The sequence below is a fragment of the Ostrea edulis genome, chromosome 7 (assembly GCF_947568905.1).
Source record: "Ostrea edulis chromosome 7, xbOstEdul1.1, whole genome shotgun sequence".
Taxonomy (NCBI): Eukaryota; Metazoa; Mollusca; class Bivalvia; order Ostreida; family Ostreidae; genus Ostrea; species Ostrea edulis.
Window position 1 is genome coordinate 53336136 of NC_079170.1, and position 123875 is coordinate 53460010.

At 35.5% G+C, this 123875-nt stretch overlaps 6 protein-coding genes across 15 annotated transcripts in view; 2 read left to right on the forward strand and 4 right to left on the reverse strand.

Annotated features, from left to right (window-relative positions):
• Positions 1–6608, forward strand: part of LOC125653344 (uncharacterized) — a 10216-nt gene extending 3608 nt beyond the window's left edge. For all 4 annotated transcript variants that reach the window (XM_048882789.2, XM_056144736.1, XM_048882787.2 and 1 more), the window contains exons 6-7: positions 3533–3670; positions 4415–6608. In XM_048882789.2, the coding sequence (XP_048738746.1) occupies positions 3533–3670; positions 4415–4718 (442 nt within the window). In that variant the 3' untranslated portion in view covers positions 4719–6608. The remainder of the gene's footprint in view (positions 1–3532; positions 3671–4414) is intronic.
• Positions 6609–19076: 12468 nt separating this feature from the next.
• Positions 19077–22088, reverse strand: LOC125656952 (kielin/chordin-like protein). The gene is made up of 6 exons (XM_048887566.2): positions 21924–22088; positions 21631–21786; positions 20798–20935; positions 20215–20328; positions 19325–19687; positions 19077–19205 (listed from the first exon to the last, which is right to left on the reverse strand). The coding sequence occupies exons 1-6, from the start codon at positions 21982–21984 to the stop codon at positions 19189–19191; spliced, it is 849 nt and encodes a 282-aa protein (XP_048743523.2). The 5' UTR covers positions 21985–22088; the 3' UTR covers positions 19077–19188.
• A 16755-nt stretch (positions 22089–38843) lies between these two features.
• On the reverse strand, positions 38844–47453 carry LOC125656852 (kielin/chordin-like protein). Of its 2 annotated transcripts, XM_048887441.2 has the most exons (13): positions 47320–47453; positions 46562–46723; positions 46242–46379; positions 45979–46086; positions 45725–45838; positions 45057–45182; positions 44769–44894; positions 43065–43190; positions 42777–42902; positions 40864–40989; positions 40056–40181; positions 39195–39326; positions 38844–39002 (listed from the first exon to the last, which is right to left on the reverse strand). In XM_048887441.2, exons 1-13 carry the CDS (start codon positions 47378–47380, stop codon positions 38980–38982), a joined length of 1494 nt encoding a protein of 497 aa, XP_048743398.2. In that variant the 5' UTR covers positions 47381–47453; the 3' UTR covers positions 38844–38979. The 2 variants fall into 2 exon arrangements, with proteins under 2 accessions (XP_048743398.2, XP_056000709.1); XM_056144734.1 differs by lacking the exons at positions 38844–39002; positions 39195–39326 and having other exon boundaries at positions 40105–40181; positions 40812–40989; positions 47320–47433.
• A 4083-nt stretch (positions 47454–51536) lies between these two features.
• LOC125653335 (alpha-2B adrenergic receptor-like) lies at positions 51537–66630 on the reverse strand. Its single transcript, XM_048882773.2, has 2 exons — positions 66203–66630; positions 51537–52505 (listed from the first exon to the last, which is right to left on the reverse strand). Exons 1-2 carry the CDS (start codon positions 66628–66630, stop codon positions 51809–51811), a joined length of 1125 nt encoding a protein of 374 aa, XP_048738730.2. The 3' UTR covers positions 51537–51808.
• Positions 66631–81141: 14511 nt separating this feature from the next.
• LOC125653307 (neuroglian-like) lies at positions 81142–109418 on the reverse strand. 6 transcript variants are annotated; one of them, XM_048882714.2, is made up of 24 exons: positions 109321–109418; positions 106980–107054; positions 106609–106729; positions 105977–106156; positions 105177–105367; positions 103574–103702; positions 101444–101546; positions 101092–101276; positions 99911–100042; positions 99155–99313; positions 97416–97597; positions 96511–96601; positions 96142–96429; positions 95675–96048; positions 94369–94606; positions 92691–92830; positions 92263–92494; positions 91970–92116; positions 89631–89813; positions 88409–88528; positions 85303–85461; positions 84976–85119; positions 84645–84708; positions 81142–82217 (listed from the first exon to the last, which is right to left on the reverse strand). In XM_048882714.2, exons 2-24 carry the CDS (start codon positions 107038–107040, stop codon positions 81668–81670), a joined length of 4173 nt encoding a protein of 1390 aa, XP_048738671.2. In that variant the 5' UTR covers positions 107041–107054; positions 109321–109418; the 3' UTR covers positions 81142–81667. The 6 variants fall into 6 exon arrangements, with proteins under 6 accessions (XP_048738671.2, XP_048738673.2, XP_048738670.2 ...); XM_048882716.2 differs by having other exon boundaries at positions 84654–84708; positions 109339–109409; XM_048882713.2 differs by having other exon boundaries at positions 109339–109388.
• A 4365-nt stretch (positions 109419–113783) lies between these two features.
• Positions 113784–115457, forward strand: LOC125656412 (neuronal acetylcholine receptor subunit alpha-7-like). The gene has a single exon (XM_048887018.2). The coding sequence runs from the start codon at positions 113784–113786 to the stop codon at positions 114957–114959; it is 1176 nt and encodes a 391-aa protein (XP_048742975.2). The 3' UTR covers positions 114960–115457.
• Positions 115458–123875: the final 8418 nt, after the last annotated feature.

Sequence of the window (123875 nt, forward strand, 5' to 3'; positions counted from 1 at the left end):
AACACCGTGTTACCAACTACAAATATGTATTTAATTAACAGAATTGGTATAAAACATTGAAAATTAAAAACCAAACTGCATATAATCATGATAATAGTAAATGTTAGGGTGGCTTGGGCGACCAACAGGACAGGATATTAGATGTCCGCGGATAGATTGATATAAATCCGTACCCAACTTTTAAGTTAACGCCCCCAAATTTTACCTGTGTCGCGATCAATGATAAGCCGCTGGTCAATCAAACTTTTAACAATAGAGCTGAGGTTGATTGACGTTTGCAGAGACCGTGGTCTACAGCTACCTGAGAAAGATGTTTTGATAACAATCATGGCTAATGATGACCGGCAGTCTTCAGATCTCGAGGAAAGCCCCAGTATACCTGAGTTTGATAGCATTGACTCGCACCTAGAATATTTTAATTTCTAACGTCCCCTATACAATGCAATTTATCATCGTATTTTCTCTCTCCATCTTTATACATGTATTATAGATTAAACAATCAGAAATCAAACAATAATAATAATAAAAAAAAACAACCAAACAAACATAAGTTATTGGAATATTTTCTATTAATGATTTATTGTGGCTTTATATTTATAAAAACATGAACAATTCTTTATTGGCGCAGCACATCAACATGTATAATGGTTATATTGCCCATGCGTAAAACTGTTACAGTAGTTTTAAAAATGCTTCTGTTTGAGATACCACATGGATTATAAATTACACAATCAGAAATCAAACAACAGTAAAAAAGCATAAATAAGTTATTGAGATATTTCTATTTATAATTTATCACGGCTTTATATTTAGAGAGAGAGAGAGAGAGAGAGAGTTATTGAGATATTTCTATTTATAATTTATCAGGTTTTATATTTATAAAGATAAAGAGAGAGAGAGAGAGAGAGAGTTATTGAGCTATTTATAATTTATCATGGTTTTATGTTTATAAAGAGAGAGAGAGAGAGAGAAATGTGTAAAACTGTAGCAATAATATAGATGAAATAATATGGCATGGCAATAGTGTTGCATACGTATGACAATAATTACTCATTTAGTCAATGATTGAGAGTAAGGGAGAGAGAGAGAGAGAAAAGGGGGGGTTAGACTAGCTATGTGTCAGCTTCTGTTAGGGATACCATCGTTACACAAACACTACGTCCACAGAAACCCTAAAGAGAGAGAGAGGAGGGGATGTAGACTTCGTGTCAGCTTCTGTTTGGGATGCCATCGTTACACAAACACTATGTCCATAGAAACCCTAGAGAGAGAGAGAGAGAGAGAGGAAGGGGGGGGAGACTTCGTGTCAGCTGTTTGGGATACCACCATTACGCAAACACTACAGCTACAGAAACCCTACAGACGGCCCATATCGAGGGGTATCTTGACCATTCTTCATTTGGTTGTACATGTACACAGATCTACTTGGATTTATTCATTCTCTCGAAACATGGATATTTTACCTACTACACCCACGACACCGCGAACTCCCGGGACACCAGGAAGTGCCTGGAAACGCCGGGTAATATTATATTTCGGAAATTATTTATATACGATATATAACAATTTAATTCGAAGTTTTAAAAAGCAAAGGTTTAGAAATGGGCTAAACCTGTCATTTGCAATACATAAATATGACCAAGTTTGAAGGTTTACGGGAAATAGAAATGCGGTATGCATGTACAGTAGGTAGAAATTTTAATTTTTTTTATTTATTTTTTTTTGCACAAATCAAGACACTAAGCATAATTTGTAATAACCTGAGAAATTTCCTGTGTATATCATAAAAATATACACAACAACCGATCTCTTGGCCAGGTAAATTCCAGGTAAATAACATTGACCATGGATAAGCTCCACCCACATTCAGTGATCCGTGGAGCAACCGTACGGTGTTTTTTTTTGGGTCTTTAAATTCTGTTTAGGATACTTATTCTCTCTCTCTCTCTCTCTCTCTCTCTCTCTATGTCTGTCTCTCTCTCTCTCTCTCTCTCACGCATCTTTGTTATGCCCATCACTAACACCTTTTTTTAATGAAAGGTGAAGATAAGGAACAGTGATCAATCTCATATTCCCATAGGCAATACAAAATAGATAGTTGGGCAAACACGGACCCCTGGATATACCAGAGGTGGGATCAGGTGTCTAGGGGGTGTCAGCATCCCATGTCGACCGGTCACACCCGCCGTGACCCCTGTATCTTGATGGGTAAACAGTTATCCGTAGTCAAAATCAGTGTGCCAAGAACGGTCTAACAATCGGTATGAAACATGACCCAATGATAGGTTGTATTGCCAAACTAGATCGTTATAACTGTGGCAGAGTCATTTCTTATCAAATATGGATATAATGCATTTATATATGCATGTATGCATTGTTATTATTTCATTTTATTTCAATTTAACATCAATGTTATGTGTATTGAAATAAAATGAAATAATAACAATGCATGCATGCATATATGAATGCATTATATGCATACTAGATAAGAAATGACTCTGCCACATAACGACCATAGAATTTGCGAAATGCTGACTTTAAACGAGACTATTAAACACCCTGTATCATCAACTTTTTGGTTAGTAGCTTGCCTCGATTTAAAAACTGACCATAAGCAAAACAATCTCTTGCGTATCGAATCAGAATAGCACAAAATGAGTACTCACTATCTTGTCTTCCAGCTTCGTTCGAAGAGCAACACATTCAGAAATGTAACTCGTCATTTCAAATAAATTCAAAAGACACAGGAACAGTTTTATTTCGTTTTATCAGCATCTTTGATCCCCTTTCTCGGATGGTCACCCAAACATTCTGTTTTTCAAGATCATTTTCAGGAATAATATCTAGAAAGGCATTTCTATTATGTCCAAAGATAATTTTTAACTTTCATCCATTTGAAAAGACATGACACACAGTCTTGAAATATGGATGAAGATCTTTTGAATGTGTCGGAAAAAACTTAATTATGATTGAAAAATACTCATGTTGTCCCTTCACCTGGCCGTTGAATACAGGTAAACTGCCATTAAGGGTAATATTTATCTAACCGAGCCAATAGAAAATGCACCTATCAAGAATAGATACCGCATTTCTGATTATATTGGACGGGCGTATTTTGTAGCTTGAGCATTGCTCTTGTCTATTCCCTCTAGAACAGATGAACTATTTCTAACGAACCTTTGCTCAGCAAAGCATCGGTAAATAAAATTGCTTACAAGAAAATTTACGCCAGTGTACGATGGGATGTGTGAGGACAACATACATCCTGTGTAATATGTCATTTAAAAATTCCAGAAGACTGTTATTTGTCAAACTAGAATTAAAGTACATGTAAAGTATCTATATGTAGTTTGAATTCAATTTTCACCGAATCGTGGTTTCATGATTAGCATTGGTTCACAAATGGGTCACAATTTGTATTTAATGAATACATGTATCTAAAACTCTTGCCCCGACCAAAACACGCTTGTCTTGTAATCAAATATTGGATATGATGATGTGTTGTGTTAAATATGCAATTTTTCGTATTCAGGGTTGAAGCACGGCTTACCTCTACAACGAATTTTAGAACACCAACCTCTGAAGATGGACGAGCTTCCCAATTACCATCAAATGGATTTACAGGACATTCTACTCCCTCCGGGAGATCAACAATAACTGTTGACCCTAGGTGTGTGTTTACATAGACGTACCAACAATAAAACAGAATTGTAAATCACAAAATGAATTGCATACAATATTATTCAATATTCTATTATCTCATCTCTGTGCTGAATCATGTTTAATGATTAATACTCGCGCCGTTTACACAGGACATGCGCGATGTTTCGTAATAATTTTTGCGACATTTCGGGTACACTTTTCTTTCATCCGATCTTGTTTCTAAAAAATAATTAAATAAAAAAAAAACAAAAATAAAAATTGGGAGGTATGTTACCAGGTTTATTTTAGAGTTAGTTCATTTTCATAGATCTTGGTTTGGCGAGTAAAAAATTTAAAGTCAGCTCTTATGTATTAAGAAAGGTTGTATATGGGCTTTACAAAGACAGGGGAAGTGTCTTTGGATCAATTGGGGATTGTATTACAAGATAGGTGATTTAATCATTGTAGGTATAAGATATAAGAAGTATTGTTCTATTACTACACTATAAAATTTAAACCTATTTCGGAAATCATACAAGAACTAAAATATAATTTTGAGAGGAAAATATCAGAAACTTTGCGTATGACTTTAATACGTATACTGATATACACACAATTAGATAAGACCATGTGAATGCATCTCAAAAACTGCACTTGCACATCGAAAGCAAATTGTGCGTATGTGCAACGTTTACACCTACTACATTAGTAAATGGACGCATGTGAAAGGGATTCAATATAGTAAAATGAAAATAGTTTTTATCGTTTTCAGGTTTACATCGGAACCGACCGAAAGTGAAAAGGATATAGGAGAACCAAAAGTGAGAGAAAATGACCATGACAGAGAGGAAACCAACCCTACATGGATACCATATGTAATTATTATAGGGTTCGTTCCTGTTGGATTTGTTTTTGTTGTTGTTGTATACAGATGGAAAGGACGAAAGGTGGTCTATACTCAAGTAGATGTACATAATGATAACACAGTGATTAACTATGATAATTGCAATGTACAAGTCGGAAATAACAATGATTTGAATGTGTGTAACAAAGTGACAAAACATGACACCGACTGAATAGAATTGTTGTTTCCAAGCGTACACGTACAACGTCCGTAGTTCAATACACGAGTGAGAGAGGTGCTTATTTGCAGCGAAATCCATGTGACTTACATACATAAATATAAATCCATGTACGTGTTCTTGTTCTTCTTTCAACTATAGTCATGCTAGATATGCCATCACTGGTGATATCAAAAATAAAGACCTGAAAAAAGGTCTTAAATTCAGACAATTGGCAACACAACTTCATCTCTGTTATGCATTCTGTCGAGATTATGCTAAACGATGAACTAAAGATAAAAAGGAAGAACTTGATACTTTTTCAGTGTAATGAATGTAAACCCCCCCCCTCCTTCTTTTTAGTTCATTACAGTAATGTTATATGACGCAGTGTAACTTATTGTTTCATCCATAACAGTGTAGATAAACCTTACTGAATCAATGACTGTAATATTTCACTATTTTTGTTATATACTTGGAGCGGGTTGATTTTTCTATTGAATAGAGTCAATGACTGTAATATGTTATTGTACATTGTGGTGATCTGGAGCGGGTTGATGCAGTTTTCATACATCCAGTATTTATGATTAACTAGATTAGATGCTAACGATCTATTTTACTTAATATTTTTGAGTTACGATATGGCGTAGAACCCTAGAAAGCTAGTGGTAGAATATAAGTATGAATGTAAACAATGTCGAGGAAATTCGGACTGTGCACGAATACATGTTCATTTTTTTTATTACGTCTTGATTAATGATATGAATGGTATTATTTAGTTGTAGTTGATGTATAAACATGTTTGATCCAAGTATTAATGTGTTACCTGAGTGATACGGCCGGAGAAACTGTATGTTGAAGTCTGTATCACGTATGTAACCACATGTTTTTCTGTCTGCTCGTTTCCGGTTTAGCACGCGACTGATGTGTAGTCGATAAATTTATTGTTAAATATTGGTGATTTGGTGTCGGTAATACTTGAATTAACATGGTGTATTGTTGAAATGATTGAGTGAAAGCTGTTTAGTATTTAGAGCATTGAATGTTTTGACTGTAAATTTATTCTATTTTACGTTACTTACCTTTTCACCTTTGATCTATTGAGAATAGTTGGTACGTTTCGTTGTTCCAAATTTATTTTTTTATTTTATTTTTTTTTTTATTTATTTATCTATTTTATCTTTAGGATTAGATTTTATTTATTTAAATGATCGGTATATAACGACTGATGCGGTGATTTAACTGCAAGTTGTTATTTCCGTGAGTAGTTATTCATTTAGTAAATTTTTTGCAAGTTTATTAATTTTGGAAATGATTGGAAATTTAAGTATTTTTGATTGAGAATTATTTTTGGATAAGTTAAATGTCAATTCGTATATTTTTAGTAAATTTTTAGTTATATTTTAATGATATTTTTCCTTCTGGAATTTATTAATAAATAAGTTAGGAATCAACCATATGTATATCAAGACAGTAAATAAACTGTGATATGCACGAGTGGTTTAGTTTTTATTTACATATGGAAATAGGTTAAACATAGTAGACTATGCAGTAATTGAACTGTACGTCCACATGTTGGCGATTTGAACTTAATAAATATTTAAGTGTATCATAGGTTAACCATAGTGAACAAGTGAGTAATTTAACTCAGTTCACAACATGGTCTTCAATCCTGTTTACATTCAATAAAATGTTCTCATAACGGGATTATTAACTTAATTAGAGTTACTCCCCTTTACCCAGCCCTATTACATTTGGGTGGTTTTAGGTTTAAGTTCTGATGATACTTTGATTATATTTTTAATTACTTAGATGTATTGTTAATGTATGAATGAGTTGTGTGAGTGAAGATACATGTATAACTATAAATGTTATGTAATCGAATAAACTTAATATAATCTTTGATTAATCGTGATTGTTCATTGAAATGAAATGGTGAATTTATGAGTTCTGCACAAGTCCGTCTGATAATGGTATTGTTTAATTTATTTGCGCATCGTTTAAATATCTTACAATTACTGCTGCGCTACATGAGAGCTTATTAGGTTAGCGACGATTTTCAGCTATCCGTGAGCACTTCATTCAGAATGGATAAAAAGTATAAGAGCAATATTAAAATCACGTATTAGACATATCAAAATAAAAGTGCGTACCATTTAGTTGGTTGGTTGTGTGGTGTTTAACGTCCCACTGGAGAATTCTTCACTAATACGGATACGTCATCATTGCTGATGAAGGGCTGCAAAATTTAGGCCTATGCTCGGCGCTTACGGCCTCTGAGCAGGGAGGGATCTTTATCATGCAACACTTACTGTAACAAGGCGCCTCGGTTTTTGCGGTGTCATCCGGAAGGACGGCCTCTAACGACAAGCAAGGGGTACTGTGGACCTAGTATTCCAACACGGATCCCCACTGGACACGAAAGATTATGTGTTTCATGTAATGAAATAAAAATTGCAGATGAATATCATTACCTATCAGAGTGCAGTGCTTTATCTGGTATAAGAAAAGAATATCTACACAGAAAATATTGTAAGGGACCAAATATAATGAAATTATGTCAACGAGTAATGTTAAAAACCTTTACATCTTTATTCTAAAGTTATAAGAATTAGCATGTTCTCCTTAACACACAACTCGCATTTTTGTACCTATATAATATGTATATTTTATCACTGTGTATTGTATCTCTTGTACCCATTCCATTGAGGTTTGATCGAATAAAATGAATGAATGAACCAGATCAATTATGCTGATAGTGATGTGAATGGTGAATATAACGAACAGTGATCAATCTCATAATAACTCCTAGAAATATTCCATTATCACCTGCATATGGTGTTTATATCTCTAAACTGATTCGATACGCAGGACCTTGTTCTGCGTATAAGTTCTTCAATCGAGGTAGGCTACTGCCAAAGAAGTTGATGGTGCAGAAAAAATTGTTATGGCCTTGAATGCGACATTTAGATATCTCGACGACGTTTTATCTATTAACAATAATAATTTTCATTCATATGTCGGTCCCGTGGGGACCCGGGTTAGAATAGGTCCTCAGTACCTCTTGCTTGTCGTAAGAGACGACTAAATAGGGCGGTCCTTCGGATGAGACCGCAAAAACCGTGGTCCCGTGTCACAGCAGGTGTGGGACGACAAGGCCGTCAGCGCCGAGGATAGGCTTAAATATTGCAGCCCTTCACCGGCAATGGTGGCGTCTCCATATGAGTGAAATATTCTCGATTGAGACGTTAAACAATATGAAATCAATCAATCCCTTCATATGTCGATTTGATATACCCCTGAAAACTCGAAATTATACACCACAGAGTAGTCCACTTCTGCTTCATACTAAGATATTTGAATGAAAATGGAAATTAACGGCAAACTAACGACTGAACTTTATGATAAACGGGATGATGTCAGCGTCTCCATCCTCAACTTCCCATATTTATGTAGCAATATTCCATTATCACCTACATACAAATGTATAGTGTTTATATCTTTCAACCGATTCGATCAAAGGTGAAGATAACGAACAGTGATCAATCTCATAAATCCTGTAAGCGATACTAAATAGATAGTTGGGCAAACACGGACCCCTTGATATACCAGAGGTGGGGTCAGGTGTCTAGGAGGAGTAAGCATCCCCTGTCGACCGGTCACACCTGCCGTGAGCCCTATATCCTTATCAGGTAAACGGAGTTATCCGTAGGCAAAATTAGTGTGCCAAGAACAGCCTAGCAATCGGTATGAAACACGTCAATTGACCCAATGATAGGTTGTATTGGCAAACTAGATTGTTATAACGACCATAGACTGCGAAATGCTGACTTTAAACGAGACTGTTGAAACCTTTCTTCTAACGTAGAAGCTTTTGAATAAATTCTACTTCATCAGAAGATAAAAACAGGTCAGCTAAAAAGGGAGCGCAATTCATGTTCATGGGAATTCCTGTTGGAAGACATGATCACCAAGACTACGAAGATATTGTCAATGAGGAACCCCAGCATACTTTTGGTTTTTAAGTTTTGAAGACTAGTTCGTCATTGACAATATCGTCGTGGTCTTTGGTGATCAGGTCTTCCAACAGTCTGTTCGAATTCCCATGGGCATGAATTGTGCTCCTTTGTTAGCTGACCTGTTTCTATATTCATATGAAGCAGAATTTATTCAAAAATTTATACGCGTGAAGATATCTCTTGCAGTCGCCTTCAATTCGACATCTAGATATATCGACGACGTTTTGTCTATTAACAATGATAACTTTCATTTATATGTCGATTCGATATATCCCTGTGAGCTCGAAATAAAATACACGACAGGGTCGTCCACTTCTGCTTCATACTTAGATATTTTATTGAAAGTAGACATTGGCGGCAGACTGACAACTCAACTGTATGACAAACGGGATGATTTCATCTTCTCCATCGTCAACTTCTCATATTTATGTAGCAATATTCCATTATCACCTGCATATGGTGTTTATATCTCTCAACTGATTCGATATGCAAGAGCTGGTTCTGCGTATAGTCAGTTTTTAAATCGAGGCAAGCTACTGACAAACAAGTTAGTGATACAGGGGTTTCAACAGTCTCGATTGAAGTCAGCATTTCGCAAGTTCGTCAATACAACCTATCATTGGGTCAAATGCTGTCTGAGTTGTTTCATACCGATTGTTAGGCCGTTCTTGGCACACTGATTTTGAATACGGATAACTCCGTTTACCTGATCAGGATATAGGGCCCACAGTGAGTGTGACCGGTCGACAGGGGATGCTTACTCATCCTAGGCACCTGATCTCACCTCTGGTGTGTCCAGAGGTCCGTGTTTGCCCAACTATCTACTTTGTATTGCTTAGGAGTTATGAGATTGATCACTGTTATCTTCACCTTTCATTTATGCTTGAAAACTACCCACCATCATCTTGCTGTTGAATACATGTAAACTTCCCTTAGGGAAGTCTCATAACATAACAAATTCACAAAACAAGATGTGACGACCCGTCAATAGGCTAATTGTGCAATGGTTAAGCGCAAATGTACAAGCGTCACAAAAGTATGCAAAATATAAGCGCAAATAGTTGGACATCCAACTAAACATATCAAGATTTTTGCAACGAGTATGCATGAATCCACCCACACCACGAAACATGTTAAACTCGTGCACAAGGTAACCTTTAGTTATGTACAAGGTATGGCACGGGTTCATGGCTGACATGGCTGTGTAATACAGAGAAACAGTTCAAAAGACGAAAGCGCCACTTGCAAGGGCCATAACATGACACAACAACGGCCAGCAATGAAGTGCCCAACGTTAGGGACGGCGGCAGGGCCTCAACTCTAATGGTCACCGAAAACCAGTGGTATTGTTGTAATGGATTAAGCTAGGAAACTATTGCCATTACAATCAATTGGATCGCAGCTGAAAGCTGTTCAAAAGTAAATCGTTACCTAGTTAGTACAAATGTATCCCATCATGACTAAATAAGTGTGGTGGTTTTAGACTAAGTTGTGCGCGTTTTATGTAATGACCGCCTGTGTCTAACAAGAATTCGATTGCTTCCATATCCATTCGACTTCTCATCTTTTTCATTGTCCTAACATTACCGGATTGATTGTATCTTGTTTAACGTCCCATTCGAGACGTCACCATTACCAGTGAAGGGCTGCAAAAGCTAGGCTTATGGCTCGGCACTTGCGGCCTTTGAGCAGGGAGAGATCTTTACCGCACCACGCCTGCTGTGACACGAGGCCTCGGTTTTTACGGTCTTGTCCGAAGAACCACCCCATTTAGTCGTCTCTTACGACAAGCAAGTGGGTACTGAGGACCTGTTCTTCTTTCCCGGGTCCCCGGAGAAACGCCATGAGAATCTAAGTAACGAGAAAGACCAAACTAACAATATATTGAGGAACGAGACATAAACTTCCAACAGTGTGGTAAGAAGAATTCGTAGCAAACGTTCGGTATTTGCCAGACCAACGTGTTTGCGCCACATTGTACAATCATTAGAAATCGAGTAGGATCTTAGAATTGTTATGTACAATGTAGAAAGGTGAGACAAGGTATCCCCCAAACACTATATTAATCGCTAATATTCCCAATATTAATATATAATATGGCGGGTCGGAGGTTATTTTGGAGAGGTGTTCCATGTAATTCTGCATAGCTGCAATGGGACATGTGTGGTTGAATACCAGAATGTGGAGCGTGTTCCAACGCCCAATTGGTCTGTCTTAGAACGTTGGATTGAGAGATAGATTTTGGCCTGATTGACAAAAATTTCATGAAACTTGAGTTGAGCAGTGTTTCCCTTGGGCAGTGTAAACTGACATATACGAGAAGGGAGCTAGAGTAAAGGCAGCTGTAAATAATTTGGTTTCACATGGTATGACCTGTTAATGAGGTGCAAAGTTAAGGGCAGTCGTGGACCTTATGATTGAGGGTTCTTTGATACGCTAAAGCAGCTTTGTAATAAAAATAAGTTATAAGTAGAATTAACATATTGTGAAATGTCTTGGCTTAAAAACTTATGGCTGCAATTAGGTGATTGAACAGTTGACTATTTGTAATCGGTAGGGGGTAGATAGGCAATGAATCGTGTAATGTGTGTATCAGGTGGCAACCATTTCTATTGTAGGTTATGTAGGCTAGAGAATGTTTCACCTACGTCTATGACGCCATTACAACTAATGCCGTGATAAAACTATTATCCTAGTTGATTTTTCAGACTGACTGTTCAGGATGTGTCTCATTGCAATATTGTCCACTTGTAGAATGCCGTTTTTGTTTTGCGGATTGAGACCTATATAGCATAAACGCCAATGCAATAGATAACCAATTTTAAAAAAAGTATCACTACTTCCATGGGCTATGAAATCTAGAAAAAAATTCCGGTTCTGAATATCAAAGCTAAATTCTAATGTTCAGCAACAGTATAAAACAAGATGTTTTCTTAAAAGTCCACTTCCTTCAAAAGTGCATACACTGCTGAAAGGCTTTAAATAATAGGTGTATTGACATTAAAACATCAAAAGATATGACTAATTTGGACTCATCCTAAAGTCATAACCCTGGATTTTGATTGAAATTCACCATTTTTTGTACACCCTTTTCTGCTATTCCTAAGTATGAAAGGTGACGATAATGAACAGTGATCATAAATATGCATTTAGATTTTATACAGTATCAGCAAACTTACACATAAATACTATGTACTAAGTTTGTCCCCACCCTGTGGTCAGAACCCTTACTCTGGGGATCATAAATTTACAACTTTGGTATAAGACTACCTGCTCCATCCATTTAGCCTCAATTTAGTATCATTAGCACTAAAGAAGATGTTACATGTATTTAAGTGTTTCTCACATAAACACTATATATAAGTTTGGCCCCGCCCTGAGGTCAGAACCCCACCCCGGGGATCATGAAATTTACAATTTTCATAGAGGCCTTCCTGCTCTCCATCACCATACATTTAGTTCTTCTTACAAATGTGCAGTTCTTGAGAAGAAGATTTTCGAAAATTGGTCAATTTTGGGCAGTTTTGTGTCCCGCTCCTAAGGCCTCAGGGGTGTAGGAATCCTGAAATTTTACAATTTAGGTCCCACTTGTTCCAAAGATGCTTAATACCAAATATGAAAAGAATTAGAATGATAGTTATCAAGAAGTTAACAATGTCTATTGTTCACACATTTAATAACTGACCATTTTGGCCCCGCACTGATACCAAAACCCCTACCCCTGGGATCATCAAATTCACTCTTGTGGTAAAGGACTACCTGTTTTTTCTAAATATTTACTTAGTTCCTAAAATTATAACCCTAGGTTGTGAAATTCACCATTTTTGTACATCCTTTTCTGCTATTCCTAAGTATGCATTTAGATTTTATACAGCATCAGCAAACTTACACATGAATACTATATGCTAAGTTTGGTCCCACCCTGGGGTCAAAACCCTTACTCTGGGTAAAATCAAATTTACAATTTTGGTAAAATACTACCGGTTCTATTCATTTAGTTTCAATTTAGTATCAAAAGCACTAAAGAAAATGTTATTTAAGTGTTTTACACATAAACACTATATATAAAGTTTGGCCCCACCCTGGGGTAAGAAGCCCTACCCCGGGGATCATGAACTTTACAACTTTGGTAGAGGCCTTCCTGTTCTACATCACTATGCATTTAGTTTTTCTTACATGTGTGTGGTTCTTAAGAAGAAGATTTTTGAAAATTTGTCATTTTTGGGCAGTTTTTGCCCTGTCCCTAAGACCCCAGGGGTTCAAGAATCCTGAAATTTACAATTTATGTTCCCTTTGTTCCAAATATTTTCCATACCAAATTTGAAAAGAATTGGAATGACATTTATCAAGAAGTTTAAAATGTATATTGTTCACACATTTAATAACTGACCATTTTAGCCCCACCCTGATACCAAAACCCCTACCCCTGGGATCATCAAATTTACAATTTCGGTAAAGGACTATCTGTTCTTTTTATATATCTATTTAGTTTTTCTTACATATGTGTGGTTCTTGAGAAGAAGAGTTTTGAAAATTGGTCATTTGGGGGCAATTTTTGCCCTGCCCCTAAGGCCCCAGGGGTGCAGGAATCCTGAAATTTACAATTTATGTTCCCCTTGTTCCAAATATGTTTCATACAAAATTTGAAAAGAATTAGAATGATAGTTATCAAGAAGTTAAAAATGTCTATATATTGTTCACACATTTAATAACTGACCAATTTGGCACAATCCTAATACCAAAACCCCTACCCCTGGAATAATCAAATTCACAATTTTGGTAAAGGACTACCTGTTCTTTTGAAATATCTATTTATTTTCAATTTAGTATCAATATCATTAAAGAAGATGTAATTTAAGTGTTTTACACATAAATACTATATAACAAGTTTGGCCCCGCCCTGGGGTCAGAACCCCTACCTCGGTGATCATGAAATTTACAATTTTGGTAGAGGCTTTCCTGCTCTACATCACTATGCATTTAGTTTTTCTTACATGTGTGTGGTTTGGAGAAGATTTTTGAAAATTGGTCAATTTTGGGCAGTTAGGGCCTCAGGGGTGCTGAAGTCCTAAAATTTACAATTTATGTTCCCCTTGTCCCAATGATGCTTCATACCAAATATGAAAAGAATTGGACTGGTAGTTATTAAGAAGATGTTAACAATGTTGAATTGTTAATGCACGACGGACGACGACGGACGAAAACCAATTGCAATAGGTCACCTGGGTTTACTCGGGTGACCTAAAAAGTTATATCCTACAAAACAGGGGTGTTATCCATAAGATGGCAATGATTCTAGAACCTAGAACCCGTTGCCACCTGGAAGTAACCCCCACAACCAAGATTGGCTGATGCTGCGCCATCTGTAGAGTTGTAAGGTGTCCGGTGTAGCCCCATTTGCTGTCTGGAAAGTACACAATGCCATTAAAATAATTGATTGCTTATTACGTCCCTTGGAGAATTTTTCGACTTAGTCATATTGAAACGTCACCAGCTGTGAGTGAGTGCCACAAATTCATACCCATGCGTAGCGCTCAGGATCGTAGCAGTGAGGGTTCTGTAGCGTGTCAACGCCTGTCGCAACACGCGGGATTTCCGTATTTAAGGTCACACCAGAAAACCCCGTGATTCTCACTTTTAAATGACGAGCGCTTGATGAAGGAACAATCACTAACTTTTTTAACGTCTAAGGTTTGACACGGCCATGGCAGGATCGGGGCTCGGAACTCATGATATCCCGGTTGCGAAGCAAACGCTCTAGGCCTACCACTGAGCTACCGCGACCAGCCATTAAAATGATCTAACATTTGAAGTCAAGTTTTCATGCCTTGACACAAGGATTTTATATTAATACAATGGTGTTTGAATTTGACTGCCCATTGTAAGAATGTGCCACACCTGCTGTGACACGGGACCTCTGTTTTTGCGGTCTCATCCGAAGGACCACCCCATTTAGTCGCCTCTTACAACAAGCAGGAGGGTACTGAGGACCTATTCTAACCAGGATCCCCACCGAACATAACCGCGTTCCTTTTTGGTTTGTGCAATATTCCTGCGACCTTCATTAGAGTCATACAGGGTTTGACGTGGTCAGAATGTCTAGCATATTTAGATGACATCTTAGTGCTAGGTTCTCATTTTGACAATCAGAACACAAAATTGGGCAATGTACTTTCAAGATTCAAAACGTATATTTTAAAACTTAAGGTAGGTCCTTAGTCCTGGATTTTTGGGGTTTAGGTAGCATTTTTTTGTTTGGAATCAATAAATTAACATTCAGAGTAATGAAAAAAGGCAAAACAGTTAAGGGTTTCCATATTAATTTTCATTACATACACCACTAAAGTCATATACCCCGATGTAGATTTTTATGAAATTCATTGGAAACAGTTATTTGTTGTTATTCTAATATAAAAACAACAAAATATTTTTTGAATTGCATTTATTTATCGGGAAACATGTCAATAACTAAAACACATGTCATTTTCAATATGTTCATCAAGTTTTAGAATAATATGTGGAAAATTATTGAATTAGCGTTATTCCCCAAAATGTTAAAAAACAAACAAATGTGGACGCATTTTCCTTATAGCATGGTTTACATATCATTTTTTCTGTTTATATTAGTAGAGTTACATCTGTTATAGTTATTCATGGGAAAAAATCCATACCTTTCCTTAATAATTTCAAATCTATAGCTTCCAGATTATGTATACCCCCATCAAAAACTGAAGTCTGGCACCATACAGCTGAGCTATTTAAATCACTCGGGATTAAAATTGTATGTAATTTCATGAAAAGACACAGATAATGATTCCTTATCACCTTGGTAAAATGTTTGTCAAAAATAAAGGAAATCTATCGCATTATGGACTTGATAAATAATTGAATGAAAACAGAGTTATTGTCCTTGGATTCAATATTTTGAAACATATCATTGACTATTCAAATATAACTAAGAATTTTGAAATATTTTATGGCTAACGAGATTTTTTACAATAACTATTGAAAAAGATTCCAACAAAATTTATGTTCCTATTATTAAATTATTGACTTTGCAAAATCCTATGACGTCACACTACGTTAAGCTCAATTTTTTTTTTTTTTTTTTTTTTTTTTTTTTTTTTTTTTAGAAAGAAGTGAATTTTAAAAAATTCGTGAATGATGGTAAAGGAAATAGGATAACAACAGAAAATGTTTCTACAATGAAAAATTTGCCAGTACCTATAAATGTCAAACAAGTAGTGTCTTCTTTTTTTTAGGTTTTGCTAATTATCATAGAGAGCATGTGGAACATTTTGCTGAAGTGGTTGAACCACGACATCAGTTAGTTAGTAAACAAAATCAAAGTTTTGTTGGTTACCAGTTCATCAAGAGGCAATTTGAAAGATTAAAAGATTCAATTCTAAATGCCACAATGTTAAATGATCCAGAACGTGATGAAGCATTCAGTTTAGACACTGATGCCTCATATAAAAGCATAGGGGCCGAACTTAGTCAGATACAGGATGGTGTAGTCTCGGTTACATCTTAAAAATAACATTCTTTATTACTTGTGGGAAGATGATATATGCGATAGATATTTATTTATAGCCCTCAAGGATATGCAGTTTGAAATTATGAGGTACTGCCATGACAATAAGACAGCAGGTCATACAGGTCAGGCTAAAACCCATGAAAAATGAAAACAGTTTACTACCTGGTATGAGAGGTCCCAAGATTCCAAACTCTATGTTGAAAAATGTGCTATTTAAATTGTAATAAAAATAAACCTTACACCAAACCCAAAGCGAGGCTAGGTCGGTATCGTGCAGGGTTCTCCTTAGAATATATTCATATATATATGTATATATATATATATATATATATATATATATATATATATATATATATATATAAGGGAAACTAATGACCCTGTGGCTATTCATTTTTATAAGGGAAACTAATGACCCTGTGGCTGTTCATTTTTATTCCGATTTTCACACCATAGATGATTATAGCATAATAGGCATTGAAAAACTGTACAAGAATGATATTTACCGGAAATATAGAGAAAATCTATGGAAGAAAAAATGTACATTGTGACGTCATAATACGTTGTTCAACGTTAGTTGCTAATGCATTTTAATAAACACGACTGATGAAGGCTGGTAAAACGGCTGAAAGGTTTCGAAAAGTGTTTAAATGGTTTTTTTTTTATTATTCTTACAAAAGAGAGACTTTGAAGATATATATATATATATCTTGATATTGCTTGTTCGACCCCGGGCTGGGGCGAAATTTTTCAGTACCTAGTTGTGATTATTTAGTGCTTTATATATTAATTAATTGATTTTCACATGTATCGTTTAGATCCTAGGGGTAAACGTAAGGTTGGGTGTTATAATTGTTTGTTTGTGCTTTATGTTAAATATTCTATACAATTGCATCGAGAGATCCACTCTCCTTATAAAATATCTTAAACACTGAATGACACAGCGACTGTGTGGGATTGCATCAGTGTGTATAAGTAGCGCTTTAGGAGCATAACAAAGCTTCCTTTTAAGGGAAGTCGTTGTGGCCGAGTGGACTTACGCACTGGTTTGACAATCTTGCTAGGCGGTGGGTGCCGTACGTCGCTGGTTCGACCCCGGGCTGGGGCGAAAATTTTCAGTACCTAGTTGTGATTATTTAGTGCTTTATATATATATATAAATATATGTGTGTGTATATATATATATATATATTATTTGCTCCACTTTTTTGGCACGCTGGCTTTGGCTATATTTAGCTCTAAAACTTCATAGTTATTTCGGATTTCAAACATTTCGGTTGAGCATCACTGAAGAGACATTATTTGTCGAAATGCGCATCTGGTGCATCAAAATGGGTACCGTATAAGTTTTACATTATGACCCCTGGGTCGAGGCCTCTGCTGGTGGACTGTTAGTCCCCGAGGGTCTCTACAGCCCAGTAGCTAAGTACTTCGTTACTAGCTTGAAAATACGGATGTATATTTAATTGCTGTTATAAAATTTAGAAATTCATTTCAAAATTAAGGATCATCTCCCTCATGCATAGCTCTTATCCTTGGACGAATTTGGCTCCACTTTTTTGGCACGCTGGTTTTGGCTATATTTAGCTCTAAAACTTCATATTAGTTATTTCGGATTTCAAATATATATATATATATTAGGCCCCTCCCTGTGACAAAATGGGGGTAATAATACATTTTTATGATCACTGACCAGTTTACAAAGTAGTTAGAATGTTTTGTTTTCCAAATCAAAGTGCAGAAACAGTTGTTAAATCACTTGTTGATGGGTTCATTTCAAAGTTTGGTTGTCCTTCAGAAATTCATATGGATCAGGGTAAAAATATGGATGGTGTTCTTAAAGCGAAAATTATGTGAACTACTACAAATAGCTAAAACATGTACTACCCCTACCACCCTCAATCAAATGATGAGTTACAAAGATATAACCGTCGAATATTACAAACTATACGTTGTTATCTGAAGAATAAACAGTATGATTGGGATCTACATTTACATGTACAACAAGTTGTTGGAGCTATCCGTGCTACTGAAAATAGGCAAACAAATACACCAAATATTATGATACTCGGTAGAGAAGTTGGTCAACCAATAGATCTAATACTTGGTACAACAGACTTAAATAATCCAATGAAAGAGGTGTCGGAGTATTTAATTGATTTGAAAACAAGCATTTCAGGATGTCATAAAGTAGCTCGAGAAAATATTGGTAACTCTCAAAGAAGGCAAAAACAATATTATGACAGTTTTCTGTTCCAGAATACACATGGGGTAGGAGAAGTAGTTCTGAAATTAGATTCATCCAGAAAAGTTGATCAGAACCCTAAATTAAAACCTCCATGGAAAGGTCCTTGTGTAATTTTGTAGGTTAAAACTCCTGTTCTACATAAAATAGTGGATAAGAAAGGCAGGGACTCTGTGGTAATTTCCGAAATAGGTTTAGATTTTAGTAATATTACCCATATTTTTTACATTGACCTGGGTAGAGCAGCGGTTAGATCTAACTAATAGAGGTCCTGGGTTCGATACTCGATTGTTCTAAAGATTTTTGACTTCTTTGTTTTATGATAGTGACAAGAATATTCTGCTATGTCATATATGGACCAATGCAGGCAGAAAAGCGGCTCCAGCAAAGCGTACGAGTGACATAACTTCATGATCGTGAATTAAAATGTATAAAATCAATGTACTGTCTGTTTCATTTGATATTGTTATTATAGTTCACTCAACTTATCTGTATTTTGTGTAATAGTATCCTAAATCTTTTCCTTTCTTAAAATGTACACCAACCATATTGTGATAAAGACAACAAATAACAAGTTTGTTATTTATCTTTAATGCGATATAAAAAACGGATTTCCAAAACAGTATCAACAAAGAGTTGTATAATGGGTTTGGAATGGATTTGTAAGATCTTGGACGACAAGGCCAATCAACCAACATATCCACCTGAAAAAGAGAAGGAAGTAGATTATAAAAATCTGACATAAGTTATCAAAATTAGGGAACTGTAAAAATTACGAACATTACAATGGTCAGGCTATTTCATGAGGACATCAATAACACACCTGGATTGCAGCCTATTTCTGTACAAGACACGCCCCCGGTTACTTCACAGGTACAGGTGTTGCAACCATCTATCGCCGGGAAACTCTCTCTTGGTGTGTACTTTCTTCCACGATAATAACAGAATTTCGGACATGATATTTTGGTGCATCCTACACTGCCGTTACTCCCACACGTGCAGGTATTGCAACCATCTGTTGATGGGAAGCTCTCTCCCTTTGAGTATTTTTTGCCATTATGATAACAGTTGGTCTCACAAGCTATTAGTGTGCAGACTATCTGGCCATCAGATCGGCAGGTACATCCATTGCAGTCTTGTCTGAATGACTCTCCTACTTTGTATTCTCTTCCGTTAGCTCTGCACGCTGAAACGTTAAAATACCAATGGATAAGTTTGAATTCTGCGCAAGGTGAAATAGAAGTAAAGTCGAAATACAAGTGCATTCATTGAGTCTCTCAGCATTTCCCCCTTAATAACACAGACAACAATTGTCTACATTTATGTTTAGCAGCATATTTGTCAATGAAATCAACTTGGATGTCTAAGGAGAAAAGACATAATTTTGGTGAGGATTCATAGAAAGAATACAACAAATATTCTAAGCTATTTTGAGGTACAATGTAGAAGAAACCGTTAAGAATTCCAAAGGAACAATAAAGAAATAAATATTACTGTGAAAGAATGATTGAAAATATTGTGAGACCTTTTTCGTCCGAAAAGCCTGAATAAGATAAAAATGCGTTCACGGCACCTTGATTGATACTTGACCGTCTATAGAGTTCTACTCACTGACTGGACTGTTTGAGCACGTTACATGACCGTCTATAGAGTTCTACTCACTGACTGGACTGTTTGAGCACTATACTTGACTGTCTATAGAATTCTACTCACTGACTGGACTGTTTGAGCACGTTACTTGACCGTCTTCACCACAAGTACAACGTTGTCCCACGCTGTTTTGAAAAATTTGTCTTGGTTGATATGACTGTCCATGGTACGTGCATCCTGTTATAGAGTATAATGGAATTTTAATACACATATTGATAAGCATTGAAATGCTCTTCTTTTTTATGTGAATTACATTTCTATATCTTTATTTCCCAATGGTTATAACTTCAAAGTTATCGCTAGGGCTACCAGTACATGCATTGACACTTTAATCGTAAATGCAGATAAGTACACATTTAGAACATAATTATTTCTCATAAATAAAGTACAGGTCACTCTCGATAACTCGAAGTTCAAGGGACCTTGATGAAACTTCGAGAAATCGGAAGATCGAAATTCGGAAATTGAAGGTCCGCCGATATGGTTACCTGTATGTTCATATTATTAACAGTATCAATCTCAAGTCCTGGTTTTTATACACAGTCGACTTTGATGTTAGATATTCATTTGCAAATTTACTATTCATATTGAATTCTTGTTAAATTACAAAACTCTCACCAGGACGTAAGAAAACATGTTGTTTTACCTCGACAACACACTGATGAGGATGTCTTTGTTCCTATACAGGCATATCCCCGTGGACAGCGGACTCCATTCGCTCCCAAACAATGAGGGGCGTCGCCATTACGTGTGTAAGGATTCCCAAGTTTACACGGGTTTTTCGCTGTCAATTACATGTAGTTATTTATCATGTATTGCTAATTTCATAAAGTAAAGGGTGTGAGAGGGAGTATATTATTTAGTTTAGAAAAGTAGATGACTAAAAATCTAACTGAATAACAGCCCCTAGCATTTCAACAAGCTAAGATATCCATCGCTAAGGTGATATTTTAATGATATATATATAGCAAAATCGTATGTGCGCTTAAGGTGGCTCTTTATACTAACATTTCATTTAATGGCTCGTTTGAGCACCTCGTATGAATGATTTCACCATCGAAAGAATGATACAAACTCTGAATTATTTTATATGAATTTTTTGTGATTTTTCCGCAATGAAAAAAAGAAAGATGTTTTGCTTGCAAATACGAGATTCTAGAATCCAAAATTTGCTGTGATTAATATCTAATAAAACATGCCTACACGACTCAGATATACGTTCTTATTTGGTTAATAAAAATATTTATGAAAATTAAAAAGGTTATTCATCAATACGAGGTGCTTAAATGAGCTATTAAATAGAAGTTTAGTGCAATGCGTCACCTTAAGTAAACTTGGCATTTAATAGTATTTCTAGAGTTTCCAGAATAAATGTAGTTGTTCTATGATAAGCATGCCGTACATATATTTAGGTCTACATAAATGTGTCAAAGAAATCCAAGTGGTAAACACAAGAACTGGTATAAAGATCGTACTCACATTTACAGCAGAAACCTTGCTCATCAGCCGGACCACCTCCACAAAAGAAACCGGAAGGACAAGACTGTGCAAAGGGGTTACAGGTCGGGCGCTGACCGATGTCCTTAAAGTATTTACCGTATCGGCATTTCAGATAATCGGGTGTTTGGGGATAATCTAAAGAGAATTGAAATAATAATTTTAAAACCAAGAGGCCAAATAACTACACTCAAGATCAATCTATCTTTGATCCTGCACAAGTGCATTTTAAATTGTGATGTAATTCTGAAATACATCGCAGGTATGTTACTTACAGGATCTGCCGTGGATCAGAGAAACGATGGCGAATGTTAAAGTAACAAAGAAAACAAGCATATTGAGTTAATGGTTGAGTTCCCTATTTGTGAACAGAACAGAAAATTCGATCTTATATACATGTACGGTCTCTCACCGCGAAAAGTCAAGCCCAGTGATGCGTGATTAATTTAACAACTGTAGTACATGTCCATTGTTTAGATCGTGCAGTGTAAGCAGTTTAATCTAGTGAAAAATTACATTTACAACTACGTAATGCCGACATGGGCTGTACTGCAGGAAAACTTGCGCAATTTGTTTGTGCGTCATCGTTAAGGGATTTTTTGAAAGTGAAATCCAGAAAATTAATTTCCATAACTGTCAACACATACATAAAGATGACAGGCACGAGGTTTGTTTACTTTTCTAGAAGAAAAGAGATATTATTGCCTGTTATAGTTAGGTAAATCAGGTGTTGGAATTCTAATAGCTATCCTTTCGGTATATTTGGATCAATCCGCATATTGGTTTATTTTGATGTATTTGATTTAGTGAAAATAACTTTTAATTAGGTCGCCCATTACCTATGCATTTATGGATTGTAAATCATTTAATACATTCATGGCAGATGATAGGTTAAATAGTTTTTCCTTGCATTAATTTGCACCCAATTTCTTGGAGAAATTTTCAGATTCGCAGTTGAAAATGATGTTCCATATCACGTGATATGAATGGACGCATGCATGTTATCAATGCTTTCGTCGTAATAAAATGTCAAACAGCCTGTTTCAATAAGCAAGTTCATTAAAAAAAAAACCCACAACAACAGTTTTTCCGATTATTCTAGCATATAATTGTTCATGACACGTTTGAGTTCCATGAAAATTAATTCGGCACAAAGCGTTGCGGTTCATATCTTAATGTAATTTATTTTTTGATTTTTACATTTTACTTTCATTTCTGTTTGAATTCGCGACTGTTAAATAGAAGAGCTGTATTTTTTTTAAATGCATACACACACTGTTTTCAACTACATCTCATTCACGAAGAAATGACCAGATCACGTTAACCGAAACCATATTAAATGTTTCCCATGGGGATCCGGATTAGAAGAGGTCCTCAGTACCCCACCCTTGTTGGAAGAGGCGACTAAATTTTTTTTTTGTCGGAACAGAAAGCTACAGATCCACCCCTTATAAAAACCTTCGATTTACGGCGCACAAAAAGCTGCGCACGGTTGAGGCCTGATATCGTTGTATTCTTGTGTTGCTGTCTCATAAATTTAATATAAAAAAATTATTAACATATTTTCCTACTATGCTTGTGTCCAAATATACCTTCAAATATTCAATAAAGCCCCATACGACCTGAAAACTCACAGCTTTAAATTATTTCGTCCGTTGAGGTAGCCATGTTGGGTATCCGGGTCAATTTGAACCCTGTTGCTGTTGGTATCTATTCATAAAATTCGTTATAAGTTATGTATTCGCTCTTCATTTATTATCAACACGAATAATTTATAGAAATAAAAAATATAGTTTTTCTGAAGGTAAGATAAGCTCTTGATTAATGAAAATGCTACAAAAGTCCGATATCGTCATTAACACTCGTGTGGCAGGGATAGGACCGGACCAGAGTAATGAAAGCCGCATTACCGTGAGTTTATCAATTTGAATAATTATTATTTAAAGGAACTGGGATGATATATTATTTAAAATATTTAGCTAAAATATTTATGGGGATATTAGTTCACATCTAGACGTTATTGTGCAAGTATGGAAATGAACCGGGATTCGAATTGACCGGCTACCTAACATGGCTACGTCAACAAACGAAATCATTCGAATCTGTGAGTTTTCAGGTCGTATTGGGCTGAATATTTGAAAGTATGTTTGGACACAAGTATAGTAGAAAAATATGTGAAGAATTTTTTGATATTTAAAAATATTATGACACAAGAATACAATGACATCAGGCCTCAACCGTGCGCAGCTTTTTGTGCGCAGTAAATCGAAGGTTTTTATAAGGATGTTCCGTCACAATATTTTTTCAGAGAGCTACAGTTCTGCAGCTACGTTCATATTAGACCGCAAAAACCGAGGTCCCGTGCCACAGCAGGTGTGGCACGATAAAGATCCCTCCCTGCTCAAAGGCCGTAAGCGCCTAGTATAGGCCTAAATTTTGCAACTTTTCACTGACAATGATTACATTTCCATATAAGTGAAATATTCTCGAGCGAAACGTTAAACAATATACAATCAATCATATAAAATGTAAATATGGCGAAAATAAATACTCAGTTTCGTTTTACACTGCTTTAACGTAGGAATAAATGCATTCAGAGAAATTCAGGGACACCAATGCCTGTTTTTGTATTTTTATCATTGAAAAGAATTATCGATTACTCGGATTTTATTGTACCTTTATAGATATAGAGTACCATATGACCATATAACACGTAATATGTCTTCGAGAAATTGTTTTGAAATTTCACGATTTTTTCAAAGATAGTAAACAGAAATTCAGTAGAAGAAAATGTATTTGTAATAAAGTTGATTACAAAAACTGCGCAACGCTGTATCAAGCTTTTTGAACAACCCCCCCCCCCCCCCCCCCCCCCCCCCAATTCAATAAACGTTTCCCAATAATACGGATAAAATCAGATTTGATAACAATTATAAATCACTGGTACTAGAAAACACAGAACGTATTTATCTGGTCAGTATTGAGAACGATGTATTCAGTGAACAAAGTACCAACATGTGTTATTGATGATTGACATTCTAATTAGTTTCCAGTTATGAAAATATGTTGTTGTGTTCCAATGTTATTTAGGATAGGTTTTATTTACTATTCAATTCATCTCTATAAACTGATTATCATGCACAAGGACCCTTTGTTTTTTATGCATTTGGAATATTTGTGGTTGGTTAATACCCCCCCCCCCCCTTAATTTATTCGCAATTAGTAAGAAAAACTATCATTTTTATATTAAGCACCTACATTTCATTTAATTTCCATATACGATACCTTGCAGGTAAATGTATAGGTTTCACAATCTTCCTGAAATAAAAGACCGTGATTATCGTATTTTTGTTTATCACAGCATTCAAAGTTAATTAGTGAAAGATCTACGCTAAAAATCATTTGAGACTTCATCTCATTGAATGCTCTCCCCCTCTCCTTCTCTCAATCAAAGAAAATGATGCATGTATATAGTGTAGATCTAAGATTTTGAGGTATACTTATGAAATAAATTTAATATTAATTTGAAAATACACGAGGGCATGAACTGCGATGCTTTACGCCAGCATATTTCTTTAAGTGTTGCTTTATCTTTTTAGAATTCAATCTATTTTTTATATTTATCAGGGGCGGATCCAGGAATTGTGGTTACGGGGGCGCCACCTTATTAGGCAATGGGTCCATGGCGAAGCTCTCGTGGTGGGTCCAGGGGGCGAAGCCCCCGGAAGCTCCTAGATTTTACGGGACTTGAAATATTTCTCCTATTTAGTCATTTGTACTATTTTCTATCATTTTAATAAGGTGAAATTAATAGAATGACCCAAATTTGAAGGGTTTTTTGGATTTTTTTTTTAAAAGTTATCCCAATAAAGTAATTCAAGGAATCAAAATATTTTGTCGTTTATTTCTCCGGGAGTGGAAGAAATTATTGCGTCTTTTATCGTTTAAGACATTTTCCTAAACAAGATACCGCGTTTTACCTTAAATTTGAAAAGTTTAGGGGGCGTGCGCCGATTGCGCCCCCTCTAAATCCGTCACTGTTTATGTCTCCTCTTCCCAGAAGGGAGACGTTGTTTTAGTATGAATTCTATTTTTTTCTTCTTCTCATACAGTTTGTCCGAGTCATAACTTTTTTGTCTTTTGACATGGACTTTTGTATGGAATCCGGATAGGGCCACATAGTTCACTATCGCACCATCGCATCATCGAGGTTTGGGTCGATGGTGTGATGGCGCGATAATGCGATGACGATGGCGCGATAATGTGATGACGATGGCGCGATAATGCGATAGTACAATGGAGCGATACTGCAATGAGACGATGGTACGATGGCGATGATGCGATAACGCGATGCCGCTGTAAAGCATCGCGTCATCGTCATCGCGCCATCGGTATCGCGTTATCGCATCATCGCCATCGTACCATCGCGTCATCGCAGTATCGCTCCATCGCACCATCGTTATCGCATTATCACGCCACCACCATCGCGTCATCGTCATCGCACCATCGCCATCGCGTCATCGCACCATCGACCCAAACTTCGATGGTGCGATAGTGAACTACGTGGCCCTATCTGGATTCCATACTTTTGATATTTGCTATGTTGGTAGACCATGATAAGACTGTCGCATACCATTTTTGATGACCTTGACCTTTTATGTAAAGATCAAATACTTTTTTGGGCAAGGTCTTTGATATTTGGTATGTTAGTATACCATGATAAAACAAGAGTGTCGTGTGCCATGTTGATGACCTATGACCTTGACTTTTCTGTAAAGGTCAAATGATAGAAGTTTTGGGGCAGTTTTGTTGTCCGGTTGTTCGGACCATAACGTTTTTGTTTTTTGACATATACATTTGAATGAACCACCTCTCGATCTACGTAAAATAAAACGTATCTTACCATTGTTAAATTGAAAAATAATTTTGAAAATCCTGCATTTAACTGCGTTTTATAAAATCAATCGATCTACGAGTTAAAAAACATATACATGATTCTAACTTACCATTGGACATCGTAAAACCCTCATCACGTTCTGAAATACCACCATGAAATTTACTACAAGAGGCCCACATACCTTAGGATGAAAGGCTTTACATAATATAATAGGTGTATTAACATTAAAACATAAAAACTATGACTAATTTGGACCCAACCTGGGTTGTGAAATTTGCCAATATTTGTACATCCTTTTCTGCTATTCATAAGTATACAATTAGATTGTATACACTATCATCAAACTTACACATAAATACTGTACACTTAGTTTGGCTCCACCCTGGGGTGAGAACATTTACTCTGGGGATCATCAAATTAGCAATTTTGGTCAGGGATTACCTGTTCTTTCTAAATATCTTACCATGTAATAATATGCACGTGTGTAACTCTATGTAGAAACACAGCTATTATTTAAAGTTCCAAAATCTATTCAAGTCCGAATATCAAATTTTTTTTACAAACATGAATTTCACAATGTCAGGTTTTGGTATATCTCAATTTAACAAAGATCAAACTAGAAAGGTTCACAAAAAAAGGTTAAACTTAATTTCACAAAGAATTTAGGTAGAATTGTCTCATGCAAACTCACTTTGTCTCAACTTTGACAGATCCGCCTACCTGCATTTTAAATTGATCAATGAAATAAACTAAACAAAGTTGCAAATTCGGGGGAAAGCTCAATGACATTAGTTTACAACAGTAAAATGAGTCAGAGATAGCCATAACCAAATAAAAGAAAATACAATCCTAATGTAAAAACCAATTACCACTATGCATAGTGAAACCGGAAAGAGGTGTCAAAGTTGAGAATTGCGAACACGTGTGAAAATGTGTTCCCTCGAGATCAAACATGAAGTAAAACAATTGATTTTCAATTATGGATTTGTTAATACTTAATCAGAAAACTAAAGAAAATTCACAATTATAAAACCACAATTAATGATTTATCATGTATAAACCCTATATCAAACACATGTACATGACACCCGCCCATAGAAAAAAAAATTGCATAACAATAGTCTATTTAGTTTTAATTTAGTATCAATAGCACTAAAATATGTTATTAAAGTGTTTTACACTTAAACACTATATATCAAGTTTGGCCCCGCCCTGGGGTCAGAACCCCTACCCCGGGATCATGAAATACACAATTTTGCTAGAGGCCTTCCTGCTCTACATCGCTATGCATTTAGTTTCTCTTACAGGTGTGTGGTTCTTCAGAAGACGATTTTTGAAAATTTGTCATTTTTGGGCGGTTTTTTGCCCCGCCCTGGAGTCCTGAAATTTACAATTTATGTCCTACTTGTCCCAATGATGCTTCATACCAAATTTGAAAAGAATTGGAATGGTAGTTATTAAGAAGAAGCTAAAAATGTTCAATTGTTGACGGACGACGCACAACCAATTGCAATAGGTCACCTAAGCTCAATTATCCGAAATACACAATTTTTAACATTCTACAATTGATATCTATACAGATGGTTCATATGATGGTTTAGAAGACCAAATTAAAGTTACTGCTGCTGCAGTTTTCACAGACAACGTTTTCTCTTCACGACTTCCGAATGAAGCAACAATTTAAACCCCCGAAGCAAGGCTATTCAGTATATCCAATTTGGTGACCCTGCAGTAGTCCGGTCTTGATATCCCTGTAGTAGTCCAGTCTTGATATCCCTGTAGTAGTCCTTTCTTGATATCCATGTAGTAGTCCAGTATTGATATCCCTGTAGTAGTCCTGTCTTGATATCCCTGTCGTAGTCCAGTCTTGATATCCCTGTAGTAGTCCAGTCTTGTTGACCCTATAGTAGTCCAGTCTTGATATTGCTGTAGTAGTCCAGTCTTGGTGACCCTGTAGTAGTCCAGTCTTGATTTCCCTGTAGTAGTCCAGGCTTGATATCCCTGTAGTAGTCCAGTCTTGATATCCCTGTAGTAGTCCAGTCTTGTTATCCCTGTAGTAGTACAGTCTTGTTATCCCTGTAGTAGTCCAGGCTTGTTATCCCTATAGTAGTCCAGTCTTGGTTATCCTGTAGTAGTTCAGTCTTGGTGACCCTGTAGTAGTCCAGGCTTGATATCCCTGTAGTAGTCCAGTCTTGATTTCCCTGTAGTAGTCCAGTCTTGTTGACCCTATAGTAGTCCAGTCTTGATATTGCTGTAGTAGTACAGTCTTGATATCCCTGTAGTAGTCCAGTCTTGATATCCCTGTAGTAGTCCTTTCTTGATATCCCTGTAGTAGTCCAGTCTTGTTTATCCTGTAGTAGTTCAGTCTTGGTGACCCTGTAGTAGTCCAGTCTTGATATCCCTGTAGTAGTCCAGTCTTGATATCCATGTAGTAGTCCAGTCTTGATATTGCTGTGGTAATCCAATCTTGATATTGCTGTGGTAATCCAGTCTTGATATTGCTGTAGTAGTCCAGTCTTGATATTGTTGTAGTAGTCCAGTCTTGATATCCCTGTAGTAGTCCAGTCTTGATATCCATGTAGTAGTCCAGTCTTGGTGACCCTGTAGTAGTCCAGGCTTCATATCCCTGTAGTAGTCCAGTCTTGTTGACCCTAGAGTAGTCCAGTATTGATATCCCTGTAGTAGTCCAGTCTTGGTGACCCTGTAGTAGTCCAGGCTTGATATCCCTGTAGTAGTCCAGTCTTGATATCCCTGTAGTAGTCCAGTCTTGGTTTCCCTGTAGTAGTCCAGTCTTGGTGACCCTGTAGTAGTCCAGTCTTGATATTCCTGTAGTAGTCCTGTCTTGATATCCATGTAGTAGTCCAGTCTTGATATTGCTGTGGTAATCCAATCTTGATATTGCTGTGGTAATCCAGTCTTGATATTGCTGTAGTAGTCCAGTCTTGATATTGTTGTAGTAGTCCAGTCTTGATATCCCTGTAGTAGTCCAGTCTTGATATCCCTGTAGTAGTCCAGTCTTGATATCCCTGTAGTAGTCCAGTCTTGATTTCCCTGTAGTAGTCCAGTCTTGATATTGCTGTAGTAGTCCAGTCTTGATATTGCTGTAGTAGTCCAGTCTTGTTGACCCTGTAGTAGTCCAGTCTTGATATTCCTGTAGTAGTCCTGTCTTGATATTCCTGTAGTAGTCCTGTCTTGATATCCATGTAGTAGTCCAGTCTTGATATTGCTGTAGTAGTCCAGTCTTGATATTCCTGTAGTAGTCCTGTCTTGATATCCATGTAGTAGTCCAGTCTTGATATTGCTGTAGTAATCCAGTCTTGATATTGTTGTAGTAGTCCAGTCTTGATATCCCTGTAGTAGTCCAGACTTCATATCCCTGTAGTAGTCCAGTCTTGATATCCCTGTAGTAGTCCAGTCTTGTTATTGCTGTAGTAGTCCAGTCTTGATATTGCTGTAGTATTCCAGGCTTGATATTCCTGTAGTAATCCAGGCTTGGTGACCCTGTAGTAGTCCATCTACGCTATATGAGAATGTTTGTATATAGATTTGAACAATTGTACCACCATGGTTCTTGAAAGATTTTCAGAGTTATCTTGATATGTATGCCTTTGTAAAAACCCTATCGAGGTCTCGCCCGCGGTCCATCTGTCACCATGCAAACAACTTGAATCTACACTTTATGAGAATGTTTTCATATTGATTTAAGAAATCAATTCAAAAATGTATGAATGAACTGAATCATCGTAAATGGATCTTCCATGGATCTACTGATGAATTAAAATTCAACACTGTCCAAATGCTATTCTCTCAGAGACTAACAAAGTACTGGTAATTTTACTCACAAATCTCATTACATGTATTTATCTGCATATTCGCTCTAAGTTTTTTTTTTACTTCTTTTTCATATACTTATATATTTGCTACTGGACTACGACAACTGGGCAAGCAAACATAAAACGATTGCGTATATTTAAATGAAAGTGATTTCGAATCTCATAATGAGCGATCAACTTGAAATGGCTGAGGAGAAATCAAAATGAAAGGATGCAATAAAAAATTCCACTCAGAACTATTGTGTTACATGCAGACAACTATAGACAAAGAGGAATTTTCTGAAATCCCAAAATACTGTATCTTAGCCACGCTTTATCTTCCAGAAAATACATGGATAAACATTAACACACAGACAACAATCCCGCGACATTAAGTTTGAGCTGAGAGAGTATTGCCTTGACACCTTGATACATGATGTTTTTAGTCCGTAAGGAAACTATTATTTTTTAAAATGCCCCCTTAATTTATGCAAGTTGCTTTGTGTGTTTTAAAAGTGATGGAAGATTTGTATTTGAAAGATAAGGGGGTATCTTCTTACATCCTAGAATATTCCCCAGAACAGGATCCGTGTATCATTCCCGGGACCTTCTGCGATTCACAGAAATGACGGTGGATGTAAACATGTTAAAGAAAACAAACATTATTTCTTCAATGGATCACTGTTTACACACAGGACAAACACTGTAAGTCATACAACGAAGAAAAAAACCCAAGCCTGGTTGGTAATTTAGTGCTGGAGCAGTTCAGTTTAATTAAACACTACCTTAAGAGTTACCTGCGGTAAAACTTGTTTAAAATAAATGTTAATGAATTTTTTGAAAGTGAGTTCCACTAAGAAAATTTCCATATCAGTCTAATCATACACTGCAATGGCAGACAGGGACTTGTTTTATAAGTTTGTTATGACAGGGTTACAGAAATCAACATTCCTATATCACTTCCTGTTTTTCTGAATTTCTTTGGTTGACCTCTTTTCATTTTCATTAAGGATTGTAAATCATTGAAAGTAATTTATGACAGCTCATAGGGCTGACAGTTTTATTTTTTCTTCTCGTAGATTCGTTGGGAAATTTAGGAAAGCATTTATATCTCCCCTTCAAAAGTGGGGCCTATTGTTTTAGTCAGATTTCTTCTTTTTCTTCAAATTTCTAAAGGTTATTATGTATATATAAATCATTTTAAGATATAACTTTTCATACACAATGTAAATAACACCAATCACATGCGATGCTGTGAAAATACGGAGACAGTGTACGCGTAGGTTTTTTTTATGTTAACCATGTTACAGGTAGAATAATGAAAGCAGAAGATATACACGTAATGTGTAAAATTTTAATAAAGAAAAGAAAACCATATTAGTGTAATCCACTTTGTACATAATTTGAAACAACGGAAATTTTTCATTTCTTTTGTTTGTTTTTTTTTTGTGTGTGTGTGTGTGTAGAAAAACTAGATTCAGAAACGTCAACGTATTTCTGATAATGATAACCATAAATGTATAAAACTACAATTTATCGGAATGAATTTAGGGTATTGGTAAATAAATTACACATACCGTACATTTACACCCGTGTGTATCGAATGCAGGATTCAACGCTATATTCTTCAAGCAGATCCTCGTGTGATGTCATAGGTTTTTGCAAAATAATCCTTGTTAGACTTTGCATATGATAGAAATGTATCTTTCAAATGAATTTTATTCACTGGATAAAAAAAAAAAAAAAAACTTAAAAACTATTGATAGTGAAAATGTTAAAGGAAGTCAGCAAATGTTTAGACTGATAGAAATTGTTGCGGGAGTGAATCACTCCCGCATTTGCACCATTACGGAGATCCTACGAAGGTATAGCTCTCTCCCCACAAAACATCGGAGAGGGCTACATTATTGCAACTTGGACATGTGAGACATAAATTGTAATTTTTAGGACTCCTGCACCCTTTGGTCCTTACTGGCGGCGCATAAACTGACAAAAAATGACTGATTTAAATAACATTCTTCTGTAGACCCACACATCTGTATGAAACACATCGTGATGTAGAGCAGGAAGGCCAAAATTGTAAATTTCATGATCCTTAGGGGCAGGGCAAAACTGCCAAACTTTTAAAAGTCTTCTCTACAACTGCATATCTTTAAAAAAAAAAAAAACTAAATGCATAATGATATAGAGCAGAAAGACCTCTACCAAAATTGTAAATTTCATGATCCCCGGGTTAGTGACTCCAGGGCAGGGTTAAACTTGGTATATCTAGTATATATGTGCAAGGCATGTAAATGATATTTGCTTTAATGGTATTGATACTAAATTTAAATTAAATGGATACTTAGAAGGAGTATGTAGTCCATCATCAAGATTGCTAAGAACTATGCACGTTAACTCTGGATTTCCGCCTTCCTCAACTCGTTAATTTTAAAATGCTTTGCAATTTTGCAGATGATATTTTTTAAATTTGCAAAGTAGAATGCATTAGTAATTGATTGTTAACTTCAATACCAGTTAATTGCTCTTAAATTCAACTCCTTTTGATTAGGGGGTAGAAAAATATGTCACTTGAAACCGGGCTTTAAATCGTGATATATCTTAAAATGCTTACTGATATCAATTAAAATGCTTACTGATATCAATTAAAATGCTTACTGATATCAATTAAATATGTCACATTACTTCATATCATTGAGTAAAAAATGGTAAATCTTCATTTCCCGCACTTTAACCTTATTTACAATTGATCATTTTCGCTATGTTTTGATCTGTAAACATTTTGTCCCCCGGTGAAACAGCAAAAGTTTAGGTATAAATTTATAATACATTGTACCTGCAAAAAGGAATTTGTGTTTCACGGGGGAAATATTTTTGTAATATATTTTCCGTTTTCCATTGATTCATCTACAGTGAAATACGTGATTTTAACCCAAATTATAGTTATGTCTCTTTGTTTTGTTAAAGAAATAAACTTTTATGAAAACTTATATAAATATCTATATTGTCCGGTGGTCAATAGTGGCCGTCACTTACACCTACATTTTGTGTGTAGAAAAAGGAAAAGATAAAAAAATGTGGACGTAACTCCAGTTTGAAACCCGATGACGGCTTTTAGTGTAGAGTGCACACGAGTTGTTTTTTCTGACACTTTACACACCAAACGTCGGTGGGGTTTTTCAATGACACTCTACACCTGAGTAGTGAGTGTATGTTGTCGGTGAGTTTTCAGGAAACGATGTACACGCTACACACAAAATGTAGGTGTAAAGTGGCGGCCGGTATCGGCCATCGTAATATTGATACAGAAAAATCATTTTAAAATGATAAATGTTGCAGATTGACCAGAGGGTAGGCGGTGAAACAATACTGTCGTTCACAGTTCTTTCATGACCCTAGGGGGGGGGGGGTGTTAAAGGTTTGGTTTCATGGTGGAGCCAAAACTATTATAGTGATTATTGTCTTCATCATATGAAGAACTTCTATAAGTTTACTGATACAGCAACGCCAGTGTTTTGGCTTTAGGTTGAATTAAAATTTGTCATATCGTTTAGTGATAATACATATATCATATTATGTAAAGCCTTTTATCAGATAATCCGTTAACTAAATACTTGAAGTATTTTTGGGAGTTGAACTATGTTCAATCTCCCTGGGTCATCACGCACTTTTCTGCGCAGTAATTTGTATTGATTTGTATAGTGGTCGTCAGCGGGGGTTCTGTGTCAGCTGATTTACTCCTAGGTAAATCAACATAAACTTTTATAAACATCCGCCATTAAATAATCCATGTAACTTTTCTGAATTAATCTAATTTTGATAATTGACATGTAAATAAATGCAATGATATTGTATTCAAATAAATTTGAATACAAGATTTCGATCAAATTGATACTGATAGACATAGAAAAATAATAGATAAGGTTGAAAAATTGTCGTTTGTAGCACAGCGTCACCTATAAACATTGATAGGGAAACGAACGACAACTGCACACAAGCCCTATTGACACCGTGGCGCGAAATATCGAATATGGTGCGAAACCTCAGAAAATTTACAAGAAATAACTCTACAACATTGTGTATGTGTGTATATATATATATATATTTTTTTTTAATGTGATATAAAAAAATGTTTGATGTTACATGTAGATTGAATTAAAACACGTCATTCCCAGTCAACAACTTTCGATTGGGATCGGAATACGAAATAAAATTTCTTATATCCGGTGGCAAAGTGAAACTGCTTCATGCTTCAAGTTATTGAATTACGTAGTAATTGCACGTTACACATTAGAGAACTGTTCCTTTTAATAAAGAAAGTCACAAAATAGATACAAAATGAGTGTACCTTATTCATTACTGTTACCGAGCTTTCGTCGACTATAATCTCGAAATGGCGTGTTTCGCTGCGCTTGATGATATGACGGTAAGGTCCACATTTTCTACGTGAGTAGTGTGATATTTGTTTATGAATTTTTTGCGCATACATGGTATGTCTCGGCTAGGAATAATGGAAACTTTCTCACCTATGTATGTAAAGACATATTAATCTCTATTTTTAAAAATGTAGAACACTTTTATCAAATGACAATGTTTGAAAACACTTAGAGCCCCGATGTCAGAATTTCCTTTTCCAAGACATCAATATGTCAAATTCATTATCCTTTTTGAATAGTATGTACCATATTTTGTACCAGTTATCCATTTTGAATCCCCTTATACAATGGGATTTTGCTGCACTCTGTAATGTTTGAGTGGATGTCATGAGTGTGTGTCAAACAGAAATTTTAAGAGCATGGGATAAGGTGCTGCCATGTATTACTTCACTATCAAAGTTTAACCCAGTTGCCACAATGTTGAATTTATGCTGCAAAAGGATTGGAAATTGCTCTGGTCAAAACACATTGTTTATTTGTCTACAGATGAAAGAGACACGAGGATTCTCCCTCACAAACTGAAAAAAAAAGTTATGGATCTTGTACATGTATAGTTTATTAATCACTATAGATTTCCAGCATCACAAGTCTGATTCCACTATATGATTTCCATACTGTCAGGTTCATTCACCCCCTGTTTGAGCCACAGTATAATATCCCAAATACCTAGGCAATAAATAACATTATTTGACTAGTGTTTCATTTTTAGCGGAGTTGCGATGAAGTCGAACTCGACTTATGATCTGATGAAGTGCCTTTGGGCGGGCACGCATCAACATTTCATTTCCGCTCTTGAGCAAATTATAGGATCTCATTCAAACTTAGATGGATTGTCACCCTCAGTAAGATGAGGAAGCCTATCGATTCTGGGGTCACTAGGTCAAAGGTCAAGGTCACTGGCTATAAATAGACTGAAATTTGGAGAAAATTTTGTTTTCCGCACCATAGCTCTTGAACGAATTATAGGATCTCAATAAACTTAGATCGATTAAGTAAGACAAGAAGCCTATCGATTCCGGGGTCACAAGGTCAAAGTCACAGTGGCTATAAATAGACTGAAATTTGGAGAAAATTTTGTTTTCTGCACTATAATTTTTTAACAAATTATAGGATCTCAATTAAACTTAGATGGATCATCGCCCTTGATGAGACAAAGAAGCCTATTGATTTTGGTCAAGGGTTAAAGGTCAAGGTCACAAAGGATTTAAGTCGGCTGAAATTTATGTACGCAAAATTTTGCTCCCTGCTTGATAATTCTTGAAAACTTTTCTGCCGGTTCCCTCTATGCCCATTCCTTGCGCAACTCGGCTTGTGCATTTCCGATGCCCGACAATTTTTAATTTTTTTGCATTTCATTTATTTTGAGTTATTATACAATTATTTACCATTCCATTGATCCTCTACAGGACTGTAGTATACTCCGGTGACAGTTTAGCATATTGGACTACCTTTTCAAGTAATGAATCCTTAGAATTAGCTATAACTAGGATTAAACTTGAATGTATATATACAGGGGGAAAACTTCTTCATAACTGCAAGGCATTGATAACCATATTGATTTGAATGTTTGGGCCATAATATGTGGTCACATTTTTCATGAGAATATAAAGGGGTGAAATTCTAGAAAACAACAACACGACTTCAGTTACTCGAGGAGCGTTGTGGCCCATGGGCCTTCCATTATCCATGTTTGCTGTTGTAACGCTTTGAAACAACAACAGTTGATTTGTATCTAAAATCATGATAATATTCAGTCATTTATCCCCCTACCCTTCCAGTACTATCTTTTCTAACTGAATTTCCACAATGTTCAACTCCCACGAGTACTTTAAGTACTTTGATTTAGAATACCACTACTATCTCACCCTTTTCCTCAGCAAAAACCAATTTAGGCCATTTCGGAAATGTCATGCTGTCACAGTGACCTAATTCGTAGCTATACAGGAAGACGATCGGCTGCATATTTCTGAGCCGTAGTAAAATAGAGATAAAGTTCTTGTTTTCGTGTATGGTGAAGGGTATCCTCCCTGGTCTCGAATATGTTGTTTGAAATATAAAATCCTCAGCTTTTATATTTCAAAACAAAATTTCTCTACCCCTCGGAGGTTATCCTGCAACATACACGAAAACGCGACCATTATTTCTTAATCGTACATGATGTATACAATCATCCTCAAGTAGTGTAAATCCAAGCTTGACAACACATTAACCCTGGGCCAGAATAATGCAATATTCGGGACTTGATGTTTAGCATGGGGAAAATACGACTGCTCAGGTGGGCGATGTAATCGTCTACAAAAACCGATCTAGATTCTAAATACTTTCAACTACTCCATGAGAATTGTATATACATAGGCTGTGGAGAGGGATTTGTAAGATGAAAGTATTCGTTTCTAATTCAATCGTTAAAGCTTCCCATGTTCAATATATAAGAGATCTATTAGTTTTAAACCGTATCGGATAACACCTGGGCCTGTTAATTAACGACGAGAATCACTTCGATAGAATGCAATGGGTAGTTGATGATTTGGTCGTATGCATTTATCTCAAGCTTAGTGTTATTTCTTGAGAAATCGAGTTTATCATTATAAATTGGCAGCTAGATTTTATTTTCCAAGGTGAAAATCAATTCCTTGGTTTTATAATGGCGAAACAGTAACCATGCATTTTTTTTAAACCTGTCATCTAAAACTTGCAGAATGCGGCGAAGTCGGTATAACTTGTTTCAAGGTTTATTCGAAGTAATACATATGTATGTCCATCATTTTGAACATGTTACGATAAGAGGGCCACTCTTAACAATTTCAGTCACGTCATATTTGTTAGAGATTGCACCACTGCAAGACTCTAGAAATATTATGTTTAATTTCAAAAGATCTCTCTATCTTTTTAAAAATTTGTTACATGTAGATATATAGAAAACAGGTTAGATAATTCAACTTGATATAGTTTTTCCCATTTAAATATATATGTTCATTGGTGAATGGTGATTTGATTTAAACATAAGTACAATATATATTGCCCCAACAATGTTTGGAAATTATCTTTCTTTCTTTGACATCATCTGCCATATTTGTGTAATGTTTGGAAATTCCGACTAAGCAATCAGTAACAGCATCAATATTTCCTGTGCTTTTTCTTGAAAAATCGAGGCAAGCTACTGACAAATGGGTTGATGGTGCAAGAGTGTCGACAGTCTCGTTTGGAGTCAATTCTATGGTCGTTATAACGATCTAGTTTGCCAATACGACCTATTATTGGGTCAAATGCTATCTGACGTGTTTCATGCCGATTGTTAGGCCTTTCTTGGCACAGTAATTTTGACTACGGATAACTCCTGTTTATCTGATCAAGATATAGGGCTCACGGTGGGTGTGACCGGTCGACCGGGGATGCTTACTCCTCCTAAGCAACTGATCCAACTTCTGGTATATTCAGGGGTCCGTGTTTGCCCAATTCCTTAATTTGTATTGCTTATAGGAGTTATGAGATTGATCTCTGTTCGTTATCTTCACCTTTCAATGATCACTGTTCGTCATTTTCATCATTCACACAGCACGACGTCAGTGCGACAACAGTTTTATCATTTACTTCAATGAGGATGAGATCTTCCCAACGTAACAAACAAAAATAATTTTTCTTATTCTAATTTCAAAGTTATTAGTAAACAACATTACACATGACAAATAGTAATGTGTTCGATCACGAGTAAGTCTTGACAAACGCTAGTTTTCTGACCACGATTTCTCTTGCCTCTTCATCATAGCCTCGGCAAAATACCAGTCTGCGAAGACTTTGGTTTGAATGAATGAAAATGGTACTAAAGTCTAGGTTGGGACGAAGAAAATTCTCGTGATGGTACGTCATCTTTCATTGCTAATTTTAACTAATTTTCTCTTATACACGCATTACCATCATAGCTCTCTACACTCGATATAAAAACTGTAGACACTGGTATCAATTTATGATCTTGGGCGTATAAAAAAAGCAATATTCATATTTTCAATACATTTCTATCAATAGTATTACAAATCAAAAATAACAAGACGATAAAGGTAGAAAAATTTAAAAATACAATGGATAATACAACATACATGTGAATAAAAAATCATCTTTATCAAGTCAGATTTGCACTATTGTAGCAGTGGATAAAAAGTACCGAAGGTGACTTTTCAAGGAATTAGTTTTATCCGGCATATGGATTGTTTCCTGAAAGAGTAACAAAATAATATTATAGTCACATTCTCTTTCAATTTTCTTCACCGTAAGCCGTAATTCTTCATTCTATACAGTCATTATTACATATGTACACTGTAACTGAGCTCGTATTGATAAGAATTGTACCAGTATTCCGGCTGGTATTTATGCTATAGTACGTTTCAGTAATTTACAGTATGTTACCTGGATATGAGTTACAGGGTGCTTCGCCACAGATCACCTGGCCATCCTGTCGACAGGTACACTGGTTACAGCCATCAGTAGATGGAAATGTTCGTCCGGGAGAATACTGTCTCCCATTATATCGACAGTACACTATAAAGTGAATTAAAAACGAGCATTATTATTAATCTTTTAAAGAAATCTCTCTCTCTCTCTCTCTTCTCTCTCTCTCTCTCTCTCTCTCTCTCTCTCTCTCTCTCTCTCTCTCTATATATATATATATATATAACACCCGATACTTAGAAGTGTCGGATCCAACACGTAGATAGAAAATCAAACACAAAAATTGTACAAAGTCTTACCAATTGCAATGAATGTTAAGTGTGGAGAGAGATTAAACCAAAACCATGCAGTCCGTGGTGTAAATACGTTTGTAGATATAGTGTAGTTTTAGTGCTAAATGTATTTTGTGTTGTTTTGTTATTTTCTTACTATTAGCCATAATATGTAATCGTTTGCATTTGTCCCGAAGAAGGGACAAGTTATCCCGAAAATTTCATAATCTGGTTGTTCGTGTTGTTGGTCAGTGTGTGCCTCTGTGTGTGTGTGTGTGTGTGTGTGTGTGTGTGTGTGTGGGTGGGTGGGTGGGTGGGTGGGTGGGTGGGTGGGTGTGTGTGTATGCGTGTGTGTGTGTGTGTGTGTGTGTGTGTGTGTGTGTTCCATGGTGTTTAGTCCTTACAGTTCTTTATCTATCACCAAATCGTAAGAATATCTTTCAAATAGATTGCCACATATAGCATACGAGTGATAACGTGATATTGTTCTTTTTGGGACTCTATATACAACAATGGTGATAGCTGTTTCACTATAGTATGCACATACCTAAACATGGGTTGTTAGTACATGATACTGTTCCATCCTTTTGACAAGAACACTCGTTACAGCCATCGCCTTTTGGAAATTTCGGTTGTCCATATGTATATTGTTGTCCTCCATGATGGCAATATACTAGGAATGAAAGAAATTATAGGAATATCAGAAAACGAAGGTGAGATTGTTCTGCTTGGGACTCCATATACAACGACAGTGATAACTGTTTCACTAGAGTATCCACATACCTAGACATGGGTTGTTGGTAAATAATCCTGTTTCACTAGAGTATCCACATACCTAGACACGGGTTGTTGGTACATAATACTGTTTCACTAGAGTATCCACATACCTAGACATGGGTTGTTGGTACATGATACTGTATCACTAGAGTATCCACATACCTACACATGGCTTGGTGGTACATAATACTGTTTCACTAGAGTATCCACATACCTACACATGGGTTGTTGGTACATGAAACTATTTCACTAGAGTATCCACATACCTAGACATGGGTTGTTGGTACATAATCCTGTTTAACTAGAGTATCCACATACCTAAACATGGGTTGTTGGTACATAATACTATTTCACTAGAGTATCCACATACCTAGACATGGGTTGTTAGTACATAATACTGTTCCACTAGAGTATCCACATACCTAAACACGGATTGTTGGTACATAATACTGTTCCACTAGAGTATCCACATACCTAGACATGGGTTGTTGGTACATGAAACTATTTCACTAGAGTATCCACATACCTACACATGGGTTGTTGGTACATAATACTGTTTCACTAGCGTATGCACATACCTACACATGGCTTGTTGGTACATGATACTGTTCCATCCTTTTGACAAGAACACTCGTTACAGCCATCGCCTTTTGGAAATTTCGGTTGTCCATACGTATATTGTTGTCCTCCATGATGGCAATATACTAGGAATGAAAGAAATTATAGGAATATAAGAAAACGAAGGTGAGATTGTTGTGCTTGGGATTTCATACACAACGACAGTGATAACTATTTCACTCGAGTATCCACATACCTACACGCGGATTGTTGGTACATAATACTGTTTCACTAGAGTATCCACATACCTGGACATGGGTTGGTGGTACATCATACTGTTCCACTAGAGTATCCACATACCTAGACATGGCTTGGTGGTACATCATACTGTTCCATTAGAGTATCCACATACCTACACACGGATTGTTGCTACATAATACTGTTTCACTAGAGTATCCACATACCTACACATGGGTTGTTGGTACATGAAACTATTTCACTAAAGTATCCACATACCTAGACATGGCTTGGTGGTACATGATACTGTTTCACTAGAGTATCCACATACCTTGACACGGGTTGTTGGTACATGAAACTATTTCACTAGAGTATCCACATACTGAATGCTGGACAACTCGCCCCCAAGACAACTCGCCCCCACTTAGGACAACTCGCCCTCTCTCAGGACAAGTCGCCCCCTTCTCTTGAGACAACTCACCCCCAATATTATATATAAATATATTATCACATTTTATTTTTATTTTGTGTGTGTGTGTGTGTGTGTGTGTGTGTGTGTGTGTGTGTGTGTGTATGTGTGTGTGTGTGTGTGTGTGTGTGTGTGTGTGTGTGTTATTTACACTTTTAATCCTATAAAGATATGTCTTTTTATATCATACTTTAACACGAATGGTAAATTATAATAGAATTATACACAGATTTAATTATTGCATTTCATAAAAAGTTATATTTTTCATAAATCAATTGGCAAGGAAAATTATATTTACTGATCTTCAGGTAATTGATTAAATGTTTCCAATACTGATATTTTTGGGTTTTTTTTATTTTTGGGGGTGTGGGTGTGAGTGTGTTTTGTTTATCGATATAGTATACATAAGTGTAAAGGTGAAGCATGAATATTCTGATACATGTAATTATCTTTTAATGCGTTTCTCAACTAATTCCCGTTGAAAAATAATAGAATTCCCATTTTAGAAATTTTATAACGGCTTTGCTTTACTGATTCTTTTTACGCGGCGATTTCAAAGTGTAAAGAACTTTGATGATGAGTACCTCATAACGTTTGAAGTAAATTTATAACAGCTTGGGGGGAAATCAAACAATTAGATTTAAGAACAGACGCAGATTATTGATAATTATACTACGTCAGCTGTAGACCAAGCTAATACTCTCCCTATACCGAACCTAACTTGCTTCAGCTGAAATTATATATTTTATATGTACATAAAAGTGACGATGAATTTACTGAACCCAAACACTGGATTTTCACTAAAATCTTTCGTCTTGCATAAAAAGACAGGAAGTTAGGTGTTTATGTGAACACGTCTTATTATTTGTGATTTATATACTATCTATAAGAAATTCATTAATTTTTGTTAATACACCTCTTGGATTTCGACCAAAAATAATAATTGTAAACGTGTGATATGAAGGAGTGAGTTATCTCAAGAGAGGGGGCGAATTGTCCCGAAGAGGGGGCGAGTTGTCCCGATGAAGGGGCGAGTTGTCTTGAGGGCGGGTTGTCCTGATATTCACATACCTAAACACGGATTGTTGGTACATAATACTGTTCCACTAGAGTATCCACATACCTAGACATGGGTTGTTGGTACATGAAACTATTTCACTGGAGTACCCACATTCCTACACATGGGTTGTTGGTACATAATACTGTTTCACTAGTGAATGCACATACCTACACATGGGTTGTTGGTACATGATACTGTTCCATCCTTTTGACAAGAACACTCGTTACAGCCATCGCCTTTTGGAAATTTCGGTTGTCCATATGTATATTGTTGTCCTCCATGATGGCAATATACTACGAATGAAAGAAATTATAGGAATATAAGAAAACGAAGGTGAGATTGTTCTTCTTGGGACTCCATACACAACGACAGTGATAACTATTTCACTAGAGTATCCACATACCTACACACGGATTGTTGGTACATAATACTGTTCCACTAGAGTATCCACATACCTGGACATGGGTTGTTGGTACATGATACTGTTCCATCCTTTTGACAAGAACACTCGTTACAGCCATCGCCTTTTGGAAATTTCGGTTGTCCATATGTATATTGTTTTCCTCCATGATGGCAATATACTAGGAATGAAAGAAATTATAGGAATATAAGAAAGCGAAGGTGAGATTGTTCTGCTTGGGACTCCATACACAACGACAGTGATAACTATTTCACTAGAGTATCCACATACCTAGACACGGATTGTTGGTACATAATACTGTTTCACTAGAGTATCCACATACCTAGACATGGGTTGTTGGTACATAATACTGTTTCACTAGAGTATCCACATACCTACACATGGCTTGGTGGTACATAATACTGTTTCACTAGAGTATCCACATACCTACACATGGGTTTTGGTATATGAAACTATTTCACTAGAGTATCCACATACCTAGACATGGGTTGTTGGTACATAATACTGTTTCACTAGAGTATCCACATACCTTGACACGGGTTGTTGGTACATGAAACTATTTCACTAGAGTATCCACATACTGAATGCTGGACAACTCGCCCCCAAGACAACTCGCCCCCACTTAGGACAACTCGCCCTCTCTCAGGACAAGTCGCCCCCTTCTCTTGAGACAACTCACCCCCAATATTATATATAAATATATTATCACATTTTATTTTTATTTTGTGTGTGTGTTATTTACACTTTTAACCCTATAAAGATATGTCTTTTTATATCATACTTTAACACGAATGGTAAATTCTAATAGAAATATACACAGATTTAATTATTGCATTTCATAAAAAGTTATATTTTTCATAAATCAATTGGCAAGGAAAATTATATTTTCTGATCTTCAGGTAATTGATTAAATGTTTCCAATACTGATATTTTTGGTTTTGTTGTTTTATTTTTGGGAGTGTGGGTGTGAGTGTGTTTTGTTTATCGATATAGTATACATACATGTAAGTGTAAAGGTGAAGCATGAATATTCTGATACATGTAATTATCTTTTAATGCGTTTCTCAACTAATTCCCGTTGAAAAATAATAAAATTCCCATTTTAGAAATTTTATAACGGCTTTGCTTTACTGATTCTTTTTACGCGGCGATTTCAAAGTGTAAAAGACTCTGATGATGAGTACCTCATAATGTTTGAAGTAAATTTATAACAGCTTGGGGGGGGGGGAATCAAACAATTAGATTTAAGAACAGACGCAGATTATTGATAATTATACTACGTCAGCTGTAGACCAAGCTAATACTCTCCCTATACCGAACCTAACTTGCTTCAGCTGAAATTATATATTTTATATGTACATAAAAGTGACGATGAATTTACTGAACCCAAACACTGGATTTTCACTAAAATCTTTCGTCTTGCATAAAAAGACAGGAAGTTAGGTGTTTATGTGAACACGTCTTATTGTTTGTGATTTATATACTATCTATAAGAAATTCATTAATTTTTGCTAATACACCTCTTGGATTTCGACCAAAAATAATAATTGTAAACGTGTGATATGAAGGAGTGAGTTATCTCAAGAGAGGGGGCGAGTTGTCCCGAAGAGGGGGCAAGTTGTCTTGAGGGCGAGTTGTCTTAGGGGCGAGTTGTCTTGAGGGCGAGTTGTCCTGATATCCACATACCTACACATGGGTTGTTGGTATATAATACTGTTTCACTAAAGTATGCACATACCTAGACACGGGTTGTTGGTACATGATACTGTTCCATCCTTTTGACAAGAACACTCGTTACAGCCATCGCCTTTTGGAAATTTCGGTTGTCCATATGTATATTGTTGTCCTCCATGATGGCAATATACTACGAATGAAAGAAATTATAGGAATATCAGAAAACGGACGTGAGATTGTTCTGCTTGGGACTCCATATACAACGACAGTGACAACTGTTTCACTAGAGTATCCACATACCTAGACATGGGTTGTTGGTACATAATACTGTTTCACTAAAGTATCCACATACCTACACATGGCTTGGTGGTACATAATACTGTTCCATCCTTTTGACAAGAACACTCGTTACAGCCATCGCCTTTTGGAAATTTCGGTTGTCCATATGTATATTGTTTTCCTCCATGATGGCAATATACTAGGAATGAAAGAAATTATAGAAATATCAGAAAACTGACGAAAACATGAAACAATACATTAATTAAATGCACTCTCACTGAAACATTAAATGGGAGTAAAGGGTACAATATTTAAGAGGTTATCTTTGATATCAGATAGAATAAACATTTAGCTATGAAAAAAAAAGCATTTTTACAAGCTATGCTTCAATCTATAAGACGTGATCCTGATATGTAGCCAAGTAGCTAATTACTTCGTTACTAGCTTGAAAATACGGATGTATATTTAATTGTTGGGATAAAATTTAGAAATTCATTTCAAAATTAAGGATTATCTCCCTCATGCATAGCTCTTATCCTTGGACGAATTTGGCTCCAGTTTTTGGCACTCTAGTTTTCCTTTTAGCTCTTACAAGTTTATTGTTATTTCGAATTTTCAACATTTCGGCTTGAGCATCACCGAAGAGACATTATTTGTCGAAATGCACATCTGGTGCATCAAAATTGGAACCGTATAAGTTTTACATGTATGATTACGGTAAAAATGATCTACTGAACTAACCTGAGCAATACTTATCTGTACAGGTCACTCGACCGTTTGTGTTACACGTACAGGTCTTACAGCCATCGTCAAATACTGTTCCGATTGGGTGTTCGTCGTTTTTATACGGGCAATCTGGATACAGTATCAATACATGTACATGTTTTGCAAATATGTGCTGTAAAGAGTCTCCTTTTTTTCTACATACAAGCTATATTCGTGTATAAAATGGATTCCAATGTCTGCAAAGTGTTTGAAATTATTCATATACTTACAATGGTAAACACATGTTACTTCCCCGTCGTAACCACAAGTACAGTCCCCGCCTCGGCTGTTGTAGAATTTTTCGGAGGGAAAACGAGCTTTGCCTTCATATGTGCAACCTATGACAGAGCGTACCAGTCTTATATAGATAATCTTCTACGTGTACATTTTTAATTGATAACATACGCAGAGTTCATTTCTTTCTCACTCGAAATAATTCCAAATTAAGAAATGAATTAACCGATTCACAAAAGTTGATTGACGTATTCCCTACCTTTACAACAGACGGACGACGTCTGCTTTGTTCCCACACAGTTATATCCGGTGGGGCAGCGAGAAACACCATTCTTAATACAGTTAGGTGCGTCCCCATCTCTGGCAAAAGGATCCCCAACTTTACAAGGATTCACAGCTGTCAACAATATTTTGATAAAGTGTCAGTTTTTTATTTACATATTTCTTATAAATTGATATGTTTGACCACAGTGGCAATTTGAGAAACCTGCATTGAATAATTCTAAAGTTCAATGAATTAGCTACTTTCAAATGATGATGTTCAAATGATTAATATATACTCTAACGAAACTCTCTGACCTTTGCAGCATGGTCCGTGCTGATATGCTGGTCCTCCCTGACAGTTGTATCCGTCAGCACAGGAGTGTGGCGTCCTAGGATCACATTGCTGAGTATTGCTAAGATCGGCCTGGTAACGGCCATATCTACATTTTAAGTAGTCAGGTGTAGTAGGGCCGTAATCTAAATGGTGGATAAATAATTCGATTTTATATACAAAATTAAAACACGTCGTAGGTTGATATTTCTTTTGTAGAGTAATAAGAAACCAATTGGATTTTCATCCAGTGACATAAACATATCTAGTGTAATGGGTTGGTTTTTTTTTTTTACAAGTGTACGTGTTTTTGTTTATTTTCAGGAAGATTCAGAGTAAATTTGTGAATGAACATTGAAACTTTTAATGTAGCACCAGGTAAACCAGTTTACTTAGAATTACCGAAACATTGAACACGCATGTTACCTTCAAAATCTGTTTTGTCAGGTAATTCATTCTTCAAAATCCCACTACACGGATTAGTATTCCGCTACTATATATTTTATTATGATATAAGAATACATCTTACTACAATCAATATATAACGATGATGGTAATAGACTTTCGACGAATACCTAATACAGTTTTGAACCAAAACGCAATTTATGTCCTTATGAAATAAAATAGAACTTAACAAATATAAATGAATATTAGTATGTGATCAAAGAAAAAAATCATCCAGAATTGAGAAACTGCTACATATTTTTTTTATTTAGAAAAGACAATTTAAGGCACTACTCACATCTTGCTTCTGAAGTTATTGTTTGCAGAGCACAACCTATCGCAATCATGTAATAAAACATGGTCTCGTGTCATTTGTTTCCATAACTAAAGACTCAGTGTCCTTTATATGCTCAATGCATTTCGAAATCGTTTAATTCCTGGAAAAGAATAAAAAAGATGACAGGTTATTTTTTTTGTTTTGATATTATGCAAAATGCATGTAAAGTGAATCTGGCCTTGTTTAAAAATTATTGATCCATGCTTTTGATATTGCATCACACTCATTAATATGTCAGACCTTATGGATTTATTTATCTAAAAAATGCATAATGATTTATGGAGGATGTCATAACACAGTTGATGGGTTTTAAGTAATACAAATTATTCATTTTAAATTTTACATATTCTGAAATGTGATAAAATCCAGCTCCATTATATGCAGTGACTGCCAGATCTAAAGAAAATATATTATTTGAGGAAGAGAAATTTTTTATATAACTATTCCATCATCGTTAAATTCTTCAAATGGCTTCTGATTAGTCTACACCAAGTCATACATTCTCGAGAGCTAATAATCATTGGTGATGATTCTCGTAAATTTTCGTCAAAACTCATTTCCTTTCTCAATTGTGTATCATATGACTGCATGGCGAGAATTCCATCGTATGGGAAGGAAGCTGACTAGCATACACTCTGCAGGAGGTGTGATTAACACAGACAGGGGCGAAAATAAAGTTAATTACTTGGGTTTAGTTGTGAGATCATTTGCAAATATATCATTGATAATATATATATATATATATATATATATATATATATATATATATATATAGTTTGTAAATAAAGAATTCAGTATTTGATACAGTAAATACATCCAATGATAAAAGTCAAGAAACACAAAACTCGAATAACATTTCACTGTTAGAGTTTTCGGCTTTAATGCCTCTTCAGACAGTTATAAAATGTTTAGATATATATATGTATATGAAGCACAGAGAAATTCATCATTAATTAGTCCCGTGGGTATTCATGTTAGCATAGGTCTTCAGTACCCCTTATGTGTCGTAAGAGGCGATGTTAAACAATATATAATTTTATTAAAATACTCTTATTCCATTCGTTCAAATCTCGCGTAAAACAAGTCCTCTTCATAGTATATAAAAAGATGACGATAACAGTGAGCAATCTCATAACTCCTATAAGGAATTTAAAAAAATAAGAATTGGGCAAACACGGGCCCCTGGACATACATTGTACCAGAGGTAGTATCCAGGAGGACTAACTATCCCCTGTCGACCAGGTCACAACCCTGTGAGCCCTATATCTTGATCAGATAAACGGAGTAACCCGTTGTCAAAATTAATGTGTTAAGAACGGCCTAACAATTGATATAAAACAGTCAAACAATATTTGACCCAATGAAAGGTTGTATCGGCAAATTAGATTGTTATAAAGAGTTTAAGACCATAGAATGGGCAAAACCCTGACTCTTTAATTATGATTTACAAAGATACCAAAGCATAACATGTAGAAATTGTATTTGTAAAAATCGAAATTCATTTTTATAATGCAAGTTTGTGCAAACGCTATCCGTTTGTTTTTTTTAAATTGACCTGTATATGATTTTTAGAAAGTTTTACTTTACACCGCTTTTTAGGAAGAAATTCTTGTATACGTAATGTAAGGCATCTCAACTGAGAGTGCTTTTGATTTATTATGTCCATATTTTCTTTGTCATTTATATATCTAATACCGACTTTCGAGATGTATACACATGTATATTTCCTAGGATTGTTAATAGGAAATTTCCAAATGTGATTACATGCAATAGTATCTTACCTTTAAGGTGAGAGTCACGCATGTCAAAGATAGTTTTGAAAACCCGGTTCCTTCGAGAAATCGTCGCTTGGTAGGAACGATTTACCCAAATGTGTATGATTTTAAGTTTATGGTTTTTTAGTATTTTACCAGTGATTTGTCGATTAGTATTGATGTGGTCTACATTTTGCAATTATTGATGTTTATACATTTCCCACGGGAGTCGAAAAGTGGTTATACAGGTTCAACCAGACTAATACCAATCCATTAGCTTCTAAAGAAGTGGAATTAAATAATTTTAAGGCAATGCTTTAGATTCATTCATCCACATCTACAAGTCATGAGTTTCGAGTATTACTTTGGATTAAAGTATCAGTATTGTCATCCGTCAAATAGTGTTAGGGTTCTTCATTAGAGTGTATTAATTTGATCTCCAGTAATGCAAAACACTAAAATACTCTTATTGGAAAGGCGAAGGCAACAAATAGCGATCAATCTCATCACTCCCACAAGGAATACAAAATTGAGAGTTGGGTAAACACGGATACCTGGCCACACCAGAGGTGGGACCAGGTGCCCAGGAAGAGTAAGCATACCTCGTCAACCGGTTGTGTTGGTGAAATCGATCTTTATAAAGTCCATATAATTTGCGAAATGCTGACTTTAAACGCGACTGTTGCAACCCCTATAACATCAACTTCTTTGTCAGTAGCTTGCCTCGATTACAAAACTTATCATACACAGAACAAGCTCTTGCGTATCAAATCAGGAACTTACTCAAGGTTATGACGCAAGAATAAATATTAAATTCTTCAATTAAATTTGATCATTTTATTCCTAATTCCAGGACAAATTTCAAGCGCAATGGATTATATACCCGGTAAACCTTCCGAGAACGGTTTTGTCAAAGACATAGATGCAAGAATAACTAATTCTGACGCTCAGATAATTCTAAGATTTCTCTGAAAATCAGCTATTATCATGTTGAACAAATCTAAATATTGAATACTATTTTTTGTCGAACCGATTTTTGATATGGAATATGACATTACAAAGTAGGTGACCTCTTTATACTTTCCTTGAATATTTTCAGACATTTAAACTTTTCAGTCAATAAGAAACCATAGGCGTCACCCATCTACAAAAACTAAAGAAAAATATCTTCATTTGTAGTGATCGACACATACAACCAATGCTTTTTGAAGCAAAAGTTATGGTTGTGAAACATGACAGCAAGTAATGTTGATACCCAAAGAAAGGTCTTGTCACAAAGAATACAAATGCATAATATGAAAGCACTATCACATTCTCAAGTTCTGGCCAAGACAGATGGGCAGACCAAAATCATATGTCCTCGATTTTTCGATTACGGGAGAATAAAAATCTGGGATCTTTGTAGTTTGAAAGTACTCATAATCTGAAGCAAATCAAACTACTAGCGATTTTTTGTTTGTTTTTTATTTTAATCTTCGGAAGGTGAAAGAAGCAATGATTTCGATCGTCTGTGTCTGGTTCCATTTCTATTTTGATGGTGAACAGTACGATGAAAGGTGAGGATAACGAACAGTGATAATCTATAAACAATACAAAATAGATAGTTGGGCAAACACGGACCCCTGGACACACCAGAGGTGGGATCAGGTGCCTAGGAGGAGTAAGCTTCCCTTGTCGACCGATCATCCGCCGTGAGCCCTATATCCTGATTAGGTAAACGGGGTTATCCGTAGTCAAAATCAGTGTGCCAAGAACGGTCTAACAATCGGTATGAAACACGTCAGACAGCATTTGACCCAATGATAGGTGTATTGGCAAACTAGATTGTTATAACGATTATAGAATTTGCGAAGATAAGTCTTTAAAAAAACAAATGAAACAATCCATTAAATTAGTTCAAAAGGTCAAAGTAGCCTTCCAACAGTGTTTATGTAGTTAAAATGAAATATGGTACCAATAACGTGTACATAACCATACAGAATTTGATGTGAACATCTACATTTCAATGAACTTATATAATATTCATATCAGTAAAGTTAGTCTCGAAAACGTCCTGTTATACCACGCATTATGAACACATTCTGATGGGACGTTAAAGGGTGTCACGTCAAGGATCACAACACCCTTGGCACGCAAAAGATCAGTTTCCTGATTTTCGAAAAAGAGTAGGCTCACTGGGGGCCGTCAGGGAAACTCAAGCACTCATAACCAACCTTAATTCTAAAATTAGTTGTAAAACCTACCCAACTTAGTGACAATTATCTAAATATAAAATGACATTTGGTCACTGACGTAATAGTCTTTTTTATCAGTTCTAAACTTCCTTTTCGCTGGCATTATCGTGTTCCATTTATGACGTAGGAGATGCAGCGACCGAGGCGATTCTTCCGTGTTTCCGTTTCTGACACAAACTGAGCAAGTATAATACTTATATATTTTTTTATTTGACTTGATTATTATATGTGTGCAGAATAAACTAAATACATTATTTAAGTCGCATACATGTAAGGGATATTTGGGAACTTTTAAAGTGCCCATCATGTTTTTGACCCGATGATACATATATTTCAAATATATCGAAATGTGAAAGATGGCAAGTGAGGCGTAAAACAAGAAAGCAGTCATGCTTCTTTTGATTTCTCACACATCGAGGATTTAAAAAACAAAACAATAAAAACCTGAAACTAATATATTGTCTACTGATGTCGTCCCCGGAAAATTTCTCGAAATGCGGATCGAAATTCTGAACTGCCAAAATTGTACAGGAATGGATTTAGGGTAGAGTTAATGTAGGTCAACCAGAAAGTAAATGTATACATTGTGTTTGAGACTAAATCTGGACGTATCGCTGTGATGTCATAAACCACATGGAATGGTACCCAGCAAATAACGTAACCAACAATAATGTAAGTCAACGTTATAAAAACTCTGGCGTCCTTAGTTGCCCTTGATGCTGTCATTGTTTGATGAGTTTGATTTCCCGCTTTCCGACTATTGGATGACGTATCCATTTGGGTTGAATTGTCGTTTTCCAAAACGGAGACATCCAAATGGTTATCATTTTTACGGATATTAGAAACTGATGGAATGTTTTCTTTGTCGACATCTGCACAGTTTCTCACCGATGTATTTTGATTTATTCCGCTAACATGAGAAATAGGCTCCTTAACTGCGTTTTCAGCTGCTGACACTCTACGCTGACGACGTACCACGAAAAGGACACGAAGATAACATCCAAACAGAACGACGAAGGAACCATGATGTCCGAGAACCGCGATAACAATTACCATTTCTTTGTTCATGGATGGATCCCAAATACAGACATCGTCTGCAACATAATTGTTGACACGATCCAGTACACACGGTGGTAACCATAACAACAGTGTAAACAACCTGTCGAAATAATGCAAATTTAATACACAGCAGATGTAAATAGAACCGTTTGAAAAGTTTTTTCTGCTTTAAATGGGATTCCTCATATTTTATCATGATGGTAATAGTTAGCACATCCGTCTTTGATCACCAGATTGATGATTTTACATTTTTACTGAAATGGTACTAAATTGCACCATGCCATCAATGCAATCAAAGTCTATAAATGTTTTTATACAATTTAGGTTGAATAGGGACATAATGGTGCTCATTTAATGGGATTAGATATGCTTTGATCTAATTGCAATTCTAATTTCTGCAATTGTCAAAGATTTAAAAGGCTTGATTTTAAAAAGGACAGAATTCTTGGGTACCTTCAATAGGCAGAATATCTGCTTTATAATTATGCTTTCTCCATAATCGATACAATTCTAATTGGATGAGAACTGTTACAATGTTTTATCGGAAGTTTAAATTGCCTCCTTTGTGACGCAATATAAATCAATCACAATTGTAGAATCAATACCATTCTTCATGTTTGTCTTGGAGGAAGAAGGTGAATACTACATGATGGAAAGGTTGTCTTTTTTAATGTGTGTGCGTGCGTGTGTGATATATATATATATATATATATATATATATATATATATATATGTCACAAAGTCACCGTTATTGTTTATGCATATGAGCATAATGCAACTTTGACAATTGATACAAGAAATATCATTATGAACACTGTTTCTCTCTCTCTCTCTCTCTCTCTCTCTCTCTCTCTCTCTCTCTCTCTCTCTCTCTCAGTATCCTTACTAACAAGCGTATAGGTATCGTCACACTATGACAAACGCACGTGTATTGAATGAAATATTTATAAACAAATTCTATTCACCAAACTTTTTGAGCGACCAAAGTTACAACAAATGTTAGAGGAGTATTTTGCTTCATCTAAAGATACTTTATATGTATAATTACGTATCATTGTATGAATATCAGATTTATCCATATAGCATTACCTTTTTAACAATAGTCTGTATGTACATGTAACAATATAATTTTCCATATTTAAAGCATAAAGTGAGGCGTTTACACGTACAACCAAAACAGCTACTTCTTCAACATGTGTTCTGCAAGTAATGAAATAATTGATATCAATTACTTCTTCTTAATTCTCGATTAAAACACTGACATTTATGTAACATTTCAGCTGAACATAACGAAGCAATATAAGGTAGAGAGAAGAAACATAGACGTACCACAGCATAAAAATAAACTAATGTAGACCTTTAGTTTTACTTGATGACTAAATTGTGACTTATGAAGAAATTGCGAGGGTTGTCAATGTCGTCCAATACTTGACCACAGGTAAATGAAATAAGCTACTATAATTTCCATATCAATGATTTGGTTGGAATTCCTATGGACACGAATTGTGCTCCTTTATTAGTTGGTATGTGATCTCGAAATAAAGACACCGCAGAGTCTTCAACATACTTGGATATTTACAATTGATTAACAACTCAACTTTACAACAGGCATGGTTACTTTAGCTTTTCCGTCGTCAACTTCCCATATTTATGAAGCTATATTCCATTATCACCTTCAGATGGTGTTAATGTCTCTCGACTGATTTGATACACAAGAGCATGTTCTGTGTATGATCACTTTTTAAATCGAGACAGGCTTCCGACAAATCGATGTTACAGGGGACTCAACAGTCACGTTAAAGTCAGTATTTCGCAAATTCTATGACCGTTACATGTACATGCAGTGACGGATCTAGAGGGGGGGGGTTACGGAGGTTGTAACCAACCCCCCTTTGGATTCGCGAGAGAGAGAGAGAGAGAGAGAGAGAGAGAGAGAGAGAGAGAGAGAGAATCCCGAATATTTGTTGTTTTATTTTTCCGGAAACGGTTTTGCTTTCGTCTAGTTTTACCACATACTTTTTCGTGAAGCGATGCTTTTCCGGTTTTAATGTAAAACTTATACGGTACCAATTTTGATGCACCAGATGCGCATTTCGACAAATAATGTCTCTTCAGTGATGCTCAACCGAAATGTTTGAAATCCGAAATAACTATGAAGTTTTAGATCTAAATATAGTCAAAAACAGCGTGCCAAAAAAGTGGAGCCAAATTCGTCCAAGGATAAGAGCTATGCATGAGGGAGATAATCCTTAATTTTGAAATGAATTTCTAAATTTTATAACAGCAATTAAATATACATCCGTATTTTCAAGCTAGTAACGAAGTACTTAGCTACTGGGCTGTAGAGACCCTCGGGGACTAACAGTCCACCAGCAGAGGCCTTGACCCAGGGGTCATAATGTAAAACTTATACGGTACCAATTTTGATGCACCAGATGCGCATTTTAAGTAACATCATTAGCGTGATGTTTTGAATGATAAAACATAGACCTGCTTTAGGTCTATGAATAAAATCATGGATTATTTACGTGAAACGAGATGGAAATTGACATCTGATTCTAATTATGAGACTCTGTGTGGTTTTTATTGAAAACTTAAACAGGAGCTTAACAAACGTGTGCTTTGTTGGGGTCCAGATGAAGAAAAACTAAGACATCTACGAACTGGGGAGCGCGCTCATACCAGACGACATTGAAAATTACTAGGCCTATAGAGTTATTAAAATCCTAGGCGATGGAAATTGTTTATACAATTGTGAGTCAACATTTCTATCAGGTGATGATAATTTAAATTATCTTTTATTTAGTTTGTATCAGTAATTTATTTTAAAAAATGAATTACTGGGAGTAAATCGGAATGTATTTTAAAACGGGATTCGTTTTAAAATCAAGAGTGACAGATCTACGTCTGATAATTATACAATAACATTAATCCATATTTGAATTTAGAAATACATATTATGTGATGAATGATACGGGGGTTTATTGGTTTTAATACTTTTGAAACTGTTTGCTAATTTTATCAACAGGAGATAGAAAAACACGAAATCAAAGGACATTATACTGTTTACGTGTATCATATTGTCAGCTATCTGATCATGACATTATACTGTTTACATGTGTCATAATGTCAGCTATCTGATCATGACATTATACTGTTTACATGTGTCATATTGTCAGCTATCTGATCATGACATTATACTGTTTACATGTATCATATTGTCAGCTATCTGATCATGACATTATACTGTTTACATGTGTCATATTGTCAGCTATCTGATCATGACATTATACTGTTTACATGTGTCATACTGTCAGCTATCTGATCATGACATTATACTGTTTACATGTGTCATATTGTCAGCTATCTGATCATGACATTATACTGTTTACATGTGTCATATTGTCAGCTATCTGATCATGACATTATACTGTTTACATGTGTCATACTGTCAGCTATCTGATCATGACATTATACTGTTTACGTGTGTCATATTGTCAGCTATCTGATCATGACATTATACTGTTTACATGTGTCATATTGTCAACTATCTGATCATGACATTATACTGTTTACATGTGTCATATTGTCAGCTATCTGATCATGACATTATACTGTTTACATGTGTCATATTGTCAGCTATCTGATCATGACATTATACTGTTTACGTGTATCATATTGTCAGCTATTTGATCATGACATTATACTGTTTACATGTGTCATATTGTCAGCTATCTGATCATGACATTATACTGTTTACATGTGTCATATTGTCAGCTATCTGATCATGACATTATACTGTTAACGTGTGTCATATTGTCAGCTATCTGATCATGACATTATACTGTTTACATGTGTCATATTGTCAGCTATTTGATCATGACATTATACTGTTTACATGTGTCATAATGTCAGCTATCTGATCATGACATTATACTATTTACATGTGTCATATTGTCAGCTATCTGATCATGACATTATACTGTTAACGTGTGTCATATTGTCAGCTATCTGATCATGACATTATACTGTTTACGTGTCTCATATTGTCAGCTATGTGATCATGACATTATATTGTTTACATGTGTCATATTTTCAGCTATCTGATCATGACATTATACCGTTTACGTGTATCATATTGTCAGCTATCTGATCATGACATTATATTGTTTACATGTATCATATTGTCAGCTATCTGATCATGACTACTTTTATGAATTGATATTAAGAAAAAAATTGCAGTAAAGGCTCGTGAATTTGCATGGACATGAAAATATTTTATTTCTGTTTCCGGTGACATTTTTTGCAGCAATATCTTAAGGGCCTTGACGGCGCTCGAGTTATATAAAGAGGCAGAAAAGTTATTCTCTTTAGAGAAGTCGAGAGGCATAGCCTTCATCGACTTTTCTTCGCAAGCATTCATGTTTTGATTACGTACTTTTAATCCATTTTCAACATGTCCCCTGTCCTGGGTTTAAATCACAACTCTGATTACGTCAGTCATTTCTTAACTGGTCCCCTATTGTGACAGCTTCTCCCAAGACCAGTTAACGTAATCCCGGGACAGGGGACATGTTGAAAATTGAATTGGCAAGTAAATGTTGATTTCCTTATGACAGTTTTGTGCATTACTGTAAAATGTTTGAAAATAACTTGTCTATTGCGTAAATCCAGGCACATCTGAGTCGAAAGGTCGGACGAAGCACAAACCGTCACCGACTCCGGCATTTACACGTTTTCCAGAATCAAAACATGAATGCTTGCGAAGAGAAGTCGATGAAGGCTATGCCTCTCGACTTTTCTAAAGAGAATAGCAGAAAGTATGCTCAGCACCCGGTTTTGTCACAAACCCTTCAAGAAAGTGTCGTGTTTACTGATCATGAAGACACAGAGATTGAACTAGACATTGACTTCTTAACCAAAAAAATGTACAAATACATCCAAGAAGAACTGAAACCTGCTAGGCAAGCACACATATCTGAAATAAAAGTTGTAAAATTTTACATGTATCTAATCAGTTTCCTTATTATAATGAGTGTTACGTTCTTATTTATTGATATCTTTCCTGTTAAGTTGTCGTTCAACTATGTTAACGTACATTATAACAACTTCCATTTCCTCTTCAACCCCCCTTTGAAAAATTTCTAGATCCGCGCCTGACATGTATAATGATCTAATTTAAAATTACAACCTCTCATTAGGTCGAATGCTGTTTCAAGTGTTTCATACCAATTGTTAGGCCGTTTCTACAAACTAATTTTGACTACGGATTACTCTGTTTACCTGATAACTGATATAGGGCTCACGGCAGGTTCGACCAGTCATCAGGGAATGTTTACTTTACATAGGCATCTGATCCCATCTTTGATGTGTCCAGCGATATGTATTGTTCCTACTCTTAATCTTATATTCTTTATAGGAGTTATAAGATCCATCATTGTTCGTTATCTTCACGTGTTCATACAATGTATGATCTGAACTCAAAAGATTTTCAAAGTTGTTGTGTCATGTGTTAGTGCTTCCTTGTCCGTTTATGTGAATTTGATGGAAAGTTGGTAACATTTAATGCAAACTTTCGAATGATAAGCCGATAGAATTGATATTTGGGGATGAAAGTTGATAATAGATTGTTATTATATGAAAAAATACAACATGTAAACGTAGCACAGAGAGCAGACGAAAAATATTTATGTGGGCGACGAAGTTTAGCAACCGCTTTTTGATCTATTTTGTGTTTGCTAAATAAGAGCCATTAATACGTGTATGTGCAAGAGGTGTGTTTAATATTCAATATTCGTTCCTTGCTATACATGGATGAAAGGTGAAGATAACGAACAGTGATCAATCTCATAACTCCTATAAGCAATACAAAAGCGGACCCCTGGATATACACTGTACCAGAGATGGGATCAAGTGCCTAGGAGGAGTAAGCATCCCCCGCCGACCGGCCACACCCGCCGTGAGCCCTATATCTTGATCAGGTAAACGTTGTTATCCGTAATCAAATCAGTGTGCCAACAACGGCCCAACAATCGGTATTAAACACGTCAGACAGCAATGATAGGTTGTATTGGCAAACTAGATCGTTATTATAACGACCGTAAAATTTGTGAAATGCTGATTTTAAACGTAAGATATACATTACCTGGTTTATTTTTACTGTATTGTATGCCAGTATATACTTTTACATAAGATCTACATGTGTTTTTTACTATAGTTTACTCGCATCAACAATTTTGCTCATCGCTATGTGGATGTTGGGGACATATTGATTCAGGCGGGAAAATTCTTAAATACCTGAATGTCCTCAATTCATTCTGCATTGCTAACGTCCGTGCAGTTCTAACATTGTCACACGGAAGCGTTCACGTCATGATTAAGTATAAAAATACAAAGCCGTTACGGTAATCACTTAATGGGAGAACGAGTAAAACAAATTATTCAAAAATTTCTCCTCGTTACTGAAAATGCTGCGTGGTTTATCGGAGGTATTTGCCAATTAGCTGTAACTAATGTAGGTATTGGTGCGAATGTTAGTTTCCTCCAGTAATCTATTGTGTCCAAATGAACAAGGTCGATAACATTTTTCTGCAGGTACATTATCTATAAAATATAATCATTGCTAACTGCTGAAATATACATTCTTCGATTATTCCATCTCAATTCTTCACTGATCATGCGCATGCTCCTTTTTATTCTTCTTCTCCGATTAGTTGAATATAGACATTTAGCTTTTCCGGACATTTTTAATTTGTTCAGTGTTGGTTTCGCCTTTGTATTATACCCAATGACAGGAAATGACGGTAATCATATTTGAAAAGTCACGACCTACACAACTTTAATATAGTATTAGAAACGTCCCTAGACGTATATCATAAAATCTGAAAATGGAGATAAAGCAGATATTTCACCCTAGATAAAGTTGTGAAGAGATTATGATACCTTGAACAAGACGATGATGACACAGTCTTGAGATACGTGATTAATTCGATTTCGGAGGAAAATGCATTTGAGTTTTTTTAACCATGCTACGTACCCGTGTTTTGTGTCTTGGCTCTTTTTTTTTTCTTTTTTTTTTATCATAGTACATTTTTCAATTATATTGCTCTCACATCCATATGCTTTGAATTTTGCATATTTGAATATTTTTATTGAACATAGATGTCAACAGCAAACTGACTACTAATATTTATGACAAAACTTCAACTTCTCCATCGTCAACTTCATATATTCCATTATCACCTCCATATCATGGTTTTTATGTCTCTCAACTGTTTCGATACACGAGAGCATGTTCTGCATGTGATCAATGTTTTAATCGAGGCACGCAACTGACAAATACGTTTAGTTTACAGGGGCTTAAACAGCCTCGTTTAAAGTCAGCAATTCGCAAATTATATAGTCGTTAAAATGATCTTATTTGCAAATACAACCTGTTGTTAGGTCTGTCTGACGTATTCATACCCATTCTTAGGTCGTTCTTTAAATACTTTTGTTGCCCACGGATTACTCAGCTTACCTGATCAAGATATAGAGCCCACGACGGGTATGACCGGTTAACAGGTATGCTTGCTCTTCCTAGGTATCTAATCCCACCTTTGGTTTGTCTGTGTTTGCCCTGCTCTTGAATTCTTCATAGGAGTTATGAGATTAATCACTGTTCGTTATCTTATGCTTTCCATGTACGCATTTCAAAGCAACTTTACCATATTATGTACTTGTATCATACACTGGATTGAATTGCGATTATGAATTCAGTGACCGGAATAAAATTAGATAGGTCTGTATATTTACATTCTGGAAAAACAGATTCAGATTACAAGGGTGATTGCTTCAATCTTAATTTGGTCAGATGTTTCTGAAAATTTCACTTGCTTGGTCGACAAAATATTCTCTACTGCACTTTTCACACATATATAATAAACTTTCAAACTTATCAAGATTCATACGCACATTGTTCACGTTCATCAGAAATGGCCACCATATCAAATGGCAAAAATATCAAAGGCAAAATCATTGGAAATATAAATGTTAATGAATAAAAGACGATATTGCGTGTTCAGTATTTAATATCATAAAAAAAAATTAATCCTATTGATGTCTCCTCTTCTTTTGTAATGCATTTCTTATAATTGATTTTGTACAAAGAAAATATTGATATTTGAGACCATTTGCATACAGTGGAAGTTTTACACACTTCAATTGTATGTACACACACAATCAAACTTAAATCTGTTAATTTTTTTTTTATCTTAATGCTGCTAATACAATATAGTCTTTTGCATAGAAAGGTAAATCACGTTAAATATTATTACTAAGGAATGCTAAACTGTTGTAATGTTTATCAAGGTTTATCACTTGACGTATTTTTTAATACATTAGGACTTCGACATTTTAATTGGTCAGTGACATGCTTGGGAGAAAACTCGCGCTGGAGGGAAAAGTTGTCTGAAGTTAAAAGATAACCACGGTTTTTTTTTGCACAAAATATAAATGTATTTAATTAGTACATTGTATATCTTTCAACAATAGCATCAATAGACATTTCTTTATTAAGTGTATTATTGTAGTCAAGATGCCTTACCAAAGAAACATCTGCTGGTCCTATTCCGGAAAAGTCGTGTCAACTGCTGTCATAAGTGTCTTTTAAACGTTGATCAATATTTTAAGTCATATTACAGGCACTCTTGGATTTATAGATAACAAGCACACATTTTTTTTATTTACATAAATACAACCAACTCAAGGGGGGGGGGGGGGGGGGTTCGATTACCAATGTGAATAATCCCCACGATACATCCTTTTAGATAATTGGTTGATGGATTGATTGTATCTTGTTTAACGTCCCTCTCGAGAATTTATCACTCATATGGAGACGTCACCAACACCAGTGAAGGGCTTCAAATTTTGGCCTATGCTCGGCACATACGGCCATTGAACAGCGAGGGTTCTTTGGTGTGCCACACCTACTGTGACACGAGACAGTCGTTTTAAGGTCATCTCCGATGACCCGTGACATTCACACCTGATGCCGAGCGTTTGACGATGGAACTGTCACTACCTGTTTTAACGACTTATGTCTGTCGCGGCCGGGATTCGAATCCCGTCCTTCTGCATGCGGGGCGAACGCTCTAACCTCTAGGCCACCGCGGTAGTTTTAGATAATTAGGACAGTGAATATACTACCTATTGCATCTAGAAGTAGATGTACTTCTTGAAATTAATATCTAAAAAATACACTATAGTTTATTCAATTCTAGTATATTTAATTAGATGCCTTCGCGAACACCACAAGAAAATGGCTAAGAATTAATGTTATATCATAAACAGTCTCGGAGAAATGCCGCTAGTTTGGCTATGCCTAAATGTGAAGCTTTGAATATTGTTCAATATAACGTCAAAAATGTAAAGATTAATTTAAACTATCGTCTGATTTTATTTGATTTCTACAGAAACTAGCAGAATAAACATACAGACGAATATTGTTCAAAAATGTAAAGGTTGATTTAAACTGGTGCCTGATTTATTTTTTATTTCTACAGACACTAGGTATATCTCAAGCGGAATAAACATACAGGCTTACTGATTTAAAGTTTGGGGCCGATTGAATGTCAGATCGGATCAGTCAACGTTCGAATCGACCTGCAGTCGTTTCAAACATCTCCGTGATTCGGAACTGAACCATAAACTTGGTTATGGAAAAAGCAAAGACCAGTAATATTTACAACGATTTTCATATTTTACTCATTTTGTTTTTCATTTGAGTAACTTCTGATCTTCTCAAATGAAGATTAAAAGCCAAATTATCTTCATGGATTATACCACTAGCAATCGTTAATAAAAATGTGATCCGGAACTAGAAAACGGCTGTACATGAAACTGGATTTCATAGACCCGTGGTGGCCTACGACATCTAAAAAGTTTACTTATAGAATACATGTACTTACCAAATTTACATGTAAGGATCATATTCCAAAATAGGAGACTCCGAATCCATGAGAGAAAAATAATGCTCATTTCATTTTTAAACTTCAGTAAGACTGAAGAATTCTTAAAGTTTAGGAGCAGAACTCGATACTGTCGCATCTAGCTCGTTAGATTATTTGAATTCTGGTCACTTGAAGAGTTTTCTAGCTTTGATTTTATGTAACATAAAATCGTTTATTTTCGGGAAAAAAATGTTGTAAATACAAACTAAGATGTATTGTAGAAAATACCGATTTATGGCTTTCAGGTGATTTTTCTTTGTTAAAGGATTAAAAAGAAATATCTGGTTTTTCAAAGAAAGTAATACTAAGGTAGTACAGCAGATTTACTCAATCATTAAACTCATGATATAGAAAAGTTCATACACAATGAAAGGTTATGATAACGAACAGCGATCAATCTCCCAACTCCTATAAGCCATACCAAATAGAGAACTAGACAAACACGGACCCCTGGATATACCAGAAGTGGGATCAGGTGCCTAGGAGGAGTAAACATCCCCTGTCGACCGGTCACACTCGCCTTTAGCCCTATATCTTGTTCAGGTAAACGGAATTATCCGTAGTCAAAATCAGATGCATTATACATGTATATTCATACATGTACATAGTTTTTCTTATTATATTAACACCCCCCCCCCCTTTTTTTTGGACTTTGAAATATCTAGTTACAAATTGTAATGGTAGCCATTTTCTCATGAATGCGTTGCAGATAATAGAATCCTGAAAAAGTGTCGGTTTTATCGGTTTGGCAGACAAAAAACTGAAATGTTCGATATAAATTGTTTGCTGCGAAAATCGTCGCAGTTAAATGAATTCCGGAACCGGAAAATCGGTTTCCACTCCGCAATAGTTTGGACAAATACAATAAAATTAAAACAAATATGGCGACCTCATGGTCGATAAAGTAAATATTCCGGTGAAACACCTATGTCTAAACGATAATAAGAAACATGCAACAGTTTGAACAAAACCGTAGGCCACGCGAGATTCAAGAACACTAGTCTAAGGGATGGGAAGGCCTCAAATACATGTATGACGAAAGGGGCGTGACATGCGTCACGTGTGATAGTACTTAATGGCAGACAAAAATATTCCACAAGGGCTATTTTACATTTGTATCATTTCGTGTTATCATTATATATTACATTTGTTAAAAGAAATCGTCAATATTCACCGAAATACATGTAGGTGTTATATAAGACGTTTTTCTTGGATGAGATCCATTTCCGATAGTTCGTGGGGAAAAAATTGTCCCAACCTTGAAACTGGAAATGTATTTGATTTTCTCTCTATACCTATTTCTTCTCATAAAATTATTCCAAAACCACTCACCATTTATTGATTTATCGTACAGAATAATCCTTGAAGTTAATTACTAGTGTGACCCAATTTTCGATGTTAAAGATGAAGAGAAATTACAAATTTTTGTCATTAGTTTTGAAATAATTAATTTATGAATACATGAATTATTGAGACTTCATTTATATTTTATTTGTAAAAAATAAATTATAATTATTAAGGTTCATGATGTTAGTAAGTGGAGTTTTACTATAAATTCAACAAATCAACATGCATTAGTACTGATGTTTGATATCGAGGTATGAAAAAGATCTAGGAATGTTCAACTTGAAAAAGGTAACACAATGTCAGTTTCAAAGAAAACATCTAACTGAAAGAATACAATCATAAAGGAAAATAAAACCATTTTTCCTGAATGATAAAGGAAAATCAAACCATTCTTTTTGAAAGGAAAATCCCGAGAGTGAGATAGGAGAGTATGTTAAAAGTGAAATGAATAGTAAATCAGACTGAATGAGGAGGTGTACAACAGACTTGAAAAATACATGGAATTGAATTTGGTTAAATTTCTACTCTTTCTCTTATTTTCATTGTAATTTGTAACTTAAAATTTCACGATATTGTTCGGGCTGATAAAACATTGTTTGGGCTGATACATGTAAGATTACATGTCCCAGTGTTATCAGTCCCAATGTCTGATAGAGAAAAAAGTAGTTAAGAACTCTGATAAACAATGCACGTATTATTACATATAAATATAGTACGTCTATTCCCATGGTGGATCCCGTAGAGATTCGGGTTAGAATAGGTCCTCAGTACTCCTTGCTTGTCGTAACAGACGACTAAATGGGACGGTCCTTCGGGTGAGACCGTAAAAACCGAGGTCCCGTGTCGCAGCAGGTGTGGCACGATAGAGACCCCTCCCTGCTCAATGGCCATAAGCGCCGAGCATAGACCTAAATTTTGCAGCCCTTCACCGGCAATGGTGACGTCTCCATATGATTGAAATATTCTCGAAAGGGACGTTAAACAATATTCAATCAATCAATCAATTCCCATGGTGGGAATTCGGACAGAAATAAAAGTAGAATGTAAATATAAGAAATAAACTTCATATTTGTAAATCCATGATGGTATGAAATGGAACACTTTTCATGAAGCGCTTAGTTCGGCTAATTCCGACAGAAATGAAAGTAAAATGTGAATATAAAAAAAAAATTTCGTATTTGAAAATACTAACGCGCTTCATGAAGTATTCCGGCCAAAGCTTCGCAATTTATACCTCACGGATTTGAACTACATTTCATCGGTCTCGTTACATGTAGCCTAGTGGTAATGGTGATCGCTGTGCAACCAGTAGACCCGGGTTCAATTCTTAATCATGTCACCACTTAAAATCTACATGTAAGACGTCTAACACGTGTATTTACTGTTCCTTCGCCAAGCAGTCATCACGAGAACTGGGCCACCCATCACGAGAACTGGGTCTTGAGGATATGACGTTTAAAACGGACATTGAATCGATGAAGAACCTCCACTGCTTTAAATTGCATAGGTCGAAATTAGTGACACTTTACTGAAAGGTGGTAATGTTTCTAAGTGAGTGAAAAAAATCTTGATTGGGACTTAAAAATATTTTCCTTGTAATGTTGATATAAGTCCCTATCAAGATTTTTTCACTCACGTATAAATATCACCAGTTTTCAGTCAAATGTCTTTCTTACACAAACATTTTTCCTAAGTTCAATTATATAGTCACTTTACCGTTTCATTTCATTAAATCATTTCTTAGAGATTTGAAATGCGTTTGGCTTCACTTTAGCTATTTGTAACAAAATGTATGCGTACATTGAGGCCTTTAATAATTTTTTTATGATGTATTACATGTAACAAGAAAGTAATGTTCTATGAAATTTTATCGCAATATTGTTTTTTAAGAATATGACTTACTATAAAATGTATGGCAACAAAAGTTTATAAGTATGCATTACGTCATATTGTGTATATCAGTTATTGTGCAAGTAAGCTATTTCATTTTTATATTTCCATTTTTTATAATCCTGTGGGGATCCGGGTTAGAAGAGGTCTTCAGTACCCCTTGCTTGTCGTAAGAGGCGACTAAATGATGAGACCGCAAAAACCGAGGCCCCGTGTCACAGCAGGGGTGGCACGATAAAGATCCCTCTCTGCTCAAAGGCCGTAAACGTCGAGCATAGGCCTAAATTTTGCAGCCCTTCGCCGGCATCCATATGAGTGAAATATTCTCGAGAGGAACGTTAAACAATATCATATACAATCAATCAATCTTTCTTATACATGAAATAACATTCTGATATTAACCCTTTCTCTACCTTTATTGGTTTGCCAAATACCATGTACCTATTCTTAATCAGGATAAATATTTGATTTTAATTTCTTCAAAGAGTGTATTATGTAGTCTCTAAAAAGCTTTAAAATATGTTAGTAGAGAAAAGATATGACATCATGAATTCCCAAGTAAGACTCTTACCATACGGCAGTTATCATTCCTAATGCCTTCTTCTTGTTATGGTGTGATTTGTAATGTATCGGCCAGTTCACCGCCCAGAAGCGGTCCATCGAGATGATACACAAAGTGAAAACCGACACAAACGTCATTCCATAATCAAAAAAGATCCAAACGCCACACATGATCCTGCCAAACGGCCAGTAACCGAGGATATTGTCCAATGTATAGAAAGCCATAGCGGTGATGGCCACCAAAATATCAGTCAAAGCCAGATTTACAACGTAGAGATTAAAGACTGTCTGGAGACGCTTGTGTCTTTTGACGGCCACCAAGACGAAAATGTTACCCAAAATAGTGACGAAAACAATCAGATAAAGGAAAACACCCAGGACGATTTTACTCCAGTGAACACTTGTTTCTGTGTCGTCCGAAGATGTAGAAACATTCATTGTATCTTCTAGATGTGGATCTACAGCGTCTTGATACTAAGTGAGCTTCAACATGCGTAGGTCTAAACTATTGTCGATACTCGCTAGATAAATCACATATATAGCATTTTGCTCGCAACTTGACTCTCATCTAACAGAGGATACAGTTTCATTAAATACGTTGTGAATGTCTCAGATAAAAAAAACCCACCCAATATCACATCACAGGTACTAAATCGTAAATCAGATTTTTGTAATTAGTTGTTCTCTATACACTGGAGTCTAGACTTGATTGATGGCATCCATTATGGTCTCTTGTGCTTAAGTCTACAATGTAATAACTGTACATAAACATACTTGTATAGTCCTGTGCCAATAAAAACCAATATCTTTATCATTACCTGGATATTCTTTTACAAGGATTAAAGTAGAGTCTATGATAATGTTAGAATTTAAAGCTACGGGTGTATGCTATACAAATAGCATGTAGACTATGGCTACGCCGCTTCAGTACCGCTGTGATAAGACGGATCGAATATTTATACTTACATCTTAAATTACGAGTAAAAATATATGTCCCTCTTCTTATTTGGAGTGTTTGGCTTTTATATATATATATGTAATATATGTATCTTGATAAAGACGCGGGTTGCGTCGAAAATTTGAGTTTTAAATAACCAACAGTGTCGTGGCATTTTCGGTGCTTATATATATATATATATATATATATATATATATATATTACATAAACAAATAACTCACACCACGAAAAACCGACAAGTATCAATAAACTACATTGGTAACAAGAATGATACACTGTTGTACTGAGTGAGGAAAATGGTTTCTTTGTAAAGCGTGTTTACTGACGATGGTGCTTTTATAAATTTCTTTACAGGCTTTGTATCTTCTTAGATCCAGTAGGGTGTTGTTGGGTTTTCGTGCTTTTATATATATATATATATATATATATATATATATATATATATATATATATTTATTTATTTATTTATTTATGTAATATTGGTGCTCTGGCAAAGTCCCATATAATGATGGAACAACAACAACATAACATAACACCAGTATTGTGTGAAATATTGTCATTTATTAGATGACAATAAACAAATATTATCATTCTATATAATGATAACAAAAACAGCTAAGGGGAGATCTAGACAATACTGACAGCACAAGTTGCTTCTATAAAAATCCCTGAATATGATAAAGTGATCTCCCTTGTTATACAAGTAAAATTAAAAACTTGTCAAAATAAAACATCCAAAAATCATCGAATAATATATGCAAAAGAAAAAACATCAGCCACAAGAAGCAAACAGCATGTTTGCAACCCCCCCCCCCCCCCCCCCCTATATATATATATATAATTTTAATGTCCCGCTGTTTGTGACGTAACGTCGCTATGTTACTAATTATAAAGTTTCTGAAGATTTGAAATGAAAGCGCTAAAGCTTTACTAAACGTCTTCATGTATCTTTTTTAATTGTTTTTACCTATATATATATATATATATATATATAAAGCACAGAAAATTTCACTTCATTTGGATACCCACTTCCGCCCCTACCCGGGGTTGAACTCACGACCTGCGGAACCAAATCTCCTAGCAGTATGTAACCAGAGCGCTAGACCGCTCGACCATCTAGGCAAGTAAGATTTTCTGTGCTTTATATTAAATATTTCTTCACTTAGGGCAGTTATGTTCCATAACAAAAACTACATATAAATACATCTAGCACTACAACTACACTAATCTACAAACGTATTTACAACGCAGACTACATGTTTTTTGGTTTTTAGACTTGCCAATCAATGTTAAAAGCGGAGCGAATTAGGACATTTTTAGTGCGTGCATTTTTCATTTGTATCTTAAATCTCCTGCATAATTCTTTGAGTAAGTAGCGATTAATGGTTCATAACAGCCATGGAAAGCAAAATGTGATGTCATAAAGTAAAAGAAAAGAATGCGCAATGCTGAAAAAAATGGACAGTCCAATTCTTGAATTGATTTAAATTATCAATTTACTTACAAAGTTGTACAATCTGAACTAGGTTTAAACAGTCCATATTTTTTTCAAATCTATCTAATTGTAAACAGCGTACAGTGTACGTATAGTCACTATGGATGCTAGTCGGCCATATTGTCACTTCGAGAAATTGATGAATTGAATATTGTTTAACGCCCCTCTCAAGAATATTTCATTCACATGGAGACGTCACCACTGCCGGTGAATGGCTGCAAAATCTAGGCCTATGCTCGGCGCTTACGGCCTTTGAGCAGGGAGGCATCTTTATCGTGCCACACCTGCTGTGACACGGAACCTCAGTTTTTGCGGTCTCATCCAAAGGACCACTCCATTTAGTCGCCTCTTATGACAAGCAAGGGGTACTGAGTACCTATACTAACCCGGATCCCAATTACTGAAGAAAGAATACGCAAGATCGTAGATACCGAGTTAGCGGAACCCTCTTGCAAAAAAGGCCAGAAAAGCGAGTCGATCTTGGGCAGTGTTTGTTTATTCAAACATGGCATCGGAAGACGATTTATCCTCCATGTGCCTTCCACAATTAAAAGCATTTTTAGATGAAATGGGTGTAAAAACGTCTGGGTACAGGAAAAATGAACTCCTGAATTTGGCTTGCGAAGCTATACGTTTGACCCAAGCTATTCTCAGCTTTGGGAATTTCCTGGCAGTGGGAAAAAATCCACCACATTTCCATTAAAATCTATCATTTGGGGATATTTCTGCGTATTATGTTTTTTTTTCCTTGAATCATTACTCCAGTCTACTGCAATGCAATGATAGTGCATCATTGTTAAAATCGGGTGAATCGATTGCAGAACCGGTATTATTTACCAACATGCCTAAATTCTCGCATAAAAATCATATCAAAACGTACTAAAACTAACTTAGCATATCAAACTGTAATGATCATATCTAAGCAAATCAAACACTTGTTTGAATTTTATAAACGCAGAAGCTGGTAAATATGAGACACCTGAGCGAATTAAAAGGCTTTATATAAATATTCATTCATTCATTCATCCAATAATACTAGAATAATCATGGAATTCGTTGTTTTTGTGAACTTACTGTAAGATTTTAAGCTTAACACTAAAACTTGTAAAATCACACTTTATAATGCAATAGGTAGAAATAAGTTTTGCCAAGAATCTTGACATTCAGACGGTGACAGGGGTGTTGTCGCGTAGCGTAATACGCCCTCTGGTGAGAGATTGATACTGTGGGTCTCGCGAGACTTTGAAAGGGGGAAGTAAAATTTAAAACCAAGACAGAAACGTAGTCACGATCTTGCATATTGTTGAAAATTTCGCACTTGGATTAATTATTGTTTCTTTGGTGAACCAGAGTAGAGACTTCTCTGGCTTCGAGTGAGGTGCACTTGTGTTGTCTGAGACGGGAATAGTCAACAATTTTTTTTCTTTCTGCACACTTGCGGCCGAGCAAAAGAACTGGTAATTTTGTCTGTAATAATTATAGTAGGGGTCTATACCATACCACCCCCTAATAAGGGGTAATTGATCATTTATCAGGATGTGGTATGGTATAAACCCCTACTTTTATCATTACAAAATCACCGGCTCCAGTGGGGCTAGATGCAGACGACAGGGACAGAGAACGGGTTAACAAATCAGTGCATATACGTGGACAATGAGGGTTCATTTTGAAAAAGGTGTACCAACCTGGAGGTGTGACGCTCAAATACATAGAACTGTAGTGAAAAATAAAAACATAAATGAATTAATGAATAAATCAAATAAATAAATGAATTGTACTCAGTCTGATGTTAAAGTATAGTAATAAAGTGTAAAAAAAAAAAAAAAAAAAAAAAAAAAAAAAAAAATAATAATAATAATAATAATAATCAGGGGACTGAGTATGCATGTTATAAAATTAATAAATAAACATGTAGATTGGGGGAAATATGAAATGAATAAAAAATTACAGATGATGATGTCATTATTCTGGGCAGTAATCGGCGAATTGAAAGTGTAAAACAGACAAAACACTGAAGTCCTTTGTCCAATAAAGGATTAAAAGCTTGTTCTGATGGTCACCAGCCGATCTTGCCGAGTTTTTGGGATCACATCCAGTCGCACAGACAACTGCATCTATCTGATAAACTGCAAGGTTTGTGACAAACGAGATGAAACTACATGGGGACCTACCCAGAAGGATCAATAACCACTGATCTCTTATTTAAACGAAGAGTCAGAGAACCCGTGACCGATCATTTTAATGTCACAGGACACAAATGCGAATACATCACAGTAGTGGTTGTCAATTATAATATTCACTGGACCCATGCGGAGAGGAAGAGCAACAAAACTTTGGCTGCATAGACCGAGGTCATTCTGCCCCAATGGTATGCACAAATCAATTACTTCACCAGAACGAACGACTTAAATGACTCGTGTAATTACTCAGCACACGACACGTGCACCTACTGAGCTACTCAGCTAGGCAATCAGATTCAAAAGGAATATACAAGCAGTACTGATATTCATAATCTTATTCAGGTTCCACGAGGAAGTCAGCCATTATGACGATGTATTATCCCTCCTTAAGATAGAGAAATGATATACTGGTAGTATTCACAATAGGTTAAAATCTACCTGCTTACCCATAAATCACCAGTGGTGAGATTGGATCTGACGTTTTACACTCTTAATAGATTGTCATACTACAGAGATTAATATTCATATTCACTCTCTCATGATTTTCACATACCTTCAGGGAAAATACAATAGCATATATGGGTGATTTAGAATTTACAGCGTTTGGTCTATCGTCACTATTATTTCTTAGATATAATTGATCTTTTCCATCGTTACCACTTTTATAAATATGAGGGAATTTTTTATTGTGCAGAGGATTCTCCTCAGAACATTAGGGTAATATGCTACACTATCTCATCTATGCACTTATAAATCTATTAAGAGTGATTTTTTCCTTGTGAGTGCTTTACGTCTATATATGGTTGACAATATTGTTTAAAAGGATGTAAAGTTGATTTTTAGCCAAAGGTTTTTGATCCACTGTCTATCGTCTGTTAAGTCTTTAACATCTTCCCTATAGAACCTGATTAATGATGGAGCGTTCGAACAAAAGATTGACGTCACGGGTAGATTTTAATTAGCAGTTGTATTAGTTACAAGGGGATGAGCATCACTTATCCGAAAATCCTCCAAAAGCAGTAATCCGATTTCAGCAAATCTTCAATGGCATTCTTTACTACACATGGCCATTGTGCAATACTAATATAATTCTATATATACATGTATTACATTTTATATGTGTACATTTCGGTTGTAGTTTCTAGAATTTTCCAGTGGTATTGCATACATGATAGTGTAAGCAGAGGTATTTTGGTGACGGTTGCGCACACAGTTTTCCTAGTTTCAAACTGACCTGTCTAATGCGCAAACAGTACCTCTGAAATATAATGTAATGATGACACATGTTTCTGTACATTTCAAGAAGTTTTTGCAATGTGGATATACATGTAATGAACATAGGACTAAAAAAATCTGGAATCGACTTGAATAATAAAAATATCTGTTTAGATGAATATATTCATGTTTGATCAGTTATGAAGAAAGGTTTTAAGTTGCTTATCTTTTGAACTTAATGATTGAATTAAATTCTTGCATTGAAAAATATTTCCTCTATGATATAAAGGAGTAAATGGTTCTTGGATCCATTTCCGTTAATCCTTCTCTGAAACCATGTGCCAATTTCGACCAAGCTAGGCAGGGATGTCCTTGGGACGGTTCCTTTTCAAAGCCATCTCCAATAACCAAACACATCATCCAATTTTACTGTCATTAACAAAAAAGGCAAGAAATCAATTGAAAATTTCCTCTGAAACTTCCAAACCATTTTGGTTTCAACTTGGGAGAAACAATCTCATAACTACTATAAGCAATACAAAATAGATAGTTGGGCAAACACGGACCCCTGGACACACCAGAGGTGGGATCAGGTCCCTAGGAGGAGTAAGCATCTCCTGTTGACCGGTCACACCCGCCGTGAGATCTATTTCCTGATCATGTAAACGGAGTTATCCGTAGTCAAAATCAGTGTGCCAAAAACGGCCTAACAATCAGTATGAAACACGTCAGACAGCATTTGACCCAATGGTAGGTTGTATTTACGACCTAGATTGTTATAACGACATTAGAATTTACGAAATGCTGACTTCAATCGAGACTGTTGAAACCCCTGTACCATCAACTTGTTTGTCAGTAGCTTGCCTCTATTTAAAAACTGGCCATACGCAGAAAATGCTCTAGCGTATCGAATCAGTTGAGAGATATAAACACCATATGCAGGTGATAATGGAATATTGCTACATAAATATGGGAAATTCACGATGGAGAAACTGAAATCATCCCGTTTGTCATACAGTTGAGTTGTCAGTTTGCCATTAATGTCTACTTTCAATAAAATATCTAAGTATGAAGCAGAAGTGGACGACTCTGTGGTGTATTTTAATTCGAGTTCACATGGATATATCGAATCGACATATGAATGAAAGTTATTATTGTCGATATATCTAAATGTCGAATTGAAGTCCACAGCAAGAGATTTTTTCTTCTCACGTAGAAGGTTTTGAATAAATTCTGCATCATATGAAAATAGAAACAGGTCAGCTAACAAAGGAGCACAATTCGTGCCCATGGGGATTCCAACAGACTGTTGGAAGACCTGGTCACCAAGGACCACGAAGATATTGTCAATTAGGAACTCGAGAATATTTTTATTTCAACTTCAGCGTACTTGTGCGTGGAATCAGAGTGGTGTTTAACAATGTAAGTTCTTGGATGACAGATCACTAGATATGAATATTTCTGTCTATGATGTCAAAAAGTCTAGTCTTTATTTTGATACTTTTTCAGAATTTTATCTGACAATTTTTCTGTCCCTGTAATAGGAGATTCGGGGGCATATAGTTTTTTATATGTTCGTCTGCCTGTCTGGAAAAAAATAACCTTGGCCATAACTTTTAAATGGTTGGTGATAGGACTTTCATATTTCACATGTGTATTCCTTGTGAGAGGACCGTGTTTGGTATGACCCACACCAAGGGTACTATTTAAAAACTCCTTGTTCCTAACGCGTGAATAGTTGGTGATAAAGATTTCATGTGCATCCTTTTGACAAGACTTTTTTAGGCAGCATTTTCTTTATGTTCTTGACTTGGGATTTGGCCTACTTTTGAAAAACTTGGTCATAGCTTTTGAAAAGTGTTTGATGAGGCTATTATATTTCACTTGTGTATTCCTTGTGATAAGACCTTTTGGGATAACAAAGTTTATTTTAGCTTTGCTCGAGGGGTTGGGGGACATTAGTATATCACAAGTATCTTTTTTCAAGTAAGATAATCCCGTGGAGATCCGTGTTAGAATAGGTCCTCAGTACCCCATGCTTGTCGTAAAGGGCGATTAAATGGGGGCAGCCCTTCGGATGAGATGGCAAAATCCGAGGTCCCGTGTCACAGCAGGTGTGGCACGACAAAGATCCCTCTCTTGTTAAAGGCCGTAACGCCGAGCATAGGCCTAAAGTTTGCAGCCCTTCACCGGCAATGGTGACGTCTCCACCTGAGTGAAAAATTCTCGAGATGGATGTTAAACGACATGCAATCAATTAATCAATCAATCAATAAATCACACAAGCAAGATAGCTCCAATGTCTGAATACAGAATTAGAATAAGAAAAACGATTGTATAAAATATAGCTAACATGAATGATGCTTGGTTGGTTGTTTGTTTGTATGTTAACATCCCGCTCGAGAATTTTTCACTAATATGGAGACATCACCATTGCCGGTGAAGGACTGTAAAATTTAGGCATATGCTCGGCGCTTACAGTCATTGAACAGGGATGGATATTTATCGCTCCATACCTGCTGTGAAACGGAGTCTCGGGTTTGGCGGCGTCATCCGAAGGAGCGTCCCATTTAGTCGGCTTTTACGACAAGCAAGGGGTACTGAAGACCTATCGTAAGCCGAAGCACTACAGGATTGAACGTAATCTAGACAATACATCTATTTTGCATGCAATTTTCCACAGGAGGCACTTGTCAATGTAAACATCAAGTAGTTTTGCACACGATGAATTTAAAAACAATGCTACAGTAACTACACTTGTACAATTTCTAAACCACTTTCCGTACCAATAACCATACATATAGTTGCATAGTGATAAAATGGGTCAAGGAAAGATAACTTAGAAGAGCTCTCTTATCTTTAAAGATCAAATAAATATATTTTTTTAAAAGAATTTTATTCTCTTACATATGTAATTATTATCTATGTTCAAGAGTATGAGTAAGCCCCATTAGATGTAATTGTCTGTCATATCTAAGAGTGGAAAGATTATATGTTGCGTGGAACTTTTTACCTATGATCCGCTATTATTTAGCATTGTTATTTGAAGTAATAATTGTTCCAAAGTTGAAACATATTTCAGAAACCATTAGATTAAGAATTTATTACCTGCTTTACATCATAATCCAATGAATTATATCAGAAATCCATATTGTCTTCATTTTGAAGACTTAGATTCCTGTACCTCACGAAACAATCCAATAAGAACAATGGAAATTTGCAATCAATTCTTAGAGTAAATCAAGTGGAGAAATTCTGACAGTGAAGGAGTGCCGGATTTGATGATTGGTTTTCATTCATCATACTGATTTTTGTATCGTTCATTGATATCAAATTCTTATTCATTTCCCGACGTATGATTTATTTACAAAAACATGTCATGCTCGAGTGTAGAAATTGAATCTTAAATTTATATGATCTAGTTCTTTGTGAGAGTAGATTAGAATGTATAATCTCTTAAAACAACAAAACATGTGCATTTTATATCCTTTCTGAAATTATTCAAACATCACGGGATTGGGATCACGTACATTTTCCCTGTTTCTTACAAACTGTACTCAAAAGATCGTTTTCGTGTTCTTCAATAAACTGTAGGCTCACTGGGAGCAGTCAGGAAAACTCAGTACCGAATATTTTACATATAGTTAATCGCTGTAAAATGGCTTAAATATCGCGAAAACGGTGTTAAATCTCAAACAATCAACAAACTAAATTCAGCGAAATTCGCTTTTATGGACATTATTGTTTGTTGTTTAACATCTCATTCGAGAATTTTTCCACTCATCTGGATGTGAAGTGCCATAATTGTTGACCTACATGTATGCAAGGTGCTAACGACTGTAGTGGTTTATTGTGTCAAGGGCTATCGTGACACGGGGGTTACATTTTTAAGTCTAACCCGGAGACCCTTGATTTTCATTGCAGTAATTGCATCGACAACGGACTCCATGTTGGTGTAACGTTTTTTAAGTAAATACAGAGAAATATTGTCTGATATTGAGTCTAGTAAACTGCTGATTAGACGTTTTGCACATTGAGTTTGCAGTGATGTTTATTTGTATAGTATATTTTTGTTTTACGTCCCGTTGGCGAATGTTTCACTCCAGTAAAGACGTCATTAGCTCTAACACATGCAAAAACGAAAGTAAAAATTCAACTGGTGTCATGACAAATAAAAGCGCTGCATGCAGATATGCTTAGCGCTTTAGAAATCCTGCAACGATATATTTACAAAATATAGATAATCAACTCTAAGATTAATGACAGGCCTGATTATTATCAGGAATATTGAAAGTATCAAGTTAACAAATGCAGACTCAAATCGTAATGTGTATAGGTAAGTGCAAGATTGGTTAGACTACATTGTTTAACGTCCTGCTCGAGAATTTTTCACTCATATGCAGACATCACCATTGCCGGTGGAGGGCTGCACAATTTAGGTCTGCTCCACAAAGAGGATACTTGTGCCACACCTGCTGTGACACTCGGTTTCTGCGGTCTCATCCGAAGAACCGCCCCATTTAGGCGCCTCTTACGACAAGCAAGGGGTTACTGACGACCTATCCTAACCCGGATGTCCATGGTCTTAAGACAAGTGCAAAAACGTATCAAACATTTAAGGCTTATATACATATACGGCCGGTAATCAGTGCGTCTTTCTATCATCAAATGCCAAGATTCAGATCCTCAATGAAGGATATGTCAACACAAGTCTGTGAGAATGATATGTTCCCACAACGTCTGTAGCAACAACAGCTCCTCAATGAAGGATATGTCAACACAAGTCTGTGAGAATGATATGTCCCCACAACGTCTGTAGCAACAACAGATCCTCAATGAAGGATATGTCAACACAAGTCTGTGAGAATGATATGTTCCCACAAACGTCTGTAGCAACAACAGCTCCTTTGTCATCTAAGGACAAAAGTAAAGTAAATTCAACACCTGCTTCTTCAGATTCCGCAACTGAGGCTGTAACTGCGACTTCTGCAGATGTTGTAGCTGCGATATCTGCAAAACCTGTGGCTGCAGATACCCCCAAGTCGTCTGGGAGACGTGACGCATCTCCACGGGAAAATAAACCAAAACAGTATCGGGTGCCCAAGGGGGCGAAAGATCCTGTCGCTGTACACAACAAATTTGGGGTCTTGGAGGAAATGGAGTTTACTCCATCACACTCCTCGTCATCATTTCGGAATCATTCTCCAAAAAAGAATAAAGGAGGATATTCCCGGTAAGACATAAAAAATCATGAATCATCGATCATGTATTCAATGGCATTGTCAAGGTTTTAGAGTAAATTTCAATTAACTATCGTTACTCATACAGAACCATAACCCGGTAGCCATATGTTTACAGGAAACACATCTGAAAGACAGATCAGATAAATATAAAAAACATACTTTGTATAACAATTAGGCTTAAACAGACAGAGCCTCTGATGGCTCATAACAACTACATTCATAGCCAAATAAATTTGAAAACAAATCTTGAAGCAATAGCAATACGTCTTTCCCCTGTTAAAACGATTACCATTTCCTCCAAACTATCGGATGAGACCGCAAAAACCTAGGTCCCGTGTCACAGCAGGTGTGGCACGAAAAAGAGGATGTAAGCGCCGAGCGTAGGCCTGAATTTTGCAGCCCTTCGCCGGCAATGGTGACGTTTCCATATGAATAAAATATTCTCGAGCAGGACGTTAAACAATATACAATCAATCAAACCAAACTATCAACTACAGTCTCGGGATTATACAGATGCAATACAATTTCCAGCTCCTTTCCTATTTACAGGATATTTCAATGCCCATAACCCGCTATGGGATAGTGATAAAATGTCGGATAAAGGTAAATGCAGTATCTCACTACGATCTCTGTATTTTAAACGACGGGTCACACACTTATCTTCATCCAGGCAATGGTTCATATTCTTCAATCGGTATTAGAATAGTGGATCCCTCTTTACTTTTAAATCTACCAAAAAATGGCTTCTGCAAATCTTTAACATGATCTGGAGAAGTGGTAATTTCCCATCTTCCTGGTCACAGACTACAATTATTCTTATTCCAAAACATAGAAAGGATCACTCAGATCCTAATAATTATCGACCAATAGCCTTAACAAGCTGCGTATGTAAAACCATGGAACGGGTGATCAATGAACGCTTGGTATGGTTTCTCGAAACCAATAACATTCTAACTGATATACAATGTGGTTTCAGGAAAAATCGAAGCACAATCCACCAGTTAGTAAGACTTAAAACTCATATTTGAGGTGCCTTTGTTAACAAAGAGCATGTCGTCTCTATATTTTTTAATTTAGAAAAAGCATATGACACCACATGGAAATACGGTATCTTAAAAGATCTTCATAATATAGGCCTTAAAGGGCATTTACCAGACTTCATCAAGAATTTTTTAAGTGATAGATATTTGAATGTTCGCTTAGGATCTACATTTTCAGACAATATCGAACAAAAAATGGGAGTGACACAAGGAAGTATCTTATCGGTTACATTATTTACTATAAATATAACAGTTTACCCAGTGTTCTTAAAAACTACTTTTATGGAAATTTATATGTCGATGACTTTGTTCTCTGTTATAAATTTAAAAAAAACAAAAAACCATGAATTCCATTGAGCGAAAGCTACAGTTATGTCTGGGGAAAAAAATCCAAAATTGGGCTGCTGTAAATAGTTTTAAATTTTCCAAAACTAAAAATGCATGCGTTTCTGTTCAAAACGGAAAACCACGATGATCCTCAATTGCAATTAAATGGTACTCCGATTAAAGTTGTAAAAGAGTTTAAGTTCTTAGGTATAATTTTTTATAATAATTTTTTTATTCCTCATATAGCAATGCTCAAAGTGAAATTTACAAAAGCTCTTGATATAGTGAAAGTTGAGGAGCAGCTAAAAATACTCGTCTACATCTGTATCGTTATCTAATCCGGTCTAAACTAGACTACGGCTGTATAGTACATGATGCTGCAAAAACATCCTATATCAAAGCCCTCGATGCAATTCACCATGTGCACAGGAGCTTTCCAAACCTCTCCTGTAGATAGTTTGTATGTTGAGGCCAACGAACCACCTCTCGATCTACGTACAATAAAATTTATCTTACAATACATTGTTTTAATGAAAAGCTAACACTGACAATCCGACATTTGACTGCGTTTTCTATCCGCAGTTTGAACATTTATATGACAAAAGCAAGATGTGTATGAAATCAATCGGTCTACGAGTTTTAAAAAAAACATACATGATTCTAACTTACATTTGGAGATCGTAAAACCCTCATCACGTTCTGAAATACCACCATGGACATAACTAAAACCCAAAGTAGACAAATCATTTTCTGAATATAAAAAATCTTAAACAAATCCCATTATTTTCAAACAAAAATTATCCGAAATATTCTACAATTGATATCTATACAGATGGTTCAAAGACCAAAATAAAGTCTCTGCTTCTGCGATAATCAGAAACAACGTTTTCTCTTCACGACTTCCGAATGAACCTCAATCAATCATTTTTTGGGCAAGTATGCCATGTGCATTACATATTAAGCATATGACATGAACCTGTATTTTGCAAGATTGATTGTATCTTGTTTAACGTCTCTCGAGAGAGAATTTTTCACTCATATGGAGACGTCACCAAGACCGGTGAAGGGCTTCAATTCGGCGCTTACGTCCATTAAGCAGTGAGGGTTCTTTAGCGTGCCACACCTAATGTGACATCCGTTTTTAAGGTCATCTCCGTGGACCCGTTACATTCACACCTGATGCTGAGCGTTTGGCGATGGAACTGTCACTACCTGTTTTAACGACCTAGGTCTGTCTAGGCAAACGCTCTAAACTCTAGATCACCGCGGATGTGTATTTCACAAAAATGTATGTGAATATATAGTCTAAGCTCTTTGCTTATTCAATTCTATCAATATGTAATTGGCAAATTATTTCTCCGCATTTATTTCATTAGAAACTGCAAATACTTGCCATCACTCAGGTTCAACAATCACATTTGGGGTATACGGGTAGAGTATAGCTACCCGAGAGAAATATGGCGGATAAGATGAGAAATGTGTACATATTTAATTCATGTCAGCTTTAACGCATATGATGGACGACAATGGACGCATCTCAATAGCAATAGGTTACTTGAATGACTAAGGTGACCTAAAATGAAATAAGACAAAGTTCTAGCAGAGAGCTTTGCAAACGAAATCTCTTTTTGGGAGGGCTACTTGATTTGTAAGTTGACACGTGTCCAACTAAACCGGGGAACAAGAGTCGTCAGAAGACAACATAGCTGGATGGAAGTGTGATTCTATGAACACATCCCCTAATTAAATTTGGTTCAAAACGTAATTTTTTTTGGAATGGTAGCTCAAAGTCTGAGGTCACTAAGTGAAGTTCTTGTATCATATGATAGGTATGGTGTTGTCAGACATTTATATGCGACATATCAAAGACCTAATCCCCCTGCTTCGAAAAATATAGCAAGGGTATAGATTTTGGAAAGCAAGTCCAACGCCACTAGGTCAAGTCGTCTTGGTACCATATGAAAGGCCTTGTCATGAAGCATCAAAATGAGAAATACCGAATCCCTTTTTCCACTCTGGTTCAAAAGAAATAGCCAATGTTAAAGTTTTTTAAAGTAGGTCAAAGTCCAGGTCAAAAGTCTTAATACCAGATGAAAGGCTTCTTCATGAGACATTTATATGTAAAATATTAGAGGCCCGTTCTTCCTTTGTTGAAGAGCCCAGTTTAATTTTTTTCCCCTTAAAGTGTTATGCAGATACCTGGGTCATGACAATAGCTCTCTGAACACTCATCCCAGTGAGCTAAAATTTACAATCTGCCAGGTTACCTACTTCCTGCAAAACACACTCACTGGAGTCTCACATTTTGTCCAAGAGCTAAAAGGTCGAAACATCAAGAAAAGTGACACACTTCATTTTTCAGAAATATACACTTAAATCAATGATCGGTCCATTTCACCTTAGTTGCAAAAGAAAATGTTAATCTTAAAAATTTTCATATGAACATCTATAGCATTGCCTGCTTCACTGTGAGATTTGAACACAGAAGATATTTCTTTGTTATGGCTTTATTGGATCATGATATTGTAGATTCGCTTTGATATGTTTGATTGCATAATTATATAACACGTATAAATGAAATCGAGAGAATTCCAAGTAAAAACATCTAGTTAAAACTATTCATCAAGATATAAATATGGTATGATTTCTAGAGGTATGAAAAATTCTTCAAATGAAAAAATGCATACAATCTAGTATATATACTCACAAGAAAAATGAAACGTTTACCTTTTACATCATGAAATTATGACAATTTCAATTTATACACAATGATTCATCAATGGCACAGATGTATGTCTTATAAAAATATGATTTTCGTGTTTAAAAAATGTCCTTATATATACAAATATACACTATGAAAAGTTTGTTATGCTATATACAACCTCGATTAATGAAGCACATCCTTTGTAAAATCTTACTTATTCTCAGAGTATAAAACATGAAAGATAGATAATGTTTGCATTCAAGATCTGACAGCTCTGGAAGCATCAGATTCACATCAAGGCCATGGTCTAGTATTACACGAAGCTGGATGTCCCAGGCACATGACCAGACCCGTTGGCGCCACTTGGAGCCGGTCTGGGGCGGGTTGAGATTGGATTTCCATCACGGTCAAACTTGCCTGGCTCCTTATATTGATCATAGTCGAGGTCATCTATAGGACGTTTTTCGTAGCTTGGGGTTCGTTCGTAGCCTCGTTTCTGGTATGGTTCATAATTTTTGTCATCATCTGGGTAATAGTGATCATCGCGATCACTGGGGCGATGGTCTTGATCTCTAAATCCGCCGTCATCATCATCTTCATATCGTCCTCGATCATCGCTGTACCGATCATCATCATACCTTTCATCGTCATACCGATCATTGTAATCCTGACCACGATCATCATAATGGCGGTTGTTGTAAGCACCTTTGTAATCGTCTCGGTCATCATATTTGTCATCGTATCGTTCATCGTACGGCTGGTCGTCCTGATCATAACCATCGCGATATCGATCATAGCCATCATCATCATAATACGGCTTGTCCAGGGAATTCGCACTCTTCTTGTGCATACTGCCCTCGTAGCTGAAATAAACCAATGAAAATTTCCTTTAAATCAGAACAAAGATGTAAGGTAGGAGCACAGGCACTTGATGTTACAGTGTATTTCCACACATGTAACACTGAAATTGTAAATCTTAACAGCTGATTATATACTTTTGAATTTCGGTCTGTGATTTTCAAATTTTGGGATTTTCAGTAACATCAAGATCCTGCATATCAAAATAATACTTTTTTTTTTTAACAAGAAGACATTACAAAATCAATTTGTGGTTATCTGATTTAAGTTGTAAGTTAAAATCCTTTCAAAATGTTTACATCTGTGTCAGAAAATATTTTTTAATACCAAATCATGTGCAGAACTTGTGAATACTTTGGACTTTGAAAGTAAAAGATGATATAAGATGCATTTAGTTTGCATCTTTAAGTCAATCATATCATAAAATTGATTCAAGTACTAGCTTTGCTATGTTTCATAGACAATAAAACCACGCAGAAGCTTTGCTTCCTCAAGGCAAAAAGGTTTCCATACAGATGCATGAAGTTCCACTACTTATTTTTAGTACTATAAATAGTTAATAGTTATATTCTAAAGTTTCTATGTTAAATCATACTCATCAACACAAAATAAAACATGTGCATTCAAACATTCGTTAAATGGTCATTCCTGCAACCACACAAATGGAAATGCATATTTACATTTCTTTTGATGTTGAAAGGTAAAAGGATACTTAAATTTTTGTCACACCTCGATTCATTACACACTGTCTAATGTTTTTTCCCCCAAAAGAGAAAAATCTTCTACTATTCAAAGTCTCAGAATATCCATTTAAATTGGATTCAACTTTTGATAAAAGGCAGAAAACCTGGCTGATCTAAATCCTCATGTAATTTCTAAAGCCTGCATTAAATCATCAATTTCAGACAAACGACTACTATGTACATATTGCAGGGGTCTTATTTGGCCCCTAAAATGAGGAAAATTCATGTTAAATCTTCTTAGGCTTAAATTAAACTTCAATTCTTGTTACAAAACCACGATCCTAGTAATATTTCAAAGCAGTTTAAAATCAATTTTTGCTTTCAATTCAATGTCAGAAATGAAGCATTTTATCTGCTGTTTATTTTTTATTGAACACATTGATTTTCATCTTTAAAAAATCAAGTGATTTGGAAAACATAATTCATTTTCTATTATTCAGCAATCATTGGGAGATGCAAATGTAGTAACGTTATAAATATTATCTCTGATGTATTCTATGTCTGTAGAAAGGAAAAGGATACAAAAATGAGCACTTTTTTATCAAAAATTTTAAAATCTGGATGTACATGTACATAACCCTCATGTTTTAATTTGCATGATAACCTACAATTTTTTTTTTCAAGTTATTAACTACACATTTGTCCCAATTTAGTACAAACGTAAAAAGTCAGTAGAGCGTTGTTCTAATTTAGTACAAATGTAAAAAGTCAGTAGAGTTACCATGGTGATATGGAACCTCACAAACATAGAAATTCAAGGTCATTTGAATAAGATCACTTTCAGACTGGAATATCAAATAATCACTGAGCAGGTTTGGACCTTGCACGGGTAAAATGCAAATGTATAGCATTCTGTCTCAAATTATCATGTTCCATTTTCAAGCTGGAATAATCAGGATTGTTTATAACCATTATTATGAAAAGACTACCCCATGCAATTATATTTTAATCTGTTTTGAAAATAAAATCATATCAAAAAGAATATTTTAAATTCATGCATATGGAAACAAAATTACCTCGAGTTGGATGACACATTTTGATAACCTTGCCGTGAATCACTTTCATGAAATAGCTATATTTACTAGACTATCAAATTTCTGACATTTTGAGTGACGTGAAACAGTGCAGGACTGTGTCTACTGGCTGTACTTAGAGCTACTGTAGCAGAAAAGGATGTGCAAAGGATCACCCCTGAGCAAGGATATTTGCAATCACTTTTGTAAACTTTGCTATTTCATTTTTTTTTTACTGTGCAATTGTTTAAATTACAACCCTCTACAAAACTACTGCATTCATTTTTTTAATTTTTAAAATATAACAGTTGAATACTGGCTCCAAAATATGTCATCATTATGCATATACATGTATATAAAAACAAACAAGTTTGGATACATGCTTTGGAGAAAAAGAACTAAATAAAATAAAATATACCAATACAGATTGTCATGAGAACAGTACTTTAGTGGTTTACTATTCACTGTCAGGTAAAAAAAATATCAAGGTAGTTTTTTGAAATTCCATTAAAACAATTTTTTTTTGTACTTAGTACTAATTTGTTTACCTTTATCTTTATGCTAAATTATTCCTATGAGTTTTCAGCTATCGAAACCTTTGCATCATTAATAATATAATACTACGAAACTGTTGCCATGACAATCTGTACCTACCTGTGGTTAGGACAACATTTACCTTCCATACCTGTAATTGTATTCCCCATCCTGTCCTGATAGGGCCGAAACACTGCGAGCTGGAGCTATAGTTCAAAATCAGTGTCATTATCCACAGTAAACCCAAAGTGCATTTCTTATCTTATTAAGGTTTAAATAATTTTTATTAATATGTATCTAATACTAAAACCATTCATTAACTCAGTTGTGAAATGAAGATGGGGCATTTGTAATGGGGTTGCTTTTCTCACTACAAACTAAATCAACCCTTACATTAAAGAATAACCCCAATATGAGTATGCACACTGTAATTGGATTTTCTTATCATGTGACATCCTGGTGTCCTAACTTACCGTTGAGCTTGGACTGGGGAGGTGGTTTGTTCTTGGTGACTTTACGACACATGATGATAAACACCACGACTGCAATGATGATCAGTAGCGACAAAATGAGGCCGATAAACCAGGCAAAGTTAGCACCAAGACTGTATGCCGCAGCTGAAAGTGAAAATAGAAACAACATGAACCATGCAAAGCTAGCATTAAAACCATGTACCATCATCGAAAGTGAAATTAGAAATAAAAAAATTAATATATGTATGCCTTGTGAAATACATATAATCTTAACAGTTCTAAGCAGCACTTGGAGCACTAGCTGGTCCCTCAGTGCTTGCAACTCACCCACTCCAAGTGTGCGCACAGTCTGAATGGAGCTGGTAGATGATGACATTCCGTCCGTTAAGACAAGTCGTACTTCATATGTGGTGCCATCGTCTAGTTCTGTTATTGCCCGCCATTGTTTAGCTACTTCATCGGGAGTTCGCTGGAATTCATAAACACCTGGGAAAAAAACAAAAGGTTTAAATAGATAAAATGAACATTTTCACTAATAACTGTGTAACACAACCTTCTATTGAGGAAGTTAGATGTGATTGTAAATTCCTTCAAATGATTACTATATGTCAACAACCTTTGTATTCAAACAGCATCAAGATAATAGTAGACGAGAATGTTTATAATTATAAATATATGTATGCTTCCATAAGATTTTATCCGATTCACTGCATCATTATCTTGCAAAACAAGTGCTCACAAAGTGCTGCATTTCGAGAATAAATAAGCTGACCTGTCTTGTGGACCAGCATGATTTCACATCATTCTACTTGACAATTAAAATGTAACATGGCAGTGCTACGTGGGTAAATTAAGGTGGGGCGCTACATTCAAAAGGTAAAGTGGGAAATAATATAATTTCTCTTTAAAATTATAGAGTTTATTTAAAAGAACTGACTCACTATTTTCCCCTAAATTTTGTTTTTTCCTTTTTAATGCTCAAAATCTACTGTTAAAGGGTCTCACAAAAAATTAGGGTTATATATATCACAGAATCTCATTTTAGAGAGTTTATCATTTGTTTTGTAAACGAAGATTGCGGTATGTTCTTGTTTACAAAGTTTTCAAAAGAACTGGATGTCAACCTAAGTTTATTACATGTATCACATTTCAGGTATTTTTTATGTAAAATGTGTCATTTAAAAGTTAAATTTGTGACTGTACAAAATTAAGATGTTTAAATTACGAAATTAACATTTCACAGGTTTGTTTGTAAAAGTAAAAATACTTGAATATTGTTTACATAACACAGAGTTAAGGCTAAAATATTGCTTTCATCCTTGCATTAATTTATATTTTTGATATACATGTACATGTATAACATCAAAAATGAAAAAATATTTTTTTCAAAAAAAAACGTGAACCAGTCCCTTTAATTCATTTGCATGAAAGATTCATCCATATGGCCTATATATTTTTGATAATTCATACTCTATCTCTTAATGACCTTTGCATTTAACAATGACTTTAATTGATTGATTGATTGATGTTTCTCACCACACTCAACAATTTTTCAGTTATCTGGTGGTGCCCAGTTTTTATTGGTGGAAGAGAGAACCCAGGGAATGTACATGGGAAGAGACCACTAACCTTCCGAAAGTAAACTGGAAAACTTTCTCACTTACCGGCGCGAGCGGGATTCGAACCCGCACCGACAGAGGTGAGTAGGATTAATTACACATTATTAAATGTAAGTAACCATTAAATCAAGTTTGAACCCCACATTTCAAATACACAGGTACACTTAGTACTATGATAATTGCTAGAAAACTTCAAGGGATTAGATCTGACATTCAAGAATGCTTCACAAAATTTGAAATCCTAATAATCAAAATGGAAAATCATTAGAAAATCAATGACACAGACAAATGATGTTTCATGTTTCAAGAGAAGACCTTGTGTCAATATTGTTGATGGACAGACATGTTATACCCTGTTTAACCATTACAACTGTGTGGGGCTGTTGCTGTAATCCTCAAATTTCAAGGAACTGTATTAAGCTTCATTGAGTTATTATAGCTGTAACAATTCTATAGTCCCATACCTCTGACACAGCAAACTTGTGAGGCATCATACATCTTACTTAGAGCAATTAATTCAAGAAATTGCTATACTTTTGACAATGAAAAGTCCAGTAACTTTTGGAATGAAATTATATCAGATAATGGTCAAAAAAGAGTATGTCAACCTCCACGTGATTCTATTAAAGTTACTGTGTAATAAATCATGTTGGTCCCTCATACATTGTAACCACAGAATGACACTGTAAGTTACTGTGTAATAAATCATGTTATTATACTTTCATGTAAAATACTCGAACCTGATTGGTCGAGAAGCATTTGAAAAAACTTATTGTTACCCTCTGAGAACAGAAAACACGCGACTCAGGGTGATAGTATCTAGCAACAGGTAACAGTACTTGACAACGGGTGATATTATATAAAATTATTACATGCATCAAATTTATGCGCGTACGGTTTGCCGTAGATTGCTAGACGACGTCGATTGAGCGTTTGTAATAAACGCGAGTACTCGAATCGAAATACGAAATATCGCATCGCACGACAGTGATTGATCAAATGTCACCAGACGTAAGTTTTTCTGCTTCCCAGTTTACATAACATTCAGTATAATAAAACAAATTTTGCATGTATTTGAGGGTAACATTGAAATTTTCACCCCTCGAGAAACCATTGTCAACCTCGGCTACGCCTCGGTTGACAATGGTTTTCTCGGGGTGAAAATTTTCAATGTTCCCCTCAAATACATGCAATATTTATATATTGGTCCCACATACATTGTAACCACACAGAATGACACTGTACATACTGTAGGATAAATAGAGGAACAGAAAGTGGAAAATTCTGCATCTTCAATGTGGGACCCTGATTATGTGATTACATTGTGGGACCCTGATTATGTGATTACATTGGGACCCTGATTATGTGATTACATTGTGGGACCCTGATTATGTGATTACATTGGGACCCTGATTATGTGATTACATTGTGGGACCCTGATTATGTGATTACATTGGGACCCTGATTATGTGATTACATTGTGGGACCCTGATTATGTGATTACATTGGGACCCTGATTATGTGATTACATTGTGGGACCCTGATTATGTGATTACATTGTGGGACCCTGATTATGTGATTACATTGTGGGACCCTGATTATGTGATTACATTGTGGACCCTGATTATGTGATTACATTGTGGGACCCTGATTATGTGATTACATTGCGGACCCTGATTATGTGATTACATTGTGGGACCCTGATTATGTGATTACAATGTGGGACCCTGATTATGTGATTACATTGTGGGACCCTGATTATGTGATTACATTGCTATGAATAATAAGATAATTGAGTTAAGCACATCAGTGACCTTCTTTCCTGTACTCAATGTAAATAACGGTGCCAGACTTTGGATCCATCTTCAAGCTCCAGGTCACATTTATAAAGGTCTGATTAGCGTCCTTGATCGAGAATGATGGTGCTGTTGAAGCTGAAATCAAATAAAACATCCCATCATTCCAATTACACATACATTGTTACCGATATAGCTCATCACCTTGTCTACATCTTTTAACTATTCACAACACTTCTTAATAAAAACAAAATGAGTGGATGAAACACTGAAGCACCTGTATGGCAGTAAAGTTAATACTGTTCAAGGTCAAAATTTCTCAATAGTAGGTCGAACCCAAGGTCAAGAGGTCAAAAAATGTTGGTAACCAAAGAAAGGTCTTGTCACAAGGAATACACATGTGAAAAAGATAAGTTTATTCCAATTTTGGGCCCAGAGGGCATAACAGCAAGACAGCTTATAAAGAAGGAAATTTCAAAAAAGTTTAAAACATTAACTAAAGATCATCAACCCTGAAATATGAAAGCCCCATCACAAACAAGTCAAAAGGTTATGGTCAAGGTTAAAGTTTTTCAAAAGTAGGTCAAAGCCCAAAATCAAGGTCAAAGGGTAAAAAATGTTGGTACCAAAAGAAAGATATATTACACAATCATGTGTGATATGAAAGCCCTGTCATCATCCATTCAAAACCAGGATAAAAGTATTTGCAGACAAACACTATATCTTTGTGATCTCTGATCATGGGGGCAAAACATGTTTTCATATTCCAAATAAATTTTCTTGTTCTTAGGCCCGCCAGTGTGTAATTCAGAAGCATCACATGGATGATTTTCTTGAATATCTTAAGATAGAAAAAATATTTTGAAGTGCTTGAAAAAAAATTTGGAAAAAAAAAAGGTCTCCAGAATAAAGTTTAGATCACAGTTTCTTTTTCAATATGGCACCTAAATAGAGTGCAAGCAAAGTCTGTTGAATGCACTTATTGGAATATAATGCTTTAATTCATTATATTTCAATTGAACAATATTAATTAGCCTAAATTAATGTGTTGAAAAAAAAAACGCTTTTAAAAATTTCTTCATTTAAATCTTTTTAAAAAAAACAATAGCTGCAGAACTAGATTTTCAGCCTTGTATTACCCAATACAGTTTAATTGACTCTTGAGATGTTAAAAGTATACTTCAAAGCCTAATGTAAAACTTTAAAACCAAATTTTTCATCAGTATTTCTTTCCACTTACAGCCAGGTCCTGAGGTGGAAGCCTCAATGAAGGACACCTCTCCACGCCCTTTAGAATTTTTTGGCCACAAATAAAGCCTGTACTTGGTGTTATATACAAGGCCATTCACAAACGTATCATTAGTCCTGGGGTCAGTGATGTCTGGAATCTTCTCTTGTAGATTTCCAAGGTCCAGTCCACTCACTACAGAATGAAATAATCATTTATACTACATCACTGACATGCAGTTGTAATGTCATTAACTGTATCCATGATAAAGAATTCATCAATCCAAGAAACTTGATATTACCCTCCATTCTATCTTAGTCGACATCATTTTTACTCAATATACAAATGTCATTTCATACGATATGAGCAGTGTAGAAGATAAATATTTCTAAGAATCTAATCATGAGTACACAAGACAAAACTACAGGAACAGAGTCAGTAAAACTAAGGAATGCTCTTCGAAAAATTATTGATTTGCTTTAAAAGGTAGTAAAAATACTGCTATCATGATAGCATATTTAAATATTCAGTAAAGAATAAGGTGTTTAATACAAGAGGCCCAGGGGCCTTATAGGTCACCTGAGTATCATGTAACAACCTTCCAATGTTTGAATTAGGTTTGTGTTTAAATATAAGAATTTTACTTTTGGATGGAAGAAACATTGAATAGCTATGTGGTCATGAAGTACATGTGTCATTTTTATGTTCAATCAATAATTCTTTTTAAAAAACCTAGGTCTGAGACATCATAAAGAAAAGGGTTATATACTCCTTAGATAAAACCAATATAAGAAGATTTTTAAAGAATTTCTACAAGGGAATAAGAAGCTGAAAATGTTCAAATGTTAACGCACGACGCAAGACGATGGACAAAAACAGAAGATTTTCAAAGAAATATTGCATTTTCACTATATAATCAATCAGCCCCGCCTTTGCACCAGAACCCCTGACCCAGGGGCCATAAATTTTTTTCCGTTTTGAAAGAAGCATCCTTGATCATCATTATCATACTATTAGTTTGTCTACTTAATACCCAGCAGCAGAGGAGAAGATTTTCAAAGAAATAAAATGCATTTTCACTATATGATCAATAGGGCCCCACCCTAATACCAGAACCCCTGACCCAGGGGCCATGAATTTCACAATTTTGAAAGAGGCATCCTTGCTCATCATAACCATGCTATTGGTTTGTCTACTTAATACCCAAGGACAGAGAAGAAGATTTTCAAAGAAATAATGCATTTTCACTATATGACTTATAGAGCCCCACCCTAGCACCAGAACCCCTGATCCAGGGGCCATGAATTTCACAATTTTTAAAGAGGCATCCTTGCTCATCATTACCATGCTATTAGTTTGTCTACTTAATACCCAGAGACAGAGAAGAAGATTTTCAAAAAATTTCTACATTTTCACTATATGACCAATAGAGCCCCACCCTAACACAAGAACCCCTGCCCCAGGGGCCATGAATTTCACAATTTTGGTATAGGACTCAACGCTCATTATAATTATGCCCACAGTTTGGCTTTTTGATGTCCAGGAGTAAAGAAGAAGATTTTTTAAAATTACACTCATTTTGATGGTTTTTGCCCCACCCCTCAGGCCCAAGGGGGCAGGGACCACGAATTTCACAATTTTTGTTCCCCTCCACCCACAGATGCTATATGCCAAAATTGGTTGAAATTGGTTTAGGGGTTTCAGAGAAGAAGCTGAAAATGTTCAAATGTTAACGCACGACGATGGACAAAAACAGATAGCAATAGGTCACCTGAATGATTTCAGGTGACCTAAAAATGCAAAAAATATAAACAATAAAATGTCTTTCTTTGTTGTTTCATCGGGAGATGAAGGTAGCAATCATTGCAGAAAAAAATTACATATTTTGGATTCCTAATAAAGGCTATATGCAACATCTGAAGCTTGAAATACATTTCTATGCACAGATGCAAGTATATTTTACAGCTTCATCAATGAGAAAGTGACAATTTCTGGAATTTTAAAAAATAAATGTCATAACTGAATAACCTTGACCTGTAAAATTTTGAGTAACCGTTTTTAAAAGTTTGATCGATATCTACAAAGATATGAGCTCCGACGGACTGATAACCAAACTGGCAACTGTCATTGTTAGGAAATTTTCTGTAAACAATGAACTTTACATATGTATCCTCTAAAACTAACTAGTTTGTTAATCCTTATACTGTTACATCACATGATTAAACACCTGTATATTTCATACAAGATAACAATTAGTGATAACAATTAGTTTAGCAATGAAATACAATCATGCACAGTGTAGACATAAATTTCAGGGTCCATAACTCTGTTTGGCCTCCTCTGCCTCTCACCTGTCTGGTATCCTATATCGTAACCCGACAGCAGTTGGTACCAGTTAACACCAAACACCTGATCCACTACCTCTGGGGCCTCCCACGTTAATCGGATAAAGTTACTTCCTGACTGCGAAACACGAAGATTTCTCACAGGTCCAGTGACTGAAAAAGATGAAATGCTTCATCCCTTACAAACAGGACTGATCTATCAGACAACTTCAGAATATCTCAAATGAAAGGGGAAAAAAAATCATTCTTTATATTCCTTTTCTTATATATTAACCTAAATGGCTAATTGAAAAACAAACCTCCTAACTCTGTCCTGAACGAAATGATAGCACTGGGGGGTCCTGCATAATATGTATTCATCACCCTCATCTGGGCCTCGTAATCATTGTATCCCAGCAGCCCATCCAGTGTGTATTTATAGGACTGAATAGCTCGTTTCTTTCGTCGTTCATATCGAAGGATCATGTCACTGACCAGAACTTCGGCCTCTTGGAATGTCTGCTCCTTCTGTCCCCTGACCCAGTATTGAATCTGTTTAATAATGATAAAAAGAAAACAAAAACAGGTGATTAGCACAAAGGTAATATTTACATGTACATATTATAATGCTTAATTGCTAGAACTTTTGCAGATAAAAAGTTGCTGATGAAGACTGACACCATATGATCAAAGATTGAAATTCCAGGGGGAGTTTTCAGATGCAAGGGTAAAATAACTAATGCTTTACCTTGAAGCCCCGTAAGATGCCGTTGACTGGGGTTCCTGCCTGTGGGGTGTTCAGACTGTTGTCCCATTCCCAATAAAACGTGACAGAAGATGATGTAACCACTGAATCCACAGTTAAATCTGACACAGTGATGGTGGGGACTGAAAAACACCAATGTATACCATATAGCAGGATAAACTACTTCGTGTTTATATATATAATACCAATGTATACCATATACCAGGATAAACTACCTCACGTTTATATATATAATACCAACGTATACCATATACCAGGATAAACTACCTCGTATACCATGTATCAGGATAAACTACCTCGCGTTTATATATAATACCAACGTATACCATATACCAGGATAAACTACCTCGTATACCATATACCAGGATAAACTACCTCACGTTTATATATATAATACCAACGTATACCATATACCAGGATAAACTACCTCGTATACCATGTATCAGGATAAACTACCTCGCGTTTATATATAATACCAACGTATACCATATACCAGGATAAACTACCTCATATACCAGGATAAACTACCTCGCGTTTATATATCGTCCCTGTATACCATATACCAGGATAAACTACCTCGTATACCAGGATAAACTACCTCGCGTTTATATATAATACCAACGTATACCATATACCAGGATAAACTACCTCATATACCAGGATAAACTACCTCGCGTTTATATATCGTCCCTGTATACCATATACCAGGATAAACTACCTCGTATACCAGGATAAACTACCTCGCGTTTATATATAATACCAACGTATACCATATACCAGGATAAACTACCTCGTATACCATGATAAACTACCTCGCGTTTATATATCGTCCCTGTATACCATATACCAGGATAAACTACCTCATATACCAGGATAAACTACCTCGCGTTTATATATCGTCCCTGTATACCATATACCAGGATAAACTACCTCGTATACCAGGATAAACTACCTCGCGTTTATATATAATACCAACGTATACCATATACCAGGATAAACTACCTCGTATACCATGATAAACTACCTCGCGTTTATATATCGTCCCTGTATACCATATACCAGGATAAACTACCTCGTATACCATGATAAACTACCTCGCATTTATATATCGTCCCTGTATACCATATACCAGGATAAACTACCTCGTATACCAGGATAAACTACCTCGCGTTTATATATAACACCAACGTATACCATATACCAGGATAAACTACCTCGCATTTATATATCGTCCCTTGTTATTTTCATCCAGACACATTCAAAAAATCTAAAATTTATAGTGGCATACTGAGTGAACATAGTGAAAAAAGAATAATGAAAATATTGTTCCCTGTTATTGCACAGTTTGGTCAATAGATGTATCAAACACAGCATTTTTATGGAAAGTTTTAGCTATGCAAACGGGGAAAGGCAAAAGACCGACATAACAAACCCTTTGCCCCAGCCATATAATTAGAGCTTACACATCACAATACGAGCATTTTCAAAAGTTAAAAACACAAAACGGACTTAGCAAGTCATAATGGTAAAGTCTATTGGGAACCGATTTGTAAGCATGTGTTGAATGAAAATGTACCAATATCTCCTTGATAGCCTTTTCAATATATACATTACAAAATTCAGCATTGATAACACAGGGGTACAAGTGAATTATACTGACTTTCCTCAGCAGAATATCCAGTTTTTTCCACCACCGACGAACTCGAGTCTCCGATCTCATTGTTAGCCTTCACAGTGATGAGATATGGCACAAAGATGTCATTGGTCTGTTTCTCATAGCGGAATGTCTTCCAGTCTGAGATTGTGACTGGGATCACCTGATCTAACCCCTGACCCTCTCTCTGAATGGTCAGTATATACTTAAATTGTTGACCATTGTGCTCAATGGGAGGCATAAGCTAAGCAAAATGAAAGAAAATATAAATTAAACCCATATACTATTAGCATTTTCCAGCATTTACTAAAGGTATACATACATGTACAAAGTCTGATGAGCTTTATACTTATAAAATAACAAGAATTACAGTAAAACTCTGACATAGCGAATTTCTGCGGACACTCTATAAAAAATCGCTATAAGCGTAATTCGCTATACGTTTATAGCGAATTCATAATTCAAACATAACGAATTCGTTATAAAACTGATTTGTTCTCCAGTTATATAAGAAAGCAGCAATCAATATTTGCTTTTGTATAATCTCTAAGAGAAAAAAAGCCTGTATATTTTCGAAAAATATTTTATACAAGAAATTTACACACTGATTTATACATGATAATTTATCTTGATGAATTATTAAGTCACGCAAGAACATGTCAAAAGAAAAATGTCAACAAGATTATGTGTAATACATGCAAACAGTCTATTGCAGTTATCATTTACTTGTTGCTTTACACAAATAAAGGAGTGTACGATGAAATAGATGCAATTAAACTTCAAATTTAATTAACGAGAATAGTAAACAATATCGTCACTTATGTGTAGTTATTGTTTTGCGTTAACAACCTCTTTTGAAAAAATACAAACAGAAATTTTGTAATAAGTGTGGATCCTTTATGGCAATGGTAAGGAATTGTTAAAAATCACAAGGAGTTTAAAATGAAGGGAAAAAAACAAATAAAAAAATAAATTCGTTATAAAACGTGATTTATCCGTTCATTTTTAATTCAAGGGGAATAGAATTTACTTCGTTATTTCCGTAAATTCGATATATCCATGTTCGTTATATACACAGATTTTTGTATAGAATATATAAAGAACTTGCCGGGGAAATCGATTTCACTTCGCTATAGCCGTAATTTCGCTATATCCGTGTTCGCTATATTCGAGTTTTACTGTACTGGTAAACTCATTTACTTCCATGATTACCTTAAATGACTTTGTGTTTAATGGTGTAAGACTTTTATTAGTCTTCACTTTCAATTTAATGATAAGATTAAAGCCTATGAATATGAAACTAAACACATACTGTCCATTCAATGATTAGGTAGTTTCTTTTATCTCCAATAGTACGAACTTCTTCTGGGTTTTTGAACGGCCTATCTGCATTAGTCTTACACACTGTCTCTGTGTGATAGCTAGGCTCACTGACCCCAATTTTATTGGTAGCCAGCACCCGGAAGTTGTATTCCACCCATGGAGATAGAGGGACAACCCCACTGTTCTTAGTGGCCAAGACATTGCTGGCTCCAATAAACCATTCATCTGGACTAAAGGAAGTGTTGTACTGGATCATGAAGTACTGTATAGGAGCATTATTGGAGGCTCCTTTGGTCCAAGTGATTTCAGCCTCTTTCTCACCACATCTGAGTAAGGTCACACTAATAGGAGGGTCAGGCTTATCTGTACAAAGTCAATAAATACATTGTGAAAATCTCAATTCTAAGAACAATTTTCTACAAATAAAATTCAAACATCAAACAAGCTAATACCTACCTTTCACAGTCAAAATGGCTCCCGCTGTAGCATTGTCTAAGCCATTGGACACAACACAAGTGTAAGTTCCTGAATCTCGAGCAATGGTACCACTTATGGTCAGGGAACTGTCCTGGAAATTCTGGGTCATTCTCTGGTCATTTGTCGTGATTGGCTTGTTATCCTTCAGCCAAGAAATTCGTAAATTTTTAATCTCAGCAAAGTCTGTAGTTCCTGAGCAGGTGAACTTGGCATCACTCCCCGCAGTAGCTTCTAACCCACCCGGTGTCTGTACAAGTCTCGTTTTGGCTATAAATTGTGTAAAAATAAAATAAACATATCTAAACGTACATCACCAGATTCTATTTCAGTACACTCGGTGCTCCCTACCTCTGACAATGAGGATTCCCCACGCCTCATCAAAGTTGTACTTGTTGTATGCATGGCATGTGTAGTTACCGGCATCAGACAACACCACACTCTGCAAGACATCATCATACAGACTCAGCTAGTATGTTTTTTATTGTTTTGAATTCTTGGACATATCAACAGATTCAAACCCTCAAAGAATATGATGAAGTCAAACACAGAGAGACTTTGAAAAACTGGACACAGAAAGCCGAGAACATTTTTTTGCAAGAACTGAAATTGTACTTCATATTTTGCATCAGTATTATAGAAATACATATTCCGTATCTGGATGACTAGTCTTAAAGCAATACTAATTTTAACTGTCATTTTGGTGTTGAAAATTTTCATTGCAAAATTGTAATTTACTATTTCAAAGACAAAAAAAAATCAGATTTATGATTATTAATATTTGTGTTAGAAAACCTATCCAGAGGTTCTGAATTTGTAATTATGATATAAGAAGCATGATGTTTAGATGCCATTTTTTGAGATAAAATGTCTAATCTAATACCGTCATTTTTCTAGAAAACATTAAGCGCAGATTTCATATTAACACCATAGATTTATCTTTCCGAAGCTGCAGTCTATGTTTTCTGAAAGAAAATTTTCACAAAATGAGAAAAGTAACTGAATATGATTAAAATTAGAAAATGCATCACTTTAGATGCAATGTATTCTAAACGACAGTAAATATCAGAGACTTCATCGGACATACTCTCCTTAATGAAATAAAAGAAGATTTAGTCTCCCTTTAAAGCTTTCAAATTCTGAATTTCATAGGACCCGAGAAAGGTGCTTACCATACATAATCCTATACATTGCCAATCTCATGAGAACTGTAGGATAATGATATATATATACAATTAACTTGTATGGCTGTATACCTCTATGTGAAGATTTCCATTGGGCTGGATCTGGTACCTTCCCCCAGTGATTTGCTCTCCTTCTTTTCTCCATGTGATAATGGGGTCGGGCTTACCACTAGTGATACAGGTCAGTTCAATGTCACGACCCTCAGCAACCTTGAGCTCAAGGGCAGGAGGGACAATAATGGCAGGTTCCTCCTCTGTAGATTAATACAAACAACCTTATAAATACCCTTTTCCCATGCCACATCTTATTATTGTGAATGCAAATTAAGTTTTAATAGTAATAATTATATTGTCAAATTTAATATGGGAATTTCTCTATACTGTACCAACATGGAAATAGCTGATACCTTAGCACAACATGTAGATTATCTCAATTTTGTAAAGTAAGAAAAAGAAAACTTCATACATCTGTTATTCATGCCACTATACAGATGTTAATCAGTGAGTCAAAGTTAGGAATACTCCATTTCAGTGTTACTTGATTGTATATGTATCTGTCACATGACCCAATATTTATACATTCTGAAGTTTCAGTCATAATTCACTTCTGTGCAAGTACAAGATATTAAATTTACTTGAAAAATGCTAGGAAATGTCACAAAAAATCATAGTATCATTAAAAATAACATCATAAAATTTGGAGCCAAGCAAAAAAATCGTACCTTTCCCCAGCAAGTTTCATAAAAGAAAAAGTGAGTAAACTCGTATACCCCACGCTCCAACATTGCTTGACAATGCCTCACATAATAAATGGTAATGCTATGCATTACTGCAAGAACAGGACAGACGGGCTCGAAATTCTAAGTTTAAAAGGGGCATAACTCCCAGAAAAATTATTGAATCAGAATTTCCTGGCAATATGCACATTTGCACAGTGTGTCCTTATTAACTACAAAGTTTCACGAAATTCTATTGTGCAGTCTCAGAGGAGTTGCACTGACAAGAACAGGACTGACGGACTCAAAATTCTGAGTTCAAAAGGGGTATAACTCCCAGAAAAAGTATTGAATCAGAATTTCCTGGGAATATGCACATCTACACACTAGTACACAGTGTGTCCTTATTGTCTACAAAGTTTTACAAATTCTGTTGAGTGGTCTCAGAGTTACACTGACAAACAAACTGGTCAAAAACATTATACTCTCCGCAACTTTGTTGCGTGGGGTATAATTATAATTATTAAACAATCCTCATCTTGCACTGGGCCAAGTTGTTATTTACACATAATTGATTTTAATTTTCTAACTGCCCATATATGTACATTAAGGATGATTTCAAGGTCACAATATAAGTATCAAATTTACATGTACATTGCACATATTATGAATAATAAACAAAAGCCTGGAGACTTATACAATAATATATCCAATTAAAATATAAAGTAACCATTTGACCAACAAATTTACACATCTATAGCTTAAAACGTGATAACTGCAGTAAACAACAAAATACTGTGACATTTTCCCCACAATACAGCTATAGACTTGTATGTTGTGATGAACTCTTTCTTAATGTGACATCAAAAAAGCGTAATGTGCACCGAGGTACTCTTCTGTACGGCACTGTGATTTTTCTCAGTTAACCTCATCAACATTTCTCTAATCATAAATAAAAACTCTTCCTACCTGAAATTCAACTACATTGCAGATTTTCCATTAAATTTTTCCGAAAATCAAATTTTACAATGCCTTTCTCCACACACACATACTGTACAAGTATATATATTTGAAATATGAATAAACAAAACCTACCTAAAATATTGAGATAGACATCTGAAAACACATAACCATGAATGTTGGAGGCATTGCACTGGATGACCATGTGGTCGTTTTTGTTTAAGTTGACAAAAGTAATGTTGTTAGCATCAGGTTTCAGGAACCGGTCACTCTGAATGATTGAAACCTTCGATTCTGCAAACACAATAAATTTGGTATTTCAGATTCTGCAAAAATAACAAAATGTAACACAAACAAAAACTACACACACACACACAGTGGTCTGCATGTTCTAAAGGAAATTCTAATATGGACTGTATTTATTATTTCTTTATCATAAATGATACTGAATACAGTTTTAATTTCTGTTGCTTTTGCAGAAAGCATAATACACAAGCTTAACACAGTATGGATATGTAAACTTAAAATAGATGAAACAGATTTTCCTTGGACAACTTGAAATTAAGCTGGAATTAGAATACAGCTTATCATTGTGGCAAACATCACTAAAAGGACTCCACTTTGTGGCATCATTTGCCAAATACAAGGTCTGAAAAATAGGTCAACAAAGTCCAAACTCAAACTTGCTCTGTACCCCACTGTTATGTATAGATTTTCATTTCAATAGCTGCAGGGATAGCCAAAAAAGTCACTCAGACGGACGGATACGCAGACTAATCACTATTGGACTGTAGAGGGACCTTAATAAATACATAGCTGAATAAAGCAATCTAACAAAATTAGTAACCAAACTTCTTCCAGCAAGATATAAGAATCTCTGGAGCTCGTTACCTTCCAGTTTAACTCCATTTATGAGCCATGCTATTTTTGGATCTGGATAACCTTTGGCCTTACACAGGAAAGTAACAGCTGCCCCAACACTGGTCTCCACATCATGTGGTTGAACATCCCAATATGGCTTGGCTAAAATTTCAGAACATTGATCAATTCATGACAGACACTAAACACTTTGTACAAGCTGATAATAGTAGTAGATCACGGTCATCAAAATATGGCAGCTGACCTCCTCAGTAAGAATTTTATAATCATGATTTCAAACAATTGATTATTCATTTGCATCATTTTAGGATAATTTGCATCATTTTAGGATAATTATCAGTCTCCAGTGGAGTATTCTTGATGTTAGTCACTGTAGTTTTCTTAAAAGCAAGCTTATTTATCGATAAAACAACCTCCAAGTTCTGTAGTATAATGACCACAACAAACAACTATGAATTATATAACTGTATACTATATATCAAAATTACTTGTTATGTACATGTATTAAAATCAATGTAAATGCATTTTGAAGAATAAAAATAGCCTTGGTTTTGCATCATGACTACCCCAAGAAGTAAACCAGCTAGCAACGACCCTTTTTTCGTTTGAGTTACCTATAATGAAGGCTACTTTCACTTCTTGAATCCTAATTCAAAATTAGAGTATATGGTCATCATAAATATTTATTACGATCATTATACTACAAAACTTGAAGGTCGTTTTATCGATAATTAAGCTTACTTTGGAGAAAACTAGTGACTTATAAATATTAAGAATACTCCACTGGATATTGATAATTACCGTAAAATGAATAATCAATAGTTTGAAATCGTGATTACAAAATTCTTACTGAATCAGATGAAGTCAGATGCCATTTTTTGAATAAAGTAAATTAGTTAAACAAAGGATTTCACTTAAATTTCAGGAAAAAAAGCAGTCCAACTATTTCAAAGTTTGATTTTTATGCAATACACACGGCATAAATCACAAATAATTGCTAGAACTTAGACACAAACTACTGTTAATTTTGAATTGACAGACTTGATAATTGAAAAATAAATTATTTTGATTGCATTTTTGCATCACCATGTACATTGTACATCTTTCTGAATAACTCAAAAAGTAAAATCATGTAGCATAAGATGAATTTCAAATGGTACTCAATTAATGTGTGAAAAATGCTTGCAGCTTACATTCCACTCTGATAACAAAATTTCTGAAGGCCCGAGGTCCTTGGGTGTTTGTGCCGTAACACTCATATGGCCCAGCGTCATCCACTGTCAGTTCAGGAATCGTCAGTTCCTGTCCACCAAGCGACACTTCATAATGATCGGGAATGGTTTCTTTATTTTTCAACCAAAATACCTCTGGGGTGGGACTAAGTACGAAGAATCATCATATTAAAAATCCAGTACAAATATTGAAATTCTAAATGCTTTATAACTTAGGGATCAAATCCAGAGTTTGGACCATATCTTCTAATGAATGCCTGAATTAGACAATAAAAATGCCTGGATTTGACAAACAAAATACTATTTGACTTACTTTCCACTGAAAATACACTTCAGTTTGAAATTTTCACCCCTCAGACCAAAGTGATCAGAGGGCGATGCCCAAAGATACTCAGCCGGTCTCTTGACTGGTGAACCTAGAATTAGTGAAAAACCATGAATAGAGACTAGACTAGTACATGTATAGAATTAGTGAAAAACCGTGAATAGAGACTAGACTAGTACATGTATAGAATTAGTGGAAAACCATGAATAGAGACTAGACTAGTACATGTAACGGCAAAACAAACAAAAAAACCAAAATTACATATAATTGCCATAGAAAAACTAAATAATTATATAATATAATCCCAAGAAATCTGTAGTTGAATATACCACTAGGTACAATGTCATTGTCTGTGATTTACTATCACTAGGGATGATGTCCTAGTTGTTTGTGATTTACTATCACTAGGAATGATCGATGTATGTAAATATAACTCACTTCCACTAGGAATGATGTATGTAAATATAACTCACTTCCACTAGGAATGATGTATGTAAATATAACTCACTTCCACTAGGGATGATGTATGTAAATATAACCAGGGTTTGACACTAAGGCACGTCCGACCGACTGAGTCTACTAAATGATAGGTCCGGTCGGGTAAAATATCGATTTACTAGTCCGACTGGTCGTGTTGAAAAAATAAACAAGAAACTTTACTTTAAACCATAAGATATTTTATTCTTAACTAAAAAAGAATAACTGTAGGGTTTGCGAGCAATTTTGAACTGCATGATGACACAATCTCTATTTTTAGTTCTGTCGCTGTCGGAAGTGATGTTTTACGACATCTACTCGATATTTTAGATGGATTTATTTTCATTTTCTATATAAAAAATCCAGTTTATTAGAATCAAATATAGGAAAGTGTTTATCAAATTAATAAATTACTTCGTAAACAGCCATTTTTCTATGTTGACATATGTGTGGGAATGTCTCTATATTCAAATACGACTTCTCGTCCTCAAGAAAAGATGTCCCAAGAGAAAAAAGTAAAAGGTTGGGAAGAAACAAAGCAAGGCTTATGAAATAGAGATTTAAAAAAACGGTTGAGGTCATTTTATTTTAAATGGACCGGGTAGAATTTAAAGAAACATAAAATGTGTTTGAAAATGAAAGCATTAAATTGAATGACGGGGATAAAGCTCTTTTTTGTTGTTGAGACAATTAAGTACTTGATGTTTGTCATTTGAATTAATTACATTTAAATATTGAGAAACTATCAGTTTCTGGGAAGTTGGTCGGGGCTAGTGGATTAGGGCTAGCAAAAATCATTTGAAGTAGCCCGACTGGTCTAGTGCTCAAAAAAGTCAATGTCAAACCCTGATAACTTACTTCCACTAGGGATGGTGTGTGTAATGTAAATATAACTTACTTCCACTAGGAATGATGTATGTAAATATAACTCACTTCCACTAGAAATGATGTATGTAAATATAACTTACTTCCACTAGGAATGATGTAAGTAAATATAACTTACTTCCACTAGGGATGATGTATGTAAATATAACTTACTTCCACTAGGAATGATGTATGTAAATATAACTTACTTCTACTAGGAATGATGTAAGTAAATATAACTTACTTCCACTAGGAATGATGTATGTAAATATAACTTACTTCCACTAGGAATGATGTATGTATTAAATATAACTTACTTCCACTAGGGATGATGTATGTAAATATAACTTACTTCTACTAGGAATGATGTAAGTAAATATAACTTACTTCCACTAGGAATGATGTATGTAAATATAACTTACTTCTACTAGGAATGATGTAAGTAAATATAACTTACTTCCACTAGGAATGATGTATGTAAATATAACTTACTTCTACTAGGAATGATGTAAGTAAATATAACTTACTTCCACTAGGGATGATGTAAGTAATGTAAATATAACTTACTTCCACTAGGAATGATGTATGTAAATATAACTTACTTCCACTAGGAATGATGTATGTAAATATAACTTACTTCCACTAGGAATGATGTATGTAAATATAACTTACTTCCACTAGGAATGATGTATGTAAATATAACTTACTATCACTAGGAATGATGTATGTAAATATAACTCACTTCCACTAGGAATGATGTATGTAAATATAACTCACTTCCACTAGGGATGATGTAGTTGGCTTTATCATACGTGTTCCGCCTCATGAAGTAATTAATGGCCATACAGACATATGCTTTACCATCTTTGTAGTCTTGTTCCTGGACATTGGTAATGTACAAACGACCTGTAAAGATTGCATACATCTGTGTTTGCTCCTGAAGTATTTTGAGATGGTGGACTTCCACAACATTAAACAGCAGTAACAAGAATATCAGTAAAACTGATGGATGCTTCCCGAAATGCATCTAACCAATGAACTACTTCATATGACGAATGACTTGCCCAATGATCAATAACTGTTGAAATATTGTTGAAATGAAAGTTTCTTTTTCATATAATTATAAGGTATGTTGAGTGATGTTGACCTTTACAAAATGACCTTAAGTGACCTTTGTCTGAAAGCCATTTCCCGATTACTTGTGTGATATATTACCAATACCTGTTCAAAAACTGTTGAATTGATTGATTGATTGTATCTTGCTTAACGTCTCGCTCGAGAATTTTTCACTCATATGGAGACGTCATCAAGACCAGTGAAGGGCTTTAAATTTAGGCCTTTGCTCGGCACTTACGGCCATTGAGCAGTGAGGGTTCTTTAGCATGCCACAACTACTGTTACACGGGACATCCGTTTTTAAGGTCATCTCCGTAGACCCGTGACATTCACACCTGATGCCGAGCGTTTGGCGATGGAACTGTCGCTACCTATTTTAATGCCTTAGGTTTGTCGCGGCCGGGATTCGAACCCCAGCCTTCCGCATTCGGGATGTACGCTCTAACCTCTCGGCCACTGCGGCGGTAAAAAAAAAAAATAAGGCACCTTTTCTTTACATAAGGTATATGTCCTGAGTAACCTTGACCTTTCTAAACTGACCTTGAGAGACCATGGTCCAAAAGATCAATCACTGTTGAAATGAAACTTTTTTTTCGTATATAAAGTATATGTTCTGAGTGACCTTGACCTTTGCAAAATAACTGTAAATAACCTTTGTCTGAAAGCCATTTGTCTGTAATTACTTATTTCTGTGATATATGATCAATACCTGTTAAAAAATTGTTGAAATAATTAACTTTTTACTTATTTAAGGTATATGTTCTGAGTGACCTTGACCTTTCAAAAATGACCTTGGTCCAAAAGTTCCTGTCTAAAGGAATATTTGTGATCAATTATGATCAATTTCTGATGAAAGGTTTAAGAGATAGGAATCTTTATATCAAAAACTGTTGAAATAAGGAACTTTTATAAGTTCTGAGTGACCTTAACCTTTCCAAAATGATCTTGAAAGACCTTGGTCCAAAAGTCCTTGTCTCAAGGAACATTTGTGATCAATTATATCAATTTCTGGTGAAAGGTTTAGGAGATATGAGCTCAGACAGACAGACTTGACGGCAACTATAGGCTCCCCCAAAAATTTTCAGGGAGCATAAAAATGGAATGTCGGAAGGAAAATTGCTTCAATCACATGAGAATTTTTCTTATCCACTTTACTGGTCAGAGTCGCCATCTCCTAGATTTTAACTATCACTTTTCACACACACAAAAATAATCAATTCGGAAATCAGGGGAGTGCGGGATTCATAGTGCTCTAAGAACAAACCTTCCAAATCCATAGAGATTCTGTTGTTGTAATTAATTGGCTCTATGTTGCCCTCTTGAGTTTTCAACACCCACTCAACATCTGCTGGGGGAAAGCTGGTGGGAGGCACACAATTTAAGGTGACAGACTCCCCCAAATGTGGGCGATGAGTAATGGATTGGGCCACTTCAAATTCATCCAGTTTCCCTTCCCTGTATGTAAATAGTTTTAAAATGTAATCAAATTATCTGAAAATTATATTCTCAAATATGCAAATCTTGATATAATTGCTTTAAAAATACCAATGAGTCAGAATCTATAGGAAAAACCTTTAAGATAATTTTACATATATAAGCTAACCTGCATATTATCAACACAAATATATTTTTTATAACTGATATACTGTATACTCATGATAAAATGGGGTAATGACAATGAAATTCACAATTCTTGTTCTCCTATCCTTTTAGGATGCTAAATTTTGGTGACAAATGGACAAAATGTTTTATTTTAGAAAAATGTTAAAGAGTTAACAACACACAGGCACATATACATAAAAGCCATCTGACTGGTTATCTACTGCCCATCCAAATTTAGTGTTACTGCTAATCATAAAAGACAATGAACATTTTGATTCAACTGATCTTTGCATAGTAGACAGTAGCATGATTGGAAATGACATGGTTGCCTTGAATTAATATCTGCTGGCAGTCTGGATATATAATTATTGCAATCATTTCTTTAAACACCAAGAACAAACAACAGTGACAAAAATATTAAATTCGGAAGGGCAATACAATTTATCCATAAATGATATATACCTGAAGTTGACATTGATTGACACTGATATCCCAAAGTTGTTGTCAGCAATACATTGGAAAATACCCTCATCTTTATCCTCTGGGGCATTAATAACAATGGTACCCTCATCCGACAGCTGGACGAATCTATTGTCGTTACCACTGGGATTCAGGTCGATACCATTCCTCTTCCATCTGTACCTGTTCACAGCAGAGAGACAATCAGCTAAATTTTTCTTACGAATAAGATTATAAAACTGCAATTTTGGCCAATTCTCTGAATAACTTCAAATTTTTAACAAACTATAATATTCCAAGGAACATGTAGTTTCATCTGTCAGGTGTTTTATTGAAAATGTATGATTCCTCCCAAAGTAATGCTTAGAACTCTGTATGTGATACAAAATAATGTGTTCCAAAGTTTGACATTTATCAAATTAACCCAAAACTTATTACATAAATTTCTTGACAAGTTGGCATGTTAATCTTTACCTTTCTTTTTGTTTTAATCATATGACCATCAGTTTCAAATCTTAGCTTCTCTTTCAATACTTGATCAAAGTAATTTCATTTAAATGATGAGCAGAAAGATCACCCATAGGAATGTGACTAAAACAATCAAAGACTGAATACAAATGGTGGCCCAGACTTACGTTGGACGCGGTACCCCGTCTGCTCGGCATGGCAGTTTCACCGATTCACCATATTTATAAAACACATTGAAGTCTGGCTCCATGTAAATGCCAGGGGGCCTGTTTGGTATCACTTTTTGTCCTGAAGGAAAAATGGAATAATGGCTCATGAGTCACAATTCAATAATACCCAGTGATTCTATTAAATGAATTCAAATGTCCAGGATTTTATTGATGATTTTTTATTTTTAGATTTAACTCAAACTTAGTGTTAAACATAATCAAACATGAGCGATTAGTAAAAACACAATCAATAATGGAAATCTTACAATATTAAAATTCTACATTTATAATAGGTTTTGTCACTTTTCTCTCGAATAAGTTTTTCTTACCTAAACATGTTCCACATAAAAAGGTAAACAAAATGGCTAAGTTTTTCTTGAAGATGTTCATGACTAGATCTTCATCTGCAATAAAATATTGACCCCATTCAAAATTCTAATGCAATTTACTGACAACATTATAATGTTGGTTACAGCTAAAAAAAAAATTTCAATAAAAAACAATTGAGAACTATTACAACAAAATTAATAAGTAACAGGCAAAATATCATTTGGGCTTTTAAAAGACATTGTTATCCCTTAACACAAATATCTACATTTTTTATACAGCATTCTTCCATAGGCTGACATATTCTTTTTTCAGGCAACGAAATTAAGGGGAAATACTCGCTAAATGCGAGTTAAAAATTGAAATTGCGAGTGAAAAATCACAAGTGATCGCAACTTTTTGCTAGTGAAAAAAAAAACACGATCTTTTTTCCAGATTTCCTTGATTTATTGGCTGTACTTTGAAGTTTACAATAATTTTGTCTTGTGCATAGAAACGCTTTACAGAATGAATTTCAATATACAAGTATTGAATAAGTAAACGTGGATCAAATAAATAACTAAGGCCAAGGTCTTCTTAGTCAGCGATGTTGAAGATGGCCCACTTCATGCGTCTCAGAGACATCTGATTTAAATAGCAAGCATTTTGATATCGTCCATGTTTACATGAAACAACACATGAAAGTGTTAGTGTCATCGCTTCACGCGGCGTCCTTCTGTAGTCTATAGTCAAAGACTTAGAGTTCGCGGTGGGTTTTTTTCAACTAGAATTTTTTAAAATGAAATTTCCAAAAGTTTTGAACATATAGTTTGAATTGGCGCAAACAGTCTTCAAGATTTCAAACCACATGTAAATAGGTGGTAGATCTCTGGACAGCGAGTTCGCTGCACAAGTGTACCCTATGACCCTCATCATGCACCAATGATAAATGTATGTTGTCTGATAATTCATTAAATTTTAAATGAAAGAATTCTCAATATTATTTTTATTGTTGCACTTTAAAGAAGTTTTTAAAAGATTTTCCCTATATTTTGATATAGATGCATGCTTGTTTTCTTAAATTCCTGTAAAACAGCAATCGATTGAAAAATGCTAGTAAAGAGACAAACCACGTACCACCAGGAGGAGAACCGTAACATCAGAACTAGAGGAAATGGGCTACTCATGGGGACAGGCACAGTATATTGCCAAGGACAGAGGTAGATGGAGACAACTTGTTGAAGCCTTATGTCCCACCGGGGACGAAGAGGATAAGTAAGTAAGTAATGTTCATAAAATTTATACTTGTTCTATAAGATAACATACACTAAACATGAAAAGCATTTACACAGTTTAATTAATTGCTTTGACATTACACCACATATATATTTAAATTCCTTCATGAGTGCATGTGGTGAGCACTGAAAATGTTATAAATTTTTCATACCCCACACTAACTTTCACTCACATTTGGCAAGTATCACGTTCAAACTTTGAAATGCCAATATAATCATGCAGAACATTGCTCATACTGTATTTTTAGCATATATGTACTGTACATGAACAGTAGGCAAATAATTTTAAACTAGAATATTTACACTTATAAATATTAGTAAATTTTTTACCATTTTATTGTCTTCCATATTTGGTTTCTTTGCCATATTAAGGTAGCTCACTACACTAAAGCTTATATATACTCTTTATGACACTAACATCACATTTAAGATGGAGATTTAAATGTTTTGTGAAATTAGCTGTATCGATCGATTTGTTTGTCCATCATCGTAGCTCAGTGATTAAAGCATTGGGCTATTGAACCGCAGATCTCGAGTTCAAATCCGCCAGTCTTTGTTCATGTGTTGAAATGATTTTTTTGAAAATCATGTTTTTATCCAAATTTGCATATTTTTTGCCTTTTTGGCAGTCTTATTAGATATCATCATATATTTTATGATTAAATCAATTCGTACTGATTTAAGTAACTATTTCAGGGTGTAGTGAACCACCTTAACACATAGGCCTAGTAGACTAGGATTCACATGGCCTTGGAATTTTGATACCATTGTTTTACTCGATCAGTCGAACTTAAAACACACTTATACAATAACTTCAATAAGTTCTCACCATATCGAGGTAGGAATTTTGTTTTTTGTTTTTCCGTATGAATTCATTGCAAACAAATACCGGAAGTAAGATTTCAAAATAGAAAAAAACACAGGTAAACAACGCTGGCTTTTTAAAGATTTGTATTCCTGCACCAAAGTCAGCTAATGGTATCTACATGAAACTTAGCATCGACTAAGTTCATTTACATGTTTAATTACTCAATCCAGATATCATTTAGAGTTGAACACCTGAATTTACCTGTGTATACCTCATTACCTGTGCATTCCTTACACCGCCATTTTCCTTTCTGACTCACTTCGGACCACTCGAGTGGTTACGATTGTGACAATCGCAACTTCTCGGGTATTTCCGGCAAGCTCGGGACTGCGCTTGTGGAAAACGAAGGCACTCGATTCACCTTTCAGAACTCCTCGGAGTCGTTCTGAAGCGCCATCTGCCCTAGTAGGTGGGGCATCCCAAATGAACGATATAGATCTAATTAACCCCCTGTAGTAGAAGAGTTTTCACATACATGTAGGTAAAAAAAAAAAACATAACCATAGGCTTTTACCGACTCGATATTACAGTCGCATCACGAAGGTGCCTATAGAACACAAAAATTCTTGAGCAGAGCTGAGTGAAGGGTTTTGGAGAAAAGTATCTTATAGTTGCTAACTAGATAGCTTTATGATATAAATCTGTTTTAACACACAATTTATGAACAGTTAGTATTATATTGTATTTAAACCAAGGACGCATTCCACATTATAGACTTGCAAGGGGGGGGGGGGGGTCCAACTTCAATTTTGTATGTTTGTCATTTGTTCATCAATTTACCGCATGAATTTTGGATGATTGATGGTAACAAAGCAGATAGAACACACCGACTTGTCTTCTGTTAGAAAGAGTGCTCTGAACTGTTGGAGAATCACCCAGAATATATTTAGAAGACTTACTGGCAATTCATTTACCCTTGTCTAACATCGATGAAACAGAGACCACCTTTGAGCGAATTTTACAATCTCAGGGAATATCAACAATGGACATTCTCTTGTGCAATCTGATTAAAATAAGATCTTTGATCCGCTCCGTTGTTGTTATGTCGCTACACAAAGATCTGAAGACACCCCCTGTAGCGACATAACAATAACGGAGCGGATCAAAGATCTTATTTTAATCAGATTGTTCTCTTGTGCAGCTTCTTTTCTAAGTCAGAGGCGCGTGTATAGGAAACACAAATGTTATCAGAACCGTGCAATTTGTGAGTGGTGTTGCTTTTGACAGTCTCTCCTGTAAGCCTACCCAATCCTTGATATTACTTTCATCGAATTTGGGGGTTCGCATATATTATGTAACTTATTGTATTGCCTTATATAAGTACATGGTGTTTGTACTAGGTCGATCTAATCCAGGATTTGAGGGATTTATCTCGTGTATATATGATGATTTTTCATTGACTTAATGATTGAAAGGATGGTTGGTTTAAATGGCTAGTCAGTAAATATATACATGTACAAATATGGTCTTCCCTACCGGGGAGAGGGGATAATGATCATAAATATGTATAATGCAACAAATATATACAATAGTATGCATCACTGAAGGAAAGGAGGTACACTGTTGATTGCCTTATTCAAGTTTAACAGTGTATATCCCTAGCGACAATCCACGGAGACCAACCGCTCAATATGACGGAAGTTATATGGAGCGCCAAATTAACATAAACTCAAATAATTGAAGATGTCTTTAATTATTTGAAGATATCATCAATTCAATTGTTGCTCTCTTTAATTGAATTAATGCGCGCATTAAATCAATTATTGTTCTCATCAAATGAATTAATGCGCGCTTCAATTCAATTATTGCTCTCATCAATTGAATTAATGAGCGCATCAATTGAATTAATGAGAGCAATAATTAATTTAGAGCTCGGTTTAAATAATTTGATGATCTCTTTAATTCAATTGAAGATATCTTTAAATCATTTACAATGCTTTTGTATAAGGAATTAATGCGCGCATCAATTCTTTTAAAGAGAGCAACAATTCAATTAAAGATATCATTAATTCAATTGTGGATATGTTGAATTGAAGATATCTGTAATTATATAGTTGCTCTCTCTAAAAGAATTATTGCTCTCTTCAAATGAATTAAAGATATCATTAATTCAATTGAAAAGAGCAATAATTGAATTAATGCGCGCATTAAATCAATTATTGCTCTCGTCAAATGAATTAATGCGCGCATCAATTCAATTATTGCTCTCATCAATTGATTTAATGCGCGCATTATATCAATTATTGCTCTCTTCAATTGAATTGATGCGCGCTACAATTCAATTGTTGATATCATTAATTCATTTGAAGAGATCATTAATTCAATTGAAGCGCGCATCAATTCAGTTGAGGAATTAATGCTATCATCAATTCAATTAATGCGCGCAATAATTCAGAATTGAAGATATCATTAATTATTTGAAGAGATCTTTAATTCAATTGTTGCGCGCATCAAATGAATTGATGATATCTTCAAATAATTGAAGATATCTTCAATTATTTGAGTTTATGTTAATTTGGCGCTCCATAAAGTTAACCTATATATCATACTGCTAGCCGCCTTATTCAGCACAGTGCATGAGGAGCCTTTCTATCACTGCACATACTGACGGCGACACTACCGTGTTCGGGGTACTGTGTACAGCGTGTTGCACGCCAGTTTGTTCTGCCAACTTGAACTAGATCTATGTAGTAATGGGAGAAATTGTCCCAATCTGCGAGCCTGGTCAGTCTTTCCGAGGCAGGTCCCTCCAATTATCCCGAATAGTTCTCCAAAAGGCGTTGAGAACGAGCAAAAATGCAGTATGTTTTCGTTTTCCACATAATTTCAACCGCAGACTCCTCCGTTGTTTTTCCAATCGGTCGTCTGCCACCTGCTACTGTCATTGAAACACTTTATTCAAAAGACATATATATATACCTTGTATATTACTAAATGTGCAATAAAGTTTCGTAATTATGAGTTTAACCTTGAGTCTGAGTTTAACCTTGAGTCTGAGTAAGAACGCGAAAGGGTTCTATCAAACTCGTGAACTGTGCTTGTGTTTAGTCTGTGGATGTGCAATAAGGTTTCGGATGCAGTAATACAGGTATTTTCTGCATGAGTAACTATGTTATTTTATGATAAGTTCAATTCCAAGTAACCACAAGATGTAAAGTAATGAAAAAATAATTCTATCTGTATAATTTGCGCGCAGGTTTACTTTCTAATATACAATACATGTACAATATGTTTATGATGCAGTGATGTAACTTGCATGCATGATACAGTTGTTTTTACCTTTAACATTACATTGAAAAATACCTGGAGATCTGATTAAATCAACATTTGTCAAAATATATCAATTGCATTTGAACAAATGCATAAGAAATTTTTTGTCAATTATCTACAGTGTATGACCGATACATAAAAAGAACACATAAAAACCTCACCCGCTTTAATACAATCTCCATGCTACTTTATACAGCAACATTGAAGATTTCTGTCAATAAAATTCAAAACTACTGCTGTTTTTACCTGGGATTTTAAAACATATTTTGTCAATCAATGCATGAAATGCAACAATGAAAGGACGTTTTTGAAGAATTAAAATTTTGGGGTTATGTTTTTCCATTGAATGTTCAAGTAAAGATGTTGTGAATAATGCAAAAATAAAGGTAGTTTTTTTTTTTACGGAAAATGCGGTAAATGTTGGTTTTGGCAATATTAGAAAATTTACAAATAATTTCACAATTTCCATATAACAATTTATTTGGTATCCTATGTCATTAAAGACAACACATGGAATATTAACACGTTCTAAGATGTATTTCTGCTAACTCATCGGAATGGTCTAAGTTAACCCACTCGAGATTTGTAAAGGAGATGTACCGGTAGGTAATTATATTTTGTGAATTAAGTTAATTCGGGTTCATTTATCCGGTGTGAACCGGTTTTAGGAGTTCATACAAGCGGCTAAAATACTTCGTGATACATGCATATATGTTGGTTTTCTTTAATATTGTCTACATACAGATGCATTACAAATATTCACACGAGAAAGGCGGATTGAAGATTTGAAAATCCCTCTGTGAAATATACTCTAATCCATACTCTCAAAACAAAATACTTTCCCTTTAGGTGCTTAAGGTGAATTAAGGAGTTTGATAAGTGCAAAATGCAGCATAGTGTATTGTGATGAAGATACATGTACAGTGTCCCGTGAGTGATAGAATATTAACGACTCTTTCTCGATGAACGTACTTCAGCCGCTCTTTCAGATGCAGTAGAATGTCCCCCATTGTTTCATTTGATGACCTTAAACAGCCGAGGGCCCAGGCTGAGAATAATGGAAATTGTGCACAGTTTCCATGTTAAGACCATTCATTAAGGCATGATAGACGCAACGACTGGAGATGCACATAGAATGTTATCAATCGATGGGCACCTCTAGCAATGAAATCGCGACAAATGTACGTATTAAGCAAAAACCACGGCAGACTCGTTATTTGAATCTTCAATTACAAACAAGTTTTTTGATTTAAAAGAGCTACATTACTACCGAAAATATGCTTCGTTTTTCTATTAAAATTATCCGCGAAAGGTTTTGTAGATGGGATGTATATATATATATCACAGGAGAGCTGATCGTTGAGAGATTGTGACTGTAAAATCTAATTTATATAATGACTGAAAACATGCATGCTTTTATTACTCTCGTACTACTTCAAGCAACGTTTCATTGTGTGTGCACAGATTCCATTGAAAAACACCTTTTTGGGCACTACAGTTCCATCATGAAACCTCGAAGAAATCAGAGTGAGCTTGTGGAAGTTAACATCTCGATGACGATCAAAACTGTTCTTAAAGTAGATGAGCGTTTTCAATATATCTCTTTCTATGCCTGGTTTAGCGTCCAATGGAGGGATGAATTTCTGACATGGAACGAAACCGAATATCCGGGAATCAAAGGAATCAATGTTCCCTATCAAAAAGTGTGGATACCGGATATCTCATTGTATTATTCCGAAAATCATATACATGACCTTGGGGTTCATCCTTTTGTATCCATCACTTCTCAAGGTCACGTGACTTGGTTTCCAGGAGCTATGTATACGTTGCAGTGTCATTTGAAGGTGCACAAATTTCCTTTTGATGAGCAGAGATGTAACTTTGTTGTTGGAGCTTGGCAGACGACTGATTGGATGCAAAAAGTGATTCCCAGAAGGCGTACAAAGAATGCAGCTAGTGAAATCGCAGAGAATGGAGAGTGGGACTTCAAACAGTTCACATTCTCTGTAGAATATGATTCAGAGTTTGATTTGACACAGATTGTGTACACTTTGGTGTTCCAGAGAAGGTATCTTTACTTCATATTAAGTACGATCATGCCCGTGATTATCCTAGCCATTCTGAATTCTTTAACGTTTTTGATTCCAGCAGAATCGGGGGAGCGGATTGCATATTGTTTGACCCTGTTTCTCACCTTTACCGTATTTCTGACCCTGTTTGATCAAACTATGCCACGAAATTCCACAGATGTTCCTTTTATAACGGTTTTTATCGCATTCCACTTATTTCTTTGCGTCATTTCAACTATAGTTTCCATCTTCACTATTTCAATCAAAACGAAAGCCGGAAGTAAGGTTGAACCTTTGGAAAACACCAATGATCTCCATCGCTTCAATGGTGTTCCTGAAGACAATAAGCAGAGGAAGTGGAGTGTGGGCACTAGACAGAAGACTAGGAGGGATTGCTGCAAAGCTGACATTCTGACTAGAATTGACTCCATCATGCTTGTGATGAATTTTCTTTTTCTATGTCTATCTATGTCAGTTCTAACCATTTGTTATATATCCTAGAAATACTTAATGAACCTAAGAGGATTACAGGTGAGAAATGTATGTATCGTCGACTGCTTTATTTCGGTGACTGACCAGAATCGGTGAGCTTTTGTTTACGTGTGCGCGTTGTCGTTCCCGGGTGTTGATTACATCATCAATTTCGCCGTAGTGTTTGCAAACATACACAGAGCATGTCTTAAATTTTTTCCGAAAATGAAATACTAGAAGGAGAGTATGCCAAGAATCAACATGAACATCCTATAAATTAGCCCATTTACTTGTTACTTTTTCAAGCAAATCTTCAAATAAATTTAAAGTATACCAGAATTCTAGAAATCTACCCTATGTTATTTTATTAATTGACGTTTAGTTGCACATTCTTCTTGTATATACGTTTTTGGGGCAAACCTATATTAACAATGGTCACCGAAATAGGTGACGTCACCGTTTTAGGATCACAAAGTGACATGTTTTTGGTACGAAAATATATTTAATTAACGTACCAATGGATTTGGAATTTTTGGATGAAAGTAAAGGACTTTAATTACTTTAAAGGTAGGTGTGTTGTTTATTTATCTAATCCAAGTGATTAATGAGGAAATCGCGTTTTATCACTAAGGTCACCGACACTGGTCAGTCGACGATATATGTCATGGTACCGAAGAAAATAAAGTGCGTCTTATGTAAAAGAATTTTTCATCTTGCATCATTATGAAAAAAAAGTTATGAATTCTATCATTTGTTTATATATTTTAGTAAGAATACAGTGCGTAATATTATGGTTAAGTTAGATTTAGTATATAATACATGTTTTTATGTTATCTTTGTGTATTTTATTATAATCGCTTTCATCAACGGATACAAACGGACAGCATTATGTCACAATTATTTATATCCGTTTATGCTATACGATAAGGTGTGACTGCCCATTTAGTTTGAAAGTTTCAATTGGTTTATAGAGAGAACTGAAAATGGGGAAAAAACCCACTGAATCCGTATAAAGAATTTGAAGGAAACCTTTGGTCCAACACTATATATCAGAAAGTTTGCTCCTCAGCTTTTGAGTAAAACTGCCCAGAATGCTATAACGGTGGAAATAATGGTTCAATACTTATTCTATTGTTCAAATATGTTATAAATTGAAACTTGAACCTATCGAATTGAAAATTTGTATGTCGATTCCAAATTTTAAAGAGTTTGGAAAGGACTATATTATGTGACGGAAGGATTCTATAATTAAAAAGATCTAAATTTGCATGATTTACAGTCTTTGTTTTATCCAATACATCGTCAATAACAGGTGAAGATAACGAACAGTGATCAATCTCATAAATACTATAAGCAATACAAAATAGAGAGTTGGGCAAACACGGACCCCTGGATATACCAGAGGTGGGATCAGGTGCCTAGGAGGAGTAAGCATCCCTTGTCGACCGGCCATACCCGCCGTGAGCCCTATATTCTGATCAGGTAAACGGAAATATCCGTAGTCAAAATCAGAGTGCCAAGAACGGTCTAATAATCGGTATGAAACACGTCAGACAGCATTTGACCCAATTATAGGTTATATTGACGAACTAGGTCGTTATAACGACCATAGAATTTGCAAAATGCTGACTTTAAACGAGACTGTTGGAACCCCTGCACCATTAACTTGTTTGTAAATAGCCTGTTTCGATTTAAAAACTGACCATACGCAGAACAAGTTCTTGCGTATCGAATCAGTTGAGACATGTGAACACCATATGCAGGTGATAATGAAATATTGCTACATAAATATAGAAGTTGACGATAGAGAAGCTGAAATCATCCCGTTTGTCATAAAGTTGAGCTGTTAGTTTGCCGTTATTATCTACTTACAATAAAATATCTAAATATGAAGCAGAAGTGGACGACTCTGTGGTGTCTTTTATTTCGAGTTTACTGGTATATATTGAATCGACATATGAATGAAGACTATTCTTGTTGATAGATAATACGTCGTCGATATATCTAAATGTCGAACTGGAGGCCACAGCGTGATCTTTTCTCTTCTCACGTAGAAGTTGTTTTAGTAAATTCTGCTTCATAGGAATATAAAAATAGGTCAGCTAAGAAAGGAACCCAATAAGTTCCCATGGGGATTCCAACAGACTGTTGGAAGACCTGATCACCAAAGACCATGAAGATATTGTCAATGAGGAAAACCAACATATTTTTGTTTCAACTTCAGAGTACTTGTGCGTGGAATCAGAGTGGCGTTTAACAAAGTAATTATTTAGATGATTGATCACTAGATAGGAGTATTTGCGTTTTCCAGTTTTGCTGAAGAAGCAACTGTCTATGATGTCAAAAAATATAGTCTTTAATTTATAGTGAGGAATGGTCGTGTAAGGTGTTGAAAAGTCATTCGTTTATGATGTTAATTTGAGAAAAGTTTTGCGATTTGAAATTTACTAAAAGTTCTTTAGAATTATTTAGAATCCACATTTGATTTACACCGCTTCTGGCATATGTAGTCGCACAGTACGTTTGAAGTTTCTCCTTTACAGCTGTTAATATTTTCGTGAAGAGCAAAGATAGGGGCTTGGTAGAACATTTACTGCAATATAATATATAATAATATAGTGCAAAAAGGTCATTATTTATTTCCAATCTACTAGCATTAACCCTTTTTTATTTCTATATTGTTAGATGACATGAGTTTATGTAATCATGGATTTGTGTTGCTTGTGCTGTGTTGATACCAGCAGAAAAATCCAATTTATTTATGTAAATATGTCATAGTTAGTAAATTTTAAGTGCAAATTGGTAAAGTTTAACATACTGTAGCTCAATGACAAGCACTTTGACCCGAGTTTTTTCTTTCTTCAATGTAGAAATCAATAATGTACATTGTACTCCCCAAAAATTGTCGATACTACGAAACTCAGGAGCGAACCTCTTTTAAGAAATAATAACCATTTTAAAAACCTATCACGTGATCAAAACCTCTAATTCCAGTGAAATTTATAAAATGGTTAATTATATATTCATTTGAGATGAACATGTGACTTTAAAATATGCCACTAACTGCCTGATGGACACCATGACGATCAGCATGGTAACTACAGGAATGAGAGAACCAAACGCCCGGATATGTGACCCGGAAGCTGTGTATCCGAGATTGAGCAGATTTATAAATGAGGGAAGGGTGAAATTATTTGGAATTGATAAAAATATTACATGTACAATGTGTTAGTATTTTATGTATATGTTGGGATGAAAATTTATCGCAAAAAAATCGAGAATCCACTGAGGAAATTACCGTGGTAGAGGTACGTTTGAAATAAAGGGCGTAATTGGTTTCAGATCGCTGTATGTTGTAACGAAGTACAATAATGGTCTATAAAAGCAACGGGATCCTACATATTTTTTGTATTTTTTTAATTAGCGCTTAGAATGAACTATCAAATGCTGGCGGGTATTTGTCTAAAATCAATAAAGTTAATTAGTGTGAAGACCACAGGTTTGTATTGAGTATCAAGGTTTGTCGGAAAAGAATTGTTACTCTTAAGTTCCTCGATAATGCAAAATTGTTCGATTTCATGAAATAACGTATGTAGTTGATTTACTACTTGTAACTTGAAGATTTTTGTCATCATTCTGAAAGATGTGTGTTTATGTGTTTGTTTATTTGTTTATGTCCCTCAGATAATTTTTCAATCATTTTGAGACGTCATCAGATGTAAGTGAAACATTACAAATTCTGCAGACTGCAAATTGTAAAATTCATGTAAATAATTACCACAGTGGCTGTAGAACAATATCCAAATTATGTTGAATCTTCCGAAAACAACATTTCACCCAAACCCCACAAATACTGCAAAATCGATAGAGCAAATTCACAATTGATTTATACATTTCGTGAGAAATGTATGTTCTTGATGAAGACAACGTTTACAAATCATGTTCATGAATTCTTTCACAAATATTCTCTATTGTACATTAAACGGCAAACAATCACTCAGTTTTTTGACAATTTGACATGGGCAATGCATTGCATCACAAAATGATTTCCGATTAAAGGTGAAGATAACGAACAGTGATCGATCGCATAACTCCTATAAGGAATACAAAATAGAGAGTTAGGCAAAGACGGACCTCTAGATAAATCAAATGTGGGATCGGGTGCCTAGGAGGAGTAATAATTTCAAAATACTTAAGCCACTTTAAATGTAATGTCGATGGAATGTTCCATGGTTAAGAAATACTGAGGATAGCCATACTGATCGTGGTTTGAAAGCAACAAACTAAACTATTTCAAAGTACATGTACTTCTTTTTCAAATATCAGGTCAGATGTGCAACTTCAAAGTTTTGCTATTTCTAGCTGCACACGCCTTGGTATTCTTTGTTTTTCATTATAACGCCATACAGCAGAAAAACTAAATACAATCATACGCCACATTTCTACTTACAAATTCATTTTTTGGAATTGATGGCGAGTCTTGTCTGCACTGAAAGAGGTACCACATGGCAAAATTCTATTACTGTGTAATGGAATGGAAATCGCATTCTTGTAATATATTAGAGTAAATATGATCTGATTTGTTATGCAGACTAATCATTTAATTCATTTCTATATTATATTTAGTACCTGGGTAACAGATCAGAGTATTTACTATGGAGTGCCAAATTAACATAAACTCAAGTAATGGAAGATATCTTTAATGTACACAACATTTGATGTACGCAACAATTCCAATAAAGATCTTGTCAAATAATTAATGATACCTTCAATTCCGAATTATTGCGCGCATTAATTGGTTTGTTGACGATTAATTATATTGCTGAATTGATGAGCATTATAATTGAATCTTTTCTATCTTAAAATGAACTGATGATATCAACAATTGAATTAATTCAGGCTACAATTCAATTGAAGATAGAACCAAATTGCTGGTACCTCTACGTGTAAAATCTCAAGACTTGTTTCTACAGCCAAGGAGTTATTGTTAGTAACCACAGGCGTGAAATCATAGGACTGTGTCTACAGCCTATAATCTCTTACTGGTAACCACAGGCGTGGGGTCTTAGGACTGTGTCTACTGGTAACTACAGGCGTGAAGTCTTAGGACTGTGTCTATTGCCTATAATCCCTTACTGGTAAATACAGGCGTGAAGTCTTAGGACTGTGTCTACAGCCTATAATCTCTTACTGGTAACTACAGGCGTGAAGTCTTAGGACTGTGTCTACAGCCTATAATCCCTTACTGGTAACCACAGGCGTGAGGTCTTAGGACTGTGTCTACAGCCTATATAACCCCTTACTGGTAACCACAGGCGTGAAGTCTTAGGACTGTGTCTTGACTTAATTCCTTCTCTCCTCGTGGAGAATAGGGCCATGAACAAGTCCTCTCCATTTAATTCTATCCTGGGCTGATCTTGCTGCCTCTGTCCATGACCCAAAACCTAGTTCTTTCCTCTCTCTTTCTATTGTTCTTCTCCACGTTTCCTTCGGTCTTCCTCTCTTTCTTTTTCCTTCTGGTGTCCAACTAAGGGCTACATATGGGTGTGTTCTTTTATCCATCCGTAGCACATGTCCAATCCATTGCCATCTGCGTGTTTTTATCATAGTGCTGATCTTTGCTACTCCTGTTATCTCTCTAACTGCTACATTTGATATTTTCATTGGCCAGTAGATCTTTAAGATTTTCCTAAGACATTTGTGCTGGAAGGTATCTACAAGTTTTTCGTCCCCTTTTGTCATTTTCCAGGTCTCACTGCTATACAATAACACATCTATTACATTTGAGCTGAAGAGCTTCATTTTTGTTTTTCTGTTGAGTTGGTTATTGCTCCAGATCTTGCGTAGCTTATGGAATGCTACTCTTGCATGGCCAATTCTTCTTCTTATATCTTCATTAGTACCTCCTGTCTTGCTTACTGTTGCTCCGAGGTAAATGAACTCATCCACATCGTTTATGTTGTTCCCATTGATGGTTATTGGTGTGATGTTTGCAGCATTTAGACGCATAACTTTGGTTTTTCCTGTATTGATTTTTAAACCTGTTGTAGCTGCATATCTGTTTAGAGAGTTCAGTTTTTGTTGTATTTGATCTTTGCTGCTGGATAATAAAGCGATGTCGTCTGCAAAATCTAGATCGTCTAATTTTGTGTCTACAGCCTATAATCTCTTACTGGTAACCACAGGCATGAAGTTTGATTACTTTGTCTACAGTTGAGGATCGACTGATAACAACACGCGTAAAGGATTGTGTGAAGTCTGTGTAGAATCTATGTACAGGTATAAAGTTTGACGAATGTATTACAGTGAAATACCATATCGTAATGGGCGGAGATTCCTTATTTCTAAACAATTGAATAGATATTAGAGGTAAAGTTGATATTTGAAAGAAAACTAGGAACCATTTATCTCCTTGCACTGTTGTTTAACAGAACGCTCACAGCTCTAATAGTACATGTACTGTCGAATGAAACATCTCATTTAACCAAGCTAATGAACAGTTAACTTGTCAATAACTTTTAGATCTATTACATTTATATAGAATTGACTCGAAGTTAAAGTAATTGGTTTATCCAGCCGGGTGTAGCATTTATGACATCACCCAAGAGTGTTTGCGTATATTTTTGCATTGTGTGCAAAGAAAAAAAAGCACCAAAATATCTTATCATATTTCCTCAAGAGATATTACATAAATGTCATCGAAATTTAAATTCAGTTGATTGATTTGAATGTTGTTTAACGTCCCTCTCGAGAATAGTTCACTCATGTGGAGACGTCACCACTGCCGGTGTTATAGAGCCAGACTTCCCCCCATAGTGAGACTTCACCCCGGAAGTCTGGCTCTAGAGTGAGCCTTCCCCCAGGGGGGAAGGCTCACTCTAGAGCAATGTAACGTCATAATTGAAATAAATATATCGCTAAGTATATAATAAATTCCGATTTTTTTTCTTTTACTTAAGTTTTATTTATGCATAAAATAAACCATGCAGCTATTAAGATCTAAAAAAAAAAAAAAAAATGTTATACTGCTGTCGTGTAATTTCTGTCTGATCAATATGAAAGTAAACTGATGACATCAAGACTATACATCGAGTGACGTTGACACATGGAAGGAATTTGTTAATGTGTGTCATGTAAATATATCGACAAAATGTGGAATATTTGAAATGCATGACATGGCATATATGGAATACATATGTGAAACGCTGAGAATTTATTGATATTACGAAGGTATGTTGATTTCATTCATTGACAATTTTGTTTAACGGGAAAAACATTCCATTTAGAATATCGATCCGATTGTCCTCTGTCACACACTGCAATAAAACTGCAAAAGTAGCACACTACGCCGCATACTTTAAGAGACTTTTTATACACCGTGTGAAAGGTCTTAAACTAATGTACAGGGAAATTACTCCTAGAATCGTTTGTTAAGAAAACTTTTAAAGAAAACTGCATAGCATCAGTGCCAAATGAAAGGTGAAGATAACGAACAGTGATCAATCTCATAATTCCTACAAGCAATACAAAATAGATAGTTGGGTAAACACGGACCCCTGGACACACCAGAGGTGGGATCAGGTGTCTAGGAGGAGTAAGCATCCCCTGTCGACCGGTCACACCCGCCGTGAGCCCTATATACTGATCAGGTAAACAGAGTTATCCGCAGTCAAAATCAGTGTGCCAAGAACGGTTTAACAATAGGTTTGAAACACGTCAGACAGCATTTGACCCAATGATAGGTTATATTGACGAACTAGATCGTTATAACGACCATAGAATTTGCGAAGTGCTGACTTCAAATGTAAAACATGGTCTAGAGGGTTTCGTGTTTAAATGTTTCATAATTATTTCTTACTGAAAGTGGCAGGATTCTATCAATAATTCTGATAAACTATTGGTGTTTTATCGTCATCATCGTAAGTTAGACCAATATTTAAATCCTAGGGTAATGTGCTACTTTCCATTTTTTATTAGGGTATATCCGTGATCTATTTATAACTGTCATGCAATGACGTCATACGGAAGCACATGTTTGCCATGTTGTTATGATACAAAATGTTCTCATATAAACAACCAAAATAGTTAGTAGCTCCCTCTCTCTGTGTAGGACAGATTTTAAAGATTATGCAGTTTACGTGCATAAATGAAGAATGACCTGCCTTAATATACCCGCGTATCAAGCGAAAAGTATCCTCGGAGACAAATTAAGCACCAGCAGAGATCTATGCCCGGCAGCTAAATGGAAAAAGTGAACATAACGAAAAGTGATCAATCTAATAAATCCTATAAATGATACAAAATTAATAGTACAGCAAACAGGCACCTCTGGACATCCAGAGGTGGTATGAGGTACCTAGGAAGATTTATCACCCCTTGAGAGAAAAAACAGTTAAAACGGTTAAAAAATGGTTCTCTGACATGAATGAAATAGAAAATTCGGAAATGCATTGATTTCTGAGCAAATAAGATGTGAATTTAGTCATATTAAGCAACGTTATAGTTCCCTAATAATTTACACAATATAAGTGACTCTTTTTCTCTTTAACCTCAAAATTGCTTATTAAACCCAATCATATGCATGCGTGAAAAGATGAAGACAAAGAACAGTGATCAATCTCGTAACTCCCAAAAGGAATACAAAATGGACATTTGGGCAAACACGGACCCCTGAATATACCAGAGGTGGGATCAGGTGCCTGGGAGGTGTGAGTATCCCCTGTCGACCGGTGTGAGACCTACGTCCCGATCAGGTAAACGGAGTAATCCGTAGTCAAACTCAGTGTGTCAAGAACGGCCTTACAATTGGTATGAAACACATCAGACAGCATTTGACCCAATAACAGCTTGTATGGGCAAACTAAATCTTTATTACGATTATAGACTTTGCGAAATGCTAACATTCAACGAAACTGTTGAAATCCCTGTAATATCAACTTGTTTGTC

Bases quoted from the DNA above. Each gene is read 5' to 3' on its own strand.
- LOC125653307 (XM_048882714.2), bottom strand. From the start codon at position 107,040: ATGAACATCTTCAAGAAAAACTTAGCCATTTTGTTTACCTTTTTATGT. The intron at 106,157-106,608 runs GTAAGTCTGGGC...TGCTGTGAACAG, and splicing joins GACGGGGTACCGCGTCCAAC to GTACAGATGGAAGAGGAATG. The intron at 101,547-103,573 runs GTGAGTTATATT...CACTAATTCTAG, and splicing joins CTACATCATCCCTAGTGGAA to GTTCACCAGTCAAGAGACCG.
- LOC125656852 (XM_048887441.2), bottom strand. From the start codon at position 47,380: ATGTTTTATTACATGATTGCGATAGGTTGTGCTCTGCAAACAATAACT. The intron at 44,895-45,056 runs GTATGTGGATAC...TTTCATTCGTAG, and splicing joins TACCACCAAGCCATGTGTAG to TATATTGCCATCATGGAGGA. The intron at 42,903-43,064 runs GTATGTGGATAC...TTTCATTCGTAG, and splicing joins TACCAACAACCCATGTCCAG to TATATTGCCATCATGGAGGA.
- LOC125653335 (XM_048882773.2), bottom strand. From the start codon at position 66,630: ATGAATGTTTCTACATCTTCGGACGACACAGAAACAAGTGTTCACTGG. The intron at 52,506-66,202 runs GTAAGAGTCTTA...TTATTTCGACAG, and splicing joins GGAATGATAACTGCCGTATG to GTTGTTTACACTGTTGTTAT.
- LOC125656952 (XM_048887566.2), bottom strand. From the start codon at position 21,984: ATGCTTGTTTTCTTTGTTACTTTAACATTCGCCATCGTTTCTCTGATC. The intron at 20,936-21,630 runs GTGAGTACGATC...TGTAATTGACAG, and splicing joins GCAAGGTTTCTGCTGTAAAT to CGAAAAACCCGTGTAAACTT. The intron at 20,329-20,797 runs GTAAAACAACAT...ACTCTATAACAG, and splicing joins CTCATCAGTGTGTTGTCGAG to GATGCACGTACCATGGACAG.
- LOC125656412 (XM_048887018.2), top strand. From the start codon at position 113,784: ATGACTGAAAACATGCATGCTTTTATTACTCTCGTACTACTTCAAGCA.